Source organism: Hylobates moloch, unplaced genomic scaffold (genome assembly GCF_009828535.3).
Source record: "Hylobates moloch isolate HMO894 unplaced genomic scaffold, HMol_V3 SCAFFOLD_11, whole genome shotgun sequence".
Classification (NCBI taxonomy): Eukaryota; Metazoa; Chordata; class Mammalia; order Primates; family Hylobatidae; genus Hylobates; species Hylobates moloch.
In genome coordinates this window covers 86,050,266-86,193,810 of record NW_026652286.1, presented here as the reverse complement: position 1 = coordinate 86,193,810, position 143,545 = coordinate 86,050,266, and the positions used below count along the sequence as shown (strand labels likewise).

At 47.6% G+C, this 143,545-nt stretch overlaps 2 protein-coding genes across 4 annotated transcripts; one reads left to right on the top strand and one right to left on the bottom strand.

Annotated features, from left to right (window-relative positions):
• Positions 1-47,133: 47,133 nt before the first annotated feature.
• DRD2 (dopamine receptor D2) lies at positions 47,134-112,816 on the top strand. Of its 3 annotated transcripts, none has more exons than XM_032167434.2 (8): positions 47,134-47,456; positions 97,753-98,068; positions 104,283-104,392; positions 105,433-105,569; positions 106,817-107,007; positions 107,968-108,054; positions 109,542-109,869; positions 111,506-112,816. In XM_032167434.2, exons 2-8 carry the CDS (start codon positions 97,784-97,786, stop codon positions 111,697-111,699), a joined length of 1,332 nt encoding a protein of 443 aa, XP_032023325.1. In that variant the 5' UTR covers positions 47,134-47,456; positions 97,753-97,783; the 3' UTR covers positions 111,700-112,816. The 3 variants fall into 3 exon arrangements, with proteins under 3 accessions (XP_032023325.1, XP_032023326.1, XP_058302506.1); XM_058446523.1 differs by lacking the exon at positions 47,134-47,456 and adding an exon at positions 64,234-64,252; XM_032167435.2 differs by lacking the exon at positions 107,968-108,054.
• A 9,362-nt stretch (positions 112,817-122,178) lies between these two features.
• On the bottom strand, positions 122,179-134,941 carry ANKK1 (ankyrin repeat and kinase domain containing 1). The gene is given in 8 exon segments (XM_032168123.1): positions 122,179-123,482; positions 124,433-124,469; positions 125,106-125,224; positions 126,225-126,380; positions 127,033-127,082; positions 127,425-127,591; positions 129,044-129,338; positions 134,757-134,941. Coding segments are annotated over 8 exon segments (2,313 nt in total).
• Positions 134,942-143,545: the final 8,604 nt, after the last annotated feature.

The following is a 143,545-nucleotide window of genomic DNA, read 5'->3' as shown; positions in this document are numbered from 1 at the left end:
TCACTGTGAAGCTACCATTTCTTTCCAATTAATCTTTACGTTTGACACAGTTCTAATCAGAAACCCAGAAGCATATTTCAGAAATTTGACAAAATAATTCCAAAAGTCACATGGCAGAATAAAGGGCACGAATAGCTAAACCAATTTTCAGAAAGAAGAACTAAGAAGGGGACCTCATTTGGCCACATATGAAAATGAGTTCAAAGCTGCAGAAACGAAACCAGCATGGTGCTGCACAGGAATGGGAAATAGATCACGGGGAAGATAAGACAGTGCAGAGACAGGAATGTGAGTGTGGTAGAGGTGGCAGCACTATTTAGGGAGAAAAGAGAGGCCTTGGAGAGTGGAGGGCAGCTGGCTATTCCTCATTTCTATAATAGACACTAAAAAAAGAAAATGGGATTGAATTCCAACAGGAGAGGTGCAGTTTAGGTAAGAGTGTCAGGTGCAAGACCAGATAAGTGAGGCAAACAGTGGCATTTCTCATTAGATAATTGGGAGCTGGCTCCTGTTTTGAGAATACCAGGATTTGCTCTGTGTCCTGGGTGACATTTTTTTTTTTTTTGCTTAATAAACATATATCACTTGCATCTTGGGCTAGGTGGTGCAGCTGCCCCCCTAATTAATGTATCAGCCTGACACTAAGGGTTTTGACATGGCACTTTCCACTTAGTGCTTGTGTGATCTCACAAAGAGAGCCCTGAACGGGACATTGAGAGCTTTTCTGGACAGTGACATGTCATTAGCTCTGGGGAAGTGACAGTCAGTGCAGATGTGAGGAACTGGGGGTCAATTCCTTGGCCAGGACGGAGAGAGCCCCAGGCTCCTTGTGACCATTATCTGGCCACATCCACCCCCTGACACCCAGACCTGAAGAGGGAAAGGCACAAAACTTCAACATACAGGACCCCCACAAGGAGACAGTCAAGTCTACACCAGTATGGGTACATGCTCACACTCAGGTCTAAGCGTAATCTCCTCAGACTTGCTGAGAGGCCATTTCAATGAGATTTGATTTCTCATGACTAAATTCCATGGCAGGAACCTTTCCTGGCTTGGGTGTGAGAGACACTAGGCCTTCAACTCCTCCACCAAACACCACACCCCCCTGCCCCAACCTGCCACACAGTGATGGTTAATGTATCAACTTGACTAGGCCATGGAGTGCCAGATATTTTGTTAAACATTATTCTAGGTGTTTCTGTGACAGTGTTTTTGGATAAGATTTGCATATCAGTTGGTAGACTTCAAGTCAAGAAATTGTCCTTCTTAATGCAGGTGGGCCTTGTCTAACCAGTTGAAGTCCTAGACAGAACAGAAAGACCAGCTTTCTCTAAGCAAAACAGAATTCTCCAGCAGGCTATCCTCAGATTTCATCTACAGCATCAACTATTTCTGGTCTATGGCAGATAGCTTTTGGACTTGAACTGAAACATCAGCTCTCTTGGGTCTCTAGCCTGCTGGCCTACCCTGCAGATTTTGAATTTACCAATCTCCATAATTATGTGCGTCAATTCCTTATAATAAATCTTTATGTATTCATATCCTACTTGTTCTGTTTCTCTGAAGAACCCTGACTCATACACACACATATGCACGCATGTGTGCTTGCACGCTCACACGCACACACGCACACACACACACACACGAGTTTGCCCTGAGGTAGTAGTTTGAATGGGATTTGGATGGGAGGCATGATTGTCTCTCCTTCCCTCCCTCCCTCTCCTACGTCCATTTCTCTGCCTTATACCTATCCACACAGTTCCTGAGGAGCCAAGGATGGACAGGAGTGCAAGTAGGAACTCTACATCCAAATACCAAGAGTAGACAGAAGATCCTGGAGCTGACTTTGGGAGACCCCTCTGGAGGAGCTTTGCCACCATTCCATACCTGGAGTTTCTTAAGCCTTACTTGGACCTCCTGGAATATTCCTGGAGGGCACTGCTGAACACTTCTCCTGTCTTGGGCATAATATGGCCTTAACAAGCTCTCTTCCTTCTGTCTGGGCCTCTTATCTACTCTGCCTCCCTCCCTCTCTTCTTGTTGCTGCTACCCATCCATCTAGGCATTGCTGTTCTCAAATCCTTGGGAAACAGAGCCCTAATCTCAGCAAGAGGAGGGAGAGATATTAGGGACGGAAGGATTAGAGATATTAGGGAAGAGATATTAGGGATTATTAGGGAAGGAAGGATTAGGGAGAGATATTAGGGAAGGAAGGAAGGATCCCAGGCCAGGAATCAGGAGGCAGGTCCCTGAGAATTGCTTCTACACTTGCAAGCCTCGTGACTGGTAGATGTGTCCAGGCAGTGCTCTATTCCTCACCTATGGGATGAGGAGGGTGAATAAGATGGTCTCTCATGAGGAGCATTTGGGGAGCCTCCGCCCTGTACCCAGGTAGGGTATAATGTAGAGAATCCTGGGTGTGCCTGGCATCTGGTGAGGATGTAATGGATGTTTGCTGAATGTCTTTGAATGATGGAATGAGAGAAGACCAAGGTTGAGAACCGGTGGTGTGACCTTGGCCAAATCGCTAAGCCTTTTTAAATCTCAATTTCAGTGGAAACAAGTGTCTCAAAAATGACCATCCTGAAAGTCTACAGCTGTGAAAAGGATCTGTCCCCCTCAAAGAGATTTAATTTCCCACTTTGGATATGATTCTTCCACAAGATCTTAACACATCTCAGAGTTGTATTTTTTTAAGAATCTCCTGATATTTCCTGAGTGTCGGGTGTTACGCTAGACTCATAGCTACCACAACAGATCATCTCAGCAATTCTATGCAGGACACTTTTTACTCAGTATTTCACAGATGTGGAAGACTCAGAAGAGCCTAGATGATACAGTGACCCTTCCAAAGTCAGAGCTAGAAAGTGACTGTGCTGAGATCCAGTGCTTATCTATGCATTCACAATTCCACCAGGCTGTGCACGCAACACTGAACTGAACCTTGGACACATGCTTTCTGAATTCTGGTCTGGGGTCCTTCCTTCCTTAATCCTGCTCCCCCTCTCACTAGGATCAGGGCTCTGTTTTCCAAGGATTTGGGAAGAGCAATGATTACCTTGCCCAGGTGGATGGGCAGTGGAAATGAGAAGAGAGAGCAGGAGGGAAGGCAGAGTGGAGAAGAGGACCAGGTAGAGAGAAGAGAGCTTGCTAAGGCCTGAGAGGTGAATCAGGATGATAGCTCCTGTGCCGGGGACCTGGGGTCTTTCAGAGTCCTGCTCAGGGCTGTTGTGCTCTTTCTCACCAGGTGGTCTCTAGGAGGCTCCAGCCCCCTCATTCTGATCCTAAGGTCCCATGATGGCTCTTGGTCTGTTATAGCTGCCTTATACCTTAGGCCAAGGGGAGCCTCGGTAGCCCTTTGGGGCTGGGTGGAGGCAACAAAATGAGCACTTAGTCCATGTGTTATGAATCCCACCTGTGGTCGTCCTGCCCTCAAACATATGCCCAGCTGTGGACAAACCAATTCCGGAAGCCCCATAGCATAGCACTCTGGCACCCCTTGTCCCTGAAGAGATGGAGTCCAGGACAGGCAAGGTGGAAGGAGAGAAGAGAGAAGGCCCCATCTGGAGGCAGGGGTGGCCAGGGGTGATGTGTAGTACAATAGAGCATATCTGACCATGTGACTTCCCTCTCCATTCTTTCAGTGGCTCTCATTGCTGACAGGCTAAAGAATCAGCCCCTTAAGTGCCTTACAAGGGTGCTCTAGCTAACTCCTACCCATCCTGATCACCCCCAGGCCAGGTGAGGTACCCACACTGCGACTCTATCCCAGCAGATTTTATCCCAAACATCTGATTGTGCATCTGTCTCCAACAGTCACTGGATTCTGAGGTCCTCCAAGGCACCGAGCCTAGGCCTTTACACAGGTGCCTTGTGCCCAGTTGGTGTTTGAGGAATATTTGCTGAGCAAATGAATGAATGCGAGCTGTGTGGATATTTCTCAGGGCGCTGAGCATGAGCCCTGGAGGCCAGGCTCAGAGTAGCATGCACATCACTCTGGCCACTTCTTCCAGATGGATGGCAGTCCTCTGCTTCCCATTGTGAGCCCACGACTTCTCCCTCCCCTTTCAGAGTCCATAATTAATGTGGCACCTTCAGTAATAAACATGTGCTTGTGGGCTCCAATCTTTCTCATTAGAGCCTGGGCAGATTGCTCACCTTTTCCTGGTGATGACGAATGACTCACCTTGCCCAGCACACGGCCCTGTCCTGTCCTGGGTGAAAGTGCTCCCATGCTTCCCAGATCTGACACTCACTAGCACTGACACAGAGCCCCCACATTGGATGGATGTAGGCCCAAAGTTGGTGTCCTCAGGTGGACAGTGGTCCAGGTGGTGCCCCAGTCCTAGCCTCAACCTTCAGCTTGATGTTCAAGGCCCTCCCAGACCTGGTCCCTGTCTACCTGGTTGGACCCTTTGTCCCTGAACCTTCTCTGTGCGGTGCATTCCTGCCTCTTCAGGAGTTTGTTCATGCAGTTCCCCCTCATTGATACCTCTTTCTTTTGTGCCTTTCTGAAACTCACTCATGAAAGAGCCTATAAAAGTGACACCTCCTCCATGAAGCCTTCCCTGACCTTCCCAGTGCGGAATTCCCATGTCTTCCTTTTACGCTTGGCATAGGATGTCTTCTTGCCCCAGGAGCTCTGTCACTAATTGTGTATCACTTTCCCTACATGTGTCTCAGATTCCTTGTCTTTACAGGAAAAAAATCACTCCACAGACTTCTTGTGAAGTTTAAATGACCTTCATTCATTCAACATTTGCAAACATTAATTCTGTATTTCCTTCAAAACACACTAGATGATGTGCAGAGGCCACAAAGATGAAGAAAACATAGCTTCACCCTCAAGTAGTGTGCAGTCCAGTGAAAAATAATCTAAGTAATAATAATAATAAAAGCTTCACATTTATGCTTTCCAGGGCATATCAAGCCAAATGCTTTATATACAGACAGATATAGAGGAGATTATAACACCAAGTAATGATGTGCTTTGACACTGGACAAACTCTCAGATAAACTGAACGTGATGCTATCACTACTCATCATAAATGTCTTGGTCTTGGCTCCCCATTTAGGCCATGAGCTCCGTAAGTCAGAGCAGGAATCATCCTTCTTTGTAACTTCCATGATACCCTCAGCAAAGTATGTCTCAATCCATGATTATTTGCTGATCGGTTAATCTCCAAGGACCAGGAGGACTGGAGGAGATGCTGCTCTGTCCGGAGGTAAAGGCCACGGACACCTGGTCAACAGGACCTAACAAAGGTCACTCCTTCCAGCTCCAGCCAACAGATGAGGACCAGTTGTTCTTCCTTGAAGGGCTTCAGAATAGGAGCATCAGAAGACCTGGTCTCAGGTCTCAACCCTGGAACTTCCCCATCTTCAAGCTTCAATTTCTACCTCTGCAAACTCGGAACAATATCTCCTGTCCTGCCTCATTTAAGGATCGGTATGAGAATCAAAGAAGGTGATGGATTTTACCATCTGCATCAGGTGAAATGGAGCTTGAGGGGTCATTATCCCTTGCATTTTCAAGATAAACCTTTAGGTTTTGAGTTTTAAAGAGGTTTTACTAAACTTATGATGGAAATTCAGCCCAAGTGGCCCCTGGGCACACAAGAGATATGGGGACACCAGGATTGCCTGGCATCATCACCTGACCCCAAATGGGCACAAGCCTTTTTGTGAGTCTGTCTTCACTCTGTCAGATGCAGCACTCAGGGCAGGTGCTGCAGGAGGTGAAGATGGGAAGGGCAAACTCCTGTCACACTGGGCAGGAGAAGGGGCAGGCTACCATAGTGTACAACCAGGGCAGGATGCTCCCTAGGGCTTAGCCAGCCTCCAGGTCAATTCACAAAACATCACTGCACCTGCATGGAGAATTTTCCAGCTTTTAATGAGGCCACCAAAGCAGTGTGTCGATAAAGTTCCGTCTCTAATCCCCAATTAAGGCTCCTAGGCTTCGCTGCATCCGGCATCTGGTTGCCGGTGGGTACAGTAATTGTGTTGCTCACTTTTTCTCTCTCACTTTCCAGTACAGTTTCTAGTGGGAGGAGGCCCTTCCCTCAGGGTGTCGAAAGTTAGAAACCTCTCCCCAACGTGGTGTCCCTGTGTGTGTGCGTAAGGAAGCTTCTCTTGGCTTTCAGCTTCCCCCACCTCCCTGTCCTCCCTGAGCCCCTCCTCTGCTTCTATCAGAGTCCCTCCCCATGTCCCTGTGACCTTATGTCACTGATAAATAACCTACTCTGTTCTGTACCAGGCACTTTATATACGTAATCCTTTAATTCTCAAAATCAGCTCTGGGGTAAGAGTGACCATCGCCTTTGCAGCAGGGGGAGAGCTGAGGGTGTTACAGGGCATGGCTTGCTCCAGCTCCACAAATGGGGAAGAATAAAGCTCAGAAGGACCCTGTGTCTGGGCCACCCGGGTCCTTTGCCACATCAGAGCCTTCTCCGCTGTGGATGTGACGTGGGCTTTGGAGCAGCCTGAGCTTAGAACAAGGAGGGATGACCAAGTTGCTGTCAAAAAATGCTGTCGAAGAACCTCTTATAATAATGCTGGCTGCCATTTTTGAACCGCTGGCCTGGCATTTAGTAGATTTTTATATGCAAAGGGGTATGTTCAGGTACTGTCTGGGCACATTACTACTCATCTCATTTGAGCTTCTTAATCCAGGTGGATACATAACTTTACCCATATTTTACAGATAAACAAACTGAGACAAAGACAGTGTAAATTAATCTAGTTATTTTGAGTTGACACATATGGAATTACTGCTTTTGTGAGTGGAAAATGGAAAAATATCATCAACTTCATGTTGGCTCAGCCTAATTATAAGTAAAGAAGCTAGGATTTGAACCCAGTCCTTGCTTCATTCTAACATTCTTGACCCCCACCACACCCCCGCCGCGACTATAGCATAGCCTTCCTTTTGCGATTTTTGGAAATCGTATGATAAAAGAGAAGGGATTGGTGCCATGCAGAACAGAATGTGAACTCCACTAACTTTTCCCTCAAATTTGGAAGGCTCTTACCCTGCATTGAGAAACCCTTAATGGCCTGTGAGAACTTCCTGAGGAGGGGTCATCTCTAAGAGCTGCTAGGCAGAAGCAAACCGATCAGACTTGGGGCTTGGAACATGACAACATAGACAAACGAACTGCTCTGTAAGTACAAATGCACAGGGCAATGCCTCAACAGGTGTAAGTTCTCACATGGTGCTGTTCCTGGGTTGTGACAGACAGGAGACGGGGATCCCTGAAGAGTGAAAGGGAATGTGCTGGGTCTTGCCACACATCTACTCCAGGCTCAGCAGAATACATGTCTCTCATCAGAGCCAAATTTTTGGTTGTAGACATGTGATTTAGATTTACTTCGATTTCTAGAAGTGGAGATCTGGACCAGCCTCAAAACACCAAAAAAGTAAATTCTTGATTCACCAGCCACCTAGAAAAGTCAGCTTAAGAGGCAAAAGACATCTCCCCATTTTAACCCCCATCAGAGTGTCACAGAAGCATGTGACATTAGGGCCTTTTAGAACCTCAGGGATTTTCCTTCATTATGCCCTCAGTGTATGGTTAAAGAAACTGAGATCAGATGCCCAGGTCTTATATCCTACCCAAGATCATGAGCTCACTGAGGGTTGGAACCAAGTCTTGTGTTTTGTTTTGTTTTGTTTTGTTCTGTTTTGTTTTGTTTTCCTGAGACGGAGTCTTGCTCTGTTGCCCATACTGGAGTGCAATGACACGGCAACCTCTGCCTCCTGGGTTCAAGTGATTCTCCTGCCTCAGCCTCCCAAGCAGCTGGGATTACAGGTGTCTGCCACTATGCCCATATAATTTTTGTATTTTTAGTAGAGACAGGGTTTCACCATGTTGGCCAGGCTGGTCTTAAACTCCTGAACTCAAGTGATCTACCCGCCTCGGCCTCCCAAAGTGCTGGGATTATAGGCATGAGCCACCGTGCCTGGCCTGGAATCAAGTCTTTTTCATTTCTAGGTCTCCAGCATCTGGCAAGGTGCTTGACTGAGGGTAGGTGCTCAAAAAATGTTGATAAAAGCATGGACAAATATATTGACAAAAGAGTAAAAATAGTGGAGTGAGGTGAGAGATGGACACCCCTGCCCCCATCCAATGGCCACTCCCCTCGAAATGGTGGCATCTCTGTGACCATAGGAGCATCTTGTTTCAAAACAGGTTTCATGTTGTTAATAAGGTGAGGCTACTTCAAGTTTGTGCTCTGAACAACTTGAGGGGTTGAAGTAGGCTTCTTCCTTCTCTGGAGGGCACTCAGACCTATTCCCTTTTCAACTCTGCTTTGAGTCAGTCCTCTCCATCTTGCTGACCCTAATTCCTGCTCTTTGAAGGATACTAAAGATGTGTAGCTGGCTAGGATGCTCACTGTTACTGTGTCCACCCATAGGGAAGCTTTGTTGATCTCCTCAAAAAGGCGAAGTGACAACCTCCCCACGATGATTTCATAGACTTCTTCCATTCTGATGCTGCAATATTGGAGTCACATGAAATACTTTAAAGAATGCTGCTGCCTGGGTCCCTCCCTCAAGAGATTCTGATGAATCATTCTGGAGCATGACCTGGGCATCAGGATACTCAAAGTTCCCAAGGTATTTCTGTCGTGTAGCCAAGCCTGAGAACTTGTGCATTTGAGCATCGGCTCCATTGTCTACCCATCAGCTAACGTATCCTTGGCATTCAAGGGATGTTTGCTGAATGAGTGATGAAGAAAGGAATGAATGAATGAAGGGCTTCCTACCCAAGAGCCAGCAACAGAATAACTCAGGAATGTTTGGCAAAACATACAAGCCCCAGGCCTTATTCCCCTTCCACTCTATGTGCCCCTCCCTTCCTGCCCCCATGCCATCATTTGTGAACTCAGATTCAGTTTGTCTGGGCTCTTGTTTGGGCTTGTGTGCTTTGAAAAAGACTCCTCAGGTGTTTCTGATATGCATAAATCAGAATCTTTGGTTAGGAAAATGAGTAGGTGAATGAGTGAGTGAACAAATAAGACATCTGAGTGAATAGAAGGAGTTTTAGCTGGGAACAAGAACTAAAGAAGCCAAGACAGATGAGCATTCTGTATGGTTGAGGAAATTGGTGGGTATGATCTTCCACTAGTCTTGTTTCCATTTGCTCAGTTGGCAAAATAAACAGCGCTTGAGGAAGCTCTTTCCTCCTCCCTATCTCTCCTTTCCTTTCTTTCTAGGAGAAACCAGTAATTGCCTGGAAACATGAGTCTGGACTTTTCTCTTGGGATTCCAATTTGCAGGTAGCTGTGGTTGATCTGTCATTGTTAGCACATATATTGGACTGGAAACTGAAGTCTTGGTGAGGAGAGGGAAACTAGAAAAGTAGGGAGGAGGGATGAGTCAATTAGGAATTTGGTGATCAATCCCATCCCCCAACCCCATGATGAACTCAACCCAGCAGGTCCTTGGAGCTTGAAGAATTGGTCAAGCCATTTAACCTGCAGTCACCAGGGACATGGGGAAGTAACAGAGAAAGTCAGGGATGAAGATGAAGAAAGAAAGAGGCCAGCAAGTCAGTACAACACAGGCAGCAAGGAGTTACCCCTTCCTACTCATCTGCTACTCCAGAGGGAGGCACAGGACCCGCTCGCGAGGGCATGCACCTGCAGTGCTTTCAACAAATAGTCAGCAAGCAGTCAGGAAGAAATGTGAAGCAATGCTGTCCTCAAGTTCAGGGATCTGCAAACCAGCCAATGCCTGGGCTTGCAGCAATTTTTAGTGGAAACTGTTAAGACAAACATAACAACCAAACCACAGAAGTGGGCCTATACCATTAATATTCATTATTATTTTCTGCAGTAATAGAAATGTTCTGTACTGTGTTGTCCAATATGGTAGTGACTGGCTACATGTCACTCTTCAACTACAGGAAACTGAATTTTAAATTTTATTTAATTTTAATGAATTTAAATTTAAATAGCCACGTTAGTGAGTGTCTACCATATTGGACAGTGCAGCCCTACGCTGTGAGGTGGATGGATGGGGAGGGATGAGAACAGACCTGGGATGAGGAAAGGAAAAGGAAAACCTTGGTAAAGCATCACATAACTTGGGCAAAAGGGTCCAGTCCCAGCTGTGGGGTGGAATACTTTATAATATGTTCTTCTCATTGAAAGATCCAGAATGCCCTCTGACCTGTGGCTTTTAGGGATCTTGGGCTAATCTAGAGAGTTGTCCTTGTGATGCCTTCAACACCATGAGGAGAGATTATGCTGTCTGCTATACTCAATGGAGTGCATTTTTTTGACCAAGGCTCATGTTTAAAAAAGAGAAACATTCATTCTTCTATTGCAATATTTCTCAAAACTCTTCCCTTACAGGAAACTCTAGAGGAGCAAGTCTCTCCTGCTGGGCCAGAGGGGCCGAACAGGATTAGAAATCAGAGCTAACTCCAAAGACCTCAGACCCTCAGCTCTATAAAGCTGCTTCTCCAATTGGAAGTCAGGACTCCCCTGGGTCAGAGTCTGCTGTTAACTTGCCGAGTGGTGCTGAGAACATAATTTAGTTTCTCTGAGCCTTCTCTGTAAAATAAGGGGGTTGAACAACCCCTAAGATGCCTGAGGTTTCTCCTAGCTTACAAATACTTCATTTCTAAGGCATTTAAAATGCCCTCACTAGACACCAAGTGAAGTCAAACGGGCAGTGAAATGGCTTCTCTCTCACTGCAGCAAGCTTTTCTTGCAACCCAATTACCCTCGACATTAGTCTCTTTTATTTATTAATGTTATCATTACTATTAGAACAATTTCTATTTTCTGCTGCTCAGCCTGGGTCACCCCCAGGAAAACCTTTGTCAGTTTCAGCCAATCCTGCATGAGCGTGGGGCCAGAAATATGCACAACCCGGCTCTGAAACAAATGGCGCTCCCACAGAGAGCGCTCGTTATTATCTGTCCTTTTCTCCCATCTTACTCCTTCTTTGCTTTATGAATCAGCATCCCCCTTCTTTCTTTTCCGTTTTCCTTCTTCCTGACTCTTTCCTCAACCCTCCTTTCTCCCCTTCTTTCTCTCTCTTGTCCACCCCCCACCCCACCCAGGTCTCCACCTCCCTCCTCACTCCACCTTCTCTTATGAAAGCTTGCAAGCCCCAGTCAGCCTGGTTTTATGCTCTTGTCAAGCAGGAGAATAGGCAGTGCTTTGGTGGGTGGGAGGGTTAGGGGTGGCTGAAGGGCTGGAGACCCTGTTTCCATGCATTTCTCCAAGTGCTGAGAGAGAGAGAGAGAGAGAGCGCCAGGCTATGGGAGCAGCTCTGGTTGCTAATGGAAAACAAAAAAAGGAAAGAAAAAAACCTGCCAGCCTAACCAGCCCCCAAACCTGCATGTTCCATCAGGATATTAACAGTCATGTTAGGGAGCTGGAGGTCACAATGGGGGAGGTAACCCCCTGTATTAGGCTGTTCTTGTGTTGCTATGAGGAAATATCAGAGACTGGGTAATTTATAAGAAAAGAGGTTTAATTGGCTCATGGTGCTGTAAGCTGTGCAGGAAGCATGGAGCTGGCATCTGCTTCTGGGGAGGTCTCAGGAAGCTTTTACTCATGGCAGAATGTGAAGCAAAAGCAGTCACCTCACCTGGCAAAAACGGGAGTGAGAGAGAGTAAGTGTGTAGAGTGGGGAGGTGCCACACATGTTAAAAAGACCAGTTCTCATGTGAACTCAGAGTGAGAGCTTACTTATCACCAAGGGGATGGCCCACGCCATTCATGAGGGGTCTGTTCCCATGATCCAAACACTTCTGACCAGGCCCCACCTCCAACATTGGGGATTATATTTCAACATGAGATTGTGGGGGTGCGGGGTAGGGAGACACAAACATCCAAAGTATATCACTGCCCCCACCAATTCTTTAGCCTAGGTAGGGGGACCTGCTCCCAACCAAACTGAGGGAGTCTCATCTCACAGAGCGAGGCAGCTAAGTTGTAGGATCCAAATCTTCAGGAAGCCAGCAACTTTAGCAAGGGAGACTTGGAATCATCAGCTGCATTTCCAGGCTCCCCTGCTGGGCTGATTCCCTGTCTAGAAGACCTCAATGGGGAGCTGCAGCTTGGGCTGGAGACTTGTGAGTTTTTATTTCACCAGTGCTTCTATTCTCTTTTCCCCATACTAGGGGACATTGAGAGGAAAGCCCTGGCTTCCAGGGACTGTGTTCTCTGCAATATCTTAGGGTTTTGCTGCCAACACAATAGTTGTGCTTACCTTCTTTCCTCATTACTCAAGGAACCCTGCTTCACAGAATTAAATCATGGGACTCAGTTACTTCTTGGACCAAGGGCCCTCTTTCAAGCCCTATTACTCCTGGTCAGGGGTAGCCGAGAAGCAGAGGAGAAAATGGTCTTGAACTGTTTTTCCTAATTCTGTAGGACCATTCTAAGGTAGTGAAATGAGCCCCCCATCTGGGTTACTGGCCAGTGCCACCTCTTCCTAGCCTCGTGTCCTCACCCAGCCTCATTCTTTTCATCTGTGAAATGGGAATAGAATACCTCCTTCATCCGGGATCTCTACGAAGGTTGAAGGGAACAGTAGCCTTAGACCGTGGACAGCCATTTGGTTAGCCTGGAAGCTGGAGATGGATCCAATGACCTCTTCAGGTCACTGTCTTGCTTGGAAATCTATAATGCTAGGGAAACTTAAGTGAGTCCAGAAATGACCATAAAATTGGCTGAGGTAGGTGAGACCTAATAGCTCATTACTTGTGTGACTGACAAAGTGACAAGGCCCTAAAGCAATTCTGAGACAACCAAGAAGGGGCCAATAATGGGCATCTTCTTAGCATCTGGGGTGAGTTTCTGAGGCATCACTCATCAGTTTCCAGGCGGCCTCTGCTGATTTGGTTTTCACGGTGGAGTGGTGTGGAACCGCTGACGTGGATCCACTGGGAGGAGAAGAACAAAGGGAGCATTGTCACATTTAAGCAACATCGACACTCAGGCAGGAACAAAGGAGCTTGTTATGCAATAGACAGAATGAGAAGGCCAACCCAGGGCAGCTGCCTTGAATCGTGGAGTCACGGAGCTACGATTTTGCCAAGGGAGATAAAACCAAACTAACTTCAGCTTCCTAGTGTGAAGTGATGAGAGGGAAGTGGTGAAGCTGAAAGAAGCTGGTCAGCCTACTAGGAGAGGGATATTTTCAATGACTACATACCAGGGCCACTGTGGCTGCTAACAGAGACTTGAAGGTGATAGACAGGTGAGGGAATAAAGATGATAGGTGAGGAAATAGCTGAGGGCTATAAAGAAAAGACAGATGACAGGCAGACAATAGGGAGTTCAGGACGCCAGGTGAGATAAAAGAATCGGGTTAGTCTCAAAGACCAAGGCCCATGTGGATACCAGGAGAGTCAGCACTCAGCATCAGTTAACAGAAGACAACACCCCCAACTCTAATCCTGCATGCAAGCTGTCTATTTTTGCCTCTTCTGTCATCTCTGCTGTGTTAGTGGGCCTGAAGGGTGGTGGAAGAGACAGGGACAGGAGAGAGAGGTGTGTTTATGATTAGGGCAGAGTTGTGGAGTCTGGGATTGGGACATTTCTCATAGAAGACAGAAAGATGTCCTGCAGTTCTGTGAGGGACAGTTTATTCAAAGAAGAAGGATGTCCCTGTTTTCTGCTTCTATCAAGGAGGGAGTGTTTAACATGCAGTAAAATCACTGTGGAAATTCAGGAGAAGGGTTTCTTGATCCTGAGAGTGGTGAGCACATAAGCAAGAAAGTTGGGAGACTTCTTTTCTTTGAAAAGAGTCTGAGTGAAAAGCAGTATCAGAGGGGGTTCAAGGATCTTTTAAAAAGAGGCTTTCCTTCTGTCTGGGAGGTAGCTGTGGCTCACCCTGTCTGGGAGGGAAGGAAAAAAGAACCCTCTGATCTTCAGGTTCTGTATATTTACCAATCCACTGGTACAACCCCTGCTGCCTAGCTATCCAACCAGATTCAGATGACACAATAGAGTTGGATGACTGAGCCAAACAGCTTATCAAGAGCAGAGCATTTTCTATCTAAATACCTACAGGATCGATCTGCATGAACGTGAGGGTAATCACTTTCTGGTTTTCGTGAATGACATTTGAACTTCATGATACTATCTCCCTCTTTGCTCTACTCTTGGGTAAAACAAGCCAGTATTCTCTCCCTCCTTCTGTCTCTGGCTCTGCCTTTGTCTCTGTTTCTGTGTATGTGTTTCTATCTGTCTCTGTTTCCATGTCTCTCTCTCTCTCACACACACACACCAATCAAAACTTCGCCCTGGAAGAGATAACTAAACTTGGTTCCCAAATCCTGATGTCTTCATCAGCACAGTGCACACTCAAACCATTTGCATTAATGAATCAAGGCCAGTTATTACCAGGACACTCTTGTGATGGTTCCTTCCTTGGCTTCCTGCCATTTAGGCTGTTTAAACACTGCATTCCTCAGCTGCGTGCAGAGATAATAAAAGAGGAAACACAAGGAGGTTCCGGGGTTATGGAGCAGGGAGCAAGGAGGGCAGAGGAAAGCTTCTTCCTCTCTTTTTGTCTCCAGGGAAGCCTAGGAAAGCACTGTGATGAGGCTGATGCTGGTGGCCATTGCTGAGCATCTGCTATGAATGGATACATACCCAGATGCAAAAATGATGGCAGTTACTGCTGAGCATCTGCAGTGTGTATTTTACATTCATCACTGCATTTACTCTTCTCATCACACCTAGGAGGTAAATGTCATTATTCCCATTTGACAAAAGACAAAATAGGGTGAGGCAGCTGCCTAGCCTCACTGGTTGTGGAACAACGAGAATTTCCAAACCCAGGTTATTCTGGCTCCGAAGTCTTCCTACTCACTTAACCCACTGCTGTTCCTTGTTCTGCTGACCCCCATATGACCTGAGTTTTCAATGAGCAAATCCTAGTTTCTTCATCAGACCCAAATCCCAGCTCCATTTTTTTTTTCCCCACCACTGCTCACCTGTCAGGAGGAACTGATGACATTTTATCCCCTCTGCTTGCCTTCCCGGCCTGACTCCAGGGTCCTCCCTTGCTTCTGCTGTCTGACCTTGGGGAAGGCAGTTCTGGCTAGTCGTGGGTGCCCAGCCTCCTTCTTCCAAATGGCTGGGGTGCAGGAATGTGCCTGGAGAGCAAGGCCACTAGACTACAGCAAGAGTCTCAGCAGAGAGATGACCTGTTTGTTTCATCTTTTAAAACTATGTCTGTATTCGTCCTTCATTATAAAAGTGAAATATTCTTTCTAATATAGATTTTGTTGGGACACAGTATTGGGTGGTGGCTAAGAGTGTGGATCAAACAATATACAGTAGGTTTAACTCATTCAAACAACAGCAAGATAGTATTTCACAAATGAACCACCATTTAGTCAACCAGTCTTCTACTAATGGATAGTCACTTGGTTTTCAGTTTTTTTCTGTTTCTTTTTGGTCATTACAGGCAATAGTGAAATAAGTAAATATATACTTAGGTACTGAGATATATATATATATATAGAGAGAGAGAGAGAGAGAGAGCGAGAGACAGAGTTTCACTCTTGTTGCCCAGGGTGGAGTGCAATGGCACAGTATTGGCTCACTGCAACCTCCACCTCCTGGGTTCAAGTGATTCTCCTGCTTCAGCCTCCGAAGTACCTGGGATTACAGGCACTTGCCACCACACCTGGCTAATTTTTGTATTTTTAGTAGAGACGGAGTTTCACCACGTTGGGCAGGCTGGTCTTGAACTCCTAACCTCAGGTGATCCACCCGCCTCGGCCTCTCAAAGTGCTGGGATTACAGGTGTGAGCCACCGTGCCTGGTCGGTATTTGTATTTTTATAAAAGAGTCTCCAAAGTGTAATTTCTGAGTCAACATGTAGGGGTGCATCTGTGAGTGTTAAATGCCATTGTTACTGTGCTGGTTGCTCATGTGAAGGTATTTGATTTCTGCTGTGGAATGATAGAATCATGGAACTTCCGGAAATGGAGCAACCGTTTTTAAGAGTTGACTTTTCTTTGTTCTAAGAGAACATTTTGTAATGCTTTCTTTTCCTGCCAACATTTTTTTTTTTTTTTTTTTTGAGACGGAGTCTCGCTCTGTTCCCTGGCTGGAGTGCAGTGGCGCGATCTCGGCTCACTGCAAGCTCTGCCTCCCAGTTTCACACCATTCTCCTGCCTCAGCCTCCCAAGTAGCGGGACCTCAGGAGCCCGCCACCATGCCCAGCTAATTTTTTGTATTTTTAGTAGAGACGAGGTTTCGCCGTGTTAGCCAGGATGGTCTCAATCTCCTGACCTCGTGATCCACCCACCTCAGCCTCCCAAAGTGGTGGTATTACAGGCGTGAGCTACCGTGCCCAGCCAAGAAAGTATCTTTTTAACAATAATTCTAGCAGAACATTCAATAAAGCACTCACAGTTTGTTCATCTTGGGTCAAGTGCCTATTTCTACCTTCTTTTTGTCCCTCTTCAGTAAAATGAACTATTAGGAGGATTATAAAAGTTAATATTTGTGAAAAACTTAGAAAAGCATCTGGCACCAATAGCAAGTGCTGCATTAGTGTTTATTGAGTGAAAAGAACATCTGGGTAATGTTAGCAGAAGAAGGGAGAAATGAACATTGGGAAGGCAAACACAGGAATTATTCATATATTTGGCTTAGTTGAATTTCTGCTTATTCTCTTATTCCTGTTCATTGTGATGCTTTATTATGCTTTCTGATTTTGTTGTTGATTATGTTCCCATTCCTAACAGTCATAATTACACTGATAACTTCTACTATGACATTAAAATCATTTTTCCATTATTTGCATACTTCCACATATCTATCTCTCTCAAGATGAACCTTGGTGGTTTTCTTGAACAGTTGTCACTCTGCTGCCTTCCTCTTTTTTTTTTTCAGACAAGGTTTCACTCTGTCTCCCAGGCTAGAGTGCAGTGGTGCAATCATGGCTCACTGCAACCTCAACTTCCCAGGCTCAAGCAGCCTCCTGAGTAACTGGGACTACAGGCGTGTGCCACCATGGCCAGCTAATTTCTGCTGCCTTCTAATCGCAGTGTTGCAACTGAGAAATCTTATGCTAGTCTGATTCCGTTTCATGCATGTTTCCTACTCCCTACCTACCCAATTTGGAAACTGTTAATGTTTTTTCACCCTATGAGAAGTTTCAATATTATATTTTAGGAATTCCACTAGGTTATTTATAGGTATGAATCTATTTTCATCAGTCTTGAGTTGAATTTTCTACATGCTTTCAATCTGTGAATTCAAGTCTATCTGAAGCTCAGGAGAAATTGACGTCTTCATTTGCTCCTCTCTTCTTCTGAATCTTCTATTCTTTGCTTATTAGGTCCCCAGATTTTTTTCCAAGCTGATGATCTTTTTCTTTTATTAATTTGTTTTTGTGTCTTGGCTCTGTTCCTTAAAGCATTTCCCTTGATTTCCTAGATCTTTAATGTGATGATCAGTAGTGACTACCCTGCTCCTCAGTTTACTTTATCTATTAAATATTTAGGGTTTTCTTGTCTTGTTGTTAGCTTCTGAACGTCTCTTTTTGCTCACATTGTATCTCCTTGACTGCCCTCACCACTTTTTAAAATTGATATTCTCATATATCTCATCCATCAGCCCTTCCAGAGTGCCCTTAAAAGATTTGAAATATTGTTTTACCTTCTCATTGTTTGTGATTCCTTCATCCTCACAGAGGGCAGGTTGGTGGGGTTTCTACTGATGGTGTTAAATTGACAAATAGTGGAACACGCAATGATTTCTGCCTATTTGAACCAGAGATGATTGAACGGATAATTCATTATCTTCTGTTAAAGATCAAGGGGATATTTTCTTGCACCTAAGTCTACTAATAGAAAGTCCTTGGAGAAATTCCACCAGTGCACTTGTCCTCCTGAACCATCAGAAACAGTAGGATTGGACAAATTCTCCTTTTTAGAACCAAGTAACACAGGCAGCTACAGTCCCTCTCCAAGCAGATTCACCATCTTCTGCTGGCTAAGTTCACCTTACCTCTCTGAAAACTATAAAAAATCTTCGTCTTTTCTCCAGGTCCAAGGAAATAAAAATCTGGTCCTCTGTTGCTGGAAACTTTACTCTTGTCTGGATCTAAGGAGAATAAAGCCAGTTCTCTTCATAATCCCTAGGAACACCTGAGGCCTCAGATGTGCCCTCCAGGTGCCACCAGCAGGGATGTTTTGCTTGTGGTATTACTGCATATTGTTTCATATAACAGTTAGCAATTACCATTTTTTTCTTTTAAGTTGGGGGTCTCACTCTGTTACCCAGGCTGGAGTGCATTGATGCAATCATAGCTTAATGAGACTTCCAATTCCTGGGCTCAAGCCAGCCTCCCATCTCAGCCTCCTGAATAGCTGTGACTACAGAAACACTCCACTGTGCCCAACTAATTAATTTTTTTTTTTTTTTTTTTTGGAGAGACAAGATCTTGCTATGTTGCCCAGCATGGTCTTGAACTCCTGTGCTCAGGCGACCCTTCCACCTTGGCCCTCCAAAGCACTGGGATTATTGGCATGAGTCACCATATCTGGTCAGCAATTTAATTTTTATTGCTATATATTATTTCATTGATGAGTACAGCTTATTTATTAATTCTTATTGGTGAGAATAGTTAATTTATCAATTCTATAGCCCAAGAACTTTCAGGTTATTTCCAATTCACGACGACTTCAAGCAATGCTCTGCAAACATTCTTATGGATGTTTCCTGGTGCACATGGGCATTCATTTTTCCTCAGCAGTGGTTTTCAAAGTATGTGTGCTACGTCTAGGGATCCCTAAGACATTCATGAGATGAAAACTTTTTTTTTTTTTTTTTTTGAGGCAGAGTCTCGCTCTGTCGCCCAGGCTGGAGCGCAGTGGAGAGATCTCCGCTCACTACAAGCTCTGCCTCCCGGGTTCACGCCATTGTCCTGCCTCAGCCTCCCAAGTAGCTGGGACTACAGGTGCCCACCACCGCGACCGACTAATTTTTTGTATTTTTAGTAGAGACGGGGTTTCACCGTGCTAGCCAGGATGGTCTTGATCTCCTGACCTCGTGATCTACTCGCCTCGGCCTCCCAAAGTGCTGGGATTACAGGCGTGAGCCACCGCGCCCAGCCCTCGAAAACTTTTTATAAGACATTGTTTACTCTTTTCACCAAGTTGACAGTTGCACTGATGGTGCAAAAACAGTGGTGGCAAAACTGCTGATGCCTTAGCATGTATCAAGTTAGTGGTACCAGACTATACTAGTAGTCATCACATTATTCGCCACAATGTGCCACAGTTTAAAAAATGCCAATTCACTTAAGAATGTTCTTTAATGCCAGGTGCAATGGCTTACGCCTGTAATCCCCACACTTTGGGAGGCCAAGGCAGGAGGATCACGAGATCAGGAGTTTGAGACCAGCCTGGCCAATATGGTGAAACCGTGTCTCTACTAAAAACACAAAAATTAGCCAGGCAGGGTGGCACGTGCCTATAGTCCCAGCTACTTGGGAGGTTGAGGCAGGAGAATGGCATGAACCCTGGAGGCAGAGGTTGCAGTGAGCCGAGATCGCACCACTGTACTCCAGCCTGGGCAACAGAGCAAGACTCCGTCTGAAAAAAAAAAAAAGAATGTTTTTTAATAAGCAGGAAAAGTTATCATTATATTGAATCTTGACTCGAGTACTTTAAAAAAATACTCCGTGTAGCATCAAAAAATATCAAGAAAATATCTAAGAAGGAGAAGGCTTCTACAAGGAAAGCTCTGTAACTTCATTGAAGGACATTAAAAAGACTTAATAACTGGAGCTATATATCCCACTTATAGATTAGAAGACTCAATATTTTAAAGATGTTAATTCTCCCAGTGATGATTTAAAGATTCATCACGCAGAGAGTGCTGACATTGTCTTACATTTTTGCAAAACCCATTAATGTCTAGATTAATGGAAGATAGCTGGATTCCTAGGAACTGCTAATTTTTTTGTTGCTATTATGAAGGGTTCCTTTTATAAATTGTATTTTCTGTTAGTGGCTGATATACAAAAATATCATTGTTTTTAAAAATATTAACTTTATAGCCAGCAAACTTACTAAAGTCTCTTATTAATGCTAATAGTTGAATTAAAAATTCTTTTTGATTTTCTAGGTGCACAATAATGTCAGTCAATAGTGATAGTTTTACTTCTTCATTTACAATCTTTGTACTTTTTATTTATTTTTATTGCCTTAATGCACTGGAGATGATCTCTAGCACAATGTTGGACTGCTGTTGTTAGATCAGATATCTCTGTCTTGTATTTATTTTTATAGATATTCTTTAGTACATTAAGAAAGCACCCTCTTGTTTTTATTCAGCTAAGAGATTATTCCTTAAAATCATGAATGAATGTTGCATTTTATGAAATGATTTTTCTACATGTATTGTGATAATCATATCATTTTTTCCTTATCCTATTAATAAGGCAAATCACTGATTTTTTTCTGAGGCTGAATCAGCTTTGCATTTCTGCATTAAACTCAATTTATTTATGGTTACATTAGTTTCTAAAATTTTTTTGGAAAATTTTTGCACCTATGTTTGTAAATCAAATTTGCTTATACTTTCTCTTTTTCTCCAATATTTCTATCAGATTTTGGAGTCAAAGTTATTGCTTAAGTTGAGAAGTGTTCTTTCATTTTAAAATTCCTCATGACTGTTTGTATAAATATTTGAGTATTTCTTTCGTAAATCACTGGTAAACCCACTAGTTAAACCATCTGGACTTACAGTGCAGGAATTTTTTTTAATTATTAATTCATTTTTTTAATGCTTACATAGAATTTTATTTTTTGTTATTAATTCAATTTTTAATGTTTACATAAAATTATTCTATTTTCTCCATAATTTATTTAATTGAGCTCTATTAATGAAAACATTAATTGCTTTCTGTTTTGACTATAACAGAGGATGCTGCAATGAACACATTTATACAAGCATTTTGCACATCTGTGTGTGTGTTTACATTTTAAATATATTTGTATAAGATAGATTCTTACAACAGAAGTTGCTTGGTCAAGAATATGAACAGTTTTAGTTGTCTTGGTCTTGATATCGGACCATTTCTTCCTTGAGGAAGCAGCATTGGAATGAGAAATGTCCTCTGGGTTAGTTATTGATTGTGTGTAACAAATTACCTTAAAACTTGGTGGCTTAAAACAACAATAAACATTTATTATCCTCACAGTTTCTGTGGGTCGGGAATTTGAGAGTGGCTTAGCTGGGTGTTTCTCATGTGGGGTCTCTCTTGAGGTGGTAATCAAGAAGTCAGCCAGGTCTGCAGCCATCTGAGTGCTTGGCTGGAGCTGGAGGATCTGCTTTTAAGGGGTCTAACTCGTGTGGCTGGCAAGTTGGTGCTGGCCCTCAATAGGAGGCCTCCGTTTCCTCAGTGTGGGCTCTCCACAGGCTATTTGAGTATCATCGCAACATGGTAGTCAGCTTCCCTAGAACAAGTGATGAGAGAGAGAGAGAGAGATATGGTAGCAGTGATGCCTTTTGAACTCTGAAATCATACACCATCACTTCTGCCATATTCTGCTCATTAGAAGCATGGTATTACATCTGGCCCACGTTGAAAGGAAGGGGAATTAAATTACACCTGATGAAGGAAGATGTGTCAAAGGAATTATGAGCATATTTTAAAACCATCACAGCCTTTCTCTAAACCTAGTTTAAATGGATTGATTTCCTTAGCATGAGTTTTCAAAAATATGTATCTAAGAAGTTCTGAGCCCATTGAAGTCACGAAGGTCAATGAGATCAGCTGGTGAGAATGTGGTACTGGGAATACAAGCTGTCAACCACCTGCTGCCCTTGGTGTCCAGTCCCCAGTGCCCTGGCTACTATCCAGGCTCAAGATTTATGTCTTAATTATGTAAATGAAGAGATTATGCCATCAGGGGCTCTGGTGAGCTAATTACTAAACAAGAAATCAATGCTGCTGAAGTCAAAACTAATGAATCCCAAGGCTCCCCACACTCTGACTGTAATTGCAGTAGTGAGGATCTTATTTCAACAGACCATGCCAGAGAGCTGGGAGGGCCTCGCACTGTGATTGATTTATTGAGATCCTATCCAAGCTCGTTTTTCTCATGCAAGCTGGGTTCTGGAAACAACCCCTGGCCATCTCTGTCCCAATCCACGGGCACCTCTACACCTATTCAATCTTCTGTAATAGCTCAGGCTCTGGGAAATGAATATATGGATTGTTCTGGCCAGTGATAGTGAGGAGGGAGGAGCTTCAGTCAGAGCATCAGCTCAAACAGATGTGACATTTGGAGGACTGAGGCAGGGTGAGAGGGTTTCACTGGGGTCCCTTTCTCCCTCCCTGCTTCGCAGGAGATATCCAATTGCCCCAGACTGTGGACAAAAGTGGACAGAGAGGTCTCTTGACCCTCTAGGCCCCAGAGGCACACGAACGCCTACTCAACTCATTGTCCACTCTTCACCCTCCCACACTCCCACACTGCAGGGCTTTAGGCTCTGTCTCTCTTGCTTTATGTGGCTATTTTCCTTTTAATCCAAATTGCCTAGTCTTGCCCTTAGCTTTTATCCAGTGCTGCTACAAGAAATAGCCATGTGCAATCTATTTCTGCAATTATCATAACCATACTGTTGAGGATCATGACTGTTACATCTGCAGCAAAATAATGAGGAGGATTTTTCTGGTGCCCCAGAATTGTGGCTAAGGCCCAAACCAAAGCACAGGAGAAGAGGCACTGAGGAAGCCTGCATTCTAAAGAGAGCTGCCCAGGAGCAGGGCTAACATGTCCTGGCAATGTGGTTTGTAAACCACAGGTTGCAGAACTGACTTGCCCCCTTCAAGGCGCACTCCATCCTGCCTTCTGCTCCTCACTCTTGCAGATATCAAATGAGGACTGGGGAATGGTATGGGGAGATGGCAACAGAGCTGCAACCTTACAGTGTTGGTGGTGGGGGCAATTCCCTCATCTCCCCATGGGAAGACACATATGATCACAGAGACCACTGCACTGGCACTCTGCTCCAGAGACTCTCTAAGAGGCCTGTGGAGATGGCCCATGCCAGTGGAGGGAGAAGGGGCTGCACAGGGCCTGGGAAAGAAGCACTGGGGTTACCCCATTCTGGGTCTCAGCAGCCCTTGGAGGACATAGAGGAAGTCCACAGTATTGCCTGTGGTTCCACACAAGGGGCATGGAATGGAAGGTCAGGAGCTGCGGGCTGCCCAGCTGGTTGCCAGAATAAGTCAGGAAGGCACCACTCAGAGAGAGGGGGGCACAGCGCATATTGAAGGGGGGCATTACCGCCTCCATTTCAAGTGGGTCCTTCTAGTAGAGGAGACCCGGGTTGAGTTGAACATTGCTCCAAAAAAAGACCCCACCCTCCATGTGGAGACTGCCACTCAGCAGGGTCCACTAACCTCCCACAGAGCCAGGGTGAGCCAGGCTGAGATCAGAGATGCCTCCTCACCACAACAGACTCTTGGCCATGCTGAGATGCCTCCTGCCTCCCCGTCCTTCCTTCCTGCCCCCAAGTCTAGAACAGCTAGATCCAGAGGAGGGAGGAAGAGGAGGAGGAGAAGTGAAGGAGGAGACCATGCTGCTCCCCCACCTCTGAGTCCCTAAAACCACAGTCTTCCTGGGGTTTGGGGCATTGACAAAAGGAAGAGCTTTGAATCACATATGAATTTGGAGTTTTAAATGGACTGGACTGAGTTTTTAGTAACTGAAAGTGACAGGAATATTTATTCACTTTCTGCCCAAAATATCAAGGGATAGGGAAAAGGGATTTGACAGAACACAGCAGAAAGCAGTGACTAGAAAAAATTAATTTTCGTGTTTGTATCCCACTGCATTGAGACTCCTGAATAACCCACTGCACATCATTCCAGTCGATGCTCCTTAAATAAAGCCCCATGGAAAGAAAGTCTTCTCATTTGTTGTAAGACTATCCAAGATACGAGGAAATGTGCACCCTCACACACTGTGGGAGTAGAGGTAAATTGTAAAGGCAAGGCTTTTCCAGGGAACAGTGTGTATCCCAAGACTTAACAAGGGCATGCCTTTGATGCAGCAGTTTTATAGTGAGGAAGGTACTTACTGATCATTAAACAGATGTTCATGGAGTACCTATTATGTGTTGGGCACTGTTCCAGGTACATTGACCACTGCAGACATAGTTTCTAGCCTTGTGGACATTACGGCTTAGTGAAGGAAAAAGACAGGCCAACAGGATGCTACAATACAGGCTGATTCCTGCCGTAATAGAATGAAGAGTGGGTGACGGTGGTGACATGAGAGGTGCAGAGGACTCGGTCTGTGGTGGAGGTGGGTGTCAGAGGAGACTCATCTGAGGAAGTGATGTCTCTGTTGAGATCTAAAAGATGAATGGATAAGGGTGCTCAGGCAGTGGAGAATGTGCTAGGCAGTGGAATGAGGATGTACAAATGCACAGAGGCAAACAGCGTGACAAGTTCAAAAAACCCAAAGACGTTCAGTTTGGCCAGAAGGAGGAGCAAGAGTGAAGGGGCTTTAAGTGGGGAGAAGCTGGAAAGGGGCAAGGAGCCCTGAGGGAATAATTCAGGATGCATGCAAAGACTCACCAAAGCATCATTTATGGTTAGAATATCTGATGATTGGAGACAACTTAGATGTCAAACAATGGGTCACCAGTGGCACCAATACAATAGAACACTGTATGACTATAAAAACAATGCTGTGGATGACTGTTTATTGATGTGAAGAGATGCTGAATGTTATATTGTCAAATTAAAAATCAGCATATTGGAGAGCCTTGCAAAAAAAATTGGCATATATAATATATAATATAAAATGTACAGACTGGACACAGTGGTTCATGGCTGTAATCCCGGCACTTTGGAAGGCTTGAGACCAGGAGTTTGAGGCCGGCCTGGGCAACATAGCGAGACCCCGTCTCCACAAAAGCCGAAAACACTAGCTAGGCATGGCAGCTAGCTAATGTGCTTATAGTCCCAGCTACTCAGGAGACTGAAGCAGGAGGATTGCTTGAGCCCAGGAGTTCGAGGCTGCAGTGAGCTATGATCAGGGCACTATACTCCAGCCTGGGCGACAGAGGGAGACATTGTCTCTAAAACATATAAATACATTAGTAAAATAAAATAAAATTGTATGCACAGTTTGATCTTATTTTATTTTAAAAATTATGCAAAGATTCTGGAAAAATACCTACCCAGTTAATTATACTTATCTCTCGGTGCTGGGGTTGCAGACGAATTTCATTCTTTCCTTTTTGCTCTACTGTAGTTTATACCATACTTCATCTGTGTGCAAGTACGGCCTGGATAATAAGGAAGTCAAAGTTATAAAATATAAAATCTCTGAAATGTAAGCTTAAAAAATTTAGTGCCAGGAAAGTCTTGGTTTCCCTATCAAGCATGAAGTAATTATTCAAAATTGAGAAGAAGCTAGTGTAAATGCAACTGACATGGAATATCAGTTTAGACATTTATGAGCTCCAACGAACTCTGCGTGCTTATTCAGAAGGTGTCCACTGCCTTCCCCCGTGGGCTACCATTTCCAGCCACATGCACCAGTTGCTGAGCCCCAGGTAGCTCCAGCTTCTCATGGAAATCTTTAATTCTTGTTCTACCACCTTCTTGGTTCTCTAGTTTTATTTCAGAAGCTTCTTAACCTATTAGGATCTGCAAGCAGATAAGCTTATAACACTACCCTAAGGTCTGTTCAAGGCCTTCTGGGTGTCAATAAATTCCAGTAGGTTCACACAACTTTGTCTGGGGAAATAGACATCTTCTTCTCATCCTACTAGTGTGTGGCTCACTTTAGGACCTCAGCACACAAACCCAGCATGATAAATGTGCATCACCATCTTGCAGAGCCTTGGAGTAGAAAAAGAGAAGCTGGTGAACTTTCTCCTTTCTGAAACTTAACATGCTTCTTTTTTGCCATGGATATCTGTAAGCAGAGTCAATCTGATGCTGTTCAATTATTATGGAGAAAGAGTTGCTATTTGGATTCAGTGCTTTGAATTCAATTGACCTTTGAATAAGGAGCTTCTGCAGTGATGTGGACCCTCTGCCTAAAGTGGACCAATATTCTTTCTGTCGCTTGAAAGACACGTGTTGTCCCTGTTCCCATTCGTGTGTTCATGCAGGTCCTCTCACTAGGAAATCCTGCTTTGCTGCACTTTCTGTCTATCCTAATGCTACTGATCCATCGTGACGCAGATCAAGTTTCACCTGTGTGAAGGCTTCCCTGATGCTACAATTTACATCCATCTAGATTATATGTGCTCCTTGAAAAGAGCATAGATGTTGCCACCAGAAGCCATAAGATCTATTTGTAACTTTACTACTTACTACTTGAGTGATCTTGTGAAATTTACTTACCCTTTAAGAACATCAGGTTTTTTTTGTTGTTTGTTTGTTTCATGGAGACATTGAATAACAGGACACAGGATTACAGAATATTATAATTTAAGTGCCTTAATTACCAAATGCTACATGTATTCAACAAACATTTGTTAAGTACCAACTATGCAAGTGACACTGCACTAGGCATTACACAAATGCTGGTTTTGTTATAAGAAGAAATAATAGTTTTCTAGGGAATTTAGCCAATTACATTGTTTTGTGCTTTTAATGTTTCACCTATGAATGTCTTGTTAAGTCTTTTTGTATTTTGTATGTTAATTTTTTGTATTGCCAGATATTTATCAAATTCTTATTATGAGCTCAGTGGGGATAAAATGGTGGATAATAATGTTCCCTCCTGCAGCTGCATGGATTTAAAAAATGGGGAACAATTGAAGCTTTTAAGCAAGGGAGTAATTTGATGGGATTTGTGCCTTTAAAATATGATGTTTTTTCCAAGTAGTTGAAACTTTCTCCCCTTCTTTGCTTGTCTAAGTTCTGTCCATTTTTGTTTATCAAGTTTGATGTCACTTTCTATTGGGATACTTCTCTGATGTCCACATTTGGGTTTGGGGCCCTCCTGTCTGTACCTTTTCTTTTCTACCCTCTGTGCAGCTCTAATGACATGGGTTGTAAAAGTTTGAATAATTATCTGTATGCCCCTAGACCATGAGCTCCTGATGAGACATTTCTGGGTTGTGGAAGAAAGAGTGTTTACTAATTGAGAAGCCTGGAGGAGAGACAATATCTGTAGGGAAGTGCCAAGTTTTAGTTAAACTGGGAAGAGAGGAGGCCACTTGGTTGAGGAGTCTGGGGGAACATGAACATTTGTTTACCACAGAGTTGATTCTAAAGGAGTCTGTGGGCTCTTGCATTGTGAAGGAGGAAGTTCAAGGGAGTGGGTGAGGAGAGCTAAGCCCAGGGGTAAGGCATACTGAGTTCATTCGAGAGAGAGGTCCTGGATCTTTCTTGAAAGCGGAAATCCAAGGCCAGGAGAGCACACTGGCGATGGGTTTAGTTACTGCCTAGTACTCTCACCATGTGGAGAGAACAACAGCCCTAACTCACCAGAAAAGTATAAGGCCTTTAAGAAATGCTTAATCTATACCTCGACAAAGCTGGAGGGAAAACTGCAACAAAAATGGGACAAATGCTTTATAAAATAAATAAACATCTAAAGAAAATACTAGGTTTATGAATTACCTTCTCCTGCATCAGAAAGAGCAGTGGCTCTAATCTTCTGACCCACGCAAAGGAAGGCCCAGTAGGTGCCTGGCCATGGCCACCTGACCTCTGTTGCTGTCAAGGCTTGGGAATTACCTGTCCAGAAATCCAAGAACCTTTGCTTATGAGGTTTGATTTCTCATTAACCTTTATAGGGTTTTCCCTGATAATTAACACATATTATTTACCAGTTCGTCTTCTCCAATTAAGATGATAATTAGCTTACATGTTCTACCAGGTATTTACCAGCCACTCTATGAAAAAAAGCGTAATGAAACAATCCAGACATATAATCGCCTTAACAGGAGAGGAGCCCACGGGGAGGAGGAGGATTTGAAATGTTTAACAGTTGAGTGGAGACTAATGGGATTTCAGGGCAAACACAGACCCCATATGGGCTGTCATATATCCCATGGCATGGGAAGGACAGTATGGGTCAGTTGGGAAGATTGGGTGTCTTTTTTTCGCCTTGACAGGTCATAGAAACAGGAAGCTGGTGCATGCAATAGCGAGGGCTACAGGCTTTGATAGAATGGTGGCTAACAACAACAACTGATATTTGTCAGATGTCTACACTGTGTCAGGTGATCTACAAGCTTTACGTCAATGGACTCTTACTGAAACCCTCTGAGGTAAGTATTATACTTAGCTATATATTACTGACAAAACAACTGAGGCTCAAAGAGGTTACGTAACTTACCTAAGGTCATGCAGCTATTAAGTAGCGAAGCTGAGACTAGAACACTGTGTGAGCCAACATATGCTCCTCCATGTGGTGGGAGATTGATAGAAAGCAAAGAGGTTTGGGGGACAATGGTGCCTGCCTCTAAAGCCATGTGGCTGCCACAAAAATGGCTTGGCCCAACAATGGCAAGTGTATGGCATATATGCAGCCTGTCACTCCCTCCAGCTATTACCCCTGCTAGACATTTCTAGTTTATCATCATCTCTCCCACTGATCAGATGTGGCCTCACACTCCTTCTCACCACAGCACTGCAGGCAGCCACTAAGTCAATCAGAACTGACATTTCAGTTGAAACCACTTTGCCATTCCTAACTTAGATGCTCTGTAAAAACATGAGTGGCAAAGCATCGGGCTCAGAGTTGGCAGGAACCAGCCCTGGATCCTGGTTCTCCCTCTTCCAGCAGTTCCCAGAGCTTATCTCACCATCTGTGAAATCTCAAGTATTGTTGTGAGGATTCAATGGAGTAATATCTGCTGATGTGCGAACCACCGAGCCTGCAGGAGAGTAAGACGTGGGGAAGGGCTGGCTTCCTTCTTTAACAATGGCAGTCAGTATGTTCAGGCTTATGTCAGGGCCAAGGATGGGTTTCTCAGTCTTAGAAACCTCCCTGGTGGGGAAAGGCTGTGACACACTAGCCTGGATCCCAGGGAATACATGGAGAGGTGGAGCATCCGGGGGTAAGGACCGAGAGTAGCTACAGTGACTGATGTGCTGGAGAACAGTCCAGCTGGGTGTGGAGGGAGGCCCACGGAAGAGAGCGGCAAAGAAGCCATTTCCAGCAAAAACCAAGAATCCTTGGGCCGGCCCCACCTGGATACAAATCCAAATCTATACCAGCCAACGTGAGCCAGGCAAGGTGGCCTGAGCTGAGGCTTCAGGAACCCTGGGATAAAGAATGTGTGCTAGACAAACAGAATGTATCTTGCTTGGCCTTTTCACTATTTTCCATTTAGGCTGTGTTTGGTTTTCCTCCAGTTTTCTAAAGTTTGAAAATACCAACTTCTTTATTGATTTAAGAGGAAAAGGGAAACTCTCTATACCAAAGAAGGAAGGTGGGAAGGTTCAGAGTGGCCTATGCCGAGAGTCTTGAGGGCAATGACCATCTTGGGGCAATGAGAAGAGCCATGGAGCTGGAGAAGCCAAAGAGAGGACAAGCGGTGCGAAGGGGAAGTATTCAGGAAAGCAGTTGTCAGTCGACTTCCATGCCTTTTGCTACCTTTGATTTAAGTCTCCTTCTGCCAGGTTAAGTAGAGCACTGCATGTCCCTCTTGAGTTCCAGTGTCCTGCCATCTCATGTACCCCTTCCAAGTCTTGACTTTTAGTTGATGGAGGTGAGAGAGATCTAGAAAGAGCTCTTAGTGGGTAACGTAAGCAAGTCAGGACTCAGCTCAGAGCACCAGATCTGGGCAAGAGGGGTGGATCTGAGTCTTAAGGAGAAGGAAGGAAACCACTGTTCAGAACTGGGTTTCAGTTTAGGGTGGTGTTAGGCTTTTTTGATGCAAAGGACTAGAGGCTTTCTTGATGATCTTGAGTAAGTGTGTGTGTGTGTGTGTGTGTGTGTGTGTGTGTGTGTGTGTGTGTGCTTGGAGTAAGAGAAGGAGTATTGAAAGGAAGAACATGGAAATAAGGTAATTAGAAACCTCAACCACATGGCCAGGTGTCAAGAGTGCCAGGGAGAGTTTAGTAATCAGGCCTTGCAAGAAGAAAAGAAACTAATATCCTGGTAGGTTTTTCAGAGACCAGAACTGGAAGACTGGGCAAAGTTCCAGTCGCTCTAGGGATTAGGGTCAATTTTCATCTTCACAGAAGTGTTTTCTGCTCTACATGTCTGCTTCTTTGTGTTCATCTACTTTACAGGATATGGACCAATGCCCTCACCCTACTCATATCTTTGGCTTATTTATAATTTTGGTTTACTCATAAACATCACTTACTCATGATTGCTCATGGTTCTTGCCTTCTCTTGACCTTTCTCTGCATCAGTTTCTGCTCCCAATGCCAACCGAATAATTCTCTTTAAATAATCTCATAGTTTACATTTCTAACAGATAAAATCTAAATGGTCCAGCTAATAATAATTGCCTCCATTGAGAAAGAACTTTTCAGTCAGACCACCTCATGGATTGTCTGCCTTGGGCTGTCAATGATGAGAGAAGCAGTTTCTTATTGCAGTTTCTTTGGGAGGCTGAGGTGGGTGGATCACCTGAGGTCAGGAGTTTGAGACCAGCCTGGCCAACCTAGTGAAACCTCGTCTCTACTAAAACCACAAAAATTAGCTGGGCATGGTGGCAGGCGCCTCTAATCTCAACTACTTGGGAGGCTGAGGCAGGAGAATCACTTGAACCCAGGAGGCGGAGGTTGCAGTGAGCCATTGCACCTTTGCACTCCAGCCTGGGCGATTCTAGGATTGGTGACGGTGGGGCTCCATTACAACTTGAAGGACCTGAAGGGGCCAAGAAAGGAGCAGTTACCAGGAAGGAGGAAGAAGGAGAGTGACAGAGAGAGGCGTACAGAAGCTGTGACCTGTGGCCTAGAGTTGCAGGCTCCCCCATCCCCCCGGAGTGCTCTAGAGACTGACCCTGACCTCGTTCTCCTCTCTCCCTCTAATTTCCTTCCTGTAGTCCAACCCAGTGCTCAGGAAGGCAGAGTGCGAGGGGGCCTTGATTCAGTCCACATGGGTCAGCTTCCAGGGTGTGAGCAGGGTGAAGGGCAGAAAGGAGACCTGGAAGGACAAATCTGAGATGTCCAGCACAGGGCTTTCCTCCCTGGCAGTGGTCTTGAATCTAGAATTTGAGCACTGTTCAGCTGGTACCTACATTTTCTGGTTTGAGTTTTGCAAATCTATACTCCATGGCTGGCAGAAAGCCACAGAGAGAAGGCAGCCAGCAGTATGGGTCACACGATGTAGAGGGTGCATACCCCAGGGAATGGGAGGTGTAAGGCATGGAGGGTGAGACAGCTTGGAAGGCAGAAGTTGATGTGTGGAAGCCTGGGCAACAGGTAACAGGTCAGTGGTGCCATCATGGGAACAAGAAGGTCCAACTTGGAGGGACATAGGTCATCCACCTGGCTAGTTGGGCACAGCCATGAGGTCTCTCAGGGAGGATTCAGAGTCCTCAGCAGATAGATTTAGCTCAACATTTATTCTTTTCTTTTTTTTTAAATTTCAGTAGGTTTTTTGGGAATAGGTGGTGTTCGGTTACATAAATAAGTTCTTTAGTGGTGATTTCTGAAATTTTGGTGTGCCCATCACTCAAACAGTGTACACTGTACACAATGTGTAGTCTTTTATCCCATGTTACCCCCTTGAAGAAATGCTTAATATATACCTCCCCCAAGTCCCCTAAGTGAATGTACAATTCTTACGCCTTTGAGTCCTCATAGCTTAGCTCCCATATATGAATGAGAACATGTGATGTTTGGTTTTCCATTTCTGATTTACTTCACTTAGAATAATAGTGTCCAATTCCATCCAGGTTGCTGCGAATGCCATTATTTTGTTTCTTTTCACGGGGGGAGTATTCCATGGTGAGTGTGTGTGTGTGTGTATATATATCATATATATAATGTATATATATATAACATATATATAATGTATGTATATATATATACACATTATATATTATATATATAATGTATGTATATATATACATTATATATATACATACATTATAATGTATATATACTATACATTATTATACACACCATATATATATAAAATATTTGCTTTATCCAGTCATTGATTGATGAGCATTTGGGTTGGTTCCATATTTTTACAATTGCAAATTGTGCTGCTATAAACATGCATGTGCAAGTATCCTTTTTGTATAATGACTTCTTATCCTCTGGGTAGATTCCTAGTAGTGGGATTTTCTTTAAGGAATCTCCACTCTGGATTTTCCATAGTGGTTGTACTAGTTTACATTCCCACCAACAGTGTAAAAGTGTTTCCTTTTCACCACATCCATTATTTTTTGATTTTTTGATTATGGCCATTCTTGCAGGAGTGTGGTGGTATCACATTGTAGTTTTGATTTGCATCATTTTGCATTAATGATTTTGATCATTAGTGATGTTGAGCATTTTTCCATATGTGTGTTGGTCATTTGTATATCTTCTTTTGAGAATTGTCTATTTATGTCCTTGGCCCACTTTTTGATGGGATTTTTTTTTTCTTGCTGGTTTGTTTCTTTGAGTTCTTTATAGATTCTGGATATTAGTCCTTTGTCAGATGTACAGATTGTGAAGATTTTCTCCCACCATGTGCATTTTCTGTTAACTCTGCTGATGATTTCTTTTGCTGTGCAGAAGATTTTAGTTTAATTAAGTCACATCTATTTATTTTTGCTTTTGTTGCATTTGCTTCTGGGTTCTTGGTCATTAACTCTTTGCCTAAGCCAATGTCTAGAAAGGTTTTTCCGACGTTATCTTCTAGAATCTTTATGGTTTCAGGCCTTAGATTTAAGTCTTTAATCCATCTTGAGCTGATTTTTGCATAAGGTGAGAGATGAGGATCTAGTTTCATTCTTCTGCATGCGGCTTGCCAATTATTCCAGCACCATTTGTTGTATAGAGTGTCCTTTCCCACCTTATGTTTTTGTTTGCTTTGTTGAAGATCAGTTGGCTGTAAATGTTTGCCTTTATTTCTGGGTTCTCTCTTCTGTTCCATTGGTCTATGTGCCTATTTTTATATCAGTACCATGCTGTTTTGGTGACTATGGCCTAATAGTATAGTGTGAAGTCAGGTAATGTGATTCCTCCAGATTTGTTTTGTTTTTGTTTTTGTTTTTGCTTAGTCTTGCTTTGGCTATGCGGGCTATTTTTTTGTTCCATATGAATTTTAGAATTTTTTGTCTAATTCTGTGAAAAATGATAGTGGTATTTTGATGGGAATTGCATTGAATCTGTAGATTGCTTTTGGCAGTAAGGTCATTTCTTTTCTTTTCTTTTTCTTTTTTTATTTTATTATTATTATAGTTTAAGTTTTAGGGTACATGTGCACAATGTGTAGGTTTGTTACTTATGTATACATGTGCCATGTTGGTGTGCTGCACCCATTAACTCGTCATTTAGCATTAGGTATATCTCCAAATGCTATCCCTCCCCCCTCCCCCTACCCCACAACAGGCCCCGGAGTGTGATGTTCCCCTTCCTGTGTCCATGTGTTCTCATTGTTCAATTCCCACCTATGAGTGAGAACATGTGGTGTTTGGTTTTTTGTCCTTGCAATAGTTTGCTGAAAATGATGGTTTCCAGTTTCATCCATGTCCCTACAAAGGACATGAACTCATCATTTTTTATGGCTGCATAGTATTCCATGGTGTATATGTGCCACATTTTCTTAATCCAGTCTATCATTGTTGGACATTTGGGTTGGTTCCAAGTCTTTGCTATTGAGAATAGTGCCGCAATAAACATATGTGTGCATGTGTCTTTATAGCAGCATGATTTATAATCCTTTGGGTATATACCCAGTAATGGGATGGCTGGGTCAAATGGTATTTCTAGTTCTATATCCCTGAGGAATCGCCACACTGACTTCCACAATGGTTGAACTAATTTACAGCCCCACCAACAGTGTAAAAGTGTTCCTATTTCTCCACATCCTCTCCAGCACCTGTTGTTTCCTGACTTTTTAATGATCTCCATTCTTTTAATTGTGATGTTAGGGTGTCAATTTTGGATCTTTCCTGCTTTCTCTTGTGGGCATTTAGTGCTATAAATTTCCCTCTACACACTGCTTTGAATGTGTCCCAGAGATTCTGGTATATTGTGTCTTTGTTCTCATTGGTTTCAAAGAACATCTTTATTTCTGCCTTCATTTCGTTATGTACGCAGTAGTCATTCAGGAGCAGGTTGTTCAGTTTCCATGTAGCTGAGCGGTTTTGAGTGAGTTTCTTAATCCTGAGTTCTAGTTTGATTGCACTGTGGTCTGAGAGGCAGTTTGTTATAATTTCTCTTCTTTCACATTTGCTGAGGAGAGCTTTACTTCCAACTATGTGGTCAATTTTGGAATAGGTGTGGTGTGGTGCTGAAAAAATGTATATTCTGTTGATTTGGGGTGGAGAGTTCTGTAGATGTCTATTAGGTTCACTTTGTGCAGAGCTGAGTTCAATTCCTGGATATCCTTATTAACTTTCTGTCTCGTTGATCTGTCTAATGTTGACAGTGGGGTGTTAAAGTCTTCCATTATTATTGTGTGGGAGTCTAAGTCTCTTTGTAGGTCACTCAGGACTTGCTTTATGAATCTGGGTGTTCCTGTATTGGATGCATATGTATTTAGGATAGTTAGCTCTTCTTGTTGAATTGATCCCTTTACCATTATGTAATGGCCTTCTTTGTCTCCTTTGGTCTTTGTTGGTTTGAAGTCTGTTTTATCAGAGACTAGGATTGCAACCCCTGCCTTTTTTTGTTTTCCATTTGCTTGGTAGATCTTCCTCCATCCCTTTATTTTGAGTCTATGTGTGTCTCTGCACGTGAGATGGGTTTCCTGAATACAGCACACTGATGGGTGTTGACTCCTTATCCAGTTTGCCAGTCTGTGTCTTTTAATTGGAGTATTTAGCCCATTTACATTTAAAGTTAATATTGTTATGTGTGAATTTGATCCTGTCATTATGATGTTAGCTGGTTATTTTGCTCGTTAGTTGATGCAGTTTCTTCCTAGCCTGGATGGTCTTTACAATTTGGCATGTTTTTGCAGTGACTGGTACCGGTTTTTCCTTTCCATGTTTAGTGCTTCCTTCAGGAGCTCTTTTAGGGCAGACCTGGTGGTGACAAAATCTCTCAGCATTTGCTTGTCTGTAAAGTATTTTATTTCTCCTTCACTTAAGAAGCTTAGTTTGGCTGGATGTGAAATTCTGGGTTGAAAATTCTTTTCTTTAAGAATGTTGAATATTGGCCCCCACTCTCTTCTGGCTTGTAGAGTTTCTGCCGAGAGATCCGCTGTTAGTCTGATGGGCTTCCCTTTGTGGGTAACCTGACCTTTCTCTCTGGCTGCCCTTAACATTTTTTCCTTCATTTCAACTTTGATGAATCTGACAATTATGTGTCTTGGAGTTGCTCTTCTCGAGGAGTATCTTTGTGGTGTTCTCTGTATTTCCTGAATCTGAATGTTGGCCTGCCTTGCTAGATTGGGGAAGTTCTCCTGGATAATATCTTGCAGAGTGTTTTCCAACTTGGTTCCATTCTCCCCGTCACTTTCAGGTACACCAATCAGACATAGATTTGGTCTTTTCACATAGTCCCATATTTGTTGGAGGCTTTGTTCGTTTCTTTTTATTGTTTTTTCTCTAAACTTCCCTTCTCGCTTCATTTCATTCATCTCGTCTTCCATCCCTGATACCCTTTCTTCCAGTTGATCGCATCGGCTCCTGAGGCTTCTGCATTCTTCACGTAGTTCTCGAGCCTTGGCTTTCAGCTCCATCAGCTCCTTTAAGGACTTCTCTGCATTGGTTATTCTAGGTATCCATTCATCTAATTTTTTTTCAAAGTTTTTAACTTCTTTGCCATTGGTTTGAATTTCCTCCTGTAGCTTGGAGTAGTTTGATCGTCTGAAGCCTTCTTCTCTCAACTCGTCGAAGTCATTCTCCATCCGGCTTTGTTCCATTGCTGGTGAGGAGCTGCATTCCTTTGGAGGAGGAGAGGCGCTCTGCTTTTTAGAGTTTCCAGTTTTTCTGCTCTGTTTTTTCCCCATCTTTGTGGTTTTATCTACTTTTAGTCTTTGGTGATGGTGATGTACAGATGGGTTTTTGGTGTGGATGTCCTTTCTGTTTGTTAGTTTTCCTTCTAACAGACAGGACCCTCAGCTGCAGGTCTGTCGGAGTTTGCTAGAGGTCCACTCCAGACCCTGTTTGCTTGGGTATCAGCAGCAGTGGCTGCAGAACAGCGGTGGCTGTAGAACAGTGGATATTGGTGAACTGCAAATGCTGCTGCCTGATCATTCCTCTGGAAGTTTTGTCTCAGAGGAGTACCCGGCCATGTGAGGTGTCAGTCTGCCCCTACTGGGGGGTGCCTCCCAGTTAGGCTGCTCAGGGGTCAGGGACCCACTTGAGGACGCAGTCTGCCCATTCTCAGATCTCCAGCTGTGTGCTGGGAGACCCACTACTCTCTTCAAAGCTGTCAGACAGGGACATTTAAGTCTGCAGCGGTTACTGCTGTCTTTTTGTTTGTCTGTGCCCTGCCCCCAGAGGTGGAGCCTGCAGAGGCAGGAAGGCCTCCTTGAGCTGTGGTGGGCTCCACCCAGTTTGAGCTTCCTGGCTGCTTTGTTTACCTAATCAAGCCTGGGCAATGGCAGGTGCCCCTCCCCCAGCCTCACTGCCACCTTGCAGTTTGATCTCAGACTGCTGTGCTAGCAATCAGTGAGACTCCGTGGGCATAGGACCCTCTCAGCCAGGTGCGCGATATAATCTCCTGGTGTGCCGTTTTTTAAGCCCGTTAGAAAAGAGCAGTATTAGGGTGGGAGTGACCCAATTTTCCAGGTGCTGTCTGTCACCCCTTTCTTTGACTAGGAAAGGGAACTCCCTGACCCCTTGTGCTTCCCGAGTGAGGCAATGCCTCACCCTGCTTTGGCTCGTGCATGGTGTGCTGCACCCACTGTCCTGCACCCACTGTTTGGCACTCCCTAGTAAGATGAACCCGGTACCTCAGATGGAAATGCAGAAATCACCCATCTTCTACGTCGCTCATGCTGGGAGCTGTAGATTGGAGCTGTTCCTATTCGGCCATCTTGGCTCCACCTCTCTGTTTTTTTTTTTTTTTTTTTTTTTTGAGCACCACGCTCGGCTAATTTTTTGTATTTTTAGTAGAGACGGGGTTTCACCCTGTCAGCCAGGATGGTCTCTATCTCCTGACCTCATGATCTGCCCTCCTTGGCCTCCCAAAGTGCTGGGATTACAAGCATGAGCCACTGCGCCCAGCTGCAGTATGGTCATTTTCACAATATTGATTCTACAAATCCATGAGCATGGGATGTATTTCCATTTGTTTGTGTTGTCTATGATTTCTTTCAGCTGTGTTTTATAGCCATGTTTTCCTTGTAGAGGTCTTTCATGTTCTTGATTAGGTATATTCCTAAGTATTGTATTTTTTTTTTTGCAGCTATTGTGAAAGGAATTGAGTTCTTGATTTGATTCTCAGCTTGGTTGCTGTTGGTGTACAACAGCAGCTCAATATTTATTAAGTGATCTTCTCTGCTTCTAGCACCATGTGAGGCACTGAGAAACTAAAGATGGATAACAAATTCCTTTCCAATAATTTCAATATAATGTGAAGTGTGATTAGATAGTGTACCCAAGGGGCTCTGGGGGCCCCATCTGAGACTTTCTTGGGAGAAGGAGGCCTGGGCCCCTCCAAAAAGTTGAGTGAGAGTCAGGCTAAGTAAGGAGGGAATAACATCCCAGCCAGAGAGAATGGTAGAAGAAAACATGAATGCAAGTGCCCATGGTAAGGTCAGGCATTGCTGTAAAGTGGGAGGTAAAACATGGTGAGAGATACGACTGGAGATGTGGGTGGAGAAGGCAGGCCATGGCAGGCTGGGAGCAGACAGAGGTGCACACTTCACCGTGTGGCCAATGGGCAAGCCTTGAAGGATTTTAAGAAACATCCAATGTGATCATATCTGCATGTGGATGGCCCTCTGGAGGCTAGGCCCAAGCTGGATCAATGGGTAAGTCTAGAGACAGAGAGAGCAGTGAGGAGGCAACTGCAATAGTCCAAGTGGGAGAGGATGAGGCCTGAGCTAGGCAGGAATGACAGCTGGAGCTGCCGCTGCAGAGCCCAACAGGGAGCAGCCATGCTCAGAATACCCCCTGCCCTCCTCACCTGGCATGGTGCAAATGTATTACTGCTGGTGCCCCTGAGGCAGGGTGGCTTTCCCCACCTGTCTGACTGAGCACCAATTTGCCCTGAAGTGTACTTAAGACTGTCATGATATAAGCAAATAAAATTGCCTATAGGTGATTATAGGATTATCTGAAGGGCTCAGGGAAACCCAGGTACTTCTCAGTTTTCTAACCTGAGTGGCAAAGAGATCAGACAGCCCCTCTGGGAAGGTTTGCTGGATACTGCTGGGAGCTGGGAAGAGTGGGGAAGGATGAGGAGGGATGGCCATCTCCCTAGGTGGGGAGCTTCACATGCACTCTGTGACAGTCACAAGGGCAAAGGGCATGCTCATGGAAGCAGGTGGGCTTACCTCACAGCTCCTACTAACTCGCCGCCTGAGAGGTCAGGCACATCACTAAAAATAGCAAACCCGAATTACAGAGCACTTCTTAGGGCCCAGGCAATCTTTCTCAAGGTGTTCCCATAGACAAGATCACATATAATTACCACAAAAACTTTTACAAGTAGATCTGAGGGAAGGTGAATCAAATGGAAGAGTCAGTCCCTGGCTCTGAGGGAAGGCTGGGAATATGGACAAAAATTTCTGCTCTGGGACTTCTGGGCCCCTTCCCTCTAATCCAAACAGACCGGGAGTGCAGACAGGCCTGGGGTGACCAGTGAGCTGGCCCCTTTCTAACCTATCTCTGAAAATGAGAAGGGGCGGTGCCCAAAGCACAAGCATGTCAAAGTACAAAGAGGGCCAGTTATGGCTTTGGTCTCTTCTCTCTCTCCATCTTCTGCCATTCTTCTGCTACCTCCCACCTCCTCTCTCCTTCTCTTCTTTCTTGTATCCACCAGATGTTTGGCATCATCTATCTACTTTCAAAAACCTCTGCAGTCGGGCCCACCTGTACAGCCCCCATCTATCCAGATGCTGAGCAAAAGGATGTCTTCTCCCCATCCCTCCCTCCATCAAAACTTTCACACCCCCAGTGCCTGGAAAGCAGTCTCTATTAACCAGCTCACACTCAGGTATGTGTAACAGAAAAATCACCCTTAAATTTCCACCCTTACGTTTGCTCACTGAGCCAAATTATTAATTGGGACTAACTAATTGGGGAGGTTTCTTTTAACAGACACTTGTTGCGAGTCTGCCCTGTGTCAGGTTCTGTGCTGGGGGCATGGAGGGACACAGGTGAGCCATAGGATTTCACGCTTTAGTTGAGAAGCAAGACAGGAACACAAATGACAATGTAATCAATGTCACAAAGAGGTACAGGTCCTTCTTAATACTGGGGTGTGGAAAATGAGGAAAGGCCTCATGGAACTCAACTATGTGAGTTGGGCCTTCAAAAACCAGCAGGAAATGGATGTATGGATGCAGGGAAGAGGGCTGTCAGGCATTTCAGACAATGGTAGTATGTGTCTGGAGGTGAACCTGGAACAAGTACCCAGAAGACAACAGGTGATCCCAAAGTGTGAGGAAGATGCTTCTGCTCAAGGAAGGCAGAGAAAAGGGTTCCTTTAAATCTCATCCCTCACTTTGTTCTTGCAGGAGAAGGACTCAAGGTCTGCAATGATTTTTCTTCCTTCCACACAGGATTTCCCACCCATCCCAGTCCCTCCCTCACTGGATGAAGGGGCTGGACAAAGGGGCTGTCTTGTCTTTCCCCCATCTTGACTGAGAGCTTGCCTTGAACCATCTCCTAGCAACCCAGCTCCCACCTGACTCTCCAGCTTTGTGGGCAGACCCACCTGTCATCAGCTCTAACCAGGTGCAGGTGACAGACCTGGGGAGCTCTATGGGGTCTCAGAGCAACACCCTAACCTTTCTTAATGGCTCCTTTCCTTCCCCCCTGGTATGACCCCCACAAATACTTGGTTTCTATAACTGTAATAATAGTCCTCCCTCTGAATAGCTTACCCACTATTTATGCCTAATTACCGTGTAGCACTATAATGATTATGTATAACACTAAATGTGTCAGATTAACTTTGCTCAAAGTTTTGCTTCATTACAACACCAAACTTGATTCATGTGCATTGAGTATTTAACCTCTCTGGGCTTCAACTCCCACATATGCAAAATGATGGGTAGGGATTATTTCAGTGCTTCCCCTGCTGCCTGGTATTCAGAATCACTGGTTGGCTTTTTAAAAATACAGAAAGCTAACCCCGACCCCCTAAATTATAATGTAACAGTTCTGGCATTGGGCCCCCATATCTGTATTTTTCTTTTAGTTTCCCAGGGGTTTCTATTAAGTCCAATCCGAAGATTGACATATGGGAAACTCTGGAGTAGGTCATCCCTGCCACCCTTTCCAAACCTCATTGATTCATTCATTGATTCACTCACTGGGAGGGACAAGTACCAGCAATGAGGCTGGAAAGAGGCAAGGATGGATGTGGTGTTAGCGTGATTAGAATTTATCTCAAAGGCAACAGGAAAGACTTTGAAGGGGAGTAAGTAGGATGACATCAGATTTATGTTTAAGAGGCAGCATTGTTTTGCAGTGTGGAACATGGGCTGGAGTAATGACAGCAGCAGAAGGCTTCACAATCATCTGCATGAGACAAGATGATGGCTGGATTGGAGTGGTGGCAGTGGGGGTGGAGTGAGTGGGTGGGTCTGTGTAGCATTCAGAAAGTAGAATAAGCAGAACTCGGCTTTATTTTTCCTCTGGATCGGGATATAGTGAATTGTCGTTTTGCTGCACCACCTCTGTCCTCTTCCTATACTGTAGAATCCCTGTGTGGGTCTTGGTGGCAGGCAGAGCCCTCATCCCACTGAAAGGTGCAGCTCATAGCCCTGCTCAACCAAAGAGTGGCAGCTGCCTCAGATTTTGACCGAGGAGCTAGTGACTCAGAGAAGCAAGGACCTTGGAGAATCAATCCTAGAGGTAGTACCAGTAGCCACAACTTTCAGTTTTCCAGGAACAGTGTAACAGGATGCCAGGGAGATGCCATTGTCTGGTACCAGCCAAGGTGGAGATGCCATCTGGTGCCCTGTATTTAGCTATGATAGCTGAGTTCTCACTGGACTGCTGCTCCAGCTTGATTTTGGTTCAAAGCCTATCAGTAGCTAGCTTTATTGTCCCTGCCTGTTTTACAAGTCTGGTTCTCTAATCTCTATGATTCTGTGAGCTACTACAATATTTTCCATGAATTCCTTTTCTGCTTAAACTGTCAGAATTGTTTGTTTCTCACATCTGTGTTCCTGACTGCTACCCTGATTGCGTTGGAGGAAGAGGGGGTATGAACAGTTGGATGGTGTGGTCCTCAGAGATGAGAAACACAGGCAGAGGGTCAGGTGTGAGCAGAAGAACCCCAAGTGCTGCTGGTTATAGACTAAAAATGCCTCTGCTCCTTATTCACTCACCCTCAGTAAAGAAGGAGCTGAGACTGAGTTTTTCTTCTCCATTGAGATCTTTCTTTGAACTGCACAACTCTGTTCACAAACTGAATGGTTGAATGGTCCTTGCATTTGCAGACTCTCTGAAATCTAACATCCTAGTTTCATTGCCTGCTCTTATCCTCATAATCTTCCCAGTGCTCTCCCCAAATTAACAACATTCTTGCCATCACAAGGCTATTGGAAGATAAATAAGATCACAGACAAGAAAGTGCTTTGTCATCTATGCAAAGGACTGAAGAACTTCAAGGCAGTAGACTGTACTTACCTAAGTACAACTTCAGAAGTTATATGTAGATTGTTTTCTAACTTCAGTCACTTTCCCACTTATTTACTTGGTAGTTTACAAGATGTTTTACTTTGTTTTCACATAGATTGGCAACTGCAGTAACCATTGAAACACAAGATTTTGTGTGTGTGTGTGTGTGTGTGTGAGACACAATTTCACTCTTGTTGCCCAGGCTGAAGTGCAATGGCATGGTCTTGGCTCACTGCAACCTCCACCTCCCGGTTCAAGTGATCCTCCTGCCTCAGCCTCCCGAGTAGCTGGGATTACAGGAGTCCACCACCATGCCCAGCTAATTTGTTTATTTTTAGTAGAGACGGGGTTTCACCATGTTGGCCAGGCTGGTCTCGAACTCCTGATCTCAGGTGATCCACCCACCTCGGCCTCCCAAAGTGCTGGGATTACAAGTATGAGCCACTGTGCATTTTAAGTGCATAGTTCAGTAGCATTAAGTACATTCATGCTGTGTAAGCATCACTACTGCTCCACTTTAGAGCCAGCCTCGGCCTCCCAAAGTACCAGGATCACAGGCATGAGCCACCACGCATTTTAAGTGCATAGTTCAGTAGCATTAAGTACATTCATATTGTTGTGTAAGCATCACCACCACTCCACTTTAGAACTTTCTTCATGTTCTCATACCGAAACCCCATACCCATCAAATATGTCCCCATTTGTCCCTGCCTCCAGCCTCTGGCCACCACCAATTCACTCTCTGTAGATTGAATCTAGGTACCTCATATAAGTGGCCTCATACAGTATATATCCTTTTGTAACTGGATTATTTCACTTGGCACAATGTCTTCGAGATTCCATGTGGTAGCAGGTGTGAGAATTTATCTCCTTTGTTAAGACCTAATAATATTCCTTTGCATGTAAATACCACATCTTGTTTATCCATGTTGATGGACACATGGCTTGTTTCCACCTTTTGGCTATTGTGCATAATGCTGCTATGAACATAGGTGTGCAAATAAGGTGTATATTTTTATGACCTCTTCCCATCAAGCAATTAAATTTCTAATATGAATAATTGCACTCTGAGTTATCTGTTCTGTAACTCTGAAGAACTGTGTAATAGAAATTCTTAAAGTGAGTCACTCCTGTATTCTCTTTACTCTTTCAAAATAGGAGGCAGCAAAGAACAAATGTCCATTTCACACTAAGGGGAAAGGCCCATTAGAGTCTACCCGTGCGGAAATCATTCTCTAAGGGTGATTACACATGCAGGTGTCAAAACCCTCAGGTAACTGTCTGCTCTCCTGCTTTGGTTGGACAGTGCCCTGAACTTCTGTCCTTCTCAGAAGATTCTCCCCTTGCCCACCCTTCTCTGGGGTCTACCATCTCGACTACCTTCAGTCCCTGCCCTAGATTATCCTACATGGGGCTGTAGATCCCTCAATAACAACAATATCCAAGAATTCCACACCTCTCTAAGGTTTTCTGCATTTGAGGGATATAATAAAGTACAAAAAAGATGATTTTTTTTTTGCCCCATACTTCCTTTGACCCAGATAGATTGCTGGTCTACTGCTCCCCAAGTCATTTGCAAATGGCAGAAGAACTAAGACAAAAGAAGACGAGAAAAGAGAAATTCCAAGAGCTTGGAAATGGGGGCTCAGTTTTTATCTGCAAAGTAGGTTAAGAAATGGAGAACTGTAACACCATATAGAAGATGTCTGTATTTCCTGTGTCACTTCTCCAGTTGAAGTTTTCTGTAAGGGGGGAAGACCCATGGAACATCAATATGTGTGGGTTGTCGTTCCCACTTATTCTTCATGATAGCACTGCAATGTGGCTCTCCATCCCCATTTCACAATCCAGGAAACTGAGCCCCAGAGCCATTCAGAATTTCCCAAGGTTGTGCAGTTTAGATGGGAACAAACTTCTGTGTGACTCCAGTGTTGCTACTGACATGACCCCGCTCTGCCTTCCCCATCTTTCAGATGAGAGCATTTCTCTTGTTTTCTGTGAGATGATTTTTAGAAGGGGACTGTGACAGTCTGTCCTCTCTGGGGGTACATCAGATTTTGAAGGAGATCAGCAAGGGACCCCCCCTTTCTAAGCTGCAGTGAGCAGTTCTTAGAGCTCGGGAGGAAGTTCTAGCTCTCTCTTATTCTCTGTTGGCTTTCTCTTTTGTTTCCTCATTACAATGGGCCAACAAAGCCCCTATCTGTCCCTAACCCATTTCCTAGCCCTGCCTAAATGTCTTTGCTCCCCCCAAATTCATATGTTGAAATCCTAAGCCCAAGGATTATAAAATTAGAAAGTGAGCCTGTAATCCCAGCACTTTGAGAGGCTGAGGCAGGCGGATCACCTGAGGTCAGGAGTTCGAGACCAGCCTGAGCAAAATGGAGAAACCCCATCTCTACTGAAAATACAAAATTAGCTGGGTGTGGTGGTGCACACTTGTAATCCCAGCTGCTCGGGAGGCTGAGGCAGAAGAATCTCTTGAACCCGGGAGGCGGAGGTTGCGGTGAGCCAAGATAGCACCATTGCACTCCAGCCTAGGCAACAAGAGCAAAACTCTGTAAAAAAAAAAAAGGGGGGGGAAAGTGCGGCCTTTGGGCAGTGATGAGGTCATGAGGACAGAAGAAGACAGAGCCCTCATAAATAGGATGGATGAGTCCCCTTGTAAAAGAGGCCCAAGAGCACTCATCCACCCCTTCCACCATGTGTGAACACAGTGAGAAAGTGCCATCTATGAAACAGAAAGCTGGCTCTCACCAGACGCCAACTCTGCCAGCCCCTTAATATTGGACTTCCCAGCCTCCAGAACTATGAGAAATAAATTCCGTTTGTAAGCCACACAGTTTATGGTATTTTGTTATATTAATAGCATCCCAAATGGGCTAAGACAACCCCTAATACCCACTACTACTCATTTCCTTACAATTTTCAACAATGAAAAGGGTAGAAATAAATGAAAGATTTAGGAGGTACATCAGGTGGAACTTCCTGACTCCAAGGAGGTAAAGAATTCGAAGAGGCTGTTGTAGATCCTTTTTCAGGAAAGCTATAAGGCAAAGGGACACCCTGCCCCCCACCCTGCCCACTTGGACTGGGCACATTCCTGTCTAGAGGCAGGGGGAGGCACCAAATGACCTCCAGAGGGCCCTGCTAGCCCAGGAAGCTGGGAGCCTCTGGTGCAGCCGCTGCTTGGCCGCAGATGTTCCCTGTCATCAATCACACAGTGCATCTGTTTGCTGTGCTGCTTGTTTAAAGAGTGAGGCGTTTGCTAATTGAAAACTAAAAGATCCATCCGTCTTACTCACAGCCAGCATGAAATCCACTTAGCCATGTAAGATTGGGGTAAAAAAGGCAGCGCAGAGCTACAGTATTCTTGGGTGGGCGCACCTTATGGAGCTCATCTTCTTCCTGCTTCTGCCTCCTGATGAGCAAGGCTCCCCTCCCCACCCCAGAGCAGCCAGGGATGGCCCATATTACCATTGTCTAACATGTCCTCACCTATTTTTCTCAGTAAAGCTCAGAGAGATCGTTATTTTTAGTCCCCACTTAAAAATGGAGAAACTGAGGCTTCACGAGATCAGACAATTTAGGCAAGCCCACACAACAGGTAGGTGACCAAGGCGGGACACCAATCCAGGTGCCCTGGCTAGTCTGACCCATCCCTGAACCTATGTAGAGGTGCTGAATTGGGAGGTACCAAATATCTCCTTATGTGGATTAAACCTAGGAAAGAATGGTCCAAGGGTATACGAGGGAAACAATGGGATGTCAACCATATCTGTAATGTCTGATCCCTTAAAGGCAAGTATGGCAACATTCTAGGACTCCTATTGATGTAATATCTCCCTATAGAGCCTGCAGGCAAATGGAGGCCAGTCCAGATCAGCAAGATCCAGGGGCAGGAGCAGGCAAGAGTCATGGTGGGGTGAGGTGGGGAGCCCACAGCTTCCTCTGCCCCCGTGCCTCCAGATATGGCTGCGTTGGAGACAGGTGCTATTTTGTGCCTCTGGAGAGGCGGACGGTTCAGTGCTGGACTCTGTGGGATTTGCAAGGACACTCCATCTCTCTAGGACTCAGTTCTCCCTTCTGAGGTAAGGAGGAATTAGATGAATGCTAAGGTCCTTTCCAGCCCTCATTTTCTATAATTGTGTGTGTCATTGGAGGAAATGCTGAGATGAAGTTAATCCTTGTGGTCCAGGGTGGCTGGACTCCAGCCATGCAGGGCCTACTCCCTGCTCTGCAGAGTCAGTCCTCTGCCCCTGCTGTTCCCTCTCCCTGGAGTGTTGTGCCACCTTCTCCCCTTGGGAACTGGTGTTGCTCCTTCAATGCCCAGTTCCTGTGAAGTCTCGCTTTTTTGTGCTTCACAGCACCTGTTTAAGCCTCAGTTATTTCCCTGGGGTCCCCTCTCTGGATTGCCAGGGTGCGGGATCAGGGGCCTGGTTTTCTTTCTGTCTGTGACTTCTGAATCTGACATAGAGCCTGGCAAACTGAGGACAGTTGGTAACTAATTGCTGCAGAAGACAGAAAAGAAAGAGAAAGAAAGAAAAAAGGAAGGAAGGAAGAAAAAGAGAGAGAAAGAAAGAACGAAAGAAAGAAAAGAAAGAAAGAAAAGGAGAGAGGAAGAAAAGGGGAGAAGAACGAGGTTCCTCTGCAGCCCAAATGACAGTGGGCAGGGTAGCAGCGGAACACCCTTCACCACTCTATCTCTTTCTCCCTCTCCCCACTCCCTGCCTCACACACCTCAGTTTGGAGTCAAAGGTGAGCTGGAACCCCTGAGGCCTCCTTTTGCATTTCCATCTCAGGTCAACTCCAAACAGGCTTTTTCCTTTGGATGAGTCCAGCAATAGAACTGACTACATAGATTCCAAGACCTGAAGTCAGAAAACGGATGCGGACCTCTTCCGACACCTCCTCTCCTTGCCTGACTTGCTGGATGGGTGGTGCCTCCCGCAACCCTTGGCTTCTGAGTCCTCAAAGGAGAAGACTGGCGAGCAGACGGTGAGGACCCAGCCTGCAATCACAGCGTGTTACTCTGAGTGTGGGTGGGAGCGCAGTGGGCGGTCGAGGGTTGCGTTCCCGCCTCAAAACAAGGGATGGCGGAATCCTCCAACCCCTCCTACCCGCTCCAGGCCGGGGAGCGCCTAGGAGGCACAGCTCCTTCGGTGGGGGCGGGGCGGGGCCTGTCTCAGGGGCGGGGCCCGGGGGACCTCCCTCCCGCGCTCCCCGCGCTCGGGCGCCGCGGAGCTGTCCAGCTTCAGTGCCGAACCGGCAGCCTCCCGCGCGCACCGCGCCGCCTCCGCGCCGTCCCCGCGCTCCCTCCTTCCCGCCCGCCCCGCGCCCGGCCCCGCCCCGCCCCGCCCCGCCGCGGCCCGTCCACTGCTCCCCGCGGGCCAGAGCCGGCCGAGCGGCTGCCCGCTGGGGCTCTGAACGCCGCGGCGGGGCCGGGAGCCAGGGACCCGCCGAGGAGAGTGGCGGCCGCGGACGGCTGCCGGACGGGCGGCCGCGCGTGGATGCGGCGGGAGCTGGAAGCCTCAAGCAGCCGGCGCCGTCTCTGCCCCGGGGCGCCCTATGGCTTGAAGGTAAGCACCGGCCGGATGGAACGGCAGGCGACTCAGGGTCACGGGGAGAGGAGGAGGGACCTCCAAGGGCAGCGCGGCCAGTACCAGAAGTTTGTGCGGCCACTCCCGGCCGCCTGCTCGGGAGCGCCCGCCTGGGGTCCGGCTTTGCATGGGCTCCCCGTCGGGCGGGGGCGGAGGGCGTCTGGAGACTGCGGCTGCTATCCCCTCTCACTCCTTCTCAGTAGCCTCCTCGCCACTTAGAAGGGAATCCTCTCCCCGAGCACAAGCGGGCGCAGCTGGGGCAGCCTCCCCGCGGGGCGCCCAGGGCAGCCGGGCCGAGCCGCGGCATCGGAGGGCGGGAGGGCGGCCGCTCCCTACAATCTCTGGAGGGCACTTCCCCCAGCACCCAAGCGCGAGACCCGGGGCTTGCGGCCAGAGTTTCTGACTTCTTCCGGAGGAAGAAGGGCTGTTTTTGGCAACTCTGTGTTGGTGCGACCTGACCCTTTTCAGTTTCTAAGGCAGAAGCTAAGGATGGGGGAGAGGTAGATTCTGGCTGGATTCTCCCGCTCCCAGGGTTGCCGCTGTCCTTGGTCCTGAACTTTCGTTCTCCTTCGCATTCTTTCGGGTTGACACGAAGTCGGGGAGGGAGGCTTGGGTGCCAGACCCGTTTCGACCCGGGAGTGCAGGCGACGGTGGCGGCAGTAGCGGAGGGTGACCGCCCGGCTCTCGGCCAGGCTCTCTGATGGACTGAGAGCCCCTCTAGGGTGGTATGCGGAGACAAGAGCCACCTCTAAGCACCAGACAGAGCGCGTCCCTATACCTGTCTGAGGCGGGCAGCCCTTGAGCACTTCCTCTTGAAGAGCAGAGGTAAGAGGGTGCGTGTGCGTCTACATAACAGGCTTCACCATGGACACAAGTCACAGCACTGCAGCTCCGTGGGGACAGGCGCTTGCTCTTAGCCACAAGGAAGCTGTCAGAGCAAGTCACTGTTGCCCCACCTGGCACCCCACTACTTTTTTTCGGTGGCTCTTGAGGTTGGGTGAGGGGGTGAGAGAGTGAGGTGCAAGGCACTTTGTGGATCCCATTCCAGATCCTTCTGCAGATCCAAGCCTTTCTGGATTTTGACCAGGCTACAAACCTTTTAGGCTAATCCTTGCTCCTCCTTACGGAGCTAGATGTTCAACGATTCTCCCCACTCCCACCCTGCTTCAAATGCAAATATGCATGCTTATCTCTGATTCATCCTGCAGCATTAGGACCACTTGAAAAAGAAATCATAGTTATCGTCTTTCCCTCGTGCAGCTGTTTGATGAGGGTGGCCAGATAGAGGCTGTGGTCAGCGTGACCAGTTTCAAGAAAATCAGCAAGCTGGTTTCCTGGGTTTCAGCCCCTGCCTTGGACTTCCCTCCTTAGTGTTCAAAATTCCTGGATTATTTGTTGCAGGGGGTTTTGATGCCATCTCTGAATGCAGACATCTGACAAGGAAGTGGTTTGGGAGGGTTAGACCTAGAGCCAAATGAGGGCCAGGGTAGTCCCAGCTCTTAAAGATCATTGAGTTCCTTCTACCTTCCCTGCACAGCCTGAGGTGCCCAGAAAATGAAGAGGTTCTGATTTGTTGTAGAAGTCCGGGCAGCATTTCTCTAGGGATTTTTTTCTTTTTAATGAATTCCCTGAGAAGCTGGTTAAAAATGCGTATTTTTGCTTCTTCCTTGAAAAACTGCTGAATGAGAATCTCAAGCTGAGGCCCAGGAAATTTATATTTTAACAATGTTTCTGAGTGATTCATATATACAATGAATTAGCAAATTACCTCCCAAAAAGTTGAGACTCCTTAGAGAGTCTGTATACTTTTATTTTATTTTGAAAATGGAAAGCAAGTTTATTTTACATAAACTTGGCAGCAGGTATTCTATCTGAGAAAATCCCTTGAAGATATAAAAATGCATTTTTAAGAGTTAAAAGAATCATATACCTTGGCTGATATCTTAAATATTCCTAAATTTCATACATTTGAAATTTATAAAATTAAGGCATTCGATCTCACCCTTTGTCTCCTGCTGTTATACCTGTTAAATTCTTCAAGTGTGAGATTCTTGGTAGAAAGACCATCCCCCTGATTAAATCTTTGCTGAAATGAAGGATGCAATCCAATCTCCTCTCCCCCAGGATCTTCCTGGGCTTTTCCTCTTTCTAAAATTTTTGGCCCTTTTAAGGAATCACCAATATGGCTTCAGGCTGACTTATGTAAATACTAACTGTCCCTCTATGGGGGTCAACCCAGTGTTTCCCTCCTGCCCTCCCCTCTGGGTGAGTTATTGTCTTTCATTATGCATGTGCTGTGATCTGTTAACCTAAGTGCTCCTGAAATGCCAAGGAGTGATTAGTTCAGCCTAGTAGCACGTCGTGCTCCCCAAGGCTGGTAGCCACTCATGCCCTGCTGGAAGTGACATATTGACTGTATTGATTTGGTTCTTGTGCTCCATAAGCAAGGAGGCTTGTAGGGGTAAAAAGGCTAGTAATGATGCTTGTGGGCTAGTTAGTCTTGTACCTTCACCTACAAGAGTGGATTATTTCTGTCTAGAAAATGCAATTATCTTGAGAATGATATAGGAGTATCTGAAATTGAGAGAAACCCTTCTGTTCTTTCTTTGATACCATGGGAAACAAATGGGAACTTAGGGTCATTAGAAATATGGCCTCACATACTCCTGAGATTGTCTTGCTGAAGCCGGACTGGTCTAGGGTCACCATTCTCTGAATAAACAAGTATAAGGGGAAACACATGGGGACTCTGCCTGGAGAGAATGGTTTCCATCTCCCCCGCAAGTAAAAGTTACATTTTAGTGTTAACAAAAAAGTGTGGCTGTGAAGATAGCACTGTGTGGATGTGTGTGTGTTTGTGTGCGTCTGCATACATGTGCATGCACACATATGAGCACATCGCCCAGGAGAGACAGATATGATGAGACTTCCTTGAGTCAATCCTGTGTTGGCATCCACCACTTCTCCCTCCTTTGTGGCTTAATAGCTATGAATCTTCAGCAGTGAAGGTGCTTCAACACCTAGGAAGAGAGAATAATCAAGTTGAGGTTCTATAATGCCAGAATCCTAAGCCATATTTGCAATATCTCCCAGAATCAAGTTATATATCAGCAGGTTACAGTTACCTAAGAGTTGAGGTCTTGAAAATAGCTTAGAACAGCAGCCCAGTCATTTGCATTTTCCTGGGATATAGTTTATAGGACTTTAGATTCTTAGATTATCTTCTTGGGCTCCTCAGAGGTCATGCCGGATGCCCCTGACTCCAAACAGGGAAGCTGTTTCCTTAGTCCAGAAATACAATGGTCTTTCTTCTTTTATTAAAGTTCTCCTAAATAGAACTTTTTCCAGTAAATTTTCCAGTTTCTGGACACCAGGACTGGACTCAGCAACCAAAGCTTCTCCATCCTACCAGGTACTCTGCTTAACAGAGGAGCATCTGCATATAGGAAACACTTGGAAACCATGGGCAGCAGAAAGGACACAGGCTGATTCAACTTCTCAGCAGGCACCCTCCTTTGTAGGTAGCCTCTTACTTAGCTGAACACCATTTTCCCTCCTCTCACCTCCAGTAAGGCATTCTGTGGCCTTGGAAGGACCTTGGGATTAGTTATAAGCCCTTCTGCTCTCCAGAATATACCATGGAGCCACTAAGGATGCACAAATTGCTTATTTACCAATTTGAGCAGTAGACTAATGTCATCTCTGGCCTTTTAAATTACCCTAATGGTGTTGGAATCTAATATTAATATACTTTTGCCTCTCACCTGTTCTCATCACCAATGTAATTGAAGATTTCTTTCCTCTGTACTTAAATGGATGCAAAAATTCCTTATTTTTTAACAATAGAATCATACTATCTAAATGCACAGGCTTGGAAAATAGCTTGATTATAGTGTCAGTGCATGGGGACGGAGGAGGAATAAAACTGTAGACTCAGCCACTTGGTTTGCTTTTATTTGGGTCCAGAGAAAGGAGAGAAATTTGCCCTCAGAATTGCAGATTTTTCTTTTCTTTTTCCTTTCACCTTAATCTGGTAAATGGGTTAAATCAACACCCTTGGCAGCTGGGATGCCCTTGGAAGGCACAGCCTCTTCTCTCCCTAGGATAGGATACCTGAGAGTGTTTCACTGCAGAGTGGTCAAGGACCCTGGTGGCTCCAGTGTATAGGGAGGAGTCAGAGATGACACACTGGGGTCTAAGGCCTCCCTCTTCCCCTGGATAGAAGAAGCTGTGCTGCTGCAGTGCTTCGAACTCAGAGGCCTGGAAGCTGCTAGGGGCATTTGGGAGAGTATGGGGCAGTGTACAGAGGTGAGAGCAGAGGAGAAGTAGACTCTTAGGAGGCCCTGAAAGAGGCTGATGTTAAATATGCATTGAATATAGGCATCAGCTTAGTGTAGTTTGGGCAATTTTGTCATAATCTGATGTCACCTGTAAGGATTTTTACCTTTTCCAGGAGGAGATGAGGAAATTCTTTGCTGTCTGAAGGGACAGGGAGGGGAAGGAGGGAAAACCTCTGGTTTCCCCTGCAGCCCTCTAGGTAATGTCAGCTTGCTTCCAGACAGAGGGCGGTAAGGGAAGTCAAGCAGACCTGGCTCCCAGTTGCCCCATCAACAGGCCTGCAGTTAGCCTGGGCAGCCCTGCCTTCCAGGAAGCTGTTGCTCAGCAGAGAACTGCAGCTGTGGCCCCAACAATAATCCTCTGCAGATGTCTGGGAGCCAAAGGGAGTCCTGGGGTCTGTTCATTTTTTGTTGGTCTCCTTCAGAACGTGCCTGCCCTTCTCGTTTCCACCCCCTCCTTGTTGTTATTGTTTGGGTTCTAAGTGGCCCAGCAGGAGAAAGACATTAGAAATGAAATTATTTTTGTTACATGCTACATCATTGCCTCCTCTCCTACCTGCTACCCCAGGCAGCGCCGTCACTAGCAACTCCCAGGAACTCTTGATCTGGGAAAGTGGCTTAGTACCAGGCTTCCCTAGAATGAGAAGTGGTCCTGTTCACCAGACCCTCCTTTGCTGGCCTCATCATCATAACAGCCAGCATTTATTGTGCACTTACTGTGTGCAGGGCACTGTGCTCAGCACTTGACATAGGTTCCTCATTTAAACTCCCAATCCTGCAACAACTCTGTGAAATAGGAACCCTTGTTTTTTACATTTTTTGTTTATTTATTTATTTATTATTTTCATTTTTAGAAAGAGGTCTTGCTCTGTCACTCAGGCTGGAGTGCAGTAGTGCAATCATAGCTCACAGCAGCCTTGAACTCCTGGGCTCAAGTGATCCTCCTGCTTCAGCCACCCAAGCAGCTGGGAGTGCAGGTGCATGCCAGCATGCCCAACTAATTTTTTAAAGAATTTTTTGTAGATATAGGGCCTTGCTTTGTTGTCCAGTCTGGTCTTGAGTTCCTGGCTTCAAACGATCCTCCTGCCTCGGAGTAACCCTTATTATTCCATTTTGCAGAGGAAGAAGCATAGGCTTAGAACGGTAAGTGGCTTGCACAAAGTCCCACGTTTCATGTGTGAGACAAAGATTCAAAACCAGACTGTTTAAGGCTGAAGCAATAGCCCTCTCTGATATGTAAGTGGCATAAAGAACAAGAAAAGCAGGAGAATAGGGATAAGAAGATAATTCTTTAGTGAACGAAAGGGCAGTAAGCTTTGTGTATGATACCAGGAAAGTGAGGAGGGAGACAGCAGATGGAGAAGGATGAATGAAATAACTCCTTGGGATTCTTAAATTTGAGAACCACCGAGGAAGTGTTCTGTACCTGGATCTGGGTCCCTTTGGATGAAATGCACTGAGCATAAACCTCAGCAAGCAGTGGGATCAGGAGGGAGGGCGGCAGAAGCAGGAGGGAGGCAGGGTCAACTAAGCTTTCCAACCCGGGGGGAGGAGCTGGGAGGAGGTGTGGATGGATGATTTGTCAAGCTCTTCTGGAACTGTGATGACATTACCTTCTGTCCCACATCTCTTTGAGGTGAACTGAACTGTCCAAAGGATGAAAGCCAGACTTCTGCCGACAATTAGGTCTTTGGGGTTGCTTTCTTATACCATAGAAGGAAAACTTGTTATATCTCCAAGACTAAGCTTCCACATTTTACAGAAAGGTGAGGGCGGGATGGCCTGGGATCCTGCATGGACACAGGAGTGACTCATGAGAGCTGCCTTTAAAAAATGAGCTGATTAGCCAGACGCAGTGGCTCACGCCTGTAATCCCATCCCTTTGGGAGGCTGAGGTGGGCAGATTGTCTGAGCTCAGGAGTTCACGACCAGCCTGGGCAACACAGTGAAACCCCATCTCTACTAAAACACACAAAAAAATTAGGGTCTAGCAGCATGCACCTGTGGTCTCAGCTACTCAGGAGGCTGAGGCAGGAGAATTGCTTGGACCTGGGAGGCGGAGGTTGCAGTGAGACAGTATCGTGCCACTGCACTCCAACCTGGGCGACAGAGCGGGACTCTGTCTCAAAAAACAAACAAACAAACAAAACAAAAAACACTGATCAATGCTTTCTGATAGACAGAGGCAGGCGAGGCCTGGATGTCCCTGGGCAGGCCTTAACTTAAATAACTTAACCTGCTCATCAGTTATTTCAGGCACAAATAAGGGACTGTAATAATCGTGTTCACCTCATAATAAGTGAGAAGACTCCTCTGTTGTTGAGCCTCACCATGAGTTTTATGAATGACATATATCAATATTTAGTCACCTATTTAAACCCTTTAAAAACAACACCATATGGTAGTTAAACCTGTGGGCTCCGGAATTAGACTTCCAGGATTTGAATCCTGACTCTAACACTTACTAGCTATGTGACCATGAGCAAGTTAATTAACCTCTATCACCTGGGGGTTCTCACCCGTTAGTGGATGTTAATACCAACCTAATTGGGTCACAGTAATTAATTAAGGTAATAGAGACAAGACATTTGAAAGAGTCCCTGGGAAAAGTGAGCGCTCTTTAAATGTTAACTGTAATGATTGTTATTGTTAAGATGCTTAAGTAAGAAACAACATTTTGAGCTGTTGTCCTTTTGCAATAATTCCGCACCTGATTTTACATTTCTGAAATCATGTTTCTAAAACGTTCACAAAATTCAAGGATATACTTCTTTCTTACACTCTCCACTTACCTGCACCAAAATTCTTTGGCTTTCGCCTGTCAGCAGCTCTTGCTCATTTTGAGCGAGATAGGGGTTTGAATTGCTTGTCATCCCTTTGATTTAAGTGCAGCTGAATTCATTTCCATCTTACCCACATGAGCTAGGAAGAGGCATAAGTTATCCTGGTGATGGCTTTTCACGGCCTAATTTTTCTTCCTGGTTTCCTGGGCTCTCTGTCTGCTCCCTCATGTTTGGAGCCTTCCTGATTGGCAGTGTCACATGGTATGTTGCACTCTGACACAGGCCACTTTTTATTAAAAACAAAAAATAAGGAGAACGTACTGGTGTACAAGGACGAGGTGACTTTTTTTTCTTTTCTCAGATTGAGAGGGCCAAAGAACTTCACACGAGCAGACCCCCAAAGCTGGCAGAAATATGTGTTCTGCAGCTTCTGGAGTCATTCATGGCAGGAGCAAATGCTATCATGTTTTTAGGTGAAGTATGGTCCTGCCTGAGAAAGGAGGATGGAACACAATAGCTTCTGGTCCTGAGATTCCCCAATCCATAAAGATAATCCCTCTTGTTGGCCTTTTTCTTGGTGTATGAATCCCTTCTTGGGGAGGACTCTCTTGTAATTGATGTGCATCTATTTCTGGCCAGCTACAAATGCTCACCGTTTAGCTATGGTAGAAGATTTCAGAAGGCACTGTAGGTATTCCGTTCCTGGGTCATCTTCCTTGGTTCATCGTTTTTTGGACTCAGCCCTTTCAACTCTTTCACTCATTTATGGCAGGGTCAATAAGAGACGTGTGTTGACAAGCAGAAACTAATTTCCAGGGTCCCAGGCAGAGGATGTCAGCACTGCCTCCCACCGCCTGCCCCCGCACCGCAGTGGATCCATGTTTCCACACACTATTTTTCTTTAGTAACATGTATAGTTGAAGGTCTGGGATCACTCTAGAGTCACATTGTGACTAATGACACAAAATCTCCCTGGTGGCCTGTCTTCTGTGAGGAGCCAACTTAATGCTTAATGCTAATCTCTCAATTGTGCATTTCTTGTCTTCTCCACCAGACCGTGAGCTCCTTGAAGCACAGAATTTGTCTCATCCTTCTCTAAAATCTATTATAACCTAAAATGGTGCTAGGCACTTGGTAGTTACTTAAATTGTTGAGTGAGAGTGGGTGAGTGGATAAGTGATGGGTAGGTGAGAGACAGCTTACTTCCCCATAGCGACACTCTCCCTCTACTTTACTTGCAGCTTAACAAGAGTGGCAGTGTCTGAGGCATCCCCCACTAGAGGCATCTCATAGGTCAGCAACATACTTCATGCCTTCTCTCCTTCATCCTTAACCTGCACTATCTGCCCTCCCTCAGCCGTGATGACATTATAGGTTGGATGGAAATTTTTCACAGTTGTCACAGGGCATGGAAGTTGGGGAATGTTGAATGGTTGGAACCTACTTCAATCAGACACACACATGGAGAAAAAGGTATTGGGGGGCTGTTGAGGAAACATACAGAGGTGTGTTTGTTCAGGTCAGCCTGGGGACCTGAAGACAGAAAAGAGCTGTTATTGAGGGATGCCGTTAGTGCTTTGGTGATTTCTATGTTTAGAGTTTGGGGAATTGGACTAGTCCTTACTTTAAAAGGTACAGATAAGCATGATTCTACCCAAGACCCTCCAAAAGCAGTAACAGTTTGAACCTATCTTTCCACAAAGCACTTTTAAGAATTGGGCTATGCATCCCCTGTCCCTCTAGTTATTTAGTTTAACAAAGTGGTTCAGAGCACTCAGAAGCCAGGCTAATGCAGGATCAGATCTTTGTTCTATCAGTCATGAGCTATGTGACATCTACCAAGTTACTATCACCCCTTCGAGATGCAGTTGTTTATCCCTTCATAAAACAGGATGACCATATACTTACCTGATTGGGTTTTGTGCAAAGGAAGTGAGTCATGCACATAAAGTGCTTGTCTCAGTAACTGACGCATGGTAAGCTCTCAGCGAACATTCATTATCGTTATCCTTACCGTAATTATCAGTGGGCAGAGAAATGTCCACAAAACCCTTCCCAACTCGTGGTCCAAATTTTATATTCTCTCTTCTGGAGGGAAGAAAAACACCATTGCGGATGAAGACATTAGACCAGGTATGAATTGGCATAGAGTGTTATACTTGGAAGAACCCAATGTTACACAGCAGGGAAGTAGGAGAGCTGGACTAGAACTCACTTCTGCCCAGGGTTTTTCCTCCACACCTGGCTCAGGTTAGACCATGGAGTTTTGAAGAAACTCAGCAGCTAAAGAATGGAATTCGAAGTGAAGATGGTACAAGGTAAGGCCAAAGACATAGGCAGGGGCCAGACTATGAACCTTGAAGTCTTATGAAGGAGACTGGATTCCATCCTGAGGGAAACAAGAAGCCATCTTGAAGGATTGGGTTTTAAGCACAGGAACAACTCCAGTGATTCAATTTGCAGTAAAACAAACAAACAAACAACAAAACAACAACAACAACAAAAAATTGGCCAGACATGGTGGCTCATGCCTGTAATCCCAGCACTTTGGGAGGCCAAGACAGGCAGATCACTTGAGGCCAGGAGTTTTGAGAGTAGCCTGACCAGCATGGCAAAAACTCATCTCTACTACAAAACTTTGCTGAATGTGGTGGCTCACATCTGTAATCCCAGCTACTGGGGTGGCTGAGGCATGGGAATTACTTGAATCCAGGAAGCAGATTGTGCAGTGAGATCATGCCGCTGCACTCCAGCCTGCACAACACAGTGAGACTCTGTCAAAAAAAAAAAAATCACAGAGGCTGCTATGTGGGGGAGCTGATTATAGAAGATTCAAGACTGGAAGCAGAGTACCTAGGAGAGTTTGCAGTTGTTCAGTACAGCAATGCTGGCAGCCTGGACTAGGGAGGGGCAGTGGAGGTAGGGAGACTTGAAAGACCTGAAAAGATATCTTAAATTCGCCAGAACTCAGGGACTGATGGGCTATGGAGGATGAGGGGAAGAGAGAAGCCAAGGATGATTTAAGAACAATGAAGCAAGGGAATTAAGGATATTGGTAAAAGTGTATGCATATTGGGCCAGAAACCTAAGCCAGATTGAAAGGGAAGGGAAGATAGGCTGATAGAATCGGTGGACTTATGGTGTTGATGAAATCAGAGAACTGGTATATTTAGAATCACTGAGCACTTGAGCTGGGTTGCAGAGGCAGTTGTGGTCACACAGTGGAGTAACTAAATTTTTAACCTCAGAGAGGAACACCCCTGGCGATGTCAGTGCTCAGGATGCAATCATAGGAGCAGGTGACTAACGTGAAGGGTGTGCTTGGGGAGTAGGAGGCCAGGCATCAAGAGGCCAAGCTGTTGGAAGCTGATTTCACCTGAGTTCATGGCACAACGTGGGCTAGAGTGGAAGACAGTGAGCTAGTGCCAAAGACAGTGAGGGAGGGGAAGTGACCAGGAATGTATGGATGGCAGTGACAAAGAGAGATAGAATGGGCATAAATGGTTGGTGGGCACCTGAAAGGAACAGAGTCTTTATGAGAGGGTAGGGGAGGTGGTAGTGAGGCACAGGGATGCGGGGCTGAGCACCCTTCTGGAAGGGCCGCAGCAGAAGTGGTGCCCTCAGTTGAGTCTGGGAGGGGAGGGGCTGCTGCCGCCATGCAGTACCCACCTCCAGTGTAGGCCTTCTCATCCTGTGTAGGCTTTTCTCTTCTGCTCCCTCCATGGCTCATGGAACTCATTCCTCTCCATAGCTACAGAGAATGGAAGAAAAAGAGAAGAAAGGTGAGGACAGGGTGGCAAGTGGGTATAAAGATGTGGATGAGAGAGTTGAAATAGGTGGAAGTTACAGGGAATAGGAAAGAAAATGGATCTGTGGACATCTGTTGTTCCTCTGCACCCAGTGTGCCACCTGTAACCTTCTAACATGTTGTGTTGTTTTCTCTGCCAGAATGCTCCAGCCCTTAACCTATAAGGTTAACGCCTACTCAGCTTTTAAAATGGAGCCCAGGTATCACCTCTTCCAGGGAGGCTTCCCCGATTTTCCTTCCTACAGTCTTTCACCTGCCTGGGCCAAGGGCCTCTCTTCTGTATTTCTCTAGCATACAGTATTGAGTTATGTTGTCGTTGCTTATTTACTGGTCTGTTTCCTTCCCTAGATGGCAAATTCCTCAAAGGCTGGAATGGAGTCCTTACCTCTCTAGCTCCAGGTGCCTGCCCACTGCACTGCACAAAGTGGGACTGTCATCGAGTCCCGCCCCCGCAAACACGCACGCACGCCGTAATGAGACAGCAGCACACACTATCTTCTGCTCATCCCTGAAGTCCTCCACATTATTAAGGCAGGCTGGAATGCTCCTCCAGCAAGTGATTTAGACGAGACATTCCAGAGTGTCAAGGCTGTAAAGAAAGGGACCTACACTAACTCTACACATGAATGAGAAAATTGTACTTGGAGAGGGAAGTAATGTGTTCAGGATCTCATGGCTGCTTAGAAGCAGACCAGTCCCAGATCTGGGACCCGTCACTGACACGGCCCACTTCCTACCACGCCAAACCCCATGACCAATGGCCACAGATGAAGTGCACCACACTGTGGCTGCAGGTAGCCACATTAAAAGTTTCCCCAATTCAGCCAGCTCCAAAAATCATCCTCTTGTCCTTTCTTCTCATTTCTGAGTTCAAAATTGCTGATTTGGTGAGCCTTATTATTCAGCTCTACTCCACTGCCTGGGAAATAGAGATAAGTGAAATGTAAAAGTAGGACCAGGCTTGTACTTATGTATTTTGAGGGGTTCACTTTATGTGATGGGCTACAGCACCACCAACATTCCCGTTTTCTCACAGGGAAGCAGATTAGGCAATTCAATGCTCAGTGTATCACGTGACGTGCATATGCTCCTTGAATGCTGTGCTATTGTTTTTAATAATAATAACCACCTAAGGTACACTGATTACTCCTACCTCATCAGTCAGATCTTAGGAACTGGGCAGCAAGGAGGGGGCAAGAGAAGGGGGAGTTTCTGGGTGCTCCGTCTAGCACATGCGTGGGAAGTAGTAGGATGCCAATAAATACTTGTTGCATAGATGAAGGAGTGAATGAATGAATATTTTCCTCTTGCAGAGCAGGCTGAGATTTGCTAAGAAGCATGTAGAACAGATTGGCTGCCCACCTGTGTGGGCTACCTGAGACCCAGGGCATCCAGAAGGTCTCCAGAGGGAGAGGGAAGGTGGGAGAAGCTCTGTAGAGCTCTCAGCCACATGCCTTAAACACTGCTCCTGCATGGAGCATGATACCTGTTCCTGCATGGCCGTGCTTCCTCTAAAGGCTCCAGGGGAGGATCCTTTCTTGTCTCTTCCAGCTCCCCATGGCTCCTGGTGCTCCTTGGCATGTGGCAGCATCACCCCAATCTCTGCCTCTGTCTTCACGTGATTGTCTCTCCCCCATGGCTCTCTGTCTCCTCTCCGCTCCTTATAAGGGTACACCAGGCGTTGATTTAGGGTCCACTGTAATCCAGAATGAACCTATCTCATCCTTAACTAATAATGTCGGCAAAGACCACTTCCAAATGAGGTCATCTTCTGAGCCTCCGGGTGGACATGAATTGGTGGGTGTGGGGGGCTTGGGGGTCAGAGGGGAACACTCTTTACTCCTGTAAGGGAGCTTCCTGCCTTGGTGGCTCCTGTTCCTTATAGACATCTTTTGTTTCCTCCAGAGTAGGACTGTTTTCCTTCCTAGTCACCTGTTTGAGAATAGCTGCCCACTTATCTAATTGAAGCCTCATCTCCTGAGTTAGAAGGCAAATGAGGACAAGAAAGAAAGCAATTAGTACAACTGGGAGTTCAGGATTAAAAAGGATTCACTGACCTGCTGGCACAATGGTTGGTAAGGGGGGAAAGTAAAGGGAGTTTGGAGGAAGAGAGGGGAAGGAAGCGGGTCCCTTGGATGTTCCAGCAAGGGAAGGCCCACGGGAACCTGGATTCCTGGGGCACTTGGGCACAGGCCCAGTGAGGGTGGTGATTGGGCGTGCATGTTAAATGCCTTTTATAGTTATAAGAAACTCAGGAATTGCTCCCCGTGAGGGCAGCTGGGTGTGCATATTAAGTGCTTTATATAGTCATAAGGAACTCAGGGATTTGAAGTTGTTTACTCAGTGTTCATTCCACAAGCATTTATTAAATGCCTCCTATACACCAGGATCTCAGACTAATGCTCTAATTTCACAGATGAGCACACTGAATTCCGGTAGGCCAAGTGAATTACCCAGGATCTCTTGGGGGCAGAGTCAGGACTAAAATCCAAGTCTTTAACTCTCACCATGCCTCACACAAAGCAATGTTCTTCTCTCATATACTCCAGTCTGCCTTGGGGGATCCCTGACCTCCACCAGGTAATAGTAACAATAGTAACAACCCCTGCATCTGGACAGGGCTTGACTGTGCCCCGGGTGTATTTCCAGAAGTCATTTTACTGCTGCTCCCTGATGTGTGGGGTGGAGGCAGCGGTAAGGAGGGCTTCCTGACTCCTGCCACTGAGTTCAGCTTTGCTGGCGGTGGTGGATGGGAGGCCTGGGACCTGTACTCTCCATAGAGAAGAAGATCAAGGACCTCTTAGACAAAACTAACAGGACTCAGTCTCTGAAACCGGGAGCCCCATCATTAAGTTTGCCCAGCTGGCCAGTCTGTAAGGACATAGGGGATGCTGATGGTGCTAGCAAGGTGTTCTGGGCCCCTGTAAATGAGGATCCTGTGGCCTTGCAGATGCATCTTCCAACAGGCTTGTCTTAGCACACAGATGGCAACATTTGGTGCTGTCTGTAGCATCTCCCAGCAGGGCTGAGCCTTCAGAGCCTGCCCTCTTGGGCTTTCCAATCTGGATGTCTCTGATGACCCGGTCCATAGCTTAGTAATTACTTGTTGAATGACTTGAGTAAATCTGGAGAAAAAAGTTAACTCCTTCACTGTGATAGGTGAGGGAAGGTATCAGAGAAGGAGGTACAGGGGATTTCCAAGGAGCTGTTCTCAGGCCAGCTTTGGGACTTGAGGCCTTGGAGGCTCCACTTGGAACTTGGCATGGGGCCTGCACTACCTCCCCGAGCACGCAGGATGCTGGAGCCTCCCAGCTTCTCTGGCTTTCATCTCGTCTTCATCCCTGGGCAGCTCCCTGCCCTCTGCAGCATCTCCCCACAGCCTGTCTCCATGGTAACGTCACAGCCACAGGAGTCCATAATCCTGGTAGGAGGAGAGGAGCAAAGGGCAGGGACAGGGGCACATGTGGCCAGCAGTGTCCGTGTGCCTTTGAGCAGCCAAGCTCCCACAGGCCAGGGAGGGTGCCTGCCCCAAAGCCTGGCAGCAAGGACAGGCCAGGGCAGAGGGCCCCCAGGCAGTGCCTCTGAACATTCTTCTGTCTAGAAAAGGAGCCAGGGAGCTCTTGAGCAACAGGTGGAGCCTCTGACCCCAGGAAGCTTTTGGAGGCTGGCAGCTCTGGTGTCTCCCTAGGTCAAGATCACAGCCAGTCCAGCTTGGGGCAGAACCCAGATTCTCTGTGGCTCAGGAAAGTCTGCCCACCTGAGTATCCCCATGTCCTCCCTCCCCGTCCTGCCCAGTCCCTGTTCCATCAGCCTGTGGCAGCTCACAAGTGCTGCTGGGGCTGGGGGTGACTGGGGAGGTCAGGGCACCAATGCCAGCCGGGAGAGGGCAGGGTCCACTGGCAGCTTCGGCCCTGGAGCAGCCCCACTGGGGGAACTGGAATAATGGTTGAAATGAGCAGCTTGTCTGAAGACAGTCAATTTGATAGTACCTCTAGTCATAGCCGCTGAGTTTCTGTCTGCCAGACACAGAGATCCAGGAAAGTGTAATAGAATGGACACAAAAAGCAAATAAATGAAAAGTAGAGCTGGAATCCCATAGATTTCTTCCCAGACCCACAGCACTATTCCTTGGGGCCCGCTGCCCAGTTTCTTTGAAGATTTGGCAATCTGCTATTTTGCTGATTAGCAGTATACATGTAATAGTTGCACATATTTTGGAGGTACGTGTGACAGTTTGATACGTGCACGCACTGTGTAATGAACAAATGAGGGAAACTGGGATATCTGTCACCTCAAACACTTATCTTTCCTTTATGTTGAGAATATTCCAATCTTCTCTTCCATCTATTTTTAATGATACAATATGTTATTGCTAATTAGTCACCATACTATACTATTATTGCTAGATCTTATTCTGTCTATCTAACTGAATTTTTGTATCTATTAACCAACTTCTCTCCATCTCCCCCTCCCTTTCCCAGCCTCCGGTAACTACTACTATTCTCTGCCTCCAGGAGATCCACCTTTTTTAGTTCTCACTGCTCGGCTTTCTTTCTAAGAAAAATGGACTCAGATGGGTCTTTATGGAGGTCTCTAGAATTAGGAGTCTTAGGTTCTAGTCTCAGTTCTGTCATCTAATTGGTGGCTTAGGTATAGTTAACTTTTCTTGTCCTCTGATTTTTTATTCTAAAATGATGGTATTGGACTGGATGAAGTCCCTTACAGACTATAACCAACAACACCCGCACTTTTCCGCGTTTGTCCATCCAGAGCTGCATTTGGGGTGACAAACCTTGCTTTAAAACACATACTCTATTAAGGTGTTCATTTTTCAAGCAGAGGCTTTCTTGCCCACAGTACATTCAATTTATCCAAGTGAATAATATCTACCACTTTTAAATACTGACTATATTATCTGCCTTATGTGCATCAGCTTTAATCTTTGTGACAGCCATAAAAGATAGAAATTATTAGTCCCATTTTACAGATGAGGAAACGGAGACTCAGAGATGGAAAGTAAAGTGTTAATCAAGACCACACAGGTGGTGAGAACTGAAGCTGGTATTTGAGCCTAGATCTGTCTGATACAATATTTCCACGCTGCCCCGGATCGTATTTTCTACATATGCTAGGTATATCTTCTTCACTTTCATTATGATATGTATCACAACGTACGTGATGGCTTGCCTCTTATTTCCCCCAGCCCCATCGCTGCCCCCAACATGTGAGGTCGAGAATGACCTCACATAAGATCTTGCCCTTGGTCTTTAGTGCATAGTAGACCCTGAACATTTGTAAAGAGGATGTACAAATAAAGGAATGAATATATTCCAAAATTTTAGAACTTGAGTAAGTTGGAGACTGCTTTTAAATATGGAAGTATAGTCCACAGTGCCAAAATAGTGGGCATTCAATAAATCCTAATTCATATGCAAATGTGTACACACACACACATGCGCACACACACAATAATCAAAGCTTGTTTGTGATGATATACACACAGCATAAGTTGTGGTGGACCAGTATTTTATTCCCCCAGATCAAAACTGATACATAGCCTTTCAAATAAATTAGTGCTTTAATCTTAGCTGATGCATTTGAAGGAAGGAGTATATCCACATGCCAGTGCCAGGGTGATCCTGTGGCCTCTCCAACAGAAACCATAAAGGGCTGTGTTTTCAGAAAGAGTAAACACAACCTTTTCTCTCATTTTTTTTTTCTGGTGATATTTGTAGGCCCACACCTGGCATCCCATATCACCCATGTGGGTCAGAGATTACATATGCAATAAAAAAGGAAATCAAAGCACGAAATGAGGAAATTACGGATAACAGCATTTATCAAAAGGTGAGGGCGGAAAATCATTTTAAAATTTAAAAACAAAAACCCATGCACTGTGTGTTACAGGAATGTGTGTGTTTATATATAAAAATGGCTAAATACCCAGGTTAGGCACCAATTAACCAGCAGAGCTGTTGCCTCAGGCAGTTGTTTTTCTAATTGCAGGTCTCGGCTGTGTCACCAGCTAGCTGGGAGCCCGAGGAGAGCTAAGAAAGTCTTGTTCTGTCCTTTGAATTCTTTTTCAACAGTCTGGCTTCCCTACCACCCAGGAGGGCACAGACCTTCCATGCCCCTCCCCAGCCCAGGCTGCTGCTGGCCTGCTCTGTCCCACCCACTGGGGAACAGCCCTTGGAACCAGAGACTGCTGTTAGGTTCAGCTTCCAGGGCTGGGACATAATTGGCCCTGACTCTAATGAGCAGGGCTAAGGTGGCAGAGCCTATCACTGATTGGAACTGCTACCTGCAGAGGGACCAGGACAAGCATCAAGCTAACAGCTTGGAGAGCTGCCACTCGGACAGCCCACAATTTCCAAATTAGATGCTTCAGAGGTCTGGATTTTGCTGTGCAGACAGAGCTCAGGGGCAGCTCTCGCAGAAGCTGGAGAAATTAGACAAATTTTCATTCATAGTCAACATGGTCCCAGGCTTCCCTTTCTTCCTTTTTCATTTACATGCAAATAGTGGGGGGTGGGGGGGGGTAATGGAGAGGGGATTCTGGAGCTCAGTTCCTGGGGAAAGGGGTGGCAGGAGATCTTGAAGCCAGCGAGGCCGGTTCTATTGCACTCTTTCAACTTGGTGGAAGCAGAAGTACTATAAACTTTGTAGATTCATCCTTGAGGGCCTGCTCAGAGATAGAACTATACAGTCCACAAAGAAGCACTGAACAAGAGAACAGGGTCGCTTTTTACTGCTGAGATCTCCCCTTCTTGTTATTTACTTGTAGCTTTCTGTAATTGAATGAGTGGATATTTACTGAGTAAAGTGACATCTGTACTAGGCATATGTTCTTTAACTACCCAGACCCACTGGCGGGAGAGAGACCGTCTGATGTGGCCACTGCACCTCACAGAGGTTGAGTGACTCCTTTAGGGAAGTGGCACAGTCAGGATTCAAATGCAGGTCTGTCTTCCCGGCAGCTACCTACGTACTGTCATCTGTCTCTCCTGTTGCCTCTGGAGCTGCTTGGGTCTCCTGGTGTCAGTCTCCCAGCCTGGTGACTCCTATGGTGGTGGCTGCCTCTCAAATGCTGCACATGGAGGCCCACGGTGAGCCCAGGGGTCCATTCATTCCTTTTTGCTGCAGGTCGGGTGTGTGTCTGTGGGGATCACAGTTTATTTTCTTTTATTGTGGTATAAATAAAAGAATTTATTATTATTTTATTCACATAACATGAAATTTACCATTTTAATAATTTTGATGTGTACAGTTTGATAATGTTAAGAATATTTACGTTATTGTAAAACAGATCTCCAGAACTTTCTCGTCTTGCAACACTGAAGCTCTATACCCATTCAACACGAATTCTCCATTTTACTCTCTCTGCAGCCTCTGGCCACCATCATTTTACCTTCTGTCTCTATGAATTTGACTCTTTAGGTACCTCACATAATGCAGCATTTGTCTTTTTCTTTCTGCCTATTTCCCTTAGCATGCTGTCTTCAAGGTTCATCCATGTTGTAGCATGTGACAGGATTTTCTTATTTTTTTAAAAAAATTGTATTTTTATTGAAAAATAATAATTGAATGTATTTATGGGGTACAATGTAATGCTTCAATACATGTATGTATTGTGGAATGAGCAAATGAGGCTAATTAACGTACCCATCACCTCACTTACTTATTTTTTTGTGGTGAGAACATTCAAAATTCATTATTTTAGCAATTTTGAAATAGACAACTTGTCATTACTAACTATAGTCAGGTGGCTATGCAATGGATCACCAGAACTTATTCCTGTTGTCTAATTAAAACTTAGTCAACCCCTACTCTGCCAATAGGCTCTGATAACCACCATTTTACCTTCTACTTCTATGAGTTCAAATTTGTAGGTTCCACATATAAGCGAGATCACACAATGTTTGTCTTTCTGTGCTTGGCTTGTTTCATTTAGTGTAATGTCCCCTAGATTCACCCAAGTTGTCATAAATGACAGAATTTCATTCTTTGTAAAGGCTGGATTGTATTCCATTGTAGATATATAGATCACATTGTTTTTTTCAATCTTTATCTGTTGATGGGCACTTAGGTTGTTTCCAAATCTTGGCTATTGTGAATAATGCCACCATAAACATGAGGGTACAGATATCTCTTCAACATGCTGATCTTAATTCCTTTGGAGATACACCCAGATGTGAGATTGCTGGATTATATGGTAATCCTATATTTAGTTTTTTGAGGAACCTGCATATTATTCTCCAAAATGTCTATGTTAATTTATATTCCCACCAACCTTTTATAAGTGTTCCCTTTTCTCTGCATCCTTGGTACTATTTGTGGTCTATCATATTTTTGATAATAGCCATTCTATCCAGTGTGAGGTGACATCTCACTGTGGCTTTATTTTGCATTTCCCTGATGAATAGTGATGTTGAGCATTTTTAAAAATATATGTTGACCTTTCGCATGTCTTTTTTTTTTTTGAGAAATGCCTATTCAGGTCCTATGCACATTCTTAAACAGGGTTGTTTTTTATCTTGGTATTGAGTAGTTTGAGTTCTTTGTATGTTTTGTATATGAGCTCGTTATCTGATATATGATTTGCAAATATTTTCTCTCAAATTATTGTTTCCTTTACTTCATAGAAACATTTTAGTTTGATGTAATTCAATTTGATTTTTCTTTTGTTGACTGTGCTTTTGGGGTCATATGCAAAAAATAATTGCCAAATCAACATCTTTTTTATTTATTATTATTGTTTTTGAGATGGAGTCTTTCTCTGTCACCCAGGCTGGAGTGCTGTGGTGTGATCTCGGCTCACTGCAACCTCCGCCTCCCAGGTTCATGCAATTCTCTGCATCAGCCTCCCAAGTAGCTGGGACTACAGGCGCCTGCCACCACGCCTGGCTAATTTTTGTATTATCATTATTTTTTTTTTAGTAGAGACGGGATCTCACCATGTTGGCCAAGATGGTCTCGAACTCCTGACCTCGTGATCCATCCACTTTGGCCTCCCAAAGTGCTGAGATTACAGGCGTGAGCCACTGTGCCCGGCCCAGATCAACATCTTACAGCTTTTCCCCTATATTTTCTTCTATTTTACAGTTTCAAGTGTTAAATTTAAGTCTTTATTTTGAGTTGATTCTTTTATAAAGGGTGAGATAAGCATACAATTTCATTCTTCAGCATGTGGACAGCCAGTTTTCCCAATACCACTCATTGAAGAGACTGCCCTTTTCTCACTGTGTGTTCTTGGCCCCTTTGTTGAGAATTGATTGACTATAGATGCATGGGTTTACTTCTTGGCTCTCTGATTCCATTAGGATTTCCTTCTCTTAAGGCTGAATAATATTCCATTGTATGTGGATACCGCATTTTCTCTATCTACTCATCCATTAGTAGACAATTAGGTTGCTTCCACTTCTGCTATTACGAATAATGCTGTAGTGAACATGGGTGTGCCTGGTCCAGGGAGCTCTGACTTTTACAAGGAGACTGAGTAGAGAGTGAAGCTTTTCTGTTCTGCCCTTCAGCCAGGATGAAGTACAGACAATGCACTAATCTGTTCCTGATCAAGCCCACTGGGACATAAGGGGGATGCGTGGGTCACAAGTTACAGAGGGAAAAGCCAGGGCCTTGGAATTAGATGAGTTTAAGTCCCAAGTCTGCCTTCTATGATCTGTGTGACCTGGAGCAAATTACTCAACCTCTCTGAATCCTAATTCATATATATATATATACACACACATATATATATGTATATATATATAATAATCATTATTTTTCCATGACGGAGTCTCACTCTATTGCCCAGGCTGGAGTGCAGTGGGGTGATCTCAGCTCACTGCAACCTCCACCTCCAGGGTTCAAGTGTGAATCCTAATTCCTTCACCTGTAACTAGATTATTGCAAGAGGACCATAGAGTGTGTGCTGGTAAATATTTTAACAGCTAGCTCTCCAAAAATAATAATGCTCTAATTTGAAGTATTTAATGATTTTATTGTGTAAAGACTCAAACTGTAGCTGATTTGAAGCCACCAACCTGCCTTCTTTAAATGTAGAGTGAGGAAGAGTGAGCCACACACCAGCCCCAGCACACCACTGGTCCATATATAAAATGTCTTTCCCGGTATTTGGGATGTGCCAGGTTCTCTATTAATACTAGTTTCCTTCCTAATATTAGTTCCATCCTCCCCCCCACCATCAAAAGGACTCTGGGTAACCTAGATAACAAGAACAATTGCTCAATTCTACATGTTTATTTGACTAATATACATTGACCTTCTATCACATACAAAGCCCTGTCCTAGGAGTAGAGTAAAAGATGCAGAGGAATGAGGAGGGGACTTTTAAAAAACCATGTGACCCAGTCTTGTCTTTGGAAAGTCCAGCCTGGGGGGATGACCCCTTCCATGTGCCGGCATCTCCGTCATGGAACATGTTAATCACCTGTGGACTTGTTTCTCTCCCTGCACTGTGGTCTCCTGGAGGATAATGACTCTGTCTTGCTTATTTTGTTATCTACATTGCTTAGCATTTCTAAAGTATTCAATAAATAGTTGTCGAATTATTTTACGAACTTGAAATCTACCTAAGAAGGCATAACTAACAAATCCGAGACAGTCAGAGAAGAATACAAGAAAACAGGCAATCATAATTATAAAACTTCTCATTTGATAGGCATCTTACTACTTCAAAGCTTTTTCAGTTAAAATAGTTAACACGGACTGAGTGCTTATGGTATGCCAGGCATCAGTATCCTCACTCAACATACATTATCTCATTGAAACTTTACAACAACTCAATCTGTAAAACTACCCCAATGGGGTAGATACTGTTATCATCACCCCCATTTCCTAGATGAATGAAATGAGCAGCAGCAGTTAAGTGGGTTCCTCAATATTTTTTGTTGTTGATATTGTATGCGTGGAGCCAGGATGGGAACCTAGGACTTAATGTTTACTGACCCACGGAGTAGAGAGAGTAGGAAACTTTCTTACGTACTCATTTGATAGGTGATAAAACTGTGGCTTAGAGACGGAGATGGAGATTAAGTAACTTGCCCAAAGTCACTCAGCTAACAAGATACAGAACCCCAGGACTAAAACATAGGCCTGCTAACTCCTAATAAAATAAAGAGCATAAAGTAAAGTATGGTGTGAAGTACTATAGGCAAAAAGGGCTAGTGGCCGGGCAGGGTGGCTCACGCCTGTAATCCCAGAGCTTTGAGAGGCCGAGGTGGGTAGATCACCTGAGGTCAGGAGTTCGAGACCAGCCTGGCCAACATGGTGAAACCCCGTCTCTACTAAAAAAAAATACATAAATTAGCTGGACGTGGTGGCAGGAACCTGTGATCCCAGCTACTCAAGAGGCTGAGACAGTAGAATCGCTTGAACCCAGGAGGTGGAGGTTGCAGTGAGCGGAGATTGCACCACTGCACTCCAGCCTGGATAAGAAAGCAAGACCTTGTCTCTGAAAAAAAAAGAAAAAAAAAATGGGGCTGGTTTAGAGAAGGGCCATACTACTGGGATATCCAGTGGTCAGTGCTCAGGGAAGATTTCCAGAAGATATGTGGTTTGCGTAGGACCCTGGGGAGCTGAGGGTGGACTTGAATCAGCAGTGTCTCATTTCCTGTCCCCCAGTGTGCGCACGCACGCGCACACACACACACACACACACACACACACACACACCAGTGGCCCTGGCCCTTGCTCCTCAACATGGAAAGCAAGGGTTAAACTTCAGACAAGCTTTCCCCATCTTCTGGAAACCACAGCTTCACAGTTGCTGCTTTTCTTGTGTATTTATTTTTCAAGTTATTTACATAAAGGATCCACCGGCCCCTACGCTGTCAGACAACATTGCTCTTTCTCCTGGCTTTTATCTCTGACTCCTGGAGAGGTTGTCATGCTCTCAATTACCTGAAACATGCCTGTGTCCCAATATGATTTGGTGTCAGCCACCTCTTACTTTGCAAGCAGTAAGTACTACAACCACAACGGCCGAACTTGACGCACAGATCCCCATTAAAAGAAGAAGCGTGAGTTGAATGTGTTGGGCTGGAGGGGACCAGAGGAGGGGAGAAGAAATGGGACAGTGGAGCTCACTCACCCTCCTAATCCATCCCAGCTACAGAATTTTCCTGTGAATGTTTATTTTTTGAGTCATGTACACTGTTAAAGTAATATTTTTCGAAAGATTAAAAATCTGTTTCTCAAACAATTACATGTCAAAGATTTATTTAACTCATGAATGAGACAACTAGCAGAATGACAAAGCTGGGTTTAAGAGAGGATTCAGGCCTATAATCCCAGCACTTTGGGAGACTGAGGCCAGTGGATCACTTAAGGTCAGGAGTTTGAGACCAGCCTGGCCGACATGGTAAAACCCCATCTCTACTAAAAATACAAAATTAGCCGGGCGTGGTGGGGGGTGCCTGTAATCCCAGTTACTTGGGAGGCTGAGGCAGGAGAATCACTTTAACCCGGAAGCGGAGGTTGCAGTGAGCCAAGATTGTGCCACTGCACTCCAGCCTGGGTGACAGAGCAAGACTCCATCTCAAAATAAATAAATAAATAATAAATAAAAGAGGATACAGGAAAAATTATATATATACATTATATATACATATGTATGTGGAAGAAATCTGGAATAAGATTGCTAAATTAGATACAAAACTTAATGTCTCACAGGGCAATAAAATCATAAGGCTTTGGACTATCTTCTCTACTGGATGGAAATCACTCACGTTACCATCTTTTCTAACCATTAGCATCTATCTCATAGGTTTAGGCCCCTTGTGGATGGTAAATAGTAAACAAACAAAATAGATTCTCCTGAGGTGGGCTTGCTGCCTTATTAACAAGTTTTGGATACATATTCTTAACAGATTAAAAGAATCTAGCCAGTCCTGGGCAGTGGCGATTCTGCAAGTTGCTGAATATGCCTATTCCAATTATGTGTTCTGGAACCAGAGAGGTAACTACAGGATGGGTTCAGAGACCCACTGGACCCACTGTGAGAAGGAACTGAGCTAAATCTCCATTGATTGCCTGACCTCCAGAAACCACTCCTTTGACTGGGGGCTATAGTGATGTTTTGGGTCTCCAGGAATTAGTGTCAGTAGAGCCTGGTCAGAGCCCTCACATAATCTAGTAATCCTCCAAAAGTCTATTTTATTTTCCCAATGCATAGTTACGCTGGTAAGGAGAGGTCCCTTTGGAGAAAGCTGGGAGAAATATTAAGAATGTAAATTTTTTGCAGGGGTCTTCCTCAAGAGGACCAAGTCTCTCCTTCATTCAAGGGTTCTGCATCTGTCAATTGGCTCAAATCTGGGAATTAATCAGGGGCCATAACTCTCTGTTTTGGTGATTAAAATTAGACTTCTGATTGCTTGATGTAGAACTCTTCTACTTAAAGAGATTAAGTGAGAATGTAGTAGACTGCCTATCTATTTCTCTGCTAAGGATACCATGATCACCTAACCAACACCATTGGTCTCAGACTATTTTGTTAACTGCTTTGGCTCTGCTGTCCATGAGGCTGTGGAGACAATGTGGCATTTGGGGGAGGAGCCTGTGAGGCAGAATGTTGAGATGTGAGTTCTGATCCTGCCTTTGCTACTAACTAGCTGAGTAATCTTGTGGAAATAGAGAAGCCTCTCTGGGCCAGCTTCTTCAACTCTTAAAGAGGGAGTAATAACCCTGCCCTGCTTGGTCAGAGGGCTGTTTTGAGGCCTTCAAAAAGCACAACAATGTTGTTAGCTCTGGTTGCTTGTTTGGCATTGGTGTTTTAGATGGTGTGAGTAGAGGATGCAAGCTGGAAGTGCTTCGGCTCAACTAGTGTGATGAGTTAGTTGCCGGGATTTCATGATAGGGAGATTTCAAATAAAAGTTCCAATTTCTGTCTTCTTTTGAAATATTGTTGCCATTCTCAAATGGCAACAATAGACTAAGGGTCCCATTCTCCCCAGTTTACCAGCCACCTCCCACTACTTCACTTGTGAACATTGCATCCATGGAGGGTGGCAGGTGCAGCTCTGGATGCTGGGAATAAGTGCATACAAAATGGAAGAGATATGAACTGCACAGCGAGACAAGTGGAAGAGCAGGGCTGGTGCTAGTCTGAACGGCAGCTCAGGGAGCAATCAGTTCTACCCCCAACCGCTCACTAAACACCGCCCCCAGATTTCTTTCTTGGCTTCCAGCCATTTTGCTGTGACTTGGGGTGAATTTTCGCTTCTCTGGTAGTCTCTCTCTGGCTCCAATTCTTGGAAGACCCATCCGGCTTGTCTGAATATATCCACTTGCTAGGCATTCAGGCCATTTCTGCACTCTCTTCAACTATTACTCCAGCTTAAAATCACGGCTTAACTGCCCTACAGTCCTCCCATGGCTGACACCATCTTGGTGGGAGCAGCTCCGTGTTATGGCTGTCACTCTGCTAGCCCAGCATTTATTCATCTAGAAGTTTTACTGTGCACCTATGATGGCATGTGCTCAGGGGAAAGCAGCATTATGCTTTTCCAAGCCTGCCCTTGGCTCACATGATCTGCTCATGTTGGAAGGACACCTGCAGTACCCAACTCATTTGTGTAGCACAAGTGCTTGACATGTCCAAACGTCATGAATGCCAAGGCCTTCCTGTCTCACCTGCCCAATTTCCCAGGGCATCTCAGGTTCCCTCCTCCCCCAGGGGTCTGGGACATGCCTCAGCTTTACAATATCACCTTGGCAGAGCCTCCCATATCAGACTCTATAGGAGCACAGCCGGAAAAGTCTTGATGAGCTCAGAGGGTTCACGGAAGGCTCTTCTAGGAGGTGGGCTTTACCCTTTGAAAAGTTGGCAGGATTTGGACAGTTGGGAATGGGGAGGCAGGTGGAGAAATGGCAGCATTCAAAGGAGGATGAGGGGAAGCAACGGGTACAAAAGTCACAGACTAGATCAACGCCAGCTGCAGTCTAGCCTGTCCACAGGAGGGGCCAGCAGGTAATGTGGGAAGATCAAAGGCAGAGAGCTAAAGAATCTGGACTTTTCCCTTCAGGGGAGTCATAGAAGATGTTTTGAGCAAGGCGGTGACATGAGTCTGAAGCCATGGCTTTGGGAGTTGGACTTGGTGGGCATGTGCAGGATGGTCAGGAAGGGAGGCTAAAGGTAGGGATGGGAAGAGACTCTTGAATTTGGCCCCTTGCTGACCCCTCCCATCTCCTCCATCCTGCCTTGGTCTGTGGGCCTGGTCTCCTCTTCACAGGCCCAGTGTGGTGCAGCTCCTTTAGAGGTGGCCAGGGAGAGCTACTCGGCTCCTCATCAATCCTTCCCACTCTAGGGAACCTGAATGAGGCCTGACCCCAGGCCCCTCTGGGAAGTGACAGTGAGCTTGAGGAAGAGACAGAATAGACTGCTGCACCCATGCCCTTGGATGAGGGCAGTGAACAACACCAGGTCCTCTGGCTCTGTCTTCCTCCTGTTCCTCCCTCATGGCTGGGGCTGAGATGGAGACAGGTGATTAATACTGCTGTCAAGGGAGCACCACTTTGCAGTTACTGAGATGCCACCTCCTTCAGAAGGAAAAATATTGTGGCAGTGACTCCTGGGCTTTTTAGAGTGGGGAGCAGCTCTGACAGGGAGCCAGGAGTCTCTGTGTTTCCAAGAATAGCCAGGGAGTTCCCCCGGAGCTTGAGGCGTGGTTTTCAGCCACCGTGCATCTGGGCTGGGCTGGGGTGCCGGAATCACTGTTGCTGCCTGGTTCCTTCCAAGGAGCAGCTGCCCCAGGTTGAAGCCAGACCCCCTTACCCATTGCTCTGGGCTTGGGTGCTCTACTGGCCTATGGACCAGAGAGCTCATCAGGACAGGAAAAGAACGTCATTAGACTCCTGCGTCTTCCTGCCTCGGAGCTCATTATCTCTGGTGACTCACTCACTGCCTGTTTCGTGGTTTCATCTCGCAGAGTGATGATGACTTCCTAGCCTGAAGGTCCTCTGACTACCTTCTCTGCTGCCAGACCCCATCTCTAGAGCCCCCTCAGGATCCCTTTGTGGGATCTTACCTTCATCATGGCCGCAGACACCTGCTTTAGCCACAGTAGACAGTTGTCCCCAGACTGACAAGCAGGGAGGGCCTGGGCACCCTGAGCTCCCTCCTTTGGCTACCGGCCCCTCAACACGGACAAGGCTGGAGATCGCATCATGGCAGATTAGAATGTTAGGACTGGTGGGAGGAAGCCTTGTGTGTCCTCTGATATGGCCACACATGTTTGTTACAAAAGGATATCCAGGGCCAGAAGAGGGAAGCCACTTGCTTGAGGTCACATGGTTGGAAATGTGGGGCAGAGCAGGGGCCAGAAGCCAGATGCTGACTGCCGGTCAGAATTCTGTCCCTGCACACCCCGCCCCGTGTCTGTCTGTCTTGCTTGATATGCCACTCACACTCCAGAGCTCCGCCTGCCTTCTCTGTTGCCCACCAAACCCGTGTGTGTCTGTTCGTTCATATGCAAGGTGAGTAGTGAATTTGCTGGCTGGCTCACATCCTCTGCAGGTGCTGGAACAAGCCGCACTTTCTTTTCTTTCTTTCTCTCCTATTTTTTTTCATAGGGTGGTATGGAAGCCTTGAATCATGTCAAAGTTTCCTTGTTTTGGTTCTCACGGGCACTTCTGTCCGCCCATCCCAAGCATTCTGTGTAACAGGGATGCGCCAGAAACTGCAAATTCAATTAAAAGCCCGAGAGAGCTCGCCCAGGAAAGGTACAGGAGTGTGGAGAGGATTTTATGATTTAAAAAACAACATCATGGAGCCTGAACAATTCCAGGGCAGCAGCAGCAGGGACAGACATGGGCACAATGGAACAGTGTGTGGCCGTGCAGCCCAGTGGGCCTCCCGACTATACCCCAGGCCCCGGGAGGGTGGGGCTGCTGTCTTTGGAGGCTGGAGCAGAAGTGGGCAGGTTTGGACTTGCAAGGGCTACGATACGCTAGAGGATCCCAAGTTCCCTCAGGGCATCTACACAGATCTGAGTTTGCTCAGCATTTGTGCAGCCCTCTTCTTGTCCAGTGTGAGTGCTGCTTAGCAGTCAAGACTGCAGATGAAGCCCACAGCAGCAAGTTAAGAATTCTGTCCTATCAGCCATCAGTTCCTGTGGCAATGGTGTGATGGTTCCTTGAAGACCCCTCCCATTTTGGAAACACAGGGAATATGCCTTACTGTCAGTGTTGGCCTCATCCTCACTCACCACCAACACTGAGTTCCTAAATGGTGCTCTTACAACCACATGCCTCCATAGGGCTTCTCTCTGTGTCTCATTTTCAAAACTACTTGCATCAATGTGTACTGTAAAATAGGGATATGGGATTGAATCTACAGGATTATTATGAGGCTTAGCAGCAATATGGGTAAACTATTTCCAAATATCCCATCTTGCATTTGCAGTATGTTAATGTTAGTAGGGGGCACCTCATTGCCACAGTGGAAATAGGGGTTTTGCAACTAGACAAACCCAGTCTTGCATCCTCCACCGCCACTTCCTAGTTGACATAGGTTATTAAAGAAAATCCCTTGGCCTCACTGGCATTATCTGTGAAAAAGGATTAGTAATGTTTCCCTTTTAAGGTTGCTTTCAGAATTAGGACAAAGGTGTGTACAGTGTGCAAGACAGTGTCCAGTGTACTGTGAACAGTCAATGAACAGGAGCTACCGTTACTATGACTGCTGTGTTTTCTCCAGTTCTGACAGCAATTCTGTGTCTGACTCAGTGCCCGGGGGTAGAAACTGGTCTTTTCAGCAGGCATGACTTTAAGGAGTTTGGATGAAGAGGGTGCCTGGGGAACTAGGGTGGGATCCATGGAGGTGGGGTGACTGCATCAGATCTGTCATCAGGGCTTCTGGAAAGGGGCGAGTGGGAAGGGGAAGCTGAAGATCTGCCATGTACTTTCTATGTATGAAGTGGGGTCCATGTGTCCCAGGAGGAGTGAAATGTGCCACTGAGGTCTGGCAGGAAGCAAGGGGACAATTGCAGGTCAGACACAGAGAAAAACTTCCTGGGCCAGAACAACAGGCAACTCACTGGAACTCACAGACCGGGACCCTGGAAAATGCTCCAGAACAGGGGCCGGACAATGCCTCCAAGGCCGGGCCACCCCCAGCATCTCTGTAGCCTGCACTGGCTCTGGAGACAGGCTGAGCTTGTTAGAGTCCTGCCTCTCTCACCTAGCAGCTAGAACTGTGGATAAATTTTTGAACTTCTCTGGGCCTCCGTCTCCTGAAAAATGGAGACATGATGAGGATTCATGGAGAGCACGTGTATAAGGAGGGTTGCCATGCCTGGGACACAGTAGGTGCTTAAAATGATGGCTACGAAAAATGTATCAATTGACAGATATTAATTCCCCTCTCCTCCTTTTCTGCTTCTCTGCCTCCTGCCCCTTGCATGTGCAGTGAGCACCATGTGGGACAGATACTTGATATTTGCTCCATCCAAGGGTGAAGGAGAAGGGGACCCTCCCCTTTGCCTGGAAAAAGTTTCTGCATCCCTGCCTGCAGGTGGGAGGAGGATACGATGCCTCAGGAAGGCCTGGACAGCCCCTTCACACAGATACCTGGGTATCGGAGGTGCCTGTGTGAATGCCTGTTTTCCATTCGAGATAATTTTAGACTTGCAGAAGGGTAGCAAAAGTAGTGCAGAGAGTTCCCGTATACCCTTCACTCAGCTTCCCCTAAAGTGAACGTTTTATATAACCACAGTGTGATGATCAAAACTAAGAAAATAACATTGGCTCAATATTATTAACTAAATGACAGATTTTATTTGCATTTTGCCAGTTTTTCCACTAATGTCCTTTTCCTGGCCCAGGATCGAATCCAGGATCCCACATGGTTTGGTTGTCACATCTGAGTCTCCTGCAATCTGTGACAGCTCCTCAGTCTTTCCTTGTCTTTCATGACCTTGAGATTTTTGAAGAGTGCTGGTCAGGTGTTCTCAGAAGGTGGAGCTATTTTCACACTTGTGATGGAGTGTGCAGCACTGAGTTTTGCAGTCTTGCTTTAATATTTTTCTGCTTTCTTATTTTTGCTAGACTCCCAGAGCCTTTGCTTCTGCCAAAAATCTGTCCCGTGCAGTGAAAGATCCCATGCAGCTACAAAAGTGGCAGGAAGTTCATCTGTTTAGTGTGTGACATTAGCCGCTTTACCCCCTCTGCAAAATGTGCATCCTCTTTCCTACTCACCGTTCCGGCTTGTGCTCATATCAGAGCCCCAGCTGTCAAGCTAGTACCTCTATCCAGATGGTGGCCTCCGTGAGGACAATGGAGCTTGCCTCTCTTGTTCAACGTTGTACCCTTAGTCCCTAATCAGCGCTGCATATAATAGGGGCTCAGCAAATGTGTGGTGAATAAAGGAGCAATCACCGTCATCATCAGCCACCATTTATAGATGGCCCATGGAGTGTAAAGGACAGTCATTCAGGCTATGGAGGTGTAAGGCATGTAATTTCCTCAAGGAACATACAGCCCTGTTAGAGACTGAACATAGATAGAAAAAGCTGATACACTGGCCAGTCAGTACAGCAGAAGCCCTCATATTCAGTACAGTGGATTGACTAATTTCAAAAGTTCTTTAAACAGGGAATTCATTTAAAAAATGATACTCCAATCATTTCATTTTACCTTAGGGTATTCATGTACGTTCATTTACCAAACGTTCTGTTCATATCTTGGGTCATTTCTTTGAGTACAAATTCACTGGCTGGGCACAGTGGCTCACACCTATACTCCCAGCACTTTGGGAGGCTGAGGCATGCAGATCACTGGAGGTCAGGAGTTTGAGACCAGCCTGGCCAACATGGTGAAACCCCGTCTCTACTAAAAGTAAACAAATTAGCCGGGCATGGTGGTGCATGCCTGTAATCTCAGCTATTCTGGAGGCTGAGGCAGTAGAATCGCTTGAACCCAGGAGGGGGAGGTTGCAGTGAGCCGAAATTGTGCCACTGCACTCCAGCCTGGGCCACAGAGTGAGAAAGAAAAACAAAAACACAACAACAACAAAAACAATTCATCAACTGGAGTCTTGCCTCACCCTATTTGCTTAAATGTACCCGTAGTACTTTACTTACAGCTTCCAGGTTTTTTTTTAGTTTTATTTTTTAAAGCAGAGCAAAGACTTAAACTTACAAAATGATATAGTGTAGATTCTTAGATTTTAAGAATTTTCAGTTATCTCATTTGCATATTAGATAACTAGTTAGGTTTTTTTTTTGTTTTTAGCAATTTTTCTTTATCAAAATTTTTCCCAATGCACTCCACTTAGTTTTCATGGATCAACATTTTGACTTGGTATCCATATTTCATTGTTTATGAAATAGTGAGCTAAACTAATGACAATGACAAGAACAACTAGTGTACACAGGTTTGGGAGAGGACTAACTGCCCAGTGAGCTGACAGCTCCTCTGCTATGCTAGGAGGACAGATAGAGCACAGGGTCCTGGAAGGGAACATATGGTGTGCGGTGCACATCTGTCAGTGTCCTTTCCCAAAACGGTGATTGGAGAGTGATGGTTAATCCAATCTGCCCAAAACTTGGAGGTCACTAGAGAGCTTCTAATATGTATCTTTCCTCTCAAGTTAGTTGTTCTTGCTGAGTGCCACACTGTGCTAAAATGCGCTGGATATTCCAGGAGCAAAAGATGAATAAGCTACAAGCCTTGTTCTTAAAGAGCATAGGAGAGGAGAGAGACAGACTTGCAGATTTTGGTACCACAAGTTCCAAGAAGAGGCAATAGTGTACTATGAAATTGAAGAGGAATAAATAATTTGCCCAAAAATAGATCGTAGAAGGCTTCTCGGAGGAGGTGGCCTCAGATGAGCAATAGGGGCCATGGTGAGAAAGGAATTTGCAAGAGGCTGAGACCACTGAGCCTCGTCATCTCAAACAACCCAGGCATACAAATAAGACTGATAACAGAGATGCTGGTGTTTTCTGAAACAGAAGTTGAAAGGACCAGCAGCAGCTGGGTCCACTTGTTCACTGTCATCAGCATTGGTTGTGAAGGGGACCAGAATCCTCCCCATCACACAAACCCTAGCATATTTGTTAGGCTTACAGATAAGAAAAGAGGGGGACAGAATCAGCCATCCCTCGGGGAGCCCAGCACTGCATGGAGGAAAAAAGGCACAAAGGTAATGGGCAGGCCCCTCTCCCAGGTCACCAGCAGCCCTGCCTATCAAGCTGATGCATGCGGTAGAGTCCAGACCTCGATTTGCCTCATGCCAGGAAGATGGAATGTTTTGTTTCAATCTGTGACACGCAACTCAGTTGCTGAAGAGATTAGCACTTCCTGGGCTGCAAAGATAATTAGATGATTAATCGTAGAAAGTCTAAAGCAAATGGAACATTTAGGGAGAGAGATTTGTGTTTACTGTGTCCCATGGGTATCAGCAGGGAAGAAAAGGAACCTAAAGGAGCCTGTGCTTCAGAAACAGGGGCCTCCAGACACAGGGCTGAAGTCTCCAGGCAGGGCTGGGGAGGTGAGAAAATCTACACTTTGCTCAAAAGCCACCAGTGTTGCCTCAAGCCTCCTTAGCCTCAAGAGTGCTCCTCCTCCTGCCGCTACCAGTTGATGGGGAGGATTAGGTGAGAGGATCTGAGAGCATCATTCAGACACAGCCTTTGTAGCTCAGCAACATAATAGCAACTCAGTTACCCCTGCTAACTATTACAAAACACGGGGCACAAACTTAGATAGTTCTGGGACCTGGTAGTTAATGTAAACTGAGTGAAACCAGCTGGGTGCAGGTAAGGATGGCTGGGGATTGTGGTAAACTTGAGAGCATGTGTGGAGCTGGACATAATGACTGGAGGGAGGGACCTCTGCCCTGGCTTCTGCCAAAGCCTTGGGGTCTGGCCACTTCCAAGCTAAGGCAATTAGGGCCAGTTTTCTTTCATCTATGCCCCTACACCCATGCTGTTTTCATATAATTCCAAGATAGCATATAATTTCATCTGTAAATATCTCAGTGTGTTATCACTAAAGGATAAGGACTGAAAAAATTCACCATATGCGGGGGATGTGGGGAACAAGGGTAGAGGTGTAGCTTCCTTTCTTTTCTTTTTTTTTTTGGAGTTGGAGTCTTGCTCTGTTGCCCAGGCTGGAGTGCCGTGGTGCGATCTCAGCTCACTGCAACCTCCACCTCCCGGGTTCAAGTGATTATCTTGCCTCAGCCTCCAGGGTAATTTTTTATATTTTTAGTAGAGACGGGGTTTCATCATGTTAGCCAGGATGGCCTTGATCTCCTGACCTCGTGATCCTTCCACTTTGGCCTCCTGAAGTACTGGGATTACAGGCGTGAGCCACCAAGGTGTAGCTTGTTTTTCCATCCTTGGAGTGTGGAGATAGTCCGTTCCTCATGAGCCAGGCTGTCCTCTGCTTTCTTCAATAGGTGTGTACCTTGTGTTAAGGGGACTATCTGGATGACCCCAGCTTGTTGTTGCCATGCAAGAATGCTGACCCAGTGTTCCCAAGATTTTATGATTCTTCTTGTAAAAGAAGCTAGATATCTGTATTTTAACATGAAATGTCCAATTGTAAATATTGGCAATAAAATGCCAATTTTTCAACAATGCTATGTGAGCCCAACAAATCCTATATGCAAGCTAAATGTGGTCCATAGGCTACCAGTTTGCAGTCCCTGGGCATGAAGGAGATTAGCTAGCCAGTACCAAGTCTCCGTTGCTGGGCTGTTGGAGACTAGCTGTGTAGTAGGCAGCCTTGCAAAGGAAAAAGGTTTTAGCAGGCTGCCATTGCCAGCCTCCATTTCCCACATAACAGAATGGGTTGATTCCATGTTATGGTCTGCCCATAAGTTGGGGCTTACGGCATGTGGCTCATTGTAGGAAGACAGCAAACATCTGGTTGTCAGATGACCTCAGCATCCATCGGAGGGTTATTTGCACAAACTTGGCAGCTCGAACTGATCCCTGAGAAGAGCTTCTCCTCCTTCTTGCCACAGCCATCAAAGCTCTCTCTGTCAGCCTGTGCCTCAGGGAGCTGTCACAGCCTCATTACTGCTAATTCATCTTCACTTAGTGCATCAAAAGGCTGATTTATCAAATTGGGTGGGCGCACAGGAAGTTTGATTAGCAACATTATGTTGTTTGCCGTGACAGGCTCAGAAAACTTAGCTCATCTGTGTCCCAGGAGCCCCAAGATAAGACCGAAGTGTTTATATTCTGCCTCTGAAATTCTCAGGATCAGACACCAGTGTGGTGGCTCTAGTCTGGGGTGTTCCCAATGGGGCACCCTCTCCATTTCTTTCCCTTCTGCCCCCTCATAAGTGGATCTCTGGAGTAAAATGTCTCGATTTCTTACCCAAAGAGGTACTGGTGTGAGCAGGGTGCCTGGTTGCATCCCATCATCCTCTGTGGCAGAGTAGCTCTCATGCCTAGGAATGCCCTTTCATCTTCATATCTAATGAAGCACTTGGGATTTGCATTATTTGCCTCTGCCATTATCCCCATCATGGCCCATGTCAAGCTGCTGAGCAAAACATCCAAAGGCACCGCCTTTTTCCCAGGCTCCTGGGACAGAATGGGACAGAAAACCTCCCAAAGAAATAGTTTCAAGAAGTAGCATTTCACAGAGAAACCTAACAGGCCCCATGGCCCTGAGCTTCTCCCTGAAAGTCTGGGGGGAATCATCTCTGAGCACATTCCTGTAAGTGCATGCCTTTACCGATATCCAGAGGACAGAAAGAGAGGGAATGCTTGGAAAACAGCCCTCGCAAAGAAATGTTAAAACAAAAGATTATGGCCTGGAAAAGAACTGGCTAGGTGGGACTTTCTATGTATGCATTTTTCCTGAGTGCCACTTGAGCCTGTCTCTGCTGAGGATAGGTATCTGGGCGAGGCGAGCATACACAGAAGTTGCATAAAGGTAAGTTAGACTCAGGAGAGGCACTCATGGAGGCTCCAGAATTACTCTCCTTTAGTTAAGTTCATTTCTTGGAAGATGCAGATGATGATGATCCTACAGTGACCAGGATGGTAGTGACAAGGACTGAGCCCTTTCCAGGAGTCAGAGAGCCCTGTAGGATAAAGCAGGAGACCTGTCTAGAGACCTTAATTGCAATCCTGGTTCTTAAAGCGATGGGCTCTATGAACCTGGGTGAGTCATTTCACTTTCCTGGTCTTAGCCTTGGCTTTTTTTTAATTTTGAGACAGAGCCTCCCAGGCTGGAGTGCAGTGGCGTGATCTGGGCTCACTGCAACCTCTGCCTTCCAGATTCAAGCGATTCTCCCACCTCAGCCTCCTGAATAGCTGGGATTACAGGTACCCACCACCACACAGGCTAATTTTTGTATTTTTAGTAGAGATGGGGTTTCACCATGTTGGCCAGGCTGGTCTCGAACTCCTGACCTCAAGTGATCTAGCTGCCTCAGGCTCTCAAAGTGCTGGGATTACAGGTGTGAGCTACCATGCCCAGCCCTGGTCTTAGTTTTTTAATCTGTAAAATGAAGAGATTAGATTAGATATTCTCTGAGGCTTCTTCCAGCAGTAAAAGTCAATATTCTATATTTTTCCAGGTTAGCTACCATTAAAATAGGAACAACTGAGTGCCTTCTCTCACTCAGAGACTGTGCTAGTGGCTTGATGTGTCTTGTTTAATCTTTATGATAACCCCACGAAGAAGGCAGTCTCGCCCTGTTTTAGGCTGTTCAAAGGAGCACTGTCACTGTCAGCTTCCTCCAGCATAACAAACACCCAGGAAGCACTTACAAAACTGGTAGCCTTCCTAGGAGATGCTAAGGATACACATAGGTTTAAGACAAGCTCTGCCCATCAAGGCTCGCAGATGCATCAGACAGAAAAGACAGATGCAGAGCAATGTAAGTACCAAAGAACCTGTGCATGGCAAAGAAATACCGCCAACTACATTCTGCTGAGTGAGACGATAATAATACACTACATTCACATTTTTATAGGACTTTACAGTTTGCAAGACACTTTGGAATATATCATTTTACTTGATTCATCATCACTCTCTGAAATTAGGTCTGACAGCTCTCATCATTAAATTATTAACTATTAAGTTGAGAATTAGAGAAGTGGCTCATCCAAGGGAACTGGATTTTCCTTCTGCATGTCAGACATCCACACAGTGAGACAATAATAATGCAGTGCTGATGATTGCATGATACCTGATAGAGTCTGCCAAGCCTTATCACATCTCATGCTGGTCCTACTTCTGTCCTGAGGAGCAGAGATGTCTCATTAACTGTTGCATCCTTAGATTTACCAGGAAGGTTACAGGCCAGGTAGGACTTCTTTTTTCTCAAAGATTTAGTGGGAAGGCTCAAGGTTGTTGCAGATCTGCATGACACATCCCAAAAGGACTTTAACCAAGGTCGTCTACCAGGTGCCGTGATATTTTAGGGCTTTTAGTTCAGGGGTGAGTAGTGGGAACAACATGGTAGGCATGGCTGGAATCTCTCTGAAGCATGCAGAAAATTGGGGGCCACAGAGAAATGGGGAGTTTCCTTCCCTTGGGCCCCTCATTCCAGCTTGAGTCTTTTGCCTGGGACCCTCACACAGCTCAGCTCCTTTCCGGCAGCTGTTGCATCCTTGTAATGACATTAGCTGCCACTTATTAGGCACCTACCACTTACTGGCCCCTTTATTCACATTTTCTAAGTCAATTTTGCAACCACTCCCATGAGGAGGATGTTATTGCCCCCATGTTACAGATGAGAAGACTGAGGCCCAGAACAATTTCATTGTCAAGGCCATACTGCTACCAAGTGGGACTGGAACCCAGATCTAGCTGTTGTCTGTCTGATTAAAAAAACAACAATAACAATAGGATGCATTGACACACCTTCTTCAATTCCAGGGACAGAGGAAGTGACTCCTCTGTATCCTGGGCATCACTGCTTAGGAAGGCCTCAATGTTGGCCCCGGGGTGTGGAGTGGTATCCAGCAGCAGTGGGTGCACAGCCTGTTTTCAGGGTGGTGCCCAGCACTGCGGCTGCTCTTCCGACCTGCCTCCATCGACTGGGAGCGGCAGTTGGGGGCTCCTCTGCACCCCCCAGTCTGTCGTCGGGATGGGGAGACTGCCTCTCTGCTCTCTTCCCTGTTGTGCCCATGTTGCCCCTCCTCTGAGTGAGGTAGCAGAAGCCCAGGCAAAGCAAGATGCCCAGACCTATAGTGCCGCCCTTGGTGGTGGAGCACAGCCTATGGAATGAAAGGGAGCACTGGGGAGGAGCCTGGCCTGCCAGATGGACCCAGAGGCAGCCCTGGGAGCTGAGAGAGGATGAGGGACCCCAGCTCTTGCCCACACTCCTCGGCTCCACCCAGACTCCAGCGTGCCCTGTGCTCGTTGGCTCCACCTGGACTCCAGCGTGCCCTGTGCTCCTTGGCTCCACCTGGACTCCAGCGTGCCCTGTGCTCCTTGGAGCTCCCTTGTCAGAGCAGCCCCATGTCCTGGAGACACTAACAGTGTCATTTTCTGGAAAACATGAGGTTGCCTAAGGCACTTAGAATTCTGAGGAAACTTGGGTATGGCCTGGACCTAAGCTTCCCTCTTTATAGGGCTGTGAGAAGTTCCTTTGGCGGCCCTGTGGACGCCAGCCTGACATCTACCAGCCTGGAGGGGTGAGGCCCTGGCCATCCCCATGAAGGAACCATGTAGATGTGCCTTGGACACGGGACTGTGAAAACCTTATTTCTTCGTACCCTAGATCCATACTCAACTCCTGGTGTAAGGAAGAGTCTGGGTTCTGCAGGCAGATCCACTGGTGTTCACAACCCACTGCCTGTTTCTTTGTCTGCAGCATGGGGATCATATCTAATCTCACAGGGCTGCTATGTGGAGTAAATGAAATAGTAGGTGCCCAGCACTTCACACAGTGCCTGGCCTGCAATAGGCACTCAGTAGCTGTTCTATTTGTCATTAAAGTAGGCTTTACCCTCCCACCTCCATCCCTACCAGCTGAGCCACCACCTGCTGTGAAAGAGAGGACATGACTCATTAGGCCAAAGCTGTCATGTCATGAGAAAGGATCCCAGGCCATAGAAAGGGTTGCCAGGGCTCATCCCCAGGGCTCCATCTGTCCTGGACAGGGCAACGGAGTGATCAGAACAGAGGGAGGGTCTGGCAGCCAGACTGGCAGAAAAGGAAGCCAGTGTTCATAATAAGAGAACTTGATCAGAAAGATACCTTGAAGCCTGGCTTGCACCCATCTGTCTTCTTAGGGATGGGCGCTGGGGTGAGGGTTAAGGAGCAGATTAGATACTTTAAAACATTTTGTTATAGAAAATTTCAAACATATACCAAATTAAAAAGAATAGCATCATGAACCTCAACGTATCTATCACCCACCTTTAACCACGATCAAATTATGGCCAATTTTCTTTCATCTATGCTCTTACCCCCATGCTATTTTCATCTAATTCCCAGACAGCATATAATTTCATCTGTAAATATTTCAGTGTGTATCTCTAAAGGATAAGGACTCTGAAAAAATTCACCAGAATGCCATAATATCAATAATTCTGAGTATCATAAACAATCTACTATTTAGATGTTCAATTGTCCCATAAATGTCTGGGATTTTAAAAAAATTGGTTTCTTTGAATCAGGATCCAAATAAGGCCCACACATCGCAATTGGTGAAGATGGCTTTTAAGTTTATTTTATTCTAGAGGCTCTCCCCACTCCATCTCTTTTTTTTTCTTTGCAATCTATTTTTGGAAGGAACTGGGTCATTTGTCCTATTGTATTTTCTGTAATCTGGATTTTACTGATTGCATTCCTGTGGTGAAGTTTTACCTTCAATTCGTCTTTGACGTCTTGACACCAAAATACTATTTGTGTGGGAGTCCTCAAGTCCACTCTTGCCTGCCCACCCCCTCCATTGCAAGAGGGCCTCCCATCGCCTTTGCCAAATGGGAAAGAAATGTCCCCAGTGCCAGCCTGCTGGAGCCGAAGGATGAGAAACGTGGGGACGAGGGCTTCCGGAGGTTTCCAGCAGTGTGATCGTGGGTTGTGCTATTATTTGGACTGGGCCTTCTCTGTTTTTATGAACAGGAATGTCTTTTAATAAAGAAGAACAATTTTCTGCCAAATAGCCAGGATTGTTTTTCCTCCATCTGGAGCAATAAGTTTCAGGATTCGTCTCCCAATTGACTTTCAAGAGCATGTTTTCTCAATTCTTTCCTGAAATTAAAGTAAAGGTCAAGGAGGCTGGTCTAAGACCCAGTCCTTCCTCCTCTCTGGGCTCTGGCTGGCAGGAGTTTGGTAGCTAAGTATGTCCTTGGCTCAGGTGACCCTGTGTAGCCCCTGGGGCAAACCAAGCTCAACTTCCCAGATTTTTTTCTTTGTGGGGGCAAATTGAGGAGGAAGGGAAAGTGGGGGGGGCGGGGGGAGGAATACAGTGCCAGTCTGTGGGCTCCATTCTGAATTTAGATCTCCTGGGCAATTTCTAGAGGCTTCATTCTCCCCACTGTGTTCCCTTCTCAGGGAGGGGGCCCCCGGCCCCACCCCTCCACCTGCCTCCCACCCGCCAGCTTTCTGCAGTGCACGTGAGCTGCCCCAGGGATCTGCCCCTTCCCTCACACAGTATCGGAGTGGTGAGGATTTTTAATCAAAAGGCAGCACACGCAGAGAATAGCACCGCCACCACCCTGCTCAGCATCACTGAGCCATTCTCCCCCACCCCTCCCCACACTGAGTCACTCCAGCTAACAGTTAATTAATTTGTGACACTTTGACAGTTTATGAGGAGACATTTTTACGGAGCCATCAAAATCTGCAGGGATGGGGCTGTCAGGCAGACACCCCTTCTTGCATTCACTGCATCTCCCAGACCCTGCCTCACCCCACTGCAGACCCTGGAGGCCTGCAACAAGGTAAGGCTGGGAAGACTCATATTCTGCCACTGCTCAGGCCTCTCAGAGACTCCACACTCCCAGGGACAGCTGGGCAGACCCAGGGCCACCTGGCCACCTTGGGAAGAAGCAGAGAGTGGGGTTGTCTGGGATGAGAGCCCTGGAGAAGAGGAGGCCCTGGTCATGCTCAGCTGTGGTCTCCTCTGCTCCTAGACAGTCTCACCCAGGGGCCCTTTCCATAGCTGGGCAAAGAACTGTGCGTGCTCCAGCCTCTCCCTGGGGACACCCCCACCCCACCCTCATGCTCCGTAGAGAGCTGAGTCTCAGCTGCACTTGGCTCCCTCACTGTGGATGCTTGGTAGTCTCTGGCTGGTGCTGTCGGGGGGAGATGGCTCCCTTGGCCTGCTGTGACTTCCCTCCCACAGGGTGGTGCCAACCTGGACGCTCTGAAGCCCTGGGCCCCCAGGCCTTCCAGAAGCCATCTCCACCAGCTCTGTGCTTTTCTTTCCACAGACTGTGTGTTGGCTATGACCTCTCCCCACCTCCCCACATCCCCACATCCCCACATCCCCACACTCACTTTCATCCGTGTGCCTCCTCTTCTTTTTCCAATGCCTTATAATGCCTTTGTGCCACAGTGATGCCCACCTGGGAAACACCCTGCAAGGACCCGAACCAGCTGGGCACCCAACCCCAGCCACCACTGTGACTGGGACCCAGAAGGTCAACAGGAGATCTCAGAAGAGGCTATTGTACCCTTCACAAAGGATCTGGGAGGAGAAATGACTGCAGGGTAGGAAAAGACCTAGGGACTGGCCCCTTCACACTTGGATGAGATGCTGTCTCCACAGACGTCTCTCAAACATGTGTGGAGCATGTGCTATTGCCATGGCTGTGCTGGGGAGGGAGAAGACCTGGAGAGACAAGACACATGTGAGCCTTGCACACAGTTTAGCAAGAAGAACAGACAGCAAACAAATCACTAGACAAATACTGACTTCATTACACCTGTGCTGGGTGTCACCAAGGAGCACATGTGTTGTGAAAGCATTAAGTGAGAGGACGGGCTCTGAGCTGGAGCGGCAGGAAGGCTTCCTTGGAGAAGGGGCTGGAAAGATAGTCCTGAAGGGTGAGAAGGAGGAGGAGGCCAGCCAGGGTGTGCTATGCCGAGCCCAAGTGGCAGGAAGGGGCTTAGGGTGAGGAGTTGGGGCTCAAGGAGGGTGCATGTGGCTCCCTGTGCCTGTAAGTTTATGGATTTGGTGACAGGAAATTGAGCAAGTGCCAAAGGATAGCTTCTATTTTTACTCTGAGGTAGGAGGTAAGACCGGGAATGGCTGGCCAGGTTTAATTCCAGGGAGCAGGGAGAGAAGCTTGGAGCGGGTGACCCGGGTTGCCAACCTCAAGCTGGGCCACAGAAGGCCCTCGAGATTGTAGCCACTCTCTGGCTCCAGCTGCATAGGGCCAGACACAGCCAGAGACCACCAGTGGGGAGATTCGTTCAGGCTGTTCCACGCCTTCTAAAGAAACCTAGACAATGTTCCCTGCAGATAACATAGCCAAGAGCTGCTGCGCGGGCACTGGGCTCTGCTGCCTCGCTGCCTCTGGAGAACTCCAGGTTCCAGGGAGGCTCCCCATGCCAGGGGAGAAGGGGCAAATGGGGTATTAGTGTGTGGCCTCCCCCTGTCTCCCGCAGCAGCCTCTGCCACCCCCAAATGGTAGTCCAGGCCACTCCCTGGGCTTCCACTAATGGGTATCTCCCCAGCCTAGGTCTCTAGTCCAGACCTGTTCCGCCACAGTAGTGCTGAGGCTGTGGGTTGCGGGGGAGTCCAGGGGCTCAAGACAGGGGAGCCCTTCCCCTTAACAGAAAGAGCAATCTGCATTTCTTCCCTCAGGAGTGACTGCTGACACCGGGGCCAGACCCGCAACCTCACACCCCGCTCCCCTGTGCACCTGGGCCTGGGATGCAGGAAAAGCCATTCCCAGTGAGCCCAGGAGGTTGCCATTGTCCATTGCTCCAGGTTCCTCTTTGTCCCCACAATCCTTTCTGTTTCACCTCCCCCTCCTTTTTTTCCTCCCTGCAGACCCTCCATACCCCAGCCCCAGGGCTTAGAGGCTCTGCCTTCCAGACAGTGACTATGCCTGTCCATCTACCCACTCCCGCCCTCTGCAACTCAAGGTCTGCAGCCACCTGGCCTAGGGCTTTGGGACTGAGGTCTCCGTTTCCTCTGCTGTCTGCTGAGGTTGCCTCCTAGGCCAGAGTACATAAAGGTGTTATTCAGGAACTCTCTCCTTTTCCCTTGGATGTAGGAAGGAACGGGCCACCTCCTTTCCTCCCTCTTTCATTTCCATGCTGCCTTTTTGAAGTTGCAAGAGATGCTAAAAGAAGGTCCAGCCCCAAGTCAGAGCCTGGCCTTTGCCTGGAGGGGCAGGGGCAGGTGGCCTATATTGCGAGGGTCCTGGAAAGGAACCTCTTACCCACTCACTCCCAATTCCTATCCAACTCAAGTCACTCCAATAGGCTGCTTTTGAGATGCAAATGCAAAATGCTTTCTTCTCCCCCTCTACTTTTTCATTGAAATGCTTCGCATCTCAGAAAAGAGGAAAAAATGATGTGTTTAAGACAGGAGTGTCTCACCCGCCATCAAGCCTGATAAGGAATTGTTAAATTTTAATTAGACAATTTGATTCCTTCAAGTGCCGAACTTTCAGGGAAGGCAGCACCAAGACTTAAGCTGAGACGGAAGCATAGGAAACACGTTGCTGGGGTTTATGCTGCATCCAGGGCTTCTGTCCCCCACCTTTCCAGCTCTGTGCCCCAGATGAAATAGAAATGAGGTGGTGGGGAGAGAGGGAGGGAGAGAGAGAGAAAGAGGGCAAGAGAGGATCAGAGAAAATCCTCTCCGTTCTCCCAAGACCTGCCAGCTTTCTTCCTGGATCCCAGGCTGTCCTAACAGATCGACCCTTTTCACCCCACTCCATCAGCCTGGGGACTAAGGGTGGCTACACCTTCCAAGTTTCTCCTGAGAGAAAATGTCAGGTTTGGGTGTCAGCCTCAAACTGTTGAGCCTTAAAGGAGCTTTTTTCCCTTCCAATACACTTTATAGGTTGGGGCGCCTGCCAGTTTTGGGGCGTGACTGGGAAAGCAGCCCCTTCCTTACCTCGTCTATACCCCAGAAGGCCTGCCCACTTCCTGTCCCCTCCTCTACTCCTGGGGGGGCAGTGCAGTGGGTGGCCAGAGCAGGGTGGCCTTCCTGGGGCAGCCTGGGTGGGCTAGCTTAGCCCCGGGTATCTGGGCTCTTCCAGTACTTCTGAACTTGAGAGCTAGCTAATTTCCAAATTAGGGCACGCACAGAAAATAGTAGCATTTGTAAGGCACATAGGGTGAACAGCAGAAGCTGCTGAGGTTGGAAATTCCTGGCTCTACATCCCAATTGACCTGATACTTCTATGCACCTTGATGCATTCTAGACATCTGGTTGGGGAAGTTCCGCTCTGAAGCTTCTGAAGAGAGCCACTATTACAGAAGGCTGGAGTTAGGCTAGATGTTAGGGAGAACTTGAGAGGCAGGGGTCCTGAGCACCAGAATAGATGACTCTGAAAGATATTTCTATAGATCTTTGCCCTTCTGAGCTAGGGCAGAGCAAAGGATCCTGGAGACAGATGAGAAGATGATCTTTGGCTCTTTGATGACCAGTAGCTTGCAGGTCACTCCACAAATGCAGTCTTCCCTTACTCCTGGCTTCCACCAGGGCAGCTGAGAAAGAAAAGCCTAGGAGGCCTCAGAGGACCCATGGAACCTTGTCTGGAAGCATCTGCATGGTGAGGTGGAATGAGGAGCAGCAATGGTAGGGGAGTGATGAAAGGTTTCCCACACAAAAAGGTGCCTTAGGGGAGAGGCAGCCACCCCTGGAGTGAGGCCTGGCAGCTACAGGGTTAGATCGTTCATCCTCCACCCAGGAAATACTGTCAAGTAGCTCAACCTGTAACAACTGGAAAATAACAGTGTCCCTGCATGTATTTTGTGCTCACTAAGTTCTTGTTGACTGGGGACTATGATTTGGAGTTTTGTAAGCTTTTATGCATGCCACAGGGGCCACCTGGGAGAAAGACGGAGATGACATTTGGAGGGTGGTGAGCAAGTTGATCATATTTTCACAATTCTAAATCAAAATGCTTGTTTTGACAACAACAGATTTTTAAATATACTGTGTCACTTTATTTGTCTAAAAAAAATTTCTCATGTAAGAATAATGTACCTTGGGTTATATATTTAGCCAATCTCCATTTTAAAAAAAGAACCAGAAATTGGGGCCATCATGGCAAATACAAGGTGCCATGTGTTATGTGGCTTTGCATTTTCCCTCCACAAGCTCCAGAGTGGACAAAAACTCACCAGGCTTCTTTGGAGCCAGAACCAGCCCAGCATACCTGGAGCAGCACTGGGAACCTTTCATCACTCCCCTACCACGAACACGAGCTCCAGCCGGGATGGAGAAGCTCCTCACTTGTGTATTCTCGTGGGATGCCCCTTGGAGCCCAACAATCTGTGCAGCCCGGAGACAGAAAGACAAAAGGGAGGGATGGGCTGGAGCTGCAGCAGGGAAGCCTGGGGGCCAGCAGGTTTTCTCAGGCCTCCTGAGAAAATGTCAGCAGACAAATGCTGGGAAGGCCCTGTATTGTTATCTACTCTACAATGCACATCCCCCTGCCCCCACCATTTTAATGTCTCTGAAATCAGGATGCATTTTACAATGGACAACATCTTGGAGCTGTACTGGGGTTGGATGGCATTTTTTTTCTTTCCTAGTGGTACATAAAATAGTGGTGTATCTTCATTCGATTTTGTCTTAGAGTCTATGAAATGTGGTGATTAGTATGACAGTCATTGGCTATAGCAGCTGGGCTGGGAGAGCTGGATCTTCCAGGCCAGCTGCTACCTCATCTCAAGGGTCACTTGAGTTTGTCCTGCAGCCAGGGCCCAGGGACAGGCTTTGTCTTTTCTTTCCTTTACTTCCTCCCAAGGAGTTGGTGGCTGCATCTTGAAATCCATCTCCCTTTATCCAGCCACCTATTTTTCAGGATGGGCATAGGAGGCAGTGTGCCCAGGAGGAACTCGGACCCTAGTGAGCTGCATTTGAACAGCAACAGTCACTTCATCTCGCTGAGCTGTTGGCTTGTGGTGTGATTGCTTGTTTCATTTCATTCTTTTGCTTGGTTTGATTTTTAAAGTTGACATTCTCGAGGGCTTACCTGTGCCTGGCACATGGCCATGAGTCATCTTACTTAATACTCACAATTGTTGTTACCTCTATTTTGCGTATGGGAAAACTGGGCTCGGGATAACCTGGCTGAGGCCTCAAAGTTAGTAAGTGGTAGAGTTAGGACTTGAACTCAAGTTTTTTAGTCCTCAGCTCAAATGTTATACTAGCACCTCTCAGGCTAGAGTACCTCCTCTGTGGCAGCGGCTTTGCTGATGTCTGAATTCCTGCTCAGCTTGATATTTATACGGCGAGAGCCAGCCAGGCAACCCCTGCTTGTGAGAGATGCCAGCCCCAGGTAGATAAGGTGCTGAAGACACGATAGAAACCAGGACTGACACCAGGTGTTAAAGGTGTTAAAAGATAGCCCTGTAACGGTCAGGTGCGGTGGCTCACGCCTGTAATCCCAGCACTTTGGGGGGCCGAGGCGGGCAGATAACGAGGTCAGGAGATCGAGACCATCCTGACTAACACGGTGAAACCCCGTCTCTACTAAAAATACAAAAAAAATTAGCTGGACATGGTGACGGGCACCTGTAGTCCCAGCTACTCGGGAGGCTGAGGCAGGAGAATGGTGTGAATCCAGGAGGCGGAGCTTGCGGTGAGCTGAGATAGCGCCACTGCACTCCAGCCTGGGCGACAGAGCGAGACTCCATCTCAATAACAAAAAAACCCCAAAGCAAGCAAACAGACAAAAAGATAGCCCTGTACCAAGGTACTTATAGGGGTTACAGGTATTTAGGCATTTGCCATGTTTTCCCTTTTTCTTTCCATAGTGTAAATATACTACGTTTGTATTAGCAACAAAAAGCAACGAGAACAACCAATAATAAATAATAGATTAGATGCCTTTCTCAGAACTTGGGTACAGGGACTCTCCCTTACCCTGCAGAAGTAACCAGCACTCCAGAGAATGAATGCTCACCCTCAACCCCACCTGACCTGCAGCACTCACATTTGCCATCTACATTGTACTCATAATTTTAAATCCTAGACTAGTGCCTGTAATCCCAGCACTTTGGGAGGCCAAGGCAGGAGTGTCTCTTGAGGCCAGGAGTGTGAGACCAGCCTGGGCAACATAGTGAGACCCTCATCTCTACAAAACATTTTTAAAAATTAGCCAGGCATGGTGGCACATGCCTGTAGTTCCAGCTACTCAGGAGGCTGAGGTGGCAGGATCACTTGAGGCCAGGAGTTGAGGCTGCAGTGAGCTATGATTGTGCCACTGCACTCCAGCCTGGGTGGCAAAGTGAGATTCTGTCTCTATTAAAAAAAAAATTAAATCCCAGTTTACATCCTCCCTCCTCCAGGAAGTTCTCCACAAACACCCCAGTCACACACACGTGCATATGCTCCTGAACATCAACTGTAATGGACACTGTGGAATGCCACCCGGATCCCCCTGCAGGACCACAGCCCTCATCCCCAACTACTGGGAGTGTTGGCAACTGACAGTTCTTGGCAATTGCCCACTGCTGAGGAGAGATGCCTCTTTCAAGGCCACACTGCTTTCCCTGGGACAGCCACAAGCTATGACATCTATGCGAGGGGATTAAAGGCCCTACCCTGTTGCTCTCATTTAGGCAACTGGCAGGGTGCCCTGTGGCGTCGCCCGATGCCTTTGTTGTGACTTCTCCCTCTGGCCTGCCCTGCTTCCTCACTTCTTTGCACATCTTGATCCTGAGAGCATTCCCCAGTACATTTCCTGCAGGCTGATTTCCTTTTTAGAGTCTACTTCTAGGGACCTGTATTAGTCTGCTCTGGCTGCTGTGACAAAATTTCACAGATTGGGTGGATTAAACAACAGAAATCTGTTTCCTCACAGTTCTGAAGGCTGGGACGTCCCAGATCAAGGTGTCAGCAGGGCTGATATTGCTTAAGGCCTCTCTCCATGGCTAGCAGATGGCCACCTTCTTGCTGCATTCCCACTTGGTCTCTCCTCTGTATGTGCATCCCTGATGTCTCTTTTTATGTCCAAAGCTTCTCTTATAAGGACTCCAGTCTGACTGGGTTAGGGCCCACCCTAAGTGTCTCATTTTAACATAATCACCTCTTTAAAGGCCCTGTATCCTAATATAGTCACATTCTGAGTTACTGGGGGTTAGGACTTCAACATATACATTTTGTGGGTTGGGGGAAGAGCATAGTGCAGACTGCAACAGGACCCAACGTGCAGCACCTATGGCACCCTCAGGGTGCCTTACTTTTTCATCACTTGTTAATCTGGTAGCCTATATTAGCAGGTACCTTTCAAGTGGGAAGGGGTTTTCTTCCCAGTTGCACTAATAGAGCCTTTTATTCAGTTCAGCAAACATCCGTTGAACACGTACTGCCCGCAAACCAGAGTCAGGAGTTGGAAAAAAACAAGATAGTATGGTTTTTATTTGTTCATTCCAAGAACAAGAGGAGGAATGAGCAAGACAGGTTGTAACTCTTGTGAAGTCTACACCCCAGTGAAAAAAAGAGACTCCTAAACAGGTGTCTCCTGCAGCACTGGGGTGTGTTTCAGTGCTGCAGGACACTGAGGAGGATGGGTGATGGCTCAGGCAGGAAGACATAGGTGGATTCTAGGGCAGGAGGATTCTAGGCAAGACTCGCTTTGAAGGATGCATAGGGACTGGAAAAGCAGAGGGAAGGGAACGGAAGAGTTTTCCAAATCCCTTTCTTATTTGTAAAGTAGGGATAATAATTAGACAAGATCAGGCATGTTCCGGGTAGTATGGCCATAGACAGCGATAATAATTAAAAGCCTCCAAGGGTTGTTTTGAGGATAAATGAGACAGTATATCCAAAAAACTTAGCAAACTATCAAACCGTTTACAAGTATATGATGCTATCATCAGCAGCAGGGAGTTGGGGGAGAAGCAGAGAGCGATGGTCAGGATGGGGGCAGCGAGTGTGCCTCACACGCCTCAGGCCCCTGACACTGCTTTGCACACTGCTTTATGCCCAGCAGGTTCAATAGATGCCGATTGAATAAATGAATGTCAGAAGCAGCCCCAGGCGCCTGATCAATACCTACATGCAGGCCTCCCGCTGTGGGCTCCAAATGGGAATAGGGCTCAGTTGGCTTTGCAGAATACAGCATCAATATGACACACGCTTCATTACCTTAGAACTGGAAGATTTGCTGCATGTTGGCATTCCGCGTCACCCCACATGGAATTAGGCACTTTGCTTTTCCCCGAGGCTCCACAGTGATGGTGGTTGGTAGGACATGATCCATATTCTTCTACTAAAGCTGGAAGAGTGGGTGTGTCAGACAGAGATGGGACTGTGGAGGTTGGGCAGGCCCTCTTCCACCATCCCCTCTGACCCATTGCAGGAGGTGTGCCCTGTTCATTGATTGGACATGGCACCACATTCATCCCAAATGGCATCAATTGGTGGTTTTCAATTTGCAGTAGCAAAGTACCTGGAAGTCATGTGCTTTGTATGGAATGCCTTGGAATGCTGATAAGTTTAATTCTTTTGTGTAAAATAGGAAGACTTTTGTTAGCTGAAAAGCCAGCTATGTTATCCGTGCATTATGTTTCAGTCACCACCAAAACTCTGGCCGTCAAGTTCATCAACTCCTGATGCCTCCCAAGTCTGCTCCTGAGCCCCTCTGGTCCCTTTTCTCTGTGACTATGCCACACCAGCCTCCCAGAGCCCCAGGCAGAAATCCTAGCGTTACCCTCTACTCCTTATCTCCCTGCTTGTCCCATACCCACTTTTGCCCCACACCTATCCAAGGACCAAGGACCATGAGATTGACTTCCAGTTTAGCTCCTGATTCCGAACAGGTCTCTCCATCTTCATTCCCAGAATCTTCATTCAGAAGACCACAATTTCTAACCTAAATTACAGCCAAAACATCATTCCTCTCTGAGCTCTCTTCTACACCATATACCTTTCTAGAACACCAGTCCAATAGGGTCATGTCTCTGGGCCCAATCTTTCAGGAACTCTCCAGCTGATAAGACACAGTCTGGCCTGTAAATGTCCCTGCAGTTTAATTATCCTCAACATTACTGCCATACCCTACATTTTTGGCCAAACAGAATTGTTTGCTGTTTGATGATTTGGGACCATGTCATATTGTGTGTCTGGAACATCCCCCCACCCCTCTCATTTAGCAGGCTAAGTCCTCCTTCTACTTCATCCCAGATGATAACCACTTCAGGAAGTCTTTCCCTTCTGTGGGATGAGACGCCCATTCTGCAGGGCTCTCACTGCCTGCATCCTGCCAAACCTCATCATCTCTTATCTGGATTCCTGCTACAGCCTCCCAGCTGGTGTCCCACTTCCACTCTGGGCCCCTCCTCTCCGTTCTCCACAATGCTGTCGGAATCACCTATTCGAAAGGCAAATCTGATCATGTGGTTCCTGCTGCCCTTAGGATCAAGTATAAACTCCTAGCATGACTTTTAAGGTCCTCTATGATCTTGCCTATTGCAACCTCCCCAGACTCAACCCTTGCCAGGTCCCTCTGCATCAGCTATCCAAAATCTCTTTCAGGCCCTCCACCTGCTGTCTACCTCTCTACGTCTGTGCTTTGCATATACTGCTTCCAATGTCTAGACCTTCCACTGACTCCTAGTTCTTTACCTGGCTAATTCCTACACATTCTTCAGTTGTCTGTCTGTTGAACATCACTTCCTCTAGAAAGCCTTCCCTGAATACCTGAACTAGGTTATGTATCTCTCTCCCTGTTCCATTTCCTACTCCCTATCACCCGTAGATGTAATTGCTTGATTAATTGGCTGTTGTTTCTCCTAGAATGTGAGCTACAGAACCATGTATATTTTGTTCCGGCCTATATTTCTAGAACTATATAGAGCAATGCTTAATAAATATTTATAGCATCAAGAATGAATGAATACCCATTTCTGTTTTGATGACTGGAAGTTAGCAAGCCTGGTTAACTGAAGTGTGTGGTGTATGGGTCGTGCTTAAGAAGTGTTTGTTGAATGAATAAATAAATGATGGATCAGCTCTGTTCAAGCTCATCTTATTATGCATTTAAAAAACAATTGTGTTTGCTCATTTGTCCTACTAGCTGTAAAAACTTGCTAGCAAAAGAGTGCAGAAGGCCCAACATTTGTAGAAAATTCTTAGCCGTAAACCTTAAAATCCCGAGTTGGAAAATTCTCATTATTAAATGCTGGGAGTTGGTCTTCTCCCTGGAGACCTCTGCAGGAGGCCTTCCCACTGACACCCTGTGTCCATTTTTCCTGGCCAGAGCCTGGCCACCCAGTGGCTCCACCGCCCCGATGGATCCACTGAATCTGTCCTGGTATGATGATGATCTGGAGAGGCAGAACTGGAGCCGGTCCTTCAACGGGTCAGACGGGAAGGCGGACAGACCCCACTACAACTACTATGCCACGCTGCTCACCCTACTCATCGCTGTCATCGTCTTCGGCAACGTGCTGGTGTGCATGGCCGTGTCCCGCGAGAAGGCGCTGCAGACCACCACCAACTACCTGATCGTCAGCCTCGCGGTGGCCGACCTCCTTGTGGCCACACTGGTCATGCCCTGGGTTGTCTACCTGGAGGTAGGTGGGCCCCCTGCTTGCTCCAGCACTTTCTCCAGCAGGGCCCTGCCCTGGACACTGGGGACTCTAGCTCCCCACTGGCTTTTACCAATGAGTTTCCTGGTGCTTCCCTAGGTGGTTTTTCCTTCGCTCTGGGCTTACTTTTTCTCCTTATGAAATGGGTAGATTGTTTCCTTGATAATCCCAACTACCATTTGTAAAGTGCTTACTAAGTGCTGGGCCTCATGTAAGGACTTTAAATATAGCATTTTCCTATATAACCCTCACAGCAGCTCAGAGGCCGGCATTATTGCCACCATTTTGCAGTTGATAAACCAGGTGGTCAGAGAAGTTAAGTAACTGCTGCAGCATCACACGGCTGGCAAGTCCAAGCTGGAACTCTGGCCTCAGAGTTAGTTCCTTAGGTCATACTGGAAATAGGAGTAACCGGCAAGGATCCCCAAGGAGGGGCGTGTTTATGCTCCCAGATCCCGGAAACCTTCATTCCCATCTCCCCACTTCAGAAATGGGGCTGCTGCTCTAGGCTCCCCATATCCCCTCTCCTTCCCACAGCTTATCCTGGGGCCCTGTCCAGGACCTCCAGGTAGAGGCTGCCATGGACCGTGCTGTAGCCCTTTTGTTAGGAAGAATTGTGTAGTCACTCATTTCTCGGCCCAGCTCTGCACCTCAAAATGGGGAGTAGGCAGCACAGTCTAGATACTGTGCCTAGTGCATTGCTGACACAGACCCAGTGAATACTCTTGGTAACCCTGGGAGTCCATGCTACTCTTTTCACTTTACAAAACAGGAAACAGGCCGGGCACGGTGGCTCACGCCTGTAATCCTAGCACTTTGGGAGGCCAAGGCAGGCAGAGCACTAGGCCAGGAGTTCAAGACCAGCCTGGCCAACATGGTGAAACCCCATCTCTACTAAAAATACAAAAATTAGCCAGGTGTGGTGGCACATGCCTGTAGTCCCAGCTACTCGGGAGGCAGAGGCAGGAGAATTGCTTGAATCTGGGAAGCAGAGGTTGCGGTGAGCTGAGATCGCACCATTGCCCTCCAGCCTGGGCGACAGAGCAAGACTCTGTCTCAAAAAAAATAAAATTAAAATAAAAACAAAATAGGAAATAGAGGCTTTGGAGAAGAAGTTGCCTTTCTTCACCCAGGTCACAGGGAGAAATGCCGATGAAGGAATCCCAAAGCAGATATTATTCTCCAGGAAGACACCTTCAGAGCCAGCAAGCAGATGTGGGAGCATTTAGGGATCACCGGTGGGCACAAGCCAGATCCTGCCCCTTTCTCTGCCCGGCTTTCTAAGATGGCATGTCCAGGACTGAAGCAATCTGGGAGTCTGGGTGCATGGGAAGGCATGGGATCAGGCATTTAGGAAAGTGCCAGTGCTCTGCCCACTGAAATGTTACCTTCCTTCCCTGAGCAGGAGAGGAATTGACCAGTGCCTCTGAGGCCATTCCTGCCTGAGAGGGAAGGGGTTGTTGAAAGAAAATGTGAAAGCTTTGTAGGTTTAAACAGGGGAGACATCTAGATGAGGATGCTTAGGTGAGGAGGCAAGACTGGTGGAAAGTGGCACACCTCCCTGTCCCCAGGCCCCCAAGGAGCTCGTGCGCTTACTATTGTCACCACCACCCCGGGCCCAAGGGAGCTCTGATCCATCATCCTTTGGCTTCCTTTACTACAGCCAATGCAGGCTGCAACTTCCAAAATGACCTGATTGGATATTAAGGAAGAACCAAAAGGAAACACAAATACAAAACCACATAAAAATATTCAGTTGACACAGTCCAGGAGTCCAATTCCCCCTGGATCCATGTTTATGAGGGCCCCTAGACTCTGTCCATGCCTTCTTAATTCTTACGCTTGATCCCCTCCTTCTTCCCTCTTCCAAAGGAGGGTCCTAGGTCTCAGACCATAGGGAAAAATGGTATAGCAAACAACCTCTCTGCGCCTCAGTTTCCTCATCTAGAAAATGCACATAATAATAGTATCATACAGCATAGCATTGTTGAGGATCGAATGAGTTAATGTGTGAAAAGTGATTAGAATGATACATGGCTCACAGTGAGCACTACGTAAATGTCAGCCATGGCGGTGATGATTAAGATGAAGATGACAATAGACATCCAGCACTGCTCCACATAGGGAGGACTCTCTCGTTCCTATTCACCACCCCCATGGGATAAAGAGGAAGGAGAGAGTACTCCCTATGTTCGCCCCAGGCAAGTGGGTACCCTCTTCCCAGAGGAACATGTGTTCTCCCCGGGGCTCTGGGCATGGCTTCTGTTGGCTCCCAGACCCCCTGTCCCTACCCAGACACTTGGGTAGGGACAAATCCATACATGGGCTATAGGGGGTTCCCAGGAATCAGTAAGTCTTTCGAACAGTTCCTTTAAACATGCTTGATCACCTTATTTTAAAGGTGAAGCTGAGTGTGTCAGGGGAGGAGGGTGCAGAAGCCATTCTCAGAGGGCAGGGCTCAGACTTTCCCACAGCATCTCATCAAATTAGAGCTGGGCACTGAGCCTATTTTAATGGACATTATCTCAGCTATTTGTTGTCCCTAGAGAACGTTCCAGGTGACGTCTCACCCTGCCCTGATGTCCTATCAGCACACCCTCACAACCATGCACTGTCCCCTCTCTAAGACGTGCTCTTGCATCCAGATTTTTTCCTCCTGTTCCATTTCCAGCAATGCCATGTCAGCACCTGTCTGGCTTAGAACTTGGTGTGCGTTATTTATCTTGCTAAGTGTATGAAAATCACGCTGGTTTTGGAGTGAGATGACTAGGTTCAATTCCCAGCTCCACTCCTTTCCATCTAGATGCTATGGGAAGAGTTCCTGATGTCCACTTGTGCCATTCCATGTCAGCCTCACAACCCTTTAAGGAGCAGCTTCCTGTGTGCATTTATTTTCTAGATGAGGAGATTGAGAAGATGAACAAATATCTCAGAGTTATTCATTCACTCAGTCAGCATTGACTGAGCACTCCGAGGTCTTACCCCAATCCTTGTGCAATGGGCTAAGGCACTGGCATACTGGGGATGCAGAGGTTGACAGGGCCCCTACAGTGCAGTCTGCTGCAGGTGACAGTGGAGCAGTCCCCATAGGAGGTGTGGGGCATGCGGCCCAGCATGGGGGTGTCAGGGAAGACTTTCAGGGAGAAGTGATGCTTTAGGAAAAATTATCCAGGAGAGGGAGGGAGACACTTGCATTCTCAACAAAGCCACTCAGCAGGGAGAGGGAGTAGCTGGCTGGAGGTATGGAGGAGAGGTGGTCATGTCATTTGCCTCTGAGGCTTACTGTCTGCATTCTAAGATATGAGCATCAAGTGTTCGGAACAGTGCCCGACACATGGTAAGTCCTTAGTGTTATTACAGTTATTAGGACTTAGCTGAGCCAGCTCAGGGCCTGTACTGCAGGTCTCAGCTTTATGTGAGCAAGAGCATTAAGGAATGATGCCTGGATGCCTGGGGGTATGAAGAAAAGAGCCTTGGGTTCGACTAGGGAACCTGGGGCCACTCCTTCCTCTGCTGCTAAATCACCAAGTAATCTTGTTCTGTTTTCTTCTCTGACCCTCCCTAGTTTTGTCCACCCTTGAAATAATCATCTTTCCTTTTCACACTTCAGGCTTACCAAGTACTTGTCACATAATTATCTCCTCTTTTGATAAGCTAGATGGTCCCTTCCAGGACAGCTTAGTAGAGAGCGTAAGATGTGATGTTTCAGATTCCAGCTCTGCTGCACACCTGCCAGGTGAACTTGGCCATGTTACATGGCCTCTCTGGGTTTCAGTTCCCTCAGCTATGAATGGGATAAGCAAGCCCTTCTTGTAAAAGTTTCAAGAACAATACACGAGATAAAGTGCAATGCCCACAGTAGATGTTTTATGGACAGTGGCCACCAATGCATTTTCTTGAGTCTTTAAGTTAGCAGCCCTAACTACTGTCCAAAGCAGCTTCCCCTGGGACCACAGAGGAAATCTCTTTGTTATTCTGGGCTCCAGGTAGGCCAGTGCAAGGAGAGATTTAAGATGTCCATGAAGGCAGGACTGTGTCTGAATTGCTCACAACTGTGTCCAGGAGCCTAGGATAGAGACTGGCACACAGTAAGTTGCTAAATAAGTGTTTGTAGGAAAGAAGGATGGCAGAAAGGAGGGAAGGAGAGGAGGAAGACAGAGAGGAAGGCCCTGATATCTCAACATAGACCCCCAGTGGCTCCCAAGTATCAGTCCTAGGGGGGGCTTCAAAGTGGGATGTAAACCAGGTGGTGCTGGTTTTCTGCCCAGTGGTACCCTAAAGGCACATTCTTTTTATCCCAGGAAAGCCCTTTATGTGCCCTCCTGCCTCCACCCCCAAACTGGACATCCAGCTGTTAGCTCCTGCCAACCTGGTCAGCGCAGCAGCACAGGGAGCTGGGAGAGGCCCTGGTATGGGGCCCCCATGTGAGCTCCCAGGAAGACAGTGCCTCATGAGAGGCTTGCTGTGGTCTAGGGCAAGCTGCTGTTTCCGCCACACAAGATGACAGCAGCCGCATTGCCCATCATTGAGCTTAAATGCCAGCGTTTGGTTGGATGCCTAGGAGCAGAAGAGAGGGCAGTGATCAGAATGAGCAAGGTTATAATTAGCCCTGCTGCCGAGCTACATGGTGACACACAGTCTGCCCTACTCCGGGTTGCGGGAGGGGGCTTTCCCGCTCCTCTCTGCTCTTATTGGTAGAAGCCAAAGGTGCATCTCCCTGTCCTGACTCCATCCTCAGGGAATTGGGGCTGCTCCAAGCTTCCAGAGTGCTAGGGACAGCTGCCGTGAGTGTGTGCCTGCGTAGCCTGCCATGAGTGTGTGCCTGTGTGTGAATGGGTGGTACGTGGGCGGGGGCGGGGGGTGCGGTGCGTTCGTGTGTGTGTGTGTGTGTGTGCCTGTGTGCATGTGTGTATGAGAAACTCCTGCCAGGAGCTAGACTCTTCATTTCCCATTCTACCAAGGACACAGCTCATCAGAGCAACCCCTCCGCCCACCCCAGCCCACTCGGGCATTCCTCGAGCGCTGGCCCAGATCTGCCTTCTTTCGTTCTCTGGGTATAAGAGGGAGCAGAAATTTCTTCTCTGTTTCATGGAGAGTCTTCATCTTCACCATTATTCTTAACAGATCATTTTGGGGCCCCGACTCTGCCATGTACTGGGCCAACCACTGAAGGGCTTGCCTGGCTCAGCCAGAGCCTGGGCCAGAGCAGGACCAGGAACTGAGCCCACAGGCCTTGGGGAAATCACTGCACTTTTCGGAGGCTCGGTTTCCTCACTGGTTCTCAGTTTCCTCATGGGCATTCTAAAATTTTACCTGGAATCTAATTTACAGAGGTATGACTGAGTGATAACACAGGGAAGCCAGTGCCACTGGGAAGAGTTTAACGTGATACACCATATCCCTAGAAACCAGATGCTCGGCCTGCCATGTGGGGTGCAGGGGGAAGCAGCAGGCTTGGGTCAAGAGGCAGAATCAGGGGCGAGGGAAAGCCCAGGCTACGGCCCTGTTGGGGCTCCCACAGGAAATGCAAGGCAAGGCAGATTAAGCAACGTAGGGTTGGCTAGTCTCAATCATCCTGGCAGGCTTTGGGCTACAGGGGTGATCTCTAGTTGTCTCCGGTACCTGAGATAATTTGGGACAGAGGAAATATTGTCTTGGTGTGTGTGTGAATTAGAGAAACAGGGTGGCTGCCTTGCCTTTGAGAGGCATCCTTCCAAGTCAGTCATTTTCTGTCTTTAGGAATTAACTAGCTCTGGGATGGTAAGTCTCTCTCTAGGTCTGTGAGGCTCCCAAGTGCCAGAATATCAGGATCAGAGAAAATAGAAAAATATAGTCAATACAGGTGTCTCTGTGATTAATGGATACCAAATACACAAATACAGAATCTAAGAAAACACATGGGGTTAACAAAGTTTGCAGAGATTAAGGTTTAAAGTTGAGGCCCTCCGTATAAGTTGGCTATCTTTCTTCTAGCACAGTAATTGGCATTAAGTGGTCTTATGTATCTGGGAGAAGACAAGCGAGGGGCAAGGGCCTCAGACACCCATGGGCATCACTCCCCACACCCCAGCTGGATGCCCACAAGACTCGCAGCTGCCTCCTGACTCTGTGGCCTCATCGGCTCCAGGAGTACCAGGCTATAGGACCTAAGCTAATCTGCCCCTCCTGCTGTCCATCCATTATGTCGCTTTGTCCCCAGGTGGTAGGTGAGTGGAAATTCAGCAGGATTCACTGTGACATCTTCGTCACTCTGGACGTCATGATGTGCACAGCGAGCATCCTGAACTTGTGTGCCATCAGCATCGACAGGTGAGCCCAGCCAGGGTGGAAGAAGTTGCTCTGGCCACTCACCATTCTGGCTGCCCCAGCTTTTCTCAAAGCCAGGCTGTGTCTGGTGTCTGTGATGCTGTGCAGCTGGCTGTGTGCATGTGGGTCCATGTGTTTGTGTGTATGGGTGTGCATGTGTGTATGGGTGTGCATGTGTGTATGTTTGGCTAGGAGAGCACACACTCCCTAAAGAGAAGCCATCTATGGACAGTGATCCTGCCAAGCATACTCAGACAGTGACTGGTACAAAAGGGGAAATGTTGTGATTCTGATGGAAGCCCTAGCTCTATCACATCTTACTCATGTGACCTTGGGCAGATGATGGACGTTTTCAGAGCTCTCAGTTTCATTTTCTAGAAACCTACATTGATGACACCTGTGGCCTGGAGCTGCAGTATCTGGTTATGCATTTTATGTCCTTGGCACGTGGCCAAGGGTCCCAGGCCATGCACACCTTGCTAAGCTGCATCCTTGGAGCCTTCCACTAATTTGCACAGATATGACCCTACCTCCCTCACACCATTCTTGGAAGATGAAATAAGTTAATGAATGAGAAGTGCTGGATAAAAAAATGTGATGAAGGATTGTAAACAATTGCCATTGTTATTTCCTACTAACTAAGGCTTAAATCTTGCTCTGAGGGGCCTGGCTAACAATTTATCAACAAACATTTCCACCTTATGGGCTCAGCACAAGTGCAGTGGGTACAGTTTCAAAACTGCAAAGATCCAGGCCATGGTTCTTTGAAAAGCCGAAATCCAAGTGGGGCCGGTTAGAATAATAGATATGAGCCAAGAGTAAACAATAGCTCACCAGTGATTAAGTGTTTGGGCTTTGCCAACTGTCCTTGCCATCTGAGTTTGGGGACAGGAGGGAGGGTTGAGTTAGCATCTCAGGCAAGCTTCATAGAGGTGTGTCAACTGTTTAGCCCCAAGGAGTGAGGGTGTTTCTGGTGTGTGCATATTGTGGAGTGAGGGGTCCCTGGGCCTGCACCCCAGATTCAGGGTCCCCCGCCCTTGCAGGTACACAGCTGTGGCCATGCCCATGCTGTACAATACACGCTACAGCTCCAAGCGCCGGGTCACCGTCATGATCTCCATCGTCTGGGTCCTGTCCTTCACCATCTCCTGCCCACTCCTCTTCGGACTCAATAACACAGGTACATTCTGCTTTTGTTTGCCTGAGGCTCAGCTGGCCCTGGGCCCCCGCTCCCTCGAAGGGCCCTGAGGGAGCAGAGTCCCTGGCACAGATATGGGTGGAGGCCCAGTGGAGGCCTATCGCTACCCTGGACTGAGTCCAGGCTACGTGTCCTGGGCCAAGCCCAACTCAAGAGTTGTTCTAGGTTGGCAGAGAGGAAACAGTGGCCCAGGACACAACGGAGTTGGATGAGGAGTGGGGATAATGGTTCAGGGGGATGTCTGGGAATTTTCAACTTTGGTTATTAAGTTGAAGAGGCAAGACATGCTTCACAAACTGCATGTGTGTATATGTGCACATGCACATGCGATGGCAGAGGCTACTGGGCTTCCATCCGCCCCTGACAATGGTATTTTTGTAATGAAGCTTCAGCCCTCAGGGCCTGCTAAACCCGGGTCAGGCCTGAGCCACCTGGAGCAGGAAAGCTAGAAGTGAATAGGAGGTGAGCTGACCACATGCCCATTTCTGTGGGAGGCACAGTCAGGAGTGTCTCAGACAGAGGGAACACAAAGCCCCCACCAGCATGGAACTTCCTCTCTTCAGGGAGGCAAGAGCAATGGCAGGTGTGCACCTCTGGAGATCATAACAACAAAAGATACAGTGAAGCCTTGAAAATGTGTGGTTCAGTATCTATTATAAGCATCACAGGAATTCTAAGTGGGAATAGCACTAAACATACTTGGATTAATGCACAAGGCCCCGAGATAGAGGACAGGCATCTGGTAGACCTGGAAGGGCACACAAACATATGAAACACATAGGAACACAAGTGAGTTCAACAAACAGAGCCAAGTTATCTTGCTGCAAACATTAAAAGGTGGCCAACCTCTCCTAATACACAGGTCAGACTAAAAGTTTTACTCTTTTAAAAGTTTACTTGTGTCATTCTTTCTGGATACACCGGCTTCACTTGTTATGCCCAGACATGGCAAAACTAATGACGAAGTAATGAGGGAATAGTAATGGAAAGACTTGGGAGCAGTCCATCATCACAGCTTAACTTTTTACTCACAATCGTGTTTTTAATACTCTGGATTCTGCTGTGCGTTTATGTATATCTAAGATGACCAGGCAGCCTTAAACATCTAGTTGCATTCATATTCTCTGTAAAATTGCTCCTTGTTCCTGGAAGGACATGAATGGGCTCTTGTGGAATTATGGCCAGTGGGCCCGCTGACTCCCTGCCTGTCCGGGCTCTCCCTCCCGCAGACCAGAACGAGTGCATCATTGCCAACCCGGCCTTCGTGGTCTACTCCTCCATCGTCTCCTTCTACGTGCCCTTCATCGTCACCCTGCTGGTCTACATCAAGATCTACATTGTCCTCCGCAGACGCCGCAAGCGAGTCAACACCAAGCGCAGCAGCCGAGCTTTCAGATCCCACATGAGGGCTCCACTAAAGGTCTCAAGACACCCCCCAACCAACTCCAGTGTCCCCACCTAACCATTACCAAGAGGGCTCATCCTATGCTCAGGTGGGGGCTTGGGAAACCTCAGCAAGGGTTAGGTCTAGGCTAAAGGAATTCCCAGGAGCTGGGCAAGGGCAGATTTTGAAGGCATGGACCTCAGTGGAGCAATTTGAGTCTCCAGGAGAGGGAGGCAGGGTCCATGACACTCAACAACAGGGAGAAGTCTTTGCTTGGAGATCTTTGTGACTGAAGGCGGCAACTCTTGGTTGGTACCCCCGTGGGCTCCTCTCTTCCTCTTTTCTGGTTTCTCTGTCTCACTTTAGCTCCCTCTGAGTCCTCCATCCTCTTTCCTTTACCTTCTGTACTCTCTGTCCTCCCCTCCAAACACACATCACTTTTCCTGACTTCCTCTCTCCACTATGTCTCTCCTCTGCTGCTCTTTCATTTTCCCCCTGATGTCTTGTGAATTCTCCCCTTCACTCAGTCCTTCACAAGGAAGACAGTGTGTGGGCACAGAAGGAACAAGAGCTCTTGGGCTAGACACATCAGGTTCAGATCCTGTCACTGCCACTTTTTTTGCTGAGTGACCTTAGGCAAGTTGCTTAACTTCTATGAGCCTGTTTCCTCATCTGTTAAATGGGAATCCAAATACCAGCCTCAGAGGGTGGTCTTGAGGATTCCACGTCAGAAGGGACATGAGTGTGCCTAGCACAGTGCCAGGCCCTTAGCAGGTGCTCCATAAAGAACAAGGTCCTTGTGTCCCTCGTCATACCCACCACTTTTTGTCTCATTCCAGCCTTCCCCTTTGCCCCAACTGCCTCCTCTGGCCCCTACCCTCCTGATCTCTGAGCCCTTCTGCCCAGTCTGAGTTCCATGGACTGCTGCACTTTGGGTTTCTGTCCCCCTTCCATCCCCACCACCTTGTGTGACCCATGTGCTGGCTCACTCCACAGGGCAACTGTACTCACCCCGAGGACATGAAACTCTGCACCGTTATCATGAAGTCTAATGGGAGTTTCCCAGTGAACAGGCGGAGAGTGGTAAGTGCTCAGGCCAGGGACCCAGAGCCAGGTCTTTCTGCCCCTAGGGAAGCCCACTGGCCATGGTTCTGAGACCTCAGAAGCTGGCCAATGGGAGAAGCACCCCAGAAACCCCCACCTTGCCTCAGCTGAAGGCAGACTCACCGTGCACACCTCCAAGCAGGCATGAAGTGAGACAGCGTTCTGCAAGGCATGGATGTGTACGAGAAAATGGTTGGCCATACCAACATAATATAGATGATAATAATGGCTATTCACATTTCTCAAACATCTACCATATCCCTATTATCTCATCAAATCCTCACCACGACCCTGGGAGGTAAGTCTCTTTGATCGAACCGATCTTCAGTTGACAGAAGAGGAAACAGGCTCAGAGAGATTAGGCAACTCACCCGTCTCAAGAGTTGGTGACACTAAGCCCAGACCTGTGTGACTCTGAAATCCACACCTGTGTTCTTTCCACTGACATGAGCTGCCTTATGGATGGGCAGGTTCTGGGGTAGGACGGAGCAGAGCAGCTGTGGGGACTGGTGGTGGAGCAGTTTGTGTACATAGAGCCCTCAGGTGCAGAAGCACAGCAGACCCCAGCCTCTGCCAGGTGGTAGCTGTACCAGCATGCAAGCAGCAGGCGTTCCATCCTCCAGAGGGATGGAGAACAGGGCCAGAGAACCCACAGAGGGCCGCATACAAAATCCAGATCTGGTGTCCTGCCTTCACCTGCACTGCAAGGGCAGGACTCTAAGAAGCTGTTTATGAGGCAGGTGCCAAAACAGAGCCTCAGAGTCAGGGCCAAGGCAGCAGCCCAGTTATGCCACCTGGGCACATAGTGAGGCTGTACTTTAGAAGTTCAGACTAACATCTCCAAGGCCTCAAACAAGAGAACCTATGGAAGAACCCAGGAGGCCATGAGTGGATCCATGCCAGGGCCCTCTAGGTCACCCCAGCAGGGAAGATGTGGGGCCCCAGGGGTCAGCCCTTTGGCACCTGGGTTAGTCTATCCAGGAGAATATGGAGCCCATGTGTGTAAGCAGGTGCAGGTACCCATGAAGTGGGAGCACTGGGCCCCTTGTCTGACAGGGAGAACAGGGGCGGGCGCCCTCTTTGCAGTCGGAACATGAGTTTCTGGAGGCAGGGCCAAACATCATCAGCTCTTGACCCCAGCAGCCACTGCGGCACCTGGCACTTTGCTAACAGTAAGTGTTGCTCAGGCCATGAGAGACAAGTCCCTGGTATTCAGCCCTGGCAGAACAGAAGTGGGGTATTGAGGCTGCATGAGGATTGCCATGGGAAAAAGGACAGGGGCAATCCTGCAGGGGCTGCCATGGGTCCTGGGTCCCATGCCTCAGTGACATCCTTGCCTCCCTCGCAGGGTGACCCTGTGATGTTTGCAGGAGTCTTCAGAGGGGAAAGGGAGGGGCCCGTGAGATGGGTGGCTGATGCCTGGGAACTGGTCCGGCTTTACCCAGAGCCCTCTGCCTCTGGTGCAGGAGGCTGCCCGGCGAGCCCAGGAGCTGGAGATGGAGATGCTCTCCAGCACCAGCCCACCCGAGAGGACCCGGTACAGCCCCATCCCACCCAGCCACCACCAGCTGACTCTCCCCGACCCGTCCCACCACGGTCTCCACAGCACTCCCGACAGCCCCGCCAAACCAGAGAAGAATGGGCATGCCAAAGGCCACCCCAAGATTGCCAAGATCTTTGAGATCCAGACCATGCCCAATGGCAAAACCCGGACCTCCCTCAAGACCATGAGCCGTAGGAAGCTCTCCCAGCAGAAGGAGAAGAAAGCCACACAGATGCTCGCCATTGTTCTCGGTGAGTCGGCCCTGGCTGCTGGCCACAGCCCCGTCTGTGAAAGGTCCCATTCCCTGCCATGTTCTTCCTAACCATGGCTGCAGGATCATGGGGCTAGCATTTCCTCAGGCACAGGCCAAGCCCATTGACATACAGACAGCCCTATTAGGTAGACTCTGTAATTGTGCTCACTTTACAGATGGGCAAACAGAGTTTTAGAGTGGTTATAAAACCTGACCAAGAGGACCCATGGTTTGAACTCAGGCAGTCTGACTCCAGAGTCTGGAAATTTGACCAGTCTGTTATGCTGGCACCAGAACCTCATGGGCCTATGTGCCCAGGAAAGTCACTTTCTCTCTCTAGGCTCCTCATCTGTAGAGTAGGTTACTTCTCAGGGTTGTCGTGGCAATCAGTTGGTGAAAGCATTTTCTAAACTACAAAGCACTATCCATATGTAAGTGTCATTATTATGGTTTTTATTACTATCGCTCTTTTTGAGGAATTGGGAAATTCAGTTCACTTGCACTCAAACAAGACTCCATGGGACCAGAGCTGTGAGAAATAAAAGGGATGTTGGGGAGTGGCCCCCAATCTAAATGAAAAGCAGCCCTGTCCACAAAGCAGGATTTTTCAATAGAAGTCTAGAAAACCACATAGTAAACGTCAAAACCCAAAAGGTGGACTGATATGGGTGGCTGAGAAAAGGAGGGACCCCTGTGACTCTGTCTTCCAGGAAGCACCTGAATCCCCTTTGACTGCCCAGTGATCCTGGGGCGTGAGTGGGGCAGCTGTTACCTCCCTTCTTTTATGAATGAGAGCACTTGGTCCCATGGGACCACTCACGATCATGGGACAGGGATGTGGTAGGCTAGGATTGGAGCCAGGCCCTCTGCTGCAGTCCATAGGGGCTCAGCTCTGTGGCCCTACTCTTCCCAGACACCATGCAGTCTCCAGGGATGCCTCCTGTGCCTGTAGGGCATTCCATGTACACACTGCTTCCAGGCTAAATATCACACCTGCGCAGGAGGTCCTGGAAAAAGTGCACCTGAGTTAGGTGAGCAGAGCAGGTAGGTGGCCGCCCTGGGTGAGAGGGCGTGGTTCAAGGCAGGAACTAGCAAGGGTATACCCACCAAGACTGGGGAAATTGGGGGAAGGCTGGAGCAAGATCATTTGGGGACCTGGATAGACCGGAGTTCAGCTCTCAGCTTCGCTGCTCAAGAGTGAGTGACCTTGGGTATATTGCAGAGCTGTTCTGAGTGTTTTTCTTATGTATCTCATGGGGATGCTATACGAACTAAGTGGCATGGGTCTATAGCCCTCAAAGATGACCTGGAAGTAGAGTAGATATCTCCATTTCTACTGGCTAACCTTGGGTCAGAATGGTAACCTTTTGGATTTATTGTTAAACCATGTACCCTTTCCTAGGAGGTGGGAAAGGGACAAATGAGGAAAGTGAGGCTGAAGGAGCTGAAGGGATCCTTCACTGCAAATGGGCATCAGAGGCAGGTCTAGGATCCAAGACTGGGACTCCTCCTACAGTGCTGCTGTGGCTACAACCCGCTGTCTTGGCATATGAGCCGGGGTGCACTGGGTGCGGGTGTTCCCAGCCGTGCCTCCCCGGCCCTGGGGACCAGCCTGACCATGCCCTTTCCCCCAGGCGTGTTCATCATCTGCTGGCTGCCCTTCTTCATCACACACATCCTGAACATACACTGTGACTGCAACATCCCGCCTGTCCTGTACAGCGCCTTCACGTGGCTGGGCTATGTCAACAGCGCCGTGAACCCCATCATCTACACCACCTTCAACATTGAGTTCCGCAAGGCCTTCCTGAAGATCCTCCACTGCTGACTCTGCTGCCTGCCTGCACAGCAGCCTGCTTCCCACCTCCCTGCCCGGGCCGGCCAGCCTCACCCTGTGAACCGTGGGCAGGAAGGCCTGGGTGGATCGGCCTCCTCTTCACCCCGGCAGGCCCTGCAGTGTTTGCTTGGCTCCGTGCCCCTCACTGCCCGCACACCCTCACTCTGCCAGGGCAGTGCTAGTGAGCTGGGCATGGTACCAGCCCTGGGGCTGGGCCCCCCAGCTCAGGGGCAGCTCATAGAGTCCCCCCTCCCACCTCCAGGCCCCCTATCCTTGGCACCAAAGATGCAGCCGCCTTCCTTGACCTTCCTCTGGGGCTCTGGGGTTGCTGGAGCCAGAGTCAGGGCCCAGAGGCTGAGTTTTTTCTGTTTGTGGGGCTTGGCGTGGAGCAGGCGGTGGGGAGAGATGGACAGTTCACACCCTGCAAGGCCCACAGGAGGGAAGCAAGCTGTCTTGCCGAGGAGCCAGGCAACTTCAGTCCTGGGAGACCCATGTAAATACCAGACTGCAGGATGGACCCCAGAGATTCCCAAGCCAAAAACCTTAGCTCCCTCCCACACCCCGATGTGGACCTCTACTTTCCAGGCTAGTCCGGACCCGCCTCACCCCGTTACAGCTCCCCAAGTGGTTTCCACATGATCTGAGAACAGGAGCCCTCATCTTGAAGGGCCCAGGAGGGTCTATGGGGAGAGGAACTCCTTGCCCTAGCCCTCCCTGCTGCCTTCTGACGGCCCTGCAATGCATCCCTTCTCACAGCACATGCTGGCCAGCCTGGGGCCTGGCAGGGAGGTCAGGCCCTGGAACTCTATCTGGGCCTGGGCTAGGAGACATCAGAGGTTCTTTGAGGGGCTGCGTCTGCCACACTCTGACGCAAAACCACTTTCCTTTTCTATTCCTTCTGGCCTTTTCTCTCTCCTGTTTCCCTTCCCTTCCACTGCCTCTGCCTTAGAGGAGCCCATGGCTAAGAGGCGCTGAAAACCATGTGGCCTGGCCTGGCCCTGCCCTGAGGAAGGAGGGGAAGCTGCAGCTTGGGAGAGCCCCTGGGCCCTAGACTCTGTAACATCACTATCCATGCACCAAACTAATAAAACTTTGACGAGTCACCTTCCAGGACCCCTGGGTAGAAGGGAGCAGCGCCACTTCCATGCTTGGCATTCAAGTGTAGCAAGACCCCTGTGTCTGCAGGGTCTAACCCAAGGGAAGCCAGGTCGCCCCCACTGCTCCACCTCCCCTGTTGCAGCTCCTGCTTCCTTTGAAGGACTCATCCTTTGCCCTCTCACCCACTAGGGCAGAGAAGGCTCTGTGGAAAAGGTGGCCTTGGATGCGCTGGCATTGCCTGTGTCTGCCTGTGTCCCTTGCCCTGTCTTCTGTCCCATGTCAGGATCCCCTTCCTCTAGGGCAGGCTAGGAGAAGCAGGGAAGGCCCTGACCACTGTGGTCTGGACAGTTCTCCCTCCTCTCAGCCTCCAGGCTGGTCCCTAGCTCCAAGCCTTCTGGGGCAAAAACTTGGTACTGCCCCGACAACAGAAACTTGGCTTTCTACAAATGAAGCGTAAATCAACCCAGTGAGGGAGGAATATTCTTACCACCTTGAGAATAACCGCAGTGATGACAAACAAGGTGCTGGCACCCACGGGCTCAGGCGCTGGGGAGCTGTCAGGGCGTAATTTGCATGCTAAATACAATATTTTTAGCACCAAAGTTTGGAGCACTTAACTTGCCCTGAACAGTTAATTATGGACTTTGATCTTCTCCCTAAACCTAAAGGTAGCACTAAGCCCTGGGAGAGGCTCCTGTCCCCAGGAGCACCTCGATTCTGGAAGGTGAGCAAAACAGGCCCCTAGTCTAACTCGGGGGGACCAATGACCCAGTGACCATCTCCTGGGGAAAGCATCAGGTCCCCAAGGGGGCTAGAAGCCCCAGGGACCCAACCCATCCCCATTGCACACATACCGTGCTCAAAGTCTGTGAAAGATCTTGACCTGGATGGACACTTCAAAGTATATCCCATGATTAGAAATCTTATGAGGGTATACAGGCTTATCAGATGTGAGGATTGGAGGAGATGACAAAGAGAAGCAGAGGAAAGAAGAAGGAAGGGAGGGAGGGAGAGAGGGAGGGAGGGAAGGGAGACCCAGAGCAGAGTGAGAAGAGCATTGACAGGGAGCAGAGGGGAAGAGGGCAGGGCAGGGGCGGGAGGCGGGGCAGGGGAAAGTTGCCCACAGTTGTCACGAGGCTTCATGTCTTTCTGCCAGACAGCAGATTGACAGCTAGAGTGGGCAGGGGGAGGGCTGGGCTCCACCTTCTCCCCCCCTCATACTTCAGGGGCAAAGAAATGGGAGGAGTAGGACCCGACACGACACGGGAACATAAGGTGGAAGGGGGTGGCCCAGGCTCTGATTCTCTCCAGAGAGGTCCTGACAATGGTCTCTTGCTCTTGACGGCAGGATGGAAAGGAAGCCTCCAGTTTTCACTCCTCTTTGCCTTTCCCTAGCTTTCTGTCTGTGCCTGTGCCACTCTGTAGAGTGCCTTTCAATCAAAGGATCATTCATTTACCTTTACAGCAGGTAGAGTCTGCACCCTTGTCCCCTGCGCTGCCCTTTCCTAGAGCACAGCCCAGGATCACCACCTAAGGGCCAGGCGCAGTGGGGCACTTTGCATATGTCATCTTCGATGGGAATGGAAATCACACAGTCACAACGGGGCAGACCCAGAGGTGACTGCAAGTCTTCAAGTCTTCAATTCTTCAAGGCTTCAGGCCATCGTTCTTCCTCCTGGGTCCTGAAGGACTCTCAGGTGGCCCTGGGCTGGGGAAAGCTCCTGGGAATTAGAAGATGAGTTGTCCAGCAGGCTAAGAAATTGCATTGCTTCATCCACCTATCTGCTGTCTTCCTCAGGGAATATTTATTGAGCAATTCTTGTGCTCCAAGCCCTGGGTGAGGTGCTGGGATTAAAACAGTGAAGAATGGTCACCAGCCCTGCCTTCGTGAGTCCAGTCTGGTGGGATCACAGCAATGTGAGACTCTGCTTCCCCCAAGGCAGAGCCCAGGGAGGGCAGACACAGCACAGGCACACGATGCGCACTTCCAAGGCACCTTTCTCCTAGATGACGTGTGACACAGCAGCCCTGGTGTGCCTTGGCCTTGAACAATTAGGTAGGGCATCAGTAGGGGCAGGAAGACTGACAGCATGGACCACTACTTCCTGCGTGGCTGGAGCAGGAGGCCCTGAAAGAAGCAGCTACAGATCCTGCTTTCCAGATGGTCTCAGCACAGGCATAGCCAGTTGCCTGCAACTAAGAACACTGAAGCCAGGCCTGCTTTGGGGGCATTTCCAGCATCCCCTCCTATCTGGAATCTCTTCCCAAAACATCCCTGTCCCCAGGGACTGCATAGCTCCTTTTACCTGGTGGCCCAGCCTTCTGTGTGTCCCACTGGCTCACTGCCCTCCTGGGTCCCAGGACCTGGGCTGAGTGTGCAACTTTAGCTTCCATCTGCACAGGGCCCTCTCTGCGGGCTTTGCCCTCCCTGATGGCATGTTCTTCTCCTAACCCCCTGGAGTGAGGGGCATTCTTATCGTCTCCATTACAGAGGAGAAGCCTCTCATACAGAAGGGGCAGTTTCCCTTTCAGGCTAGATCTTCTGATTCTACATCTTGCACTGTCCATTCCAGCCCAGGCTTCTGACCAGCGTGAGTGCAGTTGAAAGAGGCTAGGATGGTCAGAAGACTTTTTTAAAAGAGAAAGAATACCTGTTTTGGACCAGACCTGTAGGGTAACAGCCTGGGGTGCGTGTAAACAGAACTTGGGCTGCTCCAGGGAGCAAGTGGGTAGGTGGTGGGGGCAGAGCAGTTATTAGTGGGGCTTCAGGAGTGAGAGGGCCAGTCTGGGCATCTGTGTGCCGGAGGGTCCTCTCTGCCAACCAGGTGGCCCCTGGCTCTGCTACACTAGTTTCTGGGAGTGCAGGGGAAGCAGGAAGCTGGTGGGGGGAGAGTGGACCATCTTTGGAGTGGGGAGACCTACCCTGGCTTTGTGGGCTTAGAGGGGACGTGGGAAGGGGGTACCTGGTAGGAACAGCTTCCTGCTTCCTCTCTCATCACAGTTCTGCTACTTGGCAAATAAGGCCTCATTGGAGCAGAGGCCCAGAGAGGCGGAGGAGAGGGAATGGCAAGGAGGGATGTGGAGAGACCTTTCACTCCCAACTGGAGCCAGAGACAACCCCAAGTTCATAGGAAGTGCTGCATGACCGCTCCACTTGCATGTAGCTTTCTCCCACTTTCATACCTGGCTTCTGACACCCAGAGCTGCGTGTGAGGCCAGGGAGAGGGGGCCACCTCCCTGGCACCCCAGGGCCAGGGGGAGCCAGAGCTGCACAGGAAGTGAACGAATGCTATCAGGAAGCGGGTGAGGTGGTGCCATTCCAGGAATGGGAGGGGCAGGGCCTGGGGCCACAGACTGTGCAGAGACAAAGCTGGGCCATCCATACCTTCTGGATTTTCCTGATCAGGCCCAACTCCAAACACTCTGTCCTGTTGCCCCAGAAGTGTGTAAGTTGGGAGGGTCATTTGGGGGCCAGGCTCTGTGCTGCATCCAGGGCAGGGGAAAGCATGGGAGGGGCAAGAGAGGCAGGACACTGCCCTGGAGGAGACAAGTCCCTTGTTGGTTTTCTCCCAGAGCTGATGGCACAGACCTGACCCAGGCTCTGGGTAGAGGAGGCATGACTGCCTAGTGGGGCTAGCCCTTGCCCTGTAACTGACCTGATCCGTAGGTGTTTCCCAGGGGGCCTCAGTGTCTCAGCCCACACCAAGGCACTGAAGGAGAGTCTCCTTTTCCTTTCCTGAATGTATCGGCAAAGGAAAATGGGCAGAGGCTTCTAAGAGCATTCTTGCAAAAGCCTCCCAAGGGATGGGCTGTCTATGACTTATTGCAAGAGAAACCTTCCTCTGAATTAGGAGGAACTGCAAGAAATGAATGTGTTGAGTGCTTATTAACTGCCTTGCCCTCTGACTGGCAGGGCATCAGGTTTAATTCTTACGATGACCCAGAGATAAACATTATTGCTGCTACATGATACCATCAAGCTAAGATAGTTTTAGCAACCTGAGATCTGCAACTAGTAAATGGCTCAGCGAAGACACGCACCCAGGTCTGCCTGTCCGGGTACACTAGACCCAGCCCCCCACAGTTTCCCTCCCTGACCTCAGCCCAGCCTGGTTCCTGCCCTCTGTCCCTTACATTACCTTACAGCAAAAACCCCTGCTGCCTGTAATCTGATTCAGCGAGCAGGGAGGAAGCACCCTCTGAGCTCCAGACACCAGGGCACTAAGAGAGGACTGGATGGAACACAGAAACAAGTAGGGCGTGGTGACGTGGCATGCAATGAGCAAGGAAGGTGGACCCGACAGCAGCTCTGTCAACCTCACTGCACTGGGCATCGGGACAGAATGCCCCTGAGGAAGGAGTGAGCATCTCCAGGGGCCAAGCAGAGACGTCTTCGTGGGCAGGGACAGGCAAGTTGGATCTGGAAGGGCAGATCGGATCCCAGTAGGCACTGGTGGAAGGAGAGGACACAGCACTAGCAGGAAGAGGGGTCTGGGGCTGGTGGGTGCTGCAGCAAGGCTGGCTGGGTTTCAGAGTGGGCAGGAGCCCTAACTCACTGAAGGCCCTCACGTATTGGTGAGATGTGTTCTATAGGTAAGCGCAGGGGGCATCAGGAAAGGAATGTTCCTGAACACAAGATCACCCCAGAGCTGCCATCTGTGTGTTCAGGAAGTCCTGGGGCTCCCTCCTTCCTCTCCTCCCTGCCACAGGTCTGGAGCCCTGTTTCCTCCCCTTCTCAGCCCTGCCCAGTATCATTCTCTTCCTGGGGCTCAGTGCCCTCAGGTTGGCTTTGGAGAGGGACACGGTCTCCCCAGTCTCCTAATTTCCCATAGCCCTTTTCAGCCCTGAGGAGTTTTCTGCTGATCCCCGCAGTCCTGCCTCCCTTCAAGACAGTCGCGGCAGCGCGTTTGGGCCTCTGCCCTACACTTTGCTGTGGAGACAGCTTGCCAAGCCTCCCTGCTCTTTTAGAATTCCCAGCCTCATAACCGGAGGGTTCCACCAACAGCTTCCATCTCCCAGCACCAGAAGGGATCCAGTTGGAACAATCTGGGCTATCTGCATCTCTGGGGATGGCTAGGCTAGGGGATGCCATCTCCCAGGACCCAGGAATGTCCTCCTTGAGATGGGCTGGATTGGTTCAAGCACAGTTTAGGATGGGAAAGGAGGCTGTCATATGGGTAAAGGGTAATGAGGGGGTTACCTGAGTAACACTGGTGAGAAAGGACAGGAACAGAAAGCCGGAAGAGGAGAGAAGTGACGGTGAGTACCAATGCGTGCTGGAGATAGGCGTGATCTAATTGCATCCCCTATATAACAAATCTGTTATAAATACAGATGCCGAAGCCTGGAAAATCTGGGTAAAGTCCACAGCTAGCAAAAGGCAGAATTGGGACGCCAAGCCAGGTGAGCCTTGCTCTGAAGCCCCATAGGGCAGGGTCCCCATCTCCCACCACTGTCCCCCATTTCCTCGTCCTGCACACAGCTGAAGAGGTCTTTAGGATGCATGGCGTGTTCTGATTGCATCCTTCTTCTGCTGGGAAACTGACAGCAGCTCCCAACTGTCCCTCATCCTGTGTGGGAGCTCCCAAATCAGAATGGACATTCAGGTCTCTCCATTGAATACGCACCTCCCCCACCCGCACCTCAACAGCACTGTCCCTCCTTCGGCTGGCCACTCTCTGCTCCCCATAGCAGCTGTGTCTCTTTCACATTCCCCAGCCGATCCTCTCCCCTTCTATCCAGTCCAGGCTTTGCTCCTCTTCTGTCCTGTCCTTGTCCTCATTCAACATACGCATCTTCCAGGAAAACCTTTCCTGATCGACCCCACGCAACATGGCAACTGCCTGGAGGAGGCGAGACAGGTATAGACTGTGCTGTCCACTGTCCCCATGTGGCTAGACACCCACATTTAATTTATTGAAATACAAAAAAACCAGATTCCTTGGTCACACTAGCCACATTTCAAGTGCTCAGCAGCACCTGTGACTGGCGGCTACCCTACTGAGCAGTGTGGATGTAGAAGGCTTCCATCCTCCCAGTGCTGGTCCACAATGGCTCCTAAGTTAGGAGTTCGGATACCTTCAACTAAAATAGGGTAGAAAGGGTGAAGTCAGGCTTGTGGAGGGAGAAGAGAATGCTCAGTTTGGGACAATTTTTGAGTTGAAGGTCCCTTCAACTCAAAAATTGTCCCAAACTGAGCATTCTCTTCTCCCTCCAAGTGGAGATGCCCAGTAAGAAATTGGGGAGCTCTTTTCCCCCAATCCCCAATCTCCCCTAAATAGGGCTTGAACTTCTACTGGAGACCCTCTCCTTGGGAATTTCAAGGGCCTCATTCAAACCCAATTTTAAACTTCCCTAGGGAAGCTCTAGAAGGCAGCTGTGTTGAAATGGGACTCAAGGTGGATACCGTGTGTGTTTGTGTGTGTGTCTGTGTCTGGCTAGGAGTGGCTTGACAGGGCAGAAGAGGACACTGGTAGGCAATGAGGGGCCATGTTGGCCAGGGCTGGCCTGAAGTCACCTCTAAGAGTTATCTCTTAGAGGAAGGAAGTGGAGGAAGCAGGGGTGTGAGAATCTCTGCCTAGACTCAGGATCACCAGAGCTGAAATGATTCCCAGGGACAGTCCTGTCCACATCTCCACAGCATCCCTACCATTCATTGGACACTAGGTGCAAAAGGATCATCTACTTTTTCTAACTCTTTTTTTCAAGGCCTTTTCTCAGTTCTCAGCTCTTTCCAATAGGATCAGCAAGTCACTCTTCTCCCCCTTGGGTTCCCTCCTGATCACTCCCACTGATGAATCTGAGCAACCCTGGCTGGAAGTATGTAGCTCCAGAGCCTTCTCTGGCTCTCGTAGAGTCCTAGATTTGGAGTTAGATCTGGGAGGGCAGATAGGATCCTGGCAGACACTGGTGGGAGACTTCAGAGTGCCAAGAGAAGCAAACAGCCCTATGCCTCCGCCACTTCCCTCCTCTTGCTCCCGCATGTTCTGGGAAAGATAGAGCTCCTAGGGGAATCTTTAACTACAAATTTTGCCTAAGGCTTAGTCTCAGTGAGACTAAAGAGATTGAGCTGGGCAGCTAGCAGGGAGTAGGAGGATGGAACAGTCAGCTGAGTGCTCCCTGCACCCAGTCCTCAGGAGTCCAAATGGGAGAGAAAAAGACCTCTGACACCCAAGCTGCTGGCCACTGATGTCTGCAAGATTATTCTAAGGAAAGGCACAGAGAGAAACCATGGGACGCTCCGATGCTTCTCAGCCCTGGTGCTCTTCAGAATCACCTGGGAATTGTTAAGGATGCTCACACCAGGTTTTACCCTGGAGGTTCTGGTTTAAATGGTTGAGGGTAGGGCCAGGCATTGGTATATTTTAAAAGCCCCTCGCCCAAGAGATTTTAATGTGCAGGCTCAGTTTACAACCATGGCTCTAGGACATACTCCAGCATCCTGGGCTCACATCTGACTTTCCATGGTGGCCATAAGCTATGGCAAGGCAGTGGTAAAGGGCCCAGGGCCCAACAGGCTGGAGCTGTGGTACAGAGGCCAAAGGATGGAGGACACAAAGCTGCTAGCTCTGCTGAAAGGGACTTGTTAATTCAACAGGATTGCACGTGGGCAACACATTTCCTCTGCCCCACCTCTCTCACCCCATGCTGATGCCAGGCTGCTGGCTGCTGGCCCCATGCCCAGACTGGAGTGCCTAGCCCGGGAGAATGACATGCAGAGGCAGGCCTGCCAATTAGCTTGGCTGAGAGCTGACCAATAGTTGGGACAGATGATTCCTTTTCTCTGACAATCGCAAAACATTCTTGAGTGGGAGGGGCTGCTTCTACTGTGCTGACCAGCAGTGTAGGGAGACAGAAGGAGCAGGATAGGACCCCAGGACACTCATCCTGTCCCTACTCCCTCCAAATTGTTGGCTGCTCTCCTGGAAGCTGAACTAGGGCCCTGGTCACATAAAGTTAGCGTGAACATCTCCAGCCACAACCAGCAGGACAGGACAGAACAGGACAGGACAGCTGATGGGTGGCCTGGGTGTGGTCACAAAAGTGAGCCCTGCAAGCTCCATACTGAATCCAGACAACCCACCCCTCACCGTCATCACCCCCTCCAACTCCCTCTGCTGCCTCTGCCTCCTGCCTTTATGTGAACTCACACACACATATGCACACACATACACGCTACATTAGACAAATCGCATACACACACAAGCACACCATACTAACGCTACTGGCCTCTATATGCAACTTGGTTCCACAGGCCAATCCATCTCTAAACAGGAGACTCAGAGCCTCAGTTTTCTTGACTTCAGAGTTTGAAATCTGGCCATAAAACTGGACACGATGAAGGGTGAAGGGTGGTGCTGGTGACCAGGGACCTCATATCTCACATAGGGTGACTTATCCACAGTTAGAGTGCACCCTTCCTATATCCCCAAAATGCCATGAGGGGGAGACCTAGGCATTGGAACCAGGGGCACTGAACAGTTGTGGTCAGTGTGGCAACAGGTAGCTGGCTGGGACTTTAAATAGCGAGCAGAAACCTTCTTTGAACTTTTAGCTTCTGCCCCTTGAGCAAAGCACATGTGTCTGGCTCTCCCGCCCCAGCCTGAGGTAAGGAGCCAAGAACACAAGACATGAGATGGGGGGATGCTGCTTCCCTCACCGCTGTGCCTCCCCCTATCTTCAGAGGGGGTCTGCTAGGATGCAAGGGCCCCTGTGAACTCAGAAGCGAGTGGCAAAAGGTGGTAGGTGTCTTGGACTGGAGAGGGGATTCATGTGGGGAGCTTGCGTCCCCATAAAGGAGGAGGAGGAGGCCTGGGGTCTGTTGGAAGTGACTGGAGGATGTGTTGAAGGCAGCTCTCCAAGCCAGAGCCCCTTCCTCAGCTACAGCCACAGTGATACCTCTCCCCATGCCGCCATCACCCAGGTTCCTGTCTCCTCTCAAGGTGGAAGGGGCAGGTGAAGACTGCAGACGGGGAAGATGCCCTGCCAGAAGCCCAGCTGCACTTTCACCAATTCCTACTCCATCCAGGCAAGAGGCCCCAAGTAGTATAAATTTCTTTCTTTCTTTCTTTCTTTTTTTTTTTTATCTGGAGTCTCGTTCTGTCGCCCAGGCTGGAGTGCAGTGGTGCGATCTCGGCTCACTGCAACCTCTGCCTCCTGGGTTCAAGGAATTCTCCTGCCTCAGCCTCCCTAGTAGCTGGGATTACAGGCACGTGCCACCACACCCAGCTAAATTTTGTATTTTTAGTAGAGACAGGGTTTCACCATGTTGGCCAGGCTGGCCTCAAACTCTTGATCTCGGGTGATCTGCCTGCCTCAGCCTCCCAAAGTGCTGGGATTACAGACGTGAGCCACCACGCCTGGCCAAGTTGTCTAAATTTCCGTCTGGGCTCCCGGCTCAGAACCACCCAGAGTGGACACTGACAGCTCCTTGCCCTCTAGGAAGGACAGGATGCCCTGCTTTCAGCTGCAGAGGGCCAGTTGCAGGGGTGTGCAGCTCACTCCATCCTGGATGTCCAGCTGGGCGCCTGCCTTGACCAGCACTTTGAGGATTGCTGTGTTGCCCTTGAGGGCGGCCAGGTGGGCAGGTGTCCAGCCCACCTTGTTGCGGGCGTGGACATTTGCGTGATGTTCCAGGAGGTTGATGACACTCAGGAAGGTGCCCCTCTGGACCGCCAGGTGGAGGGCTGTCCAGCGTGACTGCTCTGCAGAATTAGGGTCAGCCCCACACTGCAGCAGCGCTAACACCACCGCCTCCTCCCCGTGGCGTGCAGCTAGGTGCAGGGGAGTCCGGTTCATAGCTCCGAGAGCACCCATGTTTGCGTGGCTCTCTGCCAGCAGATGGATGATCTCCAGGTGGCCCTTGTAGGCTGCTAGATGCAGGGGTGTCCAGCCCTGGTGGATGGGCAGCTCAAGGCTGGCTCCGTACCTGAGCAGCATCTTGCAGATCAGGTATTTGCCCCTGGCAGCTGCAGTGTGCAGTGGGCCGTAACTGCTCTGGTCAAGGGCATCAGGGGCCGCTCCACTCTTCAGCAGGTGCTGGATGGCCCTCACTTTGCCCCGCTCTACTGCCAGGTGCAGTGGTGTTCTCAGGTTTCTCTGCTGAGCGTCCAACTCAGCCCCTTGGCTGGTCAGCAGCTTGACCAGGCTAATATGGCCAAAGTAGGCGGCCACATGGAGGGGGGTCTTGCCCTCAGCCTCATTCAGTTTGGGGTCAGCCTGACAGGAGACCAGAAGCCGTGCCACATTCTCAAAGTTATTCTGTGCAGCCAGGTGAAGAGGGGTCCACCCTTCATGTTGCTGGGCATCCACACAGGCCCCGTGGTCCAGGAGCAGGTGTGCAGTGCAGTCATCCCCATTCTGGGCTGCAAAGTGCAGCGGGGCCCAGCCGTCCTCATCCACTAGGTTGGCATCGGCACCATGTGCCAAAAGCAGGGCACAGAGGTCGGGTTGCTGGTCCTGGGCAGCGATCAGGAGGGGCGTGTATCCAGAGGCTGTCTGGCAGTCCACGTCTACCTCATGGGCCAGCAGCAACCTCACCTGCTCCACACTGCCCTGGGCCACCAGGAAGTGGAGGGGGGTGACCTTGTTCTCATAGATGCACAGTTCCTCATCTCTCGGGACCAAATTCTCACGGTCAGAGAGCTGAAGGGCCCGCTTCAGGTAGTTTCCTGAGTCTGCTGGGAGAACGATGGGGCAGAAAAAAAAAGACCTGTGACCTGTCCGGAAGTCATCATGGCCATCCCCCTACCTCCTGGAAGTACCATCCAGGAACAGAGGCTACAGCAGTAAGGGCAATGCCTTTCCTAAGCATGGCTCTTTACACAGCCATAACTTACTATTCAAGTTCAGTCTCCGTCATCCTGGAGAGCTGAGTCCTGCAGTCCTTTCCTTACAGGTGAGGCAGAAAGAGCAGTGGGCTCAGGTGGCCTGAGTGCAAATCCTGATTTCACCCCTCAGCATCCCCCGACCTTAGCCAATTCACTGCCTCTTTGAGCTTCCATATCTGGATCAGCAAAGAGGGGACAAACAATGATCAGTTCATTCTACCATTGGCAGGACAAATTATATAGGTAAAAACTTTCAGCGGAGGACCTGAGGGGAAGTAAGCAATTCTAAGTTGGAAATAAACTTGTGGTTGGAGCTCTATGATCTAAACTCCCCTCTGAGGTCTTAAGGATCAACATCCTTCTGCTCTACCCAGTGGAGTATTAGAATTAAAATGACAAAAATGATCACTACCCAGGCCTAACCCTCACAGATTCTGGTTTAATTAGTCTAGGGTGTGCCCAAGGCAAAGCCTTTTTTTTTTTTTTTTTTTTTTTTTTTAAATTTCCCACGCAATTCTAACATGCGGCCAGCCTTGAGAACCAATGCTCCACCTTTCAGGTCAGGAAAGGGAAAATCCGGTCTTGCAAGGACACAGACTTGAAAGGGAGGCGGCCAGGCTCCCCGAGGGCGTGTGCTTTCTGAACATACAGCTGGGTGCTGGAAAAGGGCACCCAAACCCTGGATGTGTGACAGGCCTGGGGATAAGTTGGAGGCCAGGGGATGGGGAAAGGGTGTGGTTTGACTCCATTTTCTCTGCTGTGAGTTCTCTGGTCCCACCCGTGGCACCCACACTCACCACTGTCCATCAGTTCCTGGCTGATGTCCTCATTAACCTAGGGAGGCATAACCAGCAGGCGGGATGGAGATCAGTGGCGCAGTTCTAGCCTGTGCCCTCCTCCCTTCCTTCCCTCTCTCCAGCCTTCCTGGTCACTGTCAGGACTCACATCCCACCCTATCCTGGGAAACTTTTATCCTTTGCCATGACTATCCCCAGCTGTCTAGAGGAAAACGCTGAGCTGGAGAAACCCTCCAGAAAGAGGCAGCTCAGGGCCTTGCCTTCCCCTTGGGCCGTGTGAACTTCAGGGTGGATCTGTGAGTTCAGCCGGGGGAGCCCCATGCTAACTCATGGCTGGTTCCCATGTTAGAGTAGGGACAGTAGAGCAGGGGGATGACGTTGACACCCACAGCATGAAAGCTTGAGAGAGCCGGGCCTTCCTCTGCAGGACAGGAGTCAGCTTGGTCCCAAACATGAGAGAGAAGGTACATCCTTCCCAGGGGCCCTGTGCTCCGGCCGCCACTATCCCTTGGAGCACCTTCATGCAAATTAGGGAAAGGTGTCCCCTCTGGATGGAGGTAGCCCCGAGCTGGGCTGTGCATGAGTGCTCAGTGTCTGGCCAGAGATCACAACAGTCCACACAGTGGGCTCCAGCTCACCACGACCGTAAGGACTGCCCAGCCCACACACTCACCTCCCGGGGCTGGTACAGCAACAGCTTGCAAGACACCTTCTTGGCCAGGGCCTCGCTCTCTGGTACTGCCACAGGACTCTGCAGCAGTGACAGCAGTATGTCTGTCTCGATGGTAATGTCTGCTCCATGAGTGGGAAAAAGACAGGAAAGGAAGCAACGGGCTGGCCCACAGTACCCTCCCTCTTTTAGATACCCTAACATTCCCGTCTCCCAAAATCAATTCCCAGGCTCACATATGTTCATATACATGCACAAGAAGGCAGGAAACCTGGGTCGTGGTGGGGCACCTTCAGCAAGTCACTGACCCTCTGAGTTATCAGGGTCCTTTCTCACAGAATGAGGGGGCAAGGTTAGGTGATCTCTAAGATGCTCACACTTACACACGGGTGCATTTTCACAGTGCCCAAAGGACTGGATGACCTGATGGGCCATCGTTGGCCTGTGATCTCTGGCCTGGAAACATTTTACAAATGAGGAAACAGTAGCTCTGAAAGGACCCAAGGCTGCTGGAGAGCTTGGTGACAGGGCCAGGCCCAGATGCAGTGGCTTCTGCCTTTTGGCACCGAGGGTTTTCTACTCCACCTCCCACAGGGACATGCATTTACACACACACACAGCCCAGAGCCCATCCTCAGCTAGTCCTGGCCCCCAGTGCTGCCTTCCCAGCCCTGTGATGCAGATCCTGCCTCAAAAAGTCCATCTAGGCCAGGTACAGTGGTTCACACCTGTAATCCCAGCACTTTGGGAGGATGAGGCAAGAGGATCACTTGAGACCAGGAGTTTGAGAAAAGGCTGAATAATATAGTGAAACCCCCATCTCTTAAAAAAAAATCTAAAAATTAGCCAGGCATGGTGGTGTGCTTGTTGTTCTGGTTACTCAGGAGGCTGAAACGGGAGGGCCTCTTGAGCCTAGGAGTTCGAGCTTTTGGTGAAGTATGATCACACCACCACACTCCAGCCTGGACCACAGAGACCATGTCTCTGAAAAAAAAAAAAAAAGTCCTTCTAGGCCATAGTGCCAAAAGTGTCTCTCTGCATAGCTCTCAGGAGTGCCCAGTCATCTTCCCTCCTGGCCCTGCCCAGCTCCCAGTCCCTGGGTAGGGGGCACTGGACGAGCACCTAGAAAGCACGGCCTCTTCTTGGGGTCCTGGTCCCAGTAGCGTTTCATCAGGTCCACCATCTGCTGGGCCTCACTTGGCCATTGGTCAGAGACAGGCTGTAGGGAGGGCCGCATCCCTGCCAGCACTCGGATAATAATCATCATCATGTTGAACCCTGCAAAGGGAGGCTCAGGCTATGTGGGTGCTGAGAGGTAGGGCTGGAGGGGAGCTGGGGAGGAAGGCGGGGGCTCTGAGGATCCCAACAGGGCATGGACACAGTGGGGGCGCCACAAATGCTTGGTGAGTAAACAGCTAGACTTTCAACCACTTGAGGTTCTGTGTTGAGCAGCCGAGTCTCTCTGGTCCGGCTCCAGCCACCTCCCAGGTCAAGACTAGACATGAGCCCACATTGCAGGTCTGTGCTGTCCAAAGGCAGCAGGGCTGATGGGCAGGCCTAGGTAAAGGTTCTGACTCTCAAGGTTGCAAGGTTGCCCAAGTTTCCTGCAGTCTCTTTACCTGGCATCTAGGTGGCAGGGGACAGGGGTATGAGAAGGCAGAAAGGGCACTTTAGAAGCAAGGAAGTTAGAGCCACAAAGCATGGGCTGGGGGCTGGGCTGACCTTTCCTTTCCTTTAGCTGTGACGTGAGCTCTAGAAATAGAGGCAGGAAGGAAGGAGGGTGAGGAGAGGAATCCCTGAAGAGAATACAGTTCCACACAAACCTGCAACTTGCCCCACCTCTCAACCCTCAGTCCTCCCACAGCCCCTTCCAGGAGCCCATCCCAGGGGCCCTCCTGCCCCCGACACACAGCCACAGCCGCCTGCTTACCTGAGTGTGGTTTCTTCCGAGTGAGTAGCTCCCAGATGACAATCGCAAAGCTGTGGATGCAGAGAACGCTTTCTGAACATCCAAGATCACCCCAGCCCGAGGTGGCAGGGTCGGGGGCTACGGTTCACACAGTCCCAGGCAAGCCTCACCAGCCAAAGTACTCCCCAGCCCTCCACCTCTCCAGCCAGAGTCCTCCCCAGCCCTCCACCTCTCCAGCCAGAGTCCTCCCCAGCCCTCCGCCTCTCCAGCCAGAGTCCTCCCCAGCCCTCCGCCTCTCTAGCCAGAGTCCTCCGCCTTGGGCCAGACGCCATGCCCGCACTGCTCTGCCCTTTGGGCCATAGAGGCCAGGCAGGGTGGTGGCAGCAAACTGCCTGCTGGGTGTGTGGCGTCACGCCAGGTCTCCTTCTCAGCTGTACACATCATATTTAGGCCCTGGGGCCTTGTTACTCTCCAGGAACATCTCAGGGGGAATGTAGCTGATCGTGCCCCGCAGAGCCGACCTCTCGTACTGCATCAGGGTGGACTGTTCCATCCACTTGGACAGGCCGAAGTCTGAAATCTGGGAGAAAGCTGGGGCAGGGATAAGGCCATGATAGAGCCTCATGACCAGAAAACGGCTATGGCTTCTCACCCCTCCTGCTATCTGCCTGTTTCAGGGTAGAGTAGTGGTTTTCTATGACACTCCCTCCTAGCACTACCACTTAGTGTCTGGATGATCTTGGCCAAATTACTTATCTTCTCAGAGCCTCAGTTTCTTCATCTGTAAAGTAGAAGTAATATGAGCATTTAACTCATAGTGCTATTGTGAGCACTAAATGAGGCGCCATGCAAAAAGCACTTAAACAGTGCCTGGCATGTAGTTAGGATGTGGTAGGTGTTACCATTATCCAGAGACTATGAATGAAGTTGCCACCTTTGGTGAATTATTCATTTCACCTCCAGGGGCCCTGAAATACACCATGGACATTTATCTTCCCTTTGCTCCCATCCATTGAGTCATTCGCTTGTCAAGTTGGCCATGCATTGAGGGCCAGGAAGGCTGTGGACCAAGGACTGGGCAGCAGATAAGAAAAATGAGACACCCCCTGCCAACACGCACACTCCATATCCTCGTAAATACTTATTCAAATAGTGGGTCCAGCCATTAATGAAAGTGTTTCACTAATGATTATATACCTATGTTGGGGTTAGTAATATGGAGAATCAGAGGTACAGTGAAGGTATATAATGGGGACCTACTGGAGTAGATCAGGGAAGAGCTCCCTGAGGAGGTGATGGTTAAGCTGAATAGTGAGTAGACCTTCGCTAGGTAAATAGACGGGAGTGGGGAAACAGAAGCTGCAAAGGTCCTGGGGCAGAAAAGGGTTTTAGGAAGTGAAGGAATGCCCATTACAACCTTTCTTAGGGATTGTCTCATTTACACACGTCTCCATCCAAATAAAAGTGCGAGGAAATAGAGATTATTCTATCCAATTTAGAAATGGGAAACTGAGGCCGGGCGCAGTGGCTCACGCTTGTAATCCCAGCACTTTGGGAGGCCGAGGCGGGTCGATCACGAGGTCAGGAGATCGAGACCACGGTGAAACCCCGTCTCTACTAAAAAATACAAAAAATTAGCCAGGCATGGTGGCGGGCGCCTGTAGTCCCAGCTACTCGGAGAGGCTGAGGCAGGAGAATGGCGTGAATCCGGGAGGTGGAGCTTGCAGTGAGCCGAGATTGCGCCATTGCACTCCAGCCTGGGCAACAGAGCAAGACCCCGTCTCAAAAAAAAAAAAAAGAAATGGGAAACTGAGTCCAAAGACGGTTATTATAGGCATCCTGATATCCAGCCTCATGCCCCAAATTTCACTGCTTAGCCATCTCTGTTGCAGTATGATCCCTGCCTTTAGAATTTGTCCATGAAGAGAACTGCTTAAAACCTTTGACAGGCCGGTCAAGCAGGTGGATAATTCTGCTCACCTGGAGGAAACCCTCAAGTGAAAGGGAGCAGAGGATTGGCCAGAGCCCTTACTTTGACATGCACGTTGCTGTCCAGGAGGATGTTGCCCGGCTTGAGGTCCAGGTGGAGCAGAGGCGGCTTAATGCTGTGCAGGAAGTTCATGGCCAAGCTAGGCTCATGGATGATGCAGAACCTGAGCTTCCAGCAGAGGCTGTGGGTGGACAACATCTTCTCCAGGGAGCCGTTGGCCATAAACTCCATCACAATACCCAGGGGCTGCTTGCACACCCCGTAGATGGACACAATGTGCTGAAACTTGATCTTCTCCATTTTGGCAGCTTCTTCAACGAGGTAATTCACATCAGAGCTATGGAGAGGGGGAGCAAGATATGGAAGGGGGTGACCCATTCATTACTACAGCAACCAGCAGAACACATAAACTAGCCATGATGCCTGACTGTGGGGACCCAGAGAAGCCTCAGAAGCTTGCAAGGTAGTGGAAGAGGAAAGAGGGACATGAAGCGATACTTAGCAGGCAGCTTAGATTACAGTACAGCAGCAACAAGGCAGGAAGTAAAGGAGTTTGCAGGTTTAGGAGCCAGTCCATTCTGCAAAGGTGGCCACAAAAAAGCACGTATCACAGTTTGCCGTTTATTCTTGGTGCTTATTTCTAAGTTTAACTCCCCTGGTAGATTTTGAGCCCCTGGAGGAACAACATGATGCCTCATGCATCTGCTTCAAAACATCACTTATTACCATTTAAATTATGGAAGTAATACATATACCTTGTAGGAAACATAGGGAATATAGAGAGCTATATAAAAGAAAAATAAGTTACCAGGGATGCAACCTTCCAGAGCTAGCCTCTGTTGATACTTTAGTATATCCTTTTACTATCCACCTTCAAGATACCTCTTTCCCTTTCTCCCTCCCTTTCACTCCTTCTTTCTGCCCTTTCCTTTTGGATCATGTAGTATGTGGAGCACGAGCCCACATTGCTGTTCTTCCAAAACATGATCTTTAGTGGCTGCACACTATTCCATTTTATGGATGAACTGTAATTATTCATCTTTATAATTCCCAAAGTGCATTGCCGTGCACTGCACAATACATCTTTGTTGAATTGGAACAGAAGTCAACACTTAAGGGAAGGCCTTACAAAATAAGCATTTGCAAACTCTGTTTCTCATTTCACTGTATGTGCCCACAGAACAGTAAATATGAAAATTGTTATAGATTATTTTGGGATTGCGGGGATGGGGATTAAGGAGAAATGACATATTTGAGAGCACAGTATTTGCAAAACTGTGATGGTGCTGTAGTCAGAGCCTGCTGGCAATGTGCTCCCGGGGTCTCCCTGGGAAGCCAGGTGGAGAGCCCCAACCTTCAGGAAAAACCACATGCTCTTCCTGGCATCTGGACAGGTTGGCTAGTGTAGGTTTCTCCTGTTCTTGTTCACTTGTGCCAGAGATCCCTTCTCCACCTCTGTGATATTTTTAATCTGTCTTCTCTCATCCTCTTGGGTTAACAGGAACCAGTGACATCTGCCATGACATGGAAAAAAGCATGGGATGTGGAGATCACACTGCCCTGATTTCAAATCCCAGTTTCACCCCTTATTATCTGTATGACCCTGGGCAAGTGAATCCTCTGGGCCTCAGTTTCTAAACTAAAAACTGGGAATAATTGTAACTGCCTTGCACAGTTCTTTCATAGCTTCCTACCCAGAAGTCTTGAGAGCATTTACTGCTGTCTCTCCTCTTCATCATCTTGCTTCACTCACTTTCGTCTAGTTTCTGGTACCTGCACTTCCCTGAACACCTGTGGCTAAGGTCACCAACAGCCTCTATATTTCTATATCTAACCAACAATTTTCAGTTCTCAGTGTATAGTTCAGATCTCTCACTCTTTTTCTTGAAACTTCGTTACTTGAGCCACGTGTCAACATTCTCCTGCTTTTCTCCTACCTTTCTGGTCACTTCCTCTCTGTTTTCTTTGTAGGCTCATATTGTGTTACTTGGCCACGGGGCTTGGTCCAAGCCCTTCTTCTCTGCTCTTCTCCCTCTGTAATCTTTCTCTAGTCAATCTCAACATCTCCAGTTGGATCTTCAATACTAAATACGTCTAAAGCTAACCTCCTGATTTTCCCCTGAAACCTGCTCTTCCTCTAGTTTTCATCATTTCAGTGAATGGGGCCTCTGTCCTTCTAGTCCTCAGAATAGGACCCTGGTGTCATCTTCGACTCCTTTCTTCTCTCACTTCCCACAGCCAAGTCTTTGCAAATCCTGCCAGCTCCACCTTCAAAGTACTTTTGAGCAACAAGCTGACCACTTCTCACCACCTCTCCCCCAAGGTGCATCTCAGCCCAAGCCTCCTAATTGGACTCTGTTTCTCCCACTTCCTCTCCACAATCTGTTCTCAACCCAGCAGCCAAAGTCATATTTTAAAATCTAAGTCACAACATGTCACCACCCTTCTCCAGTGGCTCTCCTCATTCACAGTAAAAGCCAAAGTTCTTTCATGGCCAACAAAGTCCTACAAGATTTGTCCCCAATGCCAGGCATAGCTTGCTGACCTCCTTTCCTAATCACCCTCCTCTCACTGTGCCCCTGGCATACGGGCTTCCCACTGTTCCTCCACCATGCCCAGTGTGGTCCTACCTCAGGACCTTTGCACCTGCTGTTTCCTCTGCCTAGAACACTCCTCCCTAACAGAGCCACATGGATTACCCCTTCATTTCCTTCAAATCTCTACTCAAATGGTACCTAATTAGTATGGATTTCACAGAGAAGTCTACATAAAAAAGCAACCCCATTCCAATTCTTATCTTCCCCATACACAGAGGGCCCTGGCATTAATATTTTTAGACCAAACCATTTCTTGGGAAATCAGACTTCTCAACCCTTCTTAGATATTTTAATCAGGAACTGTCAGGTGGTCATGAGTGCTATAGCTAAAAAGTTTATTATTCATTTGCTGTTTATTTTGTCTTCCTCCTTTAGATTATAAGCTTCATGAGGGCAGGGGCTTTGTTTTTTTTCACATAGTGCTTGGAATGAATGCATCTCATCCATGCCTTTTTTTTGCTTTGTTTTGTTTTTTTTGTTGTTTTTTTTGAGACCAAGTCTCACTTTTGTTGCCCAGGCTGGAGTGCAATGGCATGATCTTGGCTCACTGCAACCTCTGCCTCCTGGGTTCAAGCAATACTCCTGTCTCAGCCTCCTGAGTAGCTGGGACTACAGGTGCCCACCATCACGCCCAGCTAATTTATGTATTTTTAGTAGAGATGGGGTTTCACAATATTGGTCAGGCTGGTCTTGCCTGACCTCAGGTGATCCACCAGCCTTGGCCTCTCGAAGTGCTGGGATTACAGGCGTGAGCCACCAGGCCCAGCCTGATGCCCTAGTTTTAATGACCACTTATAACAAATGACTCCCAAGTTTTCATGTTGTTAGCACCAACCTTTACTCTGATGTCCACTTGACAACTCTTCTTGGCTGTTTAAATGCATCTGAAACTCAACAGATACAAAGCTGAACTCATGATCTTCCTCTCCAAGCCTAGGCCTCTTTTCATAGTCTCTTCGTTAATTGTCAACACTGCCATTCAATAAATATTTATTGAACACCAACTATGTGCCAGGCACAGGAGACAGAGCTGTGACCAAAATAGACACTCTCATGGAGTGGACATTTTAGTGGACCCTCCATTCCTTTGGGCAAGCCAGACATCAAGTTAGCTTTAATACCCCTCTTCCTCATCATGATCCTCCCCATGACTAATCCAGCACCAAGTCAGGTGGATTTTTACCTTCTAAATATGGCTTGACCCATTCCTTTCCTATCTCCACTACCAACTCTCCAGTCTAGCCCCTATTATCCATCTCTTGTCAGAATGAAGATGACAATCTCCTAACTTGACCAGAATCCACTCTACCCCTCCCAATGCATTCTCCATACTGCAATTCTGATTAATCTCTCCCATTATCACCACCGCTACCTGGTTGTAAATGCTCAGTGGTTTTCCACTGCTCTTTTACTCTCCCAACTCCAGCCGTCATGGCCTTTTCCCATCTTTGTATTTACCATGCCCCTCTTGCCACAAATTCTTTGCACACTCTGTTGTCTGTTCTTGGAAAACTTTCTCCTCCTCACCTACTTAACTTATACTCATTCTTCACATTTCGACTGTAGTGTAACTTCTTCAAGGAAGCCTTTTCTGATCTCAGTCAAACTTTCTATTAACGAGCTCTCCTAGAACCACAAATCTCCCCTTCTTAAGCTTCTCACAGTAGCACATTTACATTTACATGTGGGGTTATCTGGTTAATGTCTTCCTCCCCCTAGGCTGCAAGCTCCCGGAAAGAAAGGACACATCTGTTGCATTCATCTTTAATCCCAGGGTGTAGAACAGTGCCTGACACATAGTAGAAGAGCAGTAAGCATTTGTCAAGTGGATGAATGAATGAATAGCTGGAAAGAGGATCTAGTAAAGTAATGCACGTAAAGCTCCTAGTATAGTAATCCACACATACTAAGCCTTAATTACCATTAATTATCTTACCCCCTCCACCCAGGGAATTCCCAGAACTTGGGAAGGGAAAGCCGCAGGAGTTAGCATCAATGTCTCACAGCGTAATCATGTCACTGCCATCTGTTTCCTTTCATTCTATATTCAAAAGGCTATAAATGATTTAGACAAATCCTAGCATAATCTGACCCTCCTCCAAAACCAACAGGCAGATGTTGAGGGAGGAAGGTGAGCGGGCCTTAGGCGATCTCATTTTTCCTCTCCTCAGAAGGTGGGGGAAGGCCTGGAAACTGAGTGTGTGGCACCTGAGGCTGTGTCTTAAGAGTTTGCATGGTAATCCTAGAGAACCACAGATAGCATCCAAGCCAGATGCCAGTCAGAGAGGCCCACATCCCAGACTCTCTAATTGATGTCCCAGAGCCTTGGGAGGAGGACATGGTTATCATGCTCAGGTTTAACATCCCGAGTGTCTTCTTCATGGCTGCAAGGTGCAAGCACACAGCTAGTATATGCAACTCCAGTGGGAATGAGACTGGATCCCAAATCAGTGGGAAGACAGAGAATAATGGAAACAGTAGGAAAGAGGAAGAGAAAAAATAGGGGTATGTCAAGGCGTGGCTGTAGTGCGCATGATGACAGCAAGGGACAAAAACAAAAACAGAGATGAGAGAACTCCAGACTTGACCCTCCAAGGGCCTGGACAGGCCATGAGGCCGGGCAGTCTCCATCCCCCGACCTCCTCAGCCTGCGCTGGTTGGGAGGGGCCTCCTCCCTCCCGCCACCGCGGGAAGAGAGAACATGATTCCCTGCAAATCTGAGCAAAGTGCCACAGCCTCCCAGGATGCTCAGCCCTGCCCTGAGAGCTGGGGTGGGTAGGAGGATGGCAGAGAGCGGTCAAGAGCAGTTATTGCCACAGGACACCGGGGGACGAAGGCGCTGGAGAGAAGGATGGAAGGAGGCAGGACAAGTTCGGAAGGTCAGATGGGATAAAGGCGTCTTTGGTAGGTAGTTCCCGCTTGCCTTTGACCTCTGTTGAGTCTACAAACAGGTATTGTGTGCCAACTCTATTTTGGTTAGGGAGACAGGTATGGGTGTGCCTGGGAGGCTCAGGCTACCGGATGGAATTCAGAAATACCGCGGGGCACAGTCCTCAGCCCCAAACTCAGCCCACTCCATCCTCGCAAGCTCCCTGGGCCCAAAGCTTGCCAGTCCTCAGTTTTTCCTCCGAGAAAGGGGAGGGCGTGGCTGGCAGTACCTGGCGGCGTCCGGCGGGAGGCAGGGGGCGCACTTGATGGCGTACTCCGTCCGCCAGCGCCTGTGCCGCGCCTGGAACACCCGGCTGAAGCCGCCGCTGGCCACTAGGCGCCAGTCGCCCTCGAAGTCGTCACGGGTAAAGATGGGGAGGCTGCCCAGCCGCAGCTCCCTGGGGTCGGCAGCCATTGCCCCTCTTTAATGTCCCCGCGCCGCGCACTCCCCGCTGTGGCTGCTGCCTGGGTGGCCGAAGGAGCCGCCGCTTCCTGCTCCTCCGGTCCGGGAGAGGGGAATGGGGAGAGGAGCTGGCCCTGTCTCCTTCTCCGCCGGAGAGGAGCCGCTCCTGCCCTGCAAAGGTGGGGAAATCCCAGACATGAGCCCTGAGGCCCCAGCAGGGATGGAGCGACCTGGGCCTGGGGAGAGGGTATGTCCCTCCGAAGCCCTCGCATTTCCCCGTCTCAGCCTTTGATTTTTCCCAGTTGTCCCTAGAGAGGGATGCTGGGAGAAGGTGTCCCGAAGCTGGAAGAAGTCCAGCCTGAGAAGTTGGATCCAGTTTATTTAGGCCCAGCGCTAAGTGAAATCGGTTTATGCATTCCTGCAGTGCATTCAAGAGAGTTTATGAAGGATTCAGGCCTGGACCGCTGCCCCTATCCAGCAAGTATAGGGCTCAAACAATGTTAATGGGGATTTTCTGGTCTGAATCTGTTGGTCTGACTGGTTTCATGTTTCCTTTGTTCTTGTTGGGGTTTTGTTTGCTTGTTTGTTAGCCAGGCAGCCTTGGTGTGCTATAGGTTACCGAGGAGGGGTCAGCAGGGACAGAGTTGCCGGGGAGGCTGGGCTCCTGTCTGCAGGGGACTCCCTTCCTGGGGCTGCGCTCTATCCAACCTCAGAGGGATGGACCCCAGCCTCGGGGTGGCCACGGGGTAGGTGGCTCCTTGGCCCAGTTACTAGGGGCAGTTTGTTGGCCAGGGATAAGAGGAGGCTCTAGCTGGAGCATGACCAGTGCTGAGCCTGGAGGTTCTCCTGGGTCCTGGGTCCATGGGATTGCCCTCTCACCTTGGAGACCCTCAGAGCAGGAAAATGACAAGTGCTTGAACAGACGGGTCTCCCCAGGGGCACTGACCAAGTGGGCCATTGCCCAGAGACAGGTACACCTGGAGGAGCTGTGGCCACGCAGTGCAGAGTCAGCCACTTCTTGCCTACAGCTTGGTAAGTCCGCAAGGAGCCCTCAGAGTGGCCACTGTCAGGTTTGAGGAGCCCACCTACCAGACAAGGAAGTGCCTTGCCTTCAGCCCAAACCTGTAGAGCCCCTCATCCATGCCACAAGCCCACCAGACTTCCAGGGAACAGTGTAGGCATGATAGGCAAACAGAGACTCCCTGTGGAAGCTGGAGAACTTGCTCCCTCCGTAACAACTTACCTGCAACTTCCAGGATGAATTCTGTCAAGCAGATTAAGGACGAAAGATTGGGCCTGGAGACAGTTGTCATAGAAACTAGTGATAGCCACTATTAATTGAACATTCACTTTGTTCCATGATCAGTGACTATTTCAGTTACTGCATTGCTTTACGTATATTATCTTGTTTATCTTGCAACAATGTTATAAGGTCAACATCTCATATTCACAGATGAGGAAACTGGCTTCAAGACAATAAGTAATCAATGGACACATAGCTAGTAAGTGGTAGTTGAAATTCAAACTCAGGTCTCTTAGTTTCTATGGAAATGGTTGGCCAGGGGAGGATCAGGGAGTAGCCTTCTATGAATACAAAAAAGGAAGAGAGAGAGTCATGCTCCCTGGAAGAGGGTGGAGATGATGGAAACTGCATCCGGAGCAGGACATATCCCCCAAACGTATGTCGGAGGGAGGCCCCCACCTTGCTTTGGCCGGAGCAAGGCAGGGCATGACAGAACCCATTGCCTCTGGAGTAGCCCTGCCTGCCCAAGTTTAAAGCCTCTGCCAGAGAAGTTTGGAGGGTGATAAAGGACATTGCTGTCAGGGAGACCAGGAGGTCAAGAGGATGTTTCATACCTTCTACTGGGAGGGTGAACATGGAGACTGGGAAGGTGACCAGCCACCTAGCCCTGCAGAAGTTTGACTGAGGCCCAGATCGTTGACATTCAGCAAGACCTATCTCAGCTCCTGGAGGAAATACCAGGGGTGAATGGCCTGAGTCATTTCAGCAGTTCCCCTTGATCCACTCATACCTGAAGTGGCTCTCCAGGGAGAGGAATTAACCAGAAGCTGCCATTATCTGCCTGCAGAGACTGTCACAGGAATGTTGAAGAAAGCATCATTCCTAGAGGAGGGGACACCCAGGGCTCAAGGCAGGTTGCCAGGATCCCGAGCAAAATACCTCTGAATTTCTCACCCCTGTGAGGTGGAGGAACCGCAGGGGCAGGGCGGATTACTGCTGACCCACCTGTTGAAACTCTCTGCTGTGGTTCAAGCACCCCTGAGGCTTCTGAGGATTCAGGCAAAATAGACACATTCATTGACCCAGAGGGACTGGATCATTTGACTGGGCTTGTGCTGCTCCTTATAGCCGTCTAACATGGGCCAGGGCAAAGGCCTAGTAGTCTTTGGATAAGCTCTGGGAGAAGTTGTAAGTGGAGGGACCCTTTCTGAGTATAAGGTCACAGAGGCAAAGAACTCCTGGATCTCTCATTAAAAGTGGGGTGAGGTATAGGGATTTGCAAAAGAGTAAAGTCAACTCAGAGGCTGCTGGTTTCTTTCCAGTGGTCTGAGTGCAGAAGTCCCTAGGTCCTGGCTGGTTGGGAAGTCAGCAGCCAGTGTCTGGAGGAGAGAGAGCTGGGGGGTTGGGAGGGAAACTCTACCTTTACCCATATCTACCTACAAATGGGAATGGATAATGAGGTGGCTGTAGTCCAACTATGACCCCCACCCACCAGAAGGGGCAAGGAATAGGTTCTAGCTATAGAAGTTTTACCCCAAAATGCTCTGAGTCCTTCCAACTGACCTCTATCAGTGTATTTTGTTTGGGCAGATTGAAGATGGAAGTGTTCTGGACTTGGAGTTATTAAATGAATTTTGTGCGTATGTGTGATCGTCTTTGGGGAACCTAAAATTTTTAGCCTGCTCCTCCCAGACAAGCGAGCTGGTACAGTAGCTCTGCAGTACTTTAGAAGATGCTGAAATCCTATGTGAGCCTTTCCCCAAACTGGAATGACAAGCTATTTGCATATAGGGAAGTTTCCCAGTCTGCCCCTGTTCTCCACCCTGCAAACATGTCATGGAGAACCCTGGACAGGTTCTGACTGGCACCAGCCTCTGGTAGCTTGTGTACTGAGGTTGGTCAGGATAAAGGAATGCATGCAGGAAATTGGAACATCTGTTCAGGAAGCAGGACTCCCAGAGCAAAAGGGATTGAATGAGTCAATAGGAACAGGGTTTAAATGCTGGAGTGAGTCAGTCAGTCAGACCTGCATTTAAACCCTGGCTTCTTTCTATCACTTAGCATTTGTTTAAACTTGGTCACATTATCAAATCTTTCTGGGTTTCTGCATCTGTAAAATGGAGGATAATCATAATAACCATTCCAAAACATTGCTATAAGAATTATAACCTTTAAAAATATACCTAGTATATTAGTATAATATTATACTAATATAACATAATAATACAATCTAATATAATATTAGTTTAATATGCCTAGTATATTTTTAAAAGTTATAATTCTTACAGCAACCTTTTGGAATGGTTATTATGATTATCATCCATAAAATATACCTAAATACTAGGTGTATTTTTAAAGGTTACATTCCTTAGGTATATACTAGGAATACTCCTAGGCAAAAAAAATGAACCAGCTGATACTTCACACCTAAAAAATTAACTCAAAATGAATCATGGACTTAAATATAAAATGTAAACTTATAAAAATTTTAGGAAAGAAAAATAGGAGAAAATATTCTGGACCTAGGATTAGATGCAAAGGCCTTAGGCTGAACCCTACAGGCACAATCCATAAAAGGGAAAATTGATAAACTGAACCTCATCAAAATGAAAAACTCTCACTCAGTGAAAGACTTGGTGAAGGTGAAGAGAAGAGTGCAGATGGAGAGAACATGTTTGTAAAGCACATATTTGACAAAGTGCTAGTTCCTAGAGTATATAAAGAGGTCTTCAAACTCAATGCTAAAAAAGCATCAAATCAGAAAATGGGGAAAATACGTTTCTCTGAAGAGAATATACAGATGACAAACAAGTGCTTGAAAAAATGTTTAGTATCATGAGCCACTAAGCAATGCAAGTAAGGTATCACTAACTACCTATCAGAATGGCTAAAAATAAAACTGAAAAGACAGTGGCAACGTCAAATGCTGATGAGGATGTAGAGTAATGGGATCACTCATATGCTGGTGGAATTGTAAAATGGTATGGCCACTCTAGAAAAGAATTTGGCAATTTCTTATAAGACTAAACATACGATTACCATACAGCCCAGCAATTGCACTCTCGGGAATCTATCCCAGAGAAATGAAAACAGTGTTCACACAAAAATCTGTATATGAATGCTCATTGCAGCTTTATTTGCAATAGCTAAAATCTGGAAACAGCTCAGATGTCCTTCAACCAATGAATGGCTAAACACAACATAGTGCTGTATTATGGAACAGGACTCAGCAACTACTGATATACACAGCCACTTGGATGACGCCCCAGAAGATTCTATTGAGTGAACAAAGCCAATCATAAAAGGTTACATACTGTATGACTCCGTTTATATTGCATTCTTAAAATGACAAAATTACAGAGATGGAGAACAGATTAGTGGTTGTCAGAGGTGAGATTGGAGGAGAGGCAGGTGGGTGTAGCTATAAAAGGTTAGTGCAAAGGAACCTTGAGATGAAACTGTTCTGTATCTTAACTGTGATGGTGGTCACATGAATCAATGCATGTGACAAAATTCCATCAAATTAAATGCACACACAGATGCACACACACACACACACACACACAAATGAGTGCATGTAAAACTGACGGCACCTGCGTAAGGACTATGGATTGTATCACTGTTGATTTCCTGGTTGTAATGTTGTGCTATAGTGACATATGGTGTTACCTTTGGGGGAAACTGGGTGAGGGTATCAGGGATCTCTGCATAAGTTCTTAAAATTGTGTGCTTATTTATAATTATCTCCAAACAGAACATTTAAAAAATACATATAAAGCCCCCTTGTTTTCTTCTTCCTCCTTCTCCTTTTCCTCCTCCTACTTCTTCTTCCTCCTTTTATTTCTCGTTCTTGTCTTTATTACTAGGTAATGTTATATTCTTGGAAGGAAAATATTCCCATAATAAGAGAAAGGCAGTAATCTAACATTTACCACAGAACACCTTAAGGAACACAGCTGGCCGCCTGTGGACACGTAGAAACCCCAAGGAGAAAGAGAAAGGCCACTGTGTTAAATGTCTGAGGCTGGAGATGATGGAGAGAGGGAGCGAACTAGTTCCTTCTGAGACTTAATACTTTGACCAAGGTGATGGTCAGATAAGCTGAGACCCATTGACAGGGCCAGGGTTCTATCTGATTCACAAAATATGAGAGTCATTCAGAGAAAGATGAAATAAAGAGCCAACATGCCATCGTCCAAATCATGTCAGGGGCTCTGTCTATCCAGCATACTTACCGAGGCTCAAGGCATCGTGTGCCTGCAGCTAAGACGTGCGGGGATGCAGACGCAGGCTGGGCTCCAAAGCTGGGGCCTCCTGCTATGGGGTGAGTATGAAAGCGGCAGTGAGATGGAGTAAATCAACAATGTTGAAAGAACATTTCTGGAGTTGGCAGAGTATAGATTTTCCTTCCTAATATAGAAACCAGTCTCCCTTTTGAAGGGCTTTTTGATAAAAAACTACCTTGAGTGTCAAGAAGCCAAAAATGGAAGCCCTGAGTTTCATGAACCATGGTTCTCATTGTCAAAATCATGGCCGCAGGTTCTTTATGGTCTTGGGTGATTGTGGTTCTGGGCTGGCTCCATATAAAAATAAGAAACAGATGTCCCAAGCATCCTGCCATCTCAAGCAGTTTAGAAGAAATGCTTGGCTGTGGCCAGGGCTTCAGAGAAACATCATTCCAACATGGGGCCTTAACAGCCTCAGAGCATGTCCAAGATGTCATGGTCAATACCTTCTCTGGGAGTGTCCAAGAGACTAGGAATGCTAAACTTAACCCTTTTTAATTTAACAAAGAGTCAGGCCAGGGAGATTGAGGAAATCACCTTGACTCCCCTATTACCAGGACTCTAAAGGGAAAATGCCCTTGTTATGTCAACCTTGGTGATCTGGCCATAAATCTATCCTTCTGCTCTCCTCTGGGCCCTTCCTGGATAGGGGGGAGTGAAGGAAAGCTAGGACTAGGGAAGGACCTAAACACTAAAAGGTGGTTTTCTTGGGAACTCTGAAAGCTTGCTGGCTCTGCAGGTAAAGAAAGGGACTTCTAAAATGTGACTAGTGTCATGCATCTTATAACTTCTTTTTTTTTTTTTTTCTATTTTCCTTACTGTTTACGGAGAGTAAGTTCCCTTCCTTCCTTCCTTCTTTCCTTCCTTCCTTACTTCCTCCTTCCCTCCCTCCCTCCCTTCCTTCCTTCCTCCTTTTCTCTTTTAGGGATGAAGAGTTAGCCAGACCACTTTGGGTACGCTAAAAGAAACCAAGTAAAGATTTTGCATGGGAATTATTTAAGTTCCTTTTGGATTCTGGATATTAGACTTTTGCTGGATGCCTAGTTTGCAAATATTTTCTCTTATTCCATAGGTTGTCTGTTTACTCTGTTGGTAGTTTCTTTTGCTGTGCAAAAGCTCTTCAGTTTGATTGAGTCACACTTGTCAATTTTTGTTTTTTTGCAATTGTTTTTGTTTTGTTGGGGGACTTAGTCATAAAGTCTTTGCCAAGGCCAATGTCCAGAATGGTATTTTCCTAGGTTTTCTAGGATATTTATAGTTTTAGGTCTTACATTTAAATCTTTAATCCATTTTAAGTTAATTTGTATATATTGAGATAGGTAGGGGTCCAGTTTCATTCTCCTACATATGGATAGCCAGTTATCCCATTTATTGAATAGGGAGTCCTTTCCCCATTGCTTGTGATTGTTGACTGTCAAAGATCAGATGGTTGTAGGTGTGCAGCTTTATTTTGGGTTTATTATCCTTTTCCATTGGTCTATGTGACTGTTTTTGTTCCAGTACCATGCTGTTTTGGTTACTGTAGGCTTGTAGTATAGTCTGAAGTCAGGTAGTATGATGTCTTCAAATAACCCCATTAAAAAGTGGGCAAAGGAGGCCAGCGTGGTGGCTCACGTCTGTAATTCCAGCACTTTGGGAGGCTGAGGCAGGTGGATCACGAGGCCAGGAGTTCAAGACCAGCCTGGCCAACATAGTGAAACCCTGTCTTTACTAAAAATACAAAAATTAGCTGTGTGTAGTGGTGCGCACCTGTAGTCCCAGCTACTTGGGAGGCTGAGGCAGGAGAACTGCTTGAACCTGGGAGATGGAGGTTGCAGTGAGCCGAGATTGCACCACTGCACTCCAGCTTGGGCAACAGAGCGAGACTTCGTCTCAAAAGAAAAAAAAGTGGGCAAAGGTCAACAAACATATGAAAAAATACTCAACATCACTCAAGGAAATGCAAATCAAAACCACACCACCTTACTCCTGCAAGAATGGCCATAATCAAAAAATCAAAAAACAGTAGATGTTGGCATGGATGCAGTCATCAGGGAACACTTCTACGCTGCTGGTAGGAATGTAAACTTTCACTCCCGTCCCTGTGAAGAGACCACCAAACAGGCTTTGTGTGAGCAATAAAGCTTTTAATCACCTGGGCGCAGGTGGGCTGAGTCTGAAAAGAGAGTCAGCAAACGGAGATAGGGGTGGGGCCGTTTTATAGGATTTGGGTAGGTAAAGGAAAAAGGGGGTTGTTCTCTGGCGGGCAGGAGTGGGGGTCCCAAGGTACTCAGTGGGGGAGCTTTTGAGCCAGGATGAGCCAGAAGAATGAATTTCACAAGACAATGTCATCAGTTAAGGCAGGAACAGGCCATTTTCACTTCTTTTGTGGTGGAATGTCATCAGTTAAGGCAGGAACCGGCCATCTGGATGTGTACGTGCAGGTCACGGGATATGATGGCTTAGCTTGGGCTCAGAGGCCTGACATTCCTGTCTTCTTATATTAATAAGAAAAATAAAATGAAATAGTGGTAAAGTGTTGGGACGGTGAAAATTTTGGGGGGTGGTATTGAGAGATAATAGGCGATGTTTCTCAGGGCTGCTTCGAGCAGGATTAGGGGCGGTGTGGGAACCTAGAGTGGAAGAGATTAAGCAAAAGGAAGATCCTGTGGTAAGGGGTGATATTGTGGGGTTGTTCAAAGAAACATTTGTCATTTAAAATTATTGGTGATGGCCTGGATACAGTTTTGTATGAATTGAAAAACTAAATGGAATAAGAGAAGGAGAAAAACAGGTATAAAAGGTCTAAGAATTGGAAGGACCTAGGACATCTGAATAGAGAGTGCCTAATGAGATTCAGCATAGTCCTGCCAGCAAAGATTATTTATTTACTTCAAGAGTTAAGAGTGTTGGCCAGGTGCGGTGGCTCACGCTTGTAATCCCAGCACTTTGGGAGGCTGAGGCGGGCGGATCACGAGGTCAGGAGATCGAGACCACGGTGAAACCCCGTGCCTACTAAAAAAAAAAAAAATTCAAAAAATTAGCCGGGCGTGGTGGCGGGAGCCTGTAGTCCCAACTACTCGGAGAGGCTGAGGCAGGAGAATGGCG

Coding starts and splice junctions, on each gene's coding strand:
- DRD2 (XM_032167434.2), top strand. CDS start 97,784: ATGGATCCACTGAATCTGTCCTGGTATGATGATGATCTGGAGAGGCAG. Junction 104,393..105,432: donor TGTGCCATCAGCATCGACAG/GTGAGCCCAGCC, acceptor CCGCCCTTGCAG/GTACACAGCTGTGGCCATGC. Junction 108,055..109,541: donor CAGTGAACAGGCGGAGAGTG/GTAAGTGCTCAG, acceptor CCTCTGGTGCAG/GAGGCTGCCCGGCGAGCCCA.